Source organism: Nelumbo nucifera, chromosome 1 (genome assembly GCF_055504915.1).
Source record: "Nelumbo nucifera cultivar China Antique chromosome 1, China Antique-T2T, whole genome shotgun sequence".
Taxonomy (NCBI): Eukaryota; Viridiplantae; Streptophyta; class Magnoliopsida; order Proteales; family Nelumbonaceae; genus Nelumbo; species Nelumbo nucifera.
Window position 1 is genome coordinate 93270943 of NC_142649.1, and position 119682 is coordinate 93390624.

General features: G+C 38.3%; 3 protein-coding genes across 10 annotated transcripts; 1 reads left to right on the forward strand and 2 right to left on the reverse strand.

Moving 5' to 3' along the window:
- Positions 1–9680: 9680 nt before the first annotated feature.
- On the reverse strand, positions 9681–16599 carry LOC104605499 (WRKY transcription factor 28-like). Its single transcript, XM_010270288.3, has 3 exons — positions 15969–16599; positions 15458–15676; positions 9681–10044 (listed from the first exon to the last, which is right to left on the reverse strand). Exons 1-3 carry the CDS (start codon positions 16250–16252, stop codon positions 9873–9875), a joined length of 675 nt encoding a protein of 224 aa, XP_010268590.1. The 5' UTR covers positions 16253–16599; the 3' UTR covers positions 9681–9872.
- Positions 16600–44547: 27948 nt separating this feature from the next.
- LOC104605500 (zinc finger A20 and AN1 domain-containing stress-associated protein 8-like) lies at positions 44548–46050 on the forward strand. Its single transcript, XM_010270289.2, has one exon. It carries the CDS (start codon positions 45237–45239, stop codon positions 45726–45728), a length of 492 nt encoding a protein of 163 aa, XP_010268591.1. The 5' UTR covers positions 44548–45236; the 3' UTR covers positions 45729–46050.
- A 6484-nt stretch (positions 46051–52534) lies between these two features.
- LOC104605501 (S-adenosylmethionine carrier 1, chloroplastic/mitochondrial-like) lies at positions 52535–109128 on the reverse strand. 8 transcript variants are annotated; one of them, XM_010270290.3, is made up of 13 exons: positions 108912–109125; positions 108572–108639; positions 103239–103346; positions 99760–99846; positions 82067–82139; positions 63424–63514; positions 62812–62865; positions 62641–62736; positions 54520–54609; positions 54230–54281; positions 53854–53915; positions 53599–53679; positions 52535–52917 (listed from the first exon to the last, which is right to left on the reverse strand). In XM_010270290.3, the coding sequence occupies exons 2-13, from the start codon at positions 108624–108626 to the stop codon at positions 52789–52791; spliced, it is 978 nt and encodes a 325-aa protein (XP_010268592.1). In that variant the 5' UTR covers positions 108627–108639; positions 108912–109125; the 3' UTR covers positions 52535–52788. The 8 variants fall into 8 exon arrangements, with proteins under 8 accessions (XP_010268592.1, XP_010268593.1, XP_088745040.1 ...); XM_010270291.3 differs by having other exon boundaries at positions 108581–108639; positions 108912–109124; XM_088888914.1 differs by lacking the exon at positions 108572–108639 and adding an exon at positions 104944–105003 and having other exon boundaries at positions 108912–109122.
- Positions 109129–119682: the final 10554 nt, after the last annotated feature.

Here is a 119682-nt window from a genome sequence, read left to right on the forward strand (position 1 = left end):
TGTTAAATAACAAAACAAAATAATGTATACATAATCATTGAAAATACATTTATCACAAAAAATAATAAATAATTACTAAAACACATTAAATATTAATTTTAGTATATATAATTATATAATAAATACAGATTAAGAGTTTAAAATTATTATTAATAAATATTAATGTTTTTGAAAGTTTTTTTCTCGAATTATTACTTGAAATAAGTGAAATTAGTTATTTACAATATTATGTAAAAATATTAAATTATTATTAATTTCAATATTATGTTATAATTATTTTTCTAATTTACATAATTTCTTTATTTTAACTATTTAAAATCTAGTTATGTTAAATATTTTGTTATTTAAAATGTTTAGTTATTTAAATACTTAAATATTATGTAAAATATTTAAAATTTAATATATTAATTGTTTATTAAATTTAATTATCCGTAAAATCCTAATTTATACTACTATTACATAGTTTCATATTAATTTTGTAATATATTAAATTATTATTAATTTCAATATTATGTTATAATTATTTCTCAACATTGAAGAATTTTTTTAAATTTATTACATAATCATGTTGTTTTAACTATTTAAAATCTAGTTATGAAAAATATTTAAATAATCTATAAAATTTTTAATTTTTTTATTATTTTAATTCTATTTATTTAAAGCTATTACATATTATTAAATATTTGAAAAACATTTAAATTGATAATCTGGAAAAATATAATTTAAATTGTTAGTACATAATTTCGTGATATATTTTGTAAAAATATAAAATTATTTTTTGTTTTTAATAAATATTTTAATGTTATTGTATAATTTTGTTAGAATATTTAAATGATTCTTATATTTTTTATTCCAAACTTTATTTAGATAGATATAGATAAAAAGTAGGGGAGAGGATAAATAGGAATTAAAGATAATTTTGGAGAGTAACTCTCTACTAAATTAGAGATAATTTTGGTGATAAATAGGAATTAGAGATAATTTAGAAGATAAATAGGAATTAGTGATAATTTTGGAGAAAGTGGGGGAGGTAGTTTAGGAGAAATTTTAGGAGAAGAGATTATTTAGGTTTTGGGAAAGTGCATTTCATTGGTTTTTTAATCTAATCAAGATAAGGAATGATAACAGTTTTATATTTTTAAAATAAAAGAAAATAAGAAAATATAAAAAATGGAGAAAATAGATATATAGCTTCTCTCAAAGGAGAGCAATGCTGACATGGACGGACCAGTTTTAATATATATAGATAGATAGATGGATAGATAGATATAGATATTAAAATAAAGCGGTCAAGAAATTTTCTCATCTTTTTGAATTTTTTATTTTTTTATTCCTGTCATTTTTGAAACAACCAATGAGATGCACTTTTCAAGAACCTAAATAATCTATTCTCCTAAAATTTCTCCTAAGCTACCTCCCCACTTTCTCGAACATTATCTCTAATTCCAATTTAACCTCTCCACTACTTCTTATCTACATCTATCTAAAGAAAGTTTGCATTAAAAAGTTAAGAGTTATTTAAATATTCAAACAAAATTATATAATAAATTTAAAATATTTATTAAAAATACAAAAAATAATTTGATATTTTTATAAAATATATCACGAAATTATGTACTAACAATTTAAATTATGTTTTCCGGATTATCAATTTAAATGTTTTTTAAATATTTAATAATATGTAATATCTTTAAATAAATAAAATTCATATAAAAAAATTTAAATATTTTATAGATTATTTAAATATTTATCATAACTAGATTTTAAATAGTTAAAATAAGGGAATTATCTAATAAATTTAAAACATTTCTTCAAAGTAGAAATATAATTATAACATAATATTCAAATTAATAATAATTTAACATATTACAAAATTAATAATGAAATTATGTAATAATAGTATAAACTATGATTTTAGGGATAATTAAATTCAATAAATAATTAATATTTTAAAATTTAAATATTTTACATATTATTTAAGTATTTAATTAACTAAATAGTTAAAATAATAATGTAATACTTAAAATAAAGAAATTATGTAATAAATTTAAAAAGATTCTGAAAAGGTGGAAAAATAATTATAACATAATATTGTAAATAAATAATTTCACTTATATCAAGTAATAATTCAAGAAAATAACTTTCAAAAAAAATAATATTTATTAATAATAATTTTAAACTCTTAATGTGTATTTATTATATAATTATATGTATTAAAATTAAAATTTATTGTATTTCAGTAATTATTTATTGTTTTCATAATACATGTATTTTCAATGATTATGTATAAATTTATTTCGTTTTGTTATTTAATAGAAAATTTTAATAATTATTGGAGATTAAACTACTATTATTGATTTTTTTAATTTAATTTATTGCACTTATTATATTTTTGTTATAACTTATTGTTTAACTAATATTTATTAGAGATTAAACTATTATTTGAGATTATACTATTTATTGACTAAGTTAATATATCTTTAGTACATATTGTATTTTTGTAATTATTGTATTTTTTCGTTACCAATGTATTTTCAATAATTATTGGAGATTAAACTATTGTTATTTATTGGAGATAAAACTATAAATTTAACTAAAATTATGAGTGTTCATGAGTTGGTTCGGTCTGGCCATCTATTATTTGGCCAACCAAATTGACCTAGTCAGGTTGGGGCGTTGGTCAACTGAAACCGACTGACCTTTTTTGAAAACTGACCCACTCAAGTTGTATCGGTTTTCACAAAAGGTCAGTTGGTTCAAAAGATTTAAACTTAAAAATTAAATTTAATTTTAAATATTATAGTGTGATTATTAAAAAATAAATTAAAAAAATAGATTTATGAAATAAAACATTTTTTACTAAGAAATATGGGAGCTTTCTCACTTTTTTATGTTAAAAAATTATATTTAAAAAATAAAATATTAATATAAAACTAAAAGTGAAATTATGTAATAATAGTATAATTATGATTTTATGGATAATTAAATTCAATAAATAATTAATATTTTAAAATTTAAATATTTTATATATTATTTAAGTATTTAAATAACTAAATATTTTAAATAAAAAAATTAACATAACTAGATTTTAAATATTTAAAATAAAGAAATTATGTAATAAATTTTAAAAATTATGAAAAGTAGGAAAATAATTATAACATAATATTGAAATTAATAATAATTTAATATTTTTACATAATATTGTAAATAACTAAGTTCACTTATATCAAGTAATAATTCAAGAAAATAACTTTCAAAAAATTAATCTTTATTAATTATAATTTTAAACTCTTAATCTATATTTATTATATAATTATATATTCTAAAATTAATATTTGTTGTATTTCAGTAATTGTTTACTGTTTTTTGTGATAGTTGTATTTTCAATGATCATGTATAAATTTATTTTGTTTTGTTATTTAACAGAAAACTTTCAATAATTATTGGAGATTAAACTACTATTATTGAATTTTTTAATTTAATTTTTTGTACGTAATGTACTTATTGTATTTTTGTTATAACTTATTGATTAGTTAATATTTGTTAGAGATTAAACTATTATTTGAGACTATACTATTTGTTGACTTTGTTAATATATTTTTAGTCCTTATTGTGTTTTTGTAATTATTGTATTTTTTTTTTGTTACCAAATATATTTTCAATAATTGTGTATTTTTGCTATAAAATTTCAATAATTATTGGAGATTAAACTATTGTTATTTATCGGAGATAAGACTATTAATTTAGCTAAAATTGTGAATGTTCATGAGTTGGTTCGTTCTGTTGTACGCTATTTGGCCAACTAAATTGCTAGTTAGGTTGGGGAGTTGGTCAGCTGGAACCGATTGACCTTTTGTGAAAACCAATCCACTCAACTTGTATCGGTTTGGGTTGGTTTTTACAAAAGGTCAGTCAGTTTAAAAGATTTAAACAAAAAATTAAATTAAATTTTAAAAATTACAATGGAATTATTAAAAAATCAATTTAAAAATTAGATTTATGAAATAAAACATTTTAGACTAAGAAATATGGAAAATTTCTCACTTTTTCATATTAAAAATGAAATATAAAATATAAATATATATCCATGGTTAGGTCATTCGATTTTGGTTAGTTTACAAATGGCAAAAGTGAAACTGATCCAACTTCATTGAATTGGGAATTTTTTGAGCCAAAGGCAATATAAAATACTAGAAAGCCGACCAACTCTGGTCGAGTTGATCGGGTTGGTCAGTTTCATAAGTTTGATGAATAAACGTAACTGAAATTAATTATTGTTATTTTTGTATTATAAAAAAATTATTAAAGTAGTATATAAAATATGAATAATTATTAATTATTTTAAAATTTGAAAATATAAAACAATTGTATACTCTTATGTGTTTCTATTAGGGTCATTTAATAGAACACACTTTATAGTTTTATATATTTACTTAAACCTACCTTATAGTTTTCGTTTTATTAAAACATCCCATATATTTTAAAATTTATTTACTTAGTCAACCTTTCATTAAGGATTGTTTGTTTTACCATTAGGTCCATGATTTGTTATTCCAAAAATACCCTTAACACTTTTTTATACAGAAAATAAAATTGGCCAAATATAGCCAATAGAGTGGTTGTCTATGCCTTATTAAGGGTAAGAATAGTATTTTTATTTCTATTTTCTTTTGATTAAATTTATTTAAATGAACATTAGTATCAACACTGTCATTTTCCAGTATCATCTAATGGAAGGTTGATTAAATCTGTTGAAAATTATAAATGGTGTTTTAGTAAAATGCTAACCATAAGGTAGATTTTAGATAATCTATGAAACTATAAGGGTATTTTAGAAAATGATCATTTCTATTATTTATCTTTTTTTTAATAAATTCCATGCATTGCATGTGATCCCACTAGTATATATATTAAAACAAGGCAGTGAAGAAATTTTCTTATTTTTTTTGAATATTTTATTTTTTTAATTCTATATCATTTTTGAAACGACCAATGAGATGTACTTTCCAATCACCTAAATAATTTCTTCTCCTAAAATTTCTCCTAAACTACCTCCCCCACTTTCTCCAAAATTATCTCTAATTCTTATTTATCTTTTAAATTATCTCTAATTCTTATTTATCTCCAAAATTATCTCTAATTTAGTAGAGAGTTTCTTTCTTAAATTATCTCTAATTTCTATTTATCCTCTCCCCTACTTTTTATCTATATCTATCTAAAAATAGTTTGGATGAAAAAATTTAAAAATTATTTAAATATTCTAACAAAATTATATAGTAAGTTTAAAATATTTATTAAAAACACAAAAAAATAATTTTATATTTTTACAAAATATATCACAAAATTATATACTAACAATTTAAATTATGTTTTTTTGGATTATCAATTCAAATGTTTTTCAAATATTTAATATTATGTAATAGATTTAAATAAATAAAATTCAAATAACAAAAACAATTAAATATTTTATAGATTATTTAAATATTTATCTTAACTAGATTTTAAATAGTTAAAATAATGGAATTACGAAATAATATTAAAAAATTTCTTCAAAGTAGAAATATAATTATAACATAATATTGAAATTAATAATAATTTAATACATTACAAAATGAATAATGAAATTATGTAATAATATTACAAATTATGATTTTATCGATAATTAAATTCAATAAATAATTAATATTTTAAAATTTAAATATTTTACATATTATTTGAGTATTTAAATAACTAAATATTTTAAATAAAAAAAATTAACATAACTAGATTTTAAATAGTTAAAACAAAGAAATTATGTAATAAATTTAAAAAATTCTGAAAAGTAGAAAAATAATTATAACATAATATTGAAATTAATAAAAATTTAATATTTTACATAATATTGTAAATAACTAAGTTCACTTATATCAAGTAATAATTCAAGAAAATAACTTTCAAAAAATTAATATTTATTAATAATAATTTTAAACTCTTAATCTATATTTATTATATAATTATATATTCTAAAATTAATATTTGTTGTGTTTCAGTAATTTTTTACTGTTTTTTATGATAGATATATTTTCAATGGTTATGTATAAATTTATTTTGTTTTGTTATTTAACAGAAAATTTTCAATAATTATTGGAGATTAAACTACTATTATTGATTTTTTTTTTAAAATTAATTTATTGTACTTATTGTATTTTTGTTATAACTTATTGGTTAATTAATATTTATTAGAGATTAAACTATTACTTGAGAGTATACTATTTATTGACTAAGTTAATATATTTTTAGTGCTTATTGTATTTTTGTAATTATTGTATTTTTTTATTATCAATATATTTTCAGTAAATGTGTATTTTTGCTATAAATTTTTAATAATTATTAGAGATTAAACCATTGTTATTTATCGGAGATGAGACTATTAATTTAGCTAAAATTATGAGTATTCATGAGTTGGTTTGGTTCAGCCATAGGTTATTTGGCCAACCAAATTGACCTGGTCAAGTTGGGGAGTTGGTTAGTGAAACCGACTGACCTTTTATGAAAATTGACCCACTCAAGTTGTATTGGTTTGGGTTGGTTTCACAAAAGGTTAGTCGGTTCAAAAGATTTAAACTTAAAAATTTAATTTAATTTTAAAAATTATAATGCAATTATTAGAAAAATAAATTAAAAAATATATTTATGAAATAAAACATTTTAGACTAAGAAATATGGTAAATTTCACTTTTTCATATTAAATATTATATTTAAAAATATATATATATATATATATATATATATATATATATATATATATATATATAATATCCATGGTTAGGCCATTCGATTTTGGTTGATTTATAAATGACCAAAGTGGAACTGATCCAATTTCGTTAAATTAGGAATTTTTTGAACCAAAGTCGATATAAAATACTAGAAAATCGATTAATTCGGGTCGAGTTGATCAAGTTGGTTGGTTTCATAAGTTTGATGAATAAACCTAATTGAAATTAATTATTGTTATTTTCATATTATAAAAAAATTATTAAAAGTAATATCTAAAATATGAATAATTATTAATTATTTAAAAAGTTGAAAATATAAAACAATCGTATACTCTTATATGTTTCCATTAGGGTCATTTAGTAAAACATTCCATATATTTTATAACTTATTTTTATTCCAAAAATACCCTTAACACTTTTTTATACAAAAAAATATTGACCAAATATAGCCAATAGAGTGGTTGCCCGTGTCTTATTAAGGGCAAAAATGGTATTTTTATTTCTATTTTATTTTGATTAAATTTATTTAAATGAACATTTGGGTCAACACTATCATTTTCCAGTATTATCTAATGGAAGATTGACTAAATCCGTTGCAAATTATAAGTGGTGTTTTAGTAAAATGCTAACTATAGGGTATATTTAAGTAAATCCATGAAACTATGGTATTTTAGTGAATGACCCATTTTATTATTTATCTTTTACTTAATAAATCCTGTACATCACACGGGTCCCACTAATAATTAATCAAGACAAAATCATAAAATCAGAGCCACTTTATTTGGTTCAATCAACTCAAGTCCATCAGTAGACGCAACCCATTGACAGCCCTACCTACGTCTTGTCCTACAATTTACACATTCCTGTTTTGCATTCATCAGTTCGGTATCTCTTCCAATGTTATCAGAGTAGGACTGGACTGAAAACCAGAAATCTTGTGATTTCATCTACAATATTTGGAAGTTGGAACAACCCACATGCATTAAAATGAACTCATTACCAATTAACTTTCGGCATTGATTTCTTTGAGTGGTTGCTCTCAGGAATTTAGGAATGGCAACGGGTCAGGGAGCCACTCCCCATCCCCGTCCCTGCAAATATTTCCATCCCTGTCCCTGCCAATGAGGACAGGATTATCTCTATGCCCGTCCCCACAATGCCCGCAGGGATCTGCACTTTCCTTGATATTTTTTTTTATAATGTCAACTATTTTGTAAATAAAATAATTAAAATTTACAATTCTTTTGAAAAAGATTAAAATATATTCAACCATGGGAGGGGATCGAGGTGATCCCCGTGGAGTAGGGAGTGCTTTTCTCATCCATACCAGTAGGGATGAAAATTTCCCCATCTCCGTCCCCATAGGGGAAAAATCATTCCCATCCCTACCCCAATGGAGTGGGTCCCCCAGGGATTAGGGAAATGGAGAAAATTGCCATCCCTAATCAAGATTGTACCCATTTTCATGCTTGTCCCAAGTTTACCATTGCACCAAGCAATGAAGTTATTATTTGTAAATTATTATTAGAGGGATAATGAAAGAATAGAATTAGATTTATTTCTTTAAGTTGCCTTTGGTTGCAATGCAAATCTTGATTGGGCACAAAATTTGTACTCAATTCAATTTTGCTTTTCATTTGTTTGTAATTATGATTTACATTTCTATCTATTTTTTTTGTCTCTTTTGCACTCACTGCAGGTAGGGGTATCAATGGACCGGTTTTGGGTTGGACTCCGTCCAAATCAAAATCTATTTGGACGGATTGGATGGATCAATAAGACATGTTGAATTTGGACGGACTGGAAGACCAATATGACATATTGGATTGGACCTGGTCCATCCATAATGAATTTATATTGGATTGAGTTAATATCTGGTCCATTGATAGAAGATAAGAACATAGGTGTCAATGGACCAGGTTTGAGTTGAAACCAATCTCAATTAACAGGGATTTGAACAGATTGAACAGTCTCTGGACCAGCCCAAAATGGTCTAAAATATTTATTGGACTGGATTGGACCAGATCTATTTGTAATGGACTCACATTGGACTGGACCGGATTGGACCAAATCCAGTCCAATTGACACCCCTAACTGCAGGTGTAATATTTACATCCCAAAACTGATGCAAAATTTGCATCACCTTCCTCCTACTTCAATCATTTCTCATTTTTCATATATAAAGTGAAAACCACATCATCATGCATCCTAACTTATTCCTAGATAGATAGCCCTCCTACCAATATTCTCTTTCATATAAAAGTAAAGATCACTTCATTTTACTTCTTATATGAAGCAAAGTAAACCAGAATTTACATTCAACCTTTTGCACACCCATACATTTACACCAGTGCAACTGAAATTTATATTGCAACCAAACACAACCTTAAATTATACAACAAGCTTATCTATACTTCCATTGGCGTCTGACTATGGTGTCAAATGAAATGAAAGAAAAGCAAAGAGAGAAAAGAGAGGAAAATTGGTAAAAAAGGTACTACAGAAAATTAATATATCAAATATTTGGGTGTTATAGGAATATCATGTAAAACCAAGGTTTTTTAAACTAGACTGGGCATGGAACTGTTCTGGGACCGGTTTCCAGGTCAAATGGTCCGCCAGTCTGATTCGAACAGACAGCTCGTTCTGATTTAAAAGAAATAAAAATGAAAAAGGCCACAAACTGTTCTTTAAGTTAATGGCTCAACAGTTCAACCACCTGGGTCAACCGGTCGCTGACCAAATTAACAGTTTCTGGCCAAAAAGTGATTTTAGGATTAAACAAAACTAGTTATCTAACCGGTTCTTGGGTTTTCTGGTCTGACCTTCCGATCTGATCCGGTTTTTAAAACCATGTGTAAAACAAGTTAAGTTATTACTTTTCTCACTTGGTAAGCACGTGCACTGAAAGGCTGAAACCAAGAATGTTAGAGCAATTAATCTGAGTTTCTTGCTTTAAGTTCAACTCGAAGCAACTCCTTTTTTTTAAACAAAACCACGGAATTAACTTATTAGTTATGTATCAGATTCGGGAAGTTGGGATAGAGGCGGTTGCCACAAAAGAGTTTTATTTTACAATCATGAAAGTGGATGCACAGAGAATAATAACCAGCTCTGTTACCAGAAGAAGTTGCTAATCTGGGGTGGGGCTTGGGAGTTGTCGAGATCATGGGACGGAGAATGTATGTGTCTTCCTTCATAGGTTGTGATTACCATCCGCGGGTCCTCTGCTAATCTCTCCACTCGCTTCTTTACACGGCAGTTGTCCTGTGTACAACGGTAATAACTCCTGCATACACATTAATTACTTGATAGTTGAGACATGATCACTTGGTGCAATCAAGTGTTTATTACTGAATTATGCGTGATAATGTAAGTAAGCAAGTGTCACAAATGCCAGCTGGCTAGCTAATTGCAGTACTGGATTTGGTCCAATTCAATCCGGTTCAATATGAGTCCATTATAGATGGACCAGGTTCAATCTAATGCATTTCACCATTTTGGACCACTTCAATTTAATGTTTGGACTGTCCAATTTGTTCAAATGGATTTTAATTTCAATTGGTTTCAATCCAAACCTGGTCCATTGACACATGTATTCTTATATTTTATCAATGGACTAGATATTGGTTCAATCCAATCCAAACCAATATAAATGCATTATGGAAGGACCAGGTCCAATCCAATCCAATAAATACTTTGAACCATTAATTCTGTATTAGCTCAATTCGATATATTTTATTGGTCCATCTAATTCATCCAAATTGATTTTGACTTAGCTGACACCTTTAATTGTAGTAGAGACTTGGAATCAAATCCCACCTGCAGTGGGCTAGAATCACCCGAATCGTATAGATGCTTAAACAGAATTGACTTAAGCTTTATCAAAATTTCAATAGGGCTAACCCAGAGCAACGTAACATGCTAACTCGGACCAACCCAAGTCGCACCCCTAATATCAGCTGATATGTGGAATGTCATGGAATTTCCACTATTCCACCTGTGCCTTGTCAATATTCAGTAACCATCAAAACCAATACTGTCAGATAATATGGACCAATATGCATTGATACTTTAAACCATGAGTCCAATCAATGTTGTTAAACTTGCAAAACTACATTTTACTTGTGCTCATCATGTCATTGAATATTAGCTGCTGATATGGTACGTACCCAAGCCAAACAATATTGTACCAGTAAAATGGCCAGATTACTGGTTCAAATGACTCTAGTAAGCATACAAGAGTAGCATGTTTTACTAGATAATCCTTCTGTAAGAAGAACCATGCCCTGACCAATATTTATTTTTTGCCATTGGTTTGGGTTAAGGTTTTTAAAACTGAACCGGATAATGAACCAGTAAGAAGTTTGGTTCCCGGGTCAAACGGTCCGATCGTTCGAACCAAACGGATGGCCGATTCTGACAAAAAAATTAAAAAAAATTAAAAAACGATCAAACCGTTGAACGGTTCATCTGGCCGGGTCAACAATTTGTTGACCAAATCAACGGTTTTTGGCAAAATAACGGTTCTAAGGTAAAACAGCTAACCAGTTCCCGATTTTTTCAATCTGACCGTCCGCTCCGATTTAGTTTTGAAAACCATGGTTTTGGTTACATGCATGATAATAACTTGAATTTCAAGTTATTACACATTAAGTTGAATTTCAAGCTACCATATCCGCAGAAGAAAACTTCTCTAGGGGCTACGTTGCAGCTAAAGTATTCCTTCTTATTTGTGCCATTAATGGTTTTCATGGCAATAACCAAACTGGCAAAAATTCTCTACTGACCGTATTTTTGTTACGTACTGGGATTATTCATAGGTTGCAGGTAGGGGTGAATATGGGTCAGTTCAGCTTTGTTCCAAGGCAGAACCTGGAACCTACCCAGCTATAAGGATAAGTTTTAAGTTTTTGGAACCAAAATCTACCATTTCAATATCGGTTCCCATGTCGATTCTAGGGACTAACTATAAACATGTTCTTTCTTTACAACAAAAAAAGAACATTTTCTTACAAAAAAAATAAACATTACTTAACTTCAAGAATCAAACTAGATAGCTATATATGTTGTTGACATTAATATAGTACTATGTGTTATGTTTTTCATAACATTAAGGATAATAAATGTGATATAATTACATAATCACAAATTGTGCCATTGATAATGTTACTAGCAATATATATGATCGATTAGAAATCACAGTCATAAAATGTTTAAACTTCATTTTGGATAATAAGAATACATAGTTCAAAACTTATATTACCTTTATTAAATAATTCTATAGGTTATCATAATATATTAATATATAATTTAAAACTTATCATTATATTTTAAAATTTGTAAATATTACTTTCTCACACTACATGTTATATACATATAAATATTAAATTAAAGAAAAATTATCAATTCACTTAGGCTCTGTTTGGTTTGTGGGATGGGGATGAGAAAAAGAGAATATTCCAAAAATATTCCTTTTCTCTTATTTGTTTCGAGGGAAATAGAGGGATGGGATGAGAAAAACATGGGATGCGAGATCCCAAAATCGTGTAATCGGGATCACACCAAAACAATGCGACCCCGGTGGGAAAACTCGAGAAAACTCGAGAGCGGCAATGAACTAGTGGTGATAGGGCGACAAACCAGCGACAATCCCTTTCCCTCCGTCTCTCTCTCTCTCTCTCTCTCTCTCTCCCTCTCTCTCTCTCTTCCTCTCCTTCATTTTCGTTTTTCTCTCATGTTACCATCGAACCAAACACTGTTCATTGTCTTCCCTATTCGAACAGAGGAGGCGGTGGTGGCAAGAGAACCAATGTGAGGGGCAGCAGCGATCTGCTTCCATCAAACAAAGGAGGCGGCGATCTGTTACCATTGAACCAGACCCTATTCTCCATCTTTCTCTTCTCTCTTCTCCCTCACCTTCTTTGTCTTCCTATTCTTTCCGTCTTCCTCCCTTTTTAATTTATTTCTTTCTTTGATCGCTGTTGCAACTCTCGGCAGCGGCGATCTACTTTTTCAGCACTCCTATCTCTCTCTTATTCCCTCATTTTCCCTCTCTCTCTCTCTCTCTCTCTCTCTCTCTCTCTATATATATATATATATATATATATATATATATATTTGGTGTGCTTTTTGTTTCATTGTTAGGTCACTGCAACTCCTCTCTTTGTCAAAGATAACAGAGGAAGTGCAGTCATGGAGCTCTCTTCTTCATCTTACATGAATCTAGTGAAGAACTAGGTTGCGACAATACTTTTCCCACTATTTTCTCATATACAAAACCAAACAATGGAAAATTAAATTTTTACACCTTCCCATCCCATATTTTCCCATCCCACCCAAATCTTCCCACAAATCAAACAGAGCCTTAAGTGGGATTAATGGTCAACTGAGGCGATATGGTCTTTGTAACCTGGGTGCAAATATTCACATCCTCAAAGTATTTTGAGATTTATTTTACAAAAAAGTACAGACACCCAATGCAAATTTCTGAATTCCACTATAGAGTTATAAACATTCAAAATGTTAAAACCCCCCACTCTATACACCAATGTCCGCCCGTGAATTGGCATCAATTCTGAGCTGGCACCCACCCCAACTATACTTTGGGCCTAAAAATTCTGACCCTTGGGCTGAATCGTCATTCTCCCTTTATTTTAAGGCAAGCCTGGTTCCAAGGCTGATTTCACCAAAGTCAACCAAAGGTTAGGTCCACCCAAGCCAATCAAGGCAAATTCTCTAGGAATAGGGTAAGCCACTAGACTCTAGAATCTGCCTATATGGACTAGGGTTGGTTCCAAGAATTTGGAACCAGATCCTACCCTTACAGATTGGGTAGGGTAGATTTGAGGTCAGTTCCACTAGGTTCTAGGTATAACCAACTCATTTGTTCACTCCTATTCGTACGCCATTCAGTTCTAAACATATGCAAAGTCTTCTAGTTCAGCCACTCATCTATCCCTTTTTTTTTCAGGTTGACATTGTAACTTACCTCTTGGAATCCAAGACCATAAAACAATTAGTTCTAACAAATTCTTGGGGGTTAGCTGAAGCCATAGAAAAGCTAGCAATGCACGTCTCATCAATCTCTTATACAAAGTTCCAAACACTGTGCAAACGTCTATGTCTCTCTTCTTGAATAGGTCCAATGATACCAATGCTGTGTTTGGTTGCAGTGCAGTTTTATTTGTACTAGTACAAATACATAAGAGTGCAAATGAAAAAAAAATGTATATTCTTGTTTAATTTTGTTTTGGGTTTTACTTTATTCTGTTTGATGTCATAATTTACTTCATTTGCACTGCAATTGGATAAAATAATCTAAAATTTGAAACAAAAATAGGTCAGAATTTACATTTAAATCATTTGCACTTCAATAGTTTTGCATCAGTGCAAATTTATTTGTATTGCAACCAATCACAGTTCAAAAGAGATTGTCATGTCAAGCTAATAGTGTCCAACATGGCTACCCTACAGGCTACACCAATGCAATTCCAAGTGACCGAAAATGCGCTTGACTGTGAGTCCAACGCTTGCTTGATGTGAGCTCTTGCCCCCATCAAATTTGAATCTATCATATTCCTATACTTTGGAATCTAGGTGACTGAAACAAGCTAGACCACTCTCAAGGAACCCAAGTAAACTGTTAGGTGAGTTCCTAAATAGGTTTTTATTCTCTAATACTTTCCCTTACAAGAAAGCCCATTGGGCTTGAAGTGTGGACATGCATAGGCCTATCCATAATTTAATTAATTATAACGAGATGAGCTTAAGCTATTAGGTGAGACAGTTAGGTGAGGTCCTTGAATGTATAATGTATATAGTTCTAGAACCATAGAGGTTGATTGTGCCGATACCTGACATTGTGTTCCAGGAGCGTGTGATGTGTCCAATAGATCAAATTAAGATATAAGATTACTGTAAATAGCTTCCACGTATCATTAGCTTTTGTTGCTATTCAGAAGTTGTTTCAGGGTTCTCAGTGCTCTGTTCCAAAACCACAAAAGGTCATTTTGTTTATTCGAACACAACCATTCATTAGTGCATTTTCCTCATATCTTCACAAGTTAAACAGTGTACTTGTGGCATCACCTATGATTTCTTAGGACCTGAAAATGATGGCTATTTGGACTATGATAGTTGAAGGATTGTCTCAGAATTTTCTATAGATGAACGTCCAGAAACCTTTCATGTTTGTAGTATTAACCCACTACATGTCAAGGCAGAAATATTCATTAATCAGTGTAAAATTAACAACTTAATTAGATTAGAGGGGATCATTAGAAATACAAAAGACATAAGATTGAATATTGAAGATTACAGCCCTTGATTGAGAGAGGAAGCTTTTAATCCAAATGCAACAAAGAACTGGAGCTCAGACTAATGTGTGGTCATAAATGATCTTATCCCAACCTTTACCCTTTGCTTTGAATGGATAAATTAAAACTATATCATTAGCTAACTATATTTACACATCAGACTTCAGATCATCAAGGATATAGCTAGTTGGAAAAAATTATTAGCCTGTTGTGTGCATGTCTGTGTATTTTGAGAGAAAGAGAGAGAAGAAAACAAAATGCATTTGCAGTTATGCACTGAGACACTAACCCTAAATAAACTAAGCCTATGAATTCTTAATGAGAAAGCATGATGAAGCAATAGAGGAAATGATTTTTCAAACATAATTAACTGATGCAATATACCTTGGATGCTGTGTGTTCTTCACTACTTTCTGGCCGTACTTCCTCCACTTGTAACCATCGTCCAAGACATCCACGTCGCTCATGGTTTTGAAGCAAAACCTGGGCTCCCTCACCTTCCTCCTTGCCTTCACCTTCTTCATCTTCATTGCAGAAACACCCATGTGCTCATCTTCACCATATCTTTTACCGCTCAAACGCTCACTGTCTTGTACCCATGGCCTGAGTTCCAACCAAAACCAAACCAACAAATGAGAAAACTGGAGAGAGAGAGAGAGAGAGAGAGCAATTTCCTGATATTTCTGCATGAAAATCTAAGAAATTTTTGTACTCGGTTAGGAAATTTCATGATTATGAGAATGAAATTGTTTTTGATTAAATGATCATACCACCAAATAAAAAAAAAAACTGAAATGATCATACTGGAAAACAGTTTTATTCTTAACTTGGGTCTGTGTGTCTTTTCATTTTGTAACACTGTGAACGTATCATAAGATAAGAACAGTTCAATTACCAGAGACTATTAGTGGATTTTTGCACTGAAGAAGCTTCAAATTCACCGAGATGAGAAGCAATAATATCTCTCTGCTTTAAAGCTCTAGAAGATGGGCTTTCATTTAGCTGACAAGTACCATCTTCTCCTAGAGAAGAAGGGTTGTTAATGCTGAGGGATCTCAAAGATTGATGACATCTGAATTGAGAAAAGCTTCTGCTGGGAGAAGAGTAGAAACCCATTTGCGAGGGCATCTCTTGGTCTTCAGACAACCCCTGGTTAAGCGCGATTTGGGACGTGGACATTTCTCTCTCGAATAATAGGAGAGTAGACTTCTTGGTTCTCAGAAAAAGGTAAAGCCTTATCCCTCTCTCTTCCTGCTAATCATATATCTGATTCTCTATGTACTAGATCTATATTAAAACTTAATAGAGGATAATATGTATTAGTTTCTCATCTCTCAACTCTAGAAGTTACTTTTTATTTATGACACAGAAATTAACGAATAGTATGAGGAGAAAATGTTTGGTGAGTGATTTGGGCACAACCCAATTTGATAGAGTGAGTGCATATCCTGATAGACCAAAAGACGACATGTTTTGGTGTTTGATTATCTAATAACAGATGCTTCTTTATCTTTTAATTAACTAGGGGTGTGTCCTAATCACTCCCCAAAAGTTTTAATTCCTTATTATTAATTATTCATTTAAATCCAAAAAACAAGCAAACAAAACTATACATAGTATCAGTATGTATCTATTTTATCTACACATGAATATATAAGACCTTATTTTTTTTCATCTCATGCACAGAGAGAAAGAGAGAGATGAATTATGGATTCTTGTCGTTCAGATGAGTACTTAACATCTATCAGAGAGAGATGAATTATGATATTATTCTTGTGGTTCAGATGAGTACATAATAACAGAAGAAAGATGCCACAACGAGTGAAATAGGTTTTCTTTGTGGAACCCTAAAAGTATCAAGCAATGATGATGAATCTTGGGTGCAAATCTTTCCCTCCACTTCGGCGGTGATGGTATTATTATGACTCGATGAAAGAAGGCTTACTGGAAAAAGCTTCAATCCTTTTCTCTTGCTTTATCTTCCTTCCATGTGACCTTTTTTCAGTTCATGTTATAATCATCTTCACTGCCCATTCCATTGATGTCTGAGAGAGCCATTCCCGAAGGAAAAACTTGAAATCTCTCACAGTTTTACTTTAAAAACTGGGTAATTAACAATTTAGAACAATAATGACATTGTTATATGTGTGTTAGTGGGGGTAGCTGGTAGCTGCCGACCTGCCGTGTCTTAACCAACCACTGGTCTCAATCTACTTTGTGTTAACATACACGTTGTAAACATGAAACGCAGAAAAGATCGATTCCAGGTAGATAGACCGGATTCAGTGCTCACAAAATCTGTTATTACACCATCCTCACAACACTTAATTATAGCCCTGTATTTAGAACATCTCCATACTTATATATATATATATATATTTTTTTTTTCATTTATTGGAAGATATTCTCAATGAGATCGGCTTCCATTCTGTGCCCATACTCTTCTAATTGCATTGGGAAAATCTCCTCATAAAATAAAGTATAGAAGTATGGATATATTCTCAATATAAGGCTGTTCGAACGGGCTTTGCCCTGACCAAAGCCAAATTTAATGCATGCAATTGTTGTGAGGATGGTGTGAAAAAAATTTTTGTGAGGATTGAATCTGGTTTTGACCCACAAACTCTTCTATGTGAGGAATGTGTTTGCTTTTTACATCACTCAGGATTAACTGAACTTGGTAACTGTTTTATGGGCTGTGGTAATAATCCTTTTTCTCCACTGATCTTGTGAAAATTTTCAAATATCTAATTTTTCTTGACACTATGGGCTGGAACACTTTGATGAGCTTTTATTCTTTATTTATTATTTTGTTTTTTTTTTGGAAAAGGGGTATTAGGGAGAAAAGTCGTAAGGAATGTTGGAAGCATCTGCCTTAGACCAGATATCTAGGGGCAGGCAAAGAAAGGTGATGAACAAAGAGGAGCCTTAATTATATATGGAAAAACCGTGTGAGCCCCTCATGTTTCAATGTATGAGAGGAGGAAAATTTTCCCTGTGAAATATTTCAAACAAAATTTTTCATCCATCAAGGCATTAGCAATGCTTTAAACTAAGTCTTATGATTTAGGGAGCGTTCTACGACGTGAATTGCTTTCCTTGTTGTCAGTTTCAAAAGCAAATCAAAATCATCTGGTTTGGAAATAGGTTGTTTTGAAGAAACATGTTCTTGGTTGTATGTGTTTTTTGTTTTCAAAATTGAAACCAAAAACATGTTCTCGAATCTGGTTTCGAAAACATGTTTCTATCTTATTATTCAACATCATGTTCTATAAGTCAAATAATTTTATACTAGAAAGTTTGTTTTTGTTTTAAAAACCAATATTTTGTGCAAAACCAATTTGCTTTTCCTTTTGAAAACAAAAACATAGTTCAAGAACATGTTTTGTTTTTTTGCTGATGTAGCGATTCCAAAAACAAATCAAAACAAAAGCATTCATGTTGTAGAATGGCCCAATTTTTTCTTTTTTTTTTAATTCTTAGTCATTTTAATCATTAATAAAATAATTTATCGCACTTATTTTTATTTAATATGATGCATATATGATATTAAAGACATACCTAATTTTTCTACAGTTTTTTTTTTTATATTTTTCATATTTTTATATAATTTCATTTAATTTATAACATCACAGGTTGATCCATTTGATTCAGGCAGTTTCATTGTTGATACATCACACGGCCGGAAAAGCAGTAACCAACCTTTGTCAAAGAAGTTCCTATAAATCCTAGGCCTTCCTTTAGCTTGAAGGGTTCAAACTTTTAATTGCTGTTGTTACGAGTGAAAGAGTTCAATATATAGGTCAATCCAAATCTTTAGTTTCTAGGAGACAATCACAAGACAGCAACAGGTATGCGACTTTGAAAGGGAGAGGCACAGAAGGAGAAACATTTAATATAAGTTAATGGACCTTTAATTTAAATCTTAAACCACCTTTTTTCTCTGTTAATCCAAGATATACAGTTTATCAACCATGAACATGAATAGTAGTCTGGATAGCCTGTTATAAAATCGAATTTGATTCTCACAAAACTGTCATCACACCGTCCTAACAATCTCTTGCAGTTATATATTGGGAATTTTTCTCTATGAATAAAAACAAGGATAGATGTTCCTAATGCACGGTTGTAAAAGTTGTAATTAAAGACAATTTTCATTATACGATACAATTAAAATTGTACTATATATAGTCAGCAGAAGAGATATCTGTGGTACAAGTGTCAAACACAAATCCAGATATATAGACTAACGTGAAGTGGGATTCTGAAGTGAAATCCCTAGTGTCCCTTCAGATCTGTTTCGGGTTGAATCAGCAAGTACTGGCTCTCAAGTAGTGAAGCAATCCTTATGGTTTGACATGTTTTGTGTATTCATGTGATTATATTTCATGTTCAACTTTGTGTCACAAAATAAGGGGTGCATTTGGTTCACATGTAAAATTGGGATTGGAATCAAAATTCTTCAGAATTGGAATTGGAATGGTCTATTCCCATTTTTTGTTTGATTTAGACAGGAGTGGGAATAGAAATTGGAATAGCAGGAATGAGATTTCATTCCTAAAGGAAGAAAGGGACAGGGAATGGCCATTCTCTCAAATGAGAGAATGCAGAATGCCATTCCAGCAGGAATGGGAATGGGATTCTGATTCTGCCCAACCAAACAGTTGAAATCAGAATAGCCCATTCTAATTCTGATTCTAAACCCCTATTCTTGCAAACCAAATGAGGCCTAAGTGTCTTGTATTGTGAATTCTAAAACAAATTAAACCATCTGGTTTGAAAATAAATTGGGGTCTTAAAGCAAAAACATGCATGAATTTGTTGTATGTATTTTTTGTTTTTAAAACTGAAATACAAAATGTGTTCTTGAATTTATGGTTTAAAGATAATGTTGAGCATGAATTGATTTTTACACATAATTAACTTATAAGCTGGAAATTTTGTGACACCTGTCATATAAAGGGAGAATAATGGTTCAGCCGAGGATCAGAATTTTTAGGCCCAAAATACAGTTGGGTAGGTACCAACTTGGAATTGATGCTAATTCACGAGTGGGCATTGATGTATAGAATGAGGGTCTTTGAAATTGATATCAATTCATGGGCAGACATTGATGTATAAAATAAGGGTTTTTGACATTTTAAATATTTATAAATTTATAATAGAATTCAGAAATCTGCATTCAACCTGTAGGTACCTTTTCCGTATAAAATACCCTCTGCCCTTAAAATGATTTAAACAAAATTCTAAGACAGCAATTATAACATTTATTTAGTAACTCGTAAAGGTGTGCCCATTGAATCCAGTCCGGTTTCATAACATGATTCAATTGCCACATCATTAAATTTGTATGATATTTTATTAATAATTTAGTTTAATTTGGACAAAAAAAAGTTTTGCATGGCATTAATAATTTGAATTCAAAGAAATTAATCCAAACGACCTAAATCTGCTATATTATTAATAAATTAAGAGATGCTTTTTTTTTTTTTCTTTTGCTCTAAATCTACAGAAGAGAGAAGATTTGGAAGAACCCCTGTTGATCTTTCCGGCCAAAGTCGTCGGGAGTAGTGTGGAGTGAAAGTAATGGTAGTCTGGACGTGAGTGGACGTTGCATTCTTACATAGGACTAACGTGCATATGATGTCACAGCCAAGGGAACAAACGGAATAATATCTAAGCATCATCTTCGGGGATATTGAATTAAAGGATTTTAACTTAATTTTTATTTATTTTATTCTGTGTAGCTTTTTGATTTGGGAAAAGCTAACAAACAGAGGAGAAAAAAATGGATGGTGTAGTTGAGTTGTGGGGGTGGCAACTGGCAATCGACATCATTTCTTTTTGTCGCTGCTCACGAGTGGACATTAATTAATTCCCTTTTTTTTTTTAAGCAGGGGTGGACGTCATTATTACGAAATATGTCATTCAGATGCTAAATTTAATAAAATCCTTTTATTTGAAAAATGGTCTCCTGTATTGCAGACTTGCAGATGACTTGTTTTTGTTCTTTATGATAAATAGTTGTAGGGTTGTAAGATTGAAATACTTTTCAAATAAATAGTTTTATTCAAGGGTTGTAAGACTGAAATTCATTACAAAAAGAAAAAATAAACTGTCTTTTTAAATAAAAGAAAAATAAATAATTCTTATTAAAATAAAAAATTTAAAATTCTTAAAAAATAAAACATATATAACCTCTCTTTGCTAATACCAATCCCTATCTGCCCTACATAACCTCTCTTTGTAACATAAGACCCTAAACAATCTTCTCTCTCATAGCCTCATTAGGCCCCAAACAACCCATGCTTCTCTCTCTTTTTATCTATTTTGATCCACATGTTGAACACAATAGCTATTTTAAACTTTGTAATTAATAATAATGCTTTCACTCTAGAAATAAAATACATGAGACCCACAACTTAAAATTAAATAAATAAAATAATTAATTTTATGTGATTGAATTATGTCAAATTGATTTAGAAAATTGAGTTATGTGAAATAAATTAACTTCATTTAATGTGTTTTTTAAATATTTTGTTAATTAATTTTAGATTTGATAATTATATTTCTACAAATATTTTTTTAAATCATTAAATAAATTAATTTAATCTAAATAATTAAATTAACTACATTAAAAACTTAATTATATCAAGTGGTTGTTAGGAGACGGACGGATCAATTGTACTATGTCTTTCAACTATTTGAAATTAAAGCTCATCTTAGGCTTGTATAGTCTACTCTATAAAACATAAGCAAGAAGAAATTTGACACAGGTAGAGGTAGATCGATAAAACTATCCTTTCAGGTAAGGTAATGATTCACAAAGGACCCATCTCATATGTCAATATCCTATGTGGGGTTTTTTGAAAAATATTGGGTAGGGTCGGTTGGTCATTGCATTTCACTAGATTTTATTTGTCATTTTAAATCACTCTCTCTCTCTCTCTCTCTAACACAGGGCCCGTCAAGTCTCACACAACTTCTCCTTCTCTAATGTCATACCCTATATATAGGTTCCACACAACCTCTCCCACTAACACGGCCCCCATCAGGTCCCACACAACCCTTTTCTATCTCTTTCTATCCCCTCTCCATTTTGATCAATGTGTAATATAAATTTATTAATTGGTCCAAGTAAACTTGATTAAATTAAATATATTTTAATAAAGATAAAAATAGAAAATAATGAAAACATATCAAAGTCAAGCTATTAATAATATTAGAAAGAATATTAAAAAATGTATAGATTAATTAATTGATTTAAGTTCACTTTGATTAAATTAAAAATATTTTAACAAATAAGATAAAAATAGAAAAAATAAAAAAAAATCACGTCTTCTATTTCTCACATTAAACAATAATAAAAATCATAAAAAAATATTTTAAGGATGCTAGTATAACAATAAAAATACAGGAAATAATAAAAAAGTATAAGAACAAAATAATAAAGTTGTTAAATTAATAGAATCTCTTTGCTGAAATTACTTGTATTGAAGACTTTTTTTTTTTTTTTTGCTACGACTTGTGCTAAGTTTTTTTAACCACCACTTATGACAAAGCTAAGTGAAATTAATCAATATAATTAAGTTGCTGTAATTTAAGGTGTAAATTATATTGGCATAATTGATGGAAGAGAATACGACTTAAACCACAACACACTACACATGTACCACAATCAAAGTAAAAAATAAAAAACAAACTCCATACATATAAATGAAATAAAAATATAAAATATGTGCACAAATGGTTCCAATTGGGGCTATGCGCACTTGAGTTAATAAACTTAAATATTTTAAGTTAAAGCAAAATATGTGCACAAATGGCTCCAATTGGGGCTATGCGCACTTCAGTTAATAAACTTAAATATTTTAAGTTAAAGCAAAATACGTGCACAAAAATTAAAGCAAAAAAGCATTGGTCGATGGGATTAGTTGATGGGTTTTTTTACACCTCACATGGTTTATGACATGTCTAAATTAAAGCAAAAAACCATTGGTCCATGAAATTAGTTGATGGGTTTTTATACAAAAATTAAAGCAAAAAAGCATTGGTCGATGGGATTAGTTGATGGGTTTTTACACAAAAATTAAAGCAAAAAACCATTGGCTAATGGGATTCGTTGATGGCAGGGGCGGAGCCAAGGCGCACCCATGGGAGTCATGGCCCTCTTATGGTTCAGAAAATCTTTATAATAATACAGTTTTTTATGTAAATTTTCCCCTCCCCCCACTCTCCTCTTTAATGGTTGACCCCCCTATGGGTCTATCCATCCTTCATTTAGGTTTTGGCTCCCTTATAAAAATTTTCTAGTTCCTGCCCTGATTGATGGGATTTTACACCTCGCATGGTTAAAGACATGTTGCTCAATGGTTAAAGTCGGGAGACCAATGGTTAAATACTTGTCTAAATTAAAGCAAAAAACTATTAGTCGATGGGATTAGTTGATGGGTTTTTACACCTCACATGGTTAACCCGTCACCCAATGGTTAAAATCCGGAGCCCAGTTGTTAAAGAATGTAGGTTATCTATATGTACATAGATGCCTATATTAGGTTATATAAAAGAAAGATTCAATTTTTTAAACGCACAATAATCAGTTGTACAACCTTTTGCTTTTAGGTTATATATATATATATATATATATATATAGAGAGAGAGAGAGAGAGAGAGAGAGAGAGAGAGAGATTCCTCCCCTTCTCAGCTTGGAAAGAGTATAAATATAAATATGTATTATATAACTACATATAAAATAGGGTAAGTTGTTGAACCTCCCCTAAAGTTTATGTCCATGACTGAAACATTTCTCGAGGTTTGGTAATTGCAATCATCTCCATGAACTTCCTAACACAGTTGCAAGTAAAATCCCACTATTAACAAGAGGTCTAGAAATATCCAAAATACTCATGCAATTTATAATCTATAATTCTATACTTAAAGCATTAGAAAGATGTACGACGGCGTTTGGAGGTTTACACATGATTTTGCTCTTGCCTCGGCAGGCATGTCTAAATTATTGACACGTGTTTCTCCCTCCTTTACTTTTTCTTATCTCCCACCTCTCTTTACTCCGGCATTCGAAAATTACAAGAATGTCACATATAAGATAAACCCCCCTTTCTATATAATTGATTCTATAATATTTGAAAATTACATAAACGCCACATATAAGACAAATGCACTTTCTTTGCCTTTCCATGTAGTTGCCTTTGTGATATTTAAAAATTATAAGAGTGCTACATATAAGACAAACCTCTTTATGTAATTGACTCTATGGTATTCAAAAATTATAGGAGTGACACATACAATTATTTACGATTATGCCATCATTTTTCTTTCTTGATTCTCTCTCTCTTCTTATTCTCCATCTCAATTTTTATTTATTCATTTATTATTTTATTATTATTATCTAAAAGTTTATTTATTTAATAAAATTAAATAAAATACTTATTTTAATAAAATAAAGGAGATGTGACATTGAGAAAAGATTTTAATATTTATTTATTTAGAAATAATTTACTAAAATAATATTCTCTCCCCTTGAGCCCATATTTAGGGCTATCAACAGGTTGGGTCTAGTTTGAGATAGCCTATACTAGTCCCATCCCAATAAATTTTTATTTATTTATTTATTTTATTCAATTTAATAAATTATTATATAAATATTAATTTATTTAAGAAAAACTAGGTTATATATTTTAAATACATCCCCGCTAGTTACTATTAAGGCTGGTTTCTATAGAAAATAATACAAATTTTATGAACAACAAAAAAAAGAGAATTTAAATTTGCAGCTTTAGCTTTGGAAATCGGATTTGGTCCTCATAAGATTGTGCTCACACCATTCACACAGTCCCTTGCAGCCTTGCATTGGAAATATCTCCCGATGAAAAAAAGCATGTAAGTACAAAGATATTCTCAATGCATGGTCGTAAAAGGCTATGCAAATGGTGTGAGCATGGTCTTGCAAGGACTGAAGCCAATCTCTTAGCTTTTGAGCGATTGATAGTAAATTTTAAAAGTTAATCAATTTCAGAAAAGAGATTGAAGGGGTTTGGAGTAGATATTAATATGAAGAGAAAATTTGGAAAATAAACATTTTGGTCAAAAGTAATTGCATGGGTATTTTAGACATTTCACACCTATTTTTAGAGGATTCTAATAGAGGGGGTCTATGTTAGAAACTTCACAGAGGTGATTTCAAGGGATGTTTCAACAACAACCAGAAACTTCAAGGGAGGTTTTAACAATTTACCCCAAGGTTTTTAAAACTGGATCGGATAGGGAACTGTTTTGTGGTCTATTTCTTGGGTCGAACGGTTTGACCATCTGGTCTGAACGAATGGCCCGCTCTAATAGAAAAAATTAAAAAAAAAAGATAAAAAAGAAAAAAATCCATTGTTTAGGTCGAGGGTTCAACTACTTGAGTGAGCAATTCACTTACCAAATCAATGGTTTTTGGCTAAAAGACAATTTTGGAGTGAAAACAGAACCAATAAAGTGACAGATTTCGAGTTTTTCTAGTCCAACCATCCGGTCCAGTTCGGTTTTGAAAACAATGATTCACCTTATAAAATAATACAAAAATACATGATTTTGCACTTTATATATTTTTTATTCGTATTCTTTCCAAAGTGGGCCTAATGAGTTCAATTAAGGATTACTCATTATTCAGTTATTATTGATTACTTTATTTTGCAGATATAGCGGGATACATCTGGTATCTTAAATAAAATGTAGTTTTCTTTTTCTTTTTTTTTTTGAAAAGCAATGAAATGTAGTATTAATGTACTATAGTTGTGTTATTTATTTATTCTAATATTCATAAATTTTTATCTTTCATCTTTGTTAAATTTGTACTTTTATCGATCTCTAGATATTTTTCTTTAACTTGCAAATTTATTTTAATTTGACTTTTCAAATTCTCTTGTGATATTTTACATTTAAAATTTTTTGTCCCACTTTAGATAAAAAATAAATTCGGAAAGAGCTAATAAGCAAGAGTTAAAGTTGGGAGTTTGGGGGTGTCTAATAATATGGAAAGCAAAGGCTGTTTCTCACATATGCATGTGCTTATTCATATTATTACTTATTAGAGACTTAAGGGGTGTTGACCAATATGTGTGATTATGTTCTTCTTTTTCTATTCTTTTTTTTTTGGCTAAGTTTAGAAGGACTATACATACAAATATATAGACTGCAAAATATATAAAATAATATTTTGTATTATTTTATATGTATTTGTATTGTACATATTTGTATTTGTTTTTTTTTTTCAAAACTAAGCCTTTGGAAAAAACCCTGAGGCTCATTTCATTCATCATCTGCATAAGAGTACATCTTCTTTTCAATCTAAGCCTTTGGAAAAACCCATAAGATATGGCTAGTTTAACTAGCTCCACCTTATTACATGATTTAGGGGCAAAGAGATGGAAAGAAAAGGATTATATACAATGTTTCCGAACTGTTATTGACCTAGATGGTTGGCCCATTTGGCTTGGAAACCATCCAGGCAATCGGTTCTGTTTCATCCCAAACCCGGTCTTTAGCCAAAACACATTGACTTGGTTAGTGATCCGTTGACCTGGGTGGTCGAACCACTGACCCATTCGACCCAATTTACATTTTTTACCTTTTTTTGTTTCAATTATTTTTTTTTTAAATTGTGACGGGTTTGTGTTTGGACCTGTCAAACTACTGACCCAGAGACCAGGTTGTGTGTTCCAAATGTTCCATGCAATTATCATTCCTTCTACCAGATATATCTAATCAGGGTGGATCCTTTTGTTGGCAAGTTTTTCCAAATCTGTAGCCATTCTCTCAGCAAATTCTTTGAATCTCCAGTTCCTAGGCCTAAGTGTGAAAGAATATGATGAATCGTCTCAATCTGAGAGGAGCATAAAGGAAAAGACTGCAAATTCCTTCTATTCTTTTTTTAAAGAAATATATACTAATATAATTATAAGCTGAAAGTTACAAGAGGTGATAAGCGTGAGTTGAGGTGTAACTTAAACTGGCCCTTACACGGTAAGTAAGCAAAAGTGTGGGACAGTTGATTATACTGCCTATGTACATGTTCAAAAGAGATGGAATTAAAAGTAGATATTAGACTTTTAAGTTGGCTCTTGTGTAGCTGATCAACCTAATGGCTCATCGTGCCAAAATTTTCCATATTTACCAAAGATTCATTATCAAAAAAGGCCTTCAGATGAGAGATACCATGCGCCTAGGCTTCATGCAATCCAACTAAGAGTGCTCTAACTTCAGCATCGTGGCTATTGAAAGCCCAGCAAGGTGCTCCTCTTATGGAAACCAGGTGGTGATTGGAGTGGATGATGTAGAACCCACATCCTACATAACCAAGAGAAGGATTAAAAGAGCCATCTACGAAAAGTGAATATGTATCCATGCCACTGAGAGCTCAATTAGTTGCCCCAGGAAGGGTTTGTGCTGATGGTTCATCATACTGGAACTAGGACACAAGGCTGGCTACTTGTTTTGGATCTGAATCCATGAGATCAAATAATTTTTAATTCCTACCTTTCCATATTTGATAGTTTAGGATGTTGAAGCAGGCTAAGCTATTTATAGCTTGTTGCTTACCAAAGTGAATAGTTAACTCATGGAACCACTCTTTTATGACTTGATGTATGGGCTTCATGGGCAAAAATGATGGATTTAACCCGATTTGAGCTTCACACCAGACTGCCCTAGCAAAAGGGCATTGAAAGAAAAGGTGAGGGGATGTCTCTACTTAAGTCTTATAGAGGACACATATTTGATCCCCTTCCTGAAACCAAGCATGATATTTATTTTAAGTTGATATTCCTTTTCACACTAGCTTTCATAGGAATAGTTGAAATCTATATGGAATTCTGAGTTTCCATATGAGCTTCCACTCGAAATAAGTTGCTGATGAGGATCTCTCTTCTGAGACGAAGAGTTTGTAGCTTGATTTCACCGAATAGGTCCCCGGAGAGTTACCTTTCCATATCAAATTGTTATTCGAGGAGCTAAGCTTTGGAGTGATGTTGTGATATGTATAATAGAAAGATCTTGAAAGAAGTGTTGTAACTTATGGATGTCCTAGGAACCATCTGGTTTTAGAAGATCAAAGACTAATAGGTTGGTAGATGTTGGTTGTAGTAATGGGTCTTTCAGAAGTGGTTTATTCTCAGCAAGGGTGGGGACCCATGGGTCTAAAATTGCATGAATGGAATTCCCATTGTGCACTACCCAGAAAAGGTTTTTCTGAAGTTGTTGTAGCAGTTTGAAAGCATGTTGCCACCATTTAGAACTCTAGTAACCTTTCTTAGCTGCGAATAAAGAACTGTGAGGGAAGTATTTGGCTTTAATTTGACAACTCCAAATGCTTGAGGTGGTTGTTAGGAGTCTAGATATTTGCTTCGAAAACATAGCTTTGTTCATGGCTTTTATTGATCTGAAGCCTAGACCTCCCAGGTTCTTGGGCCGACAGATTTTGTTCCATGAGATTGTATGTGTAGATGCTTTGTTGGACTTCCCCCACTGAAATGATCTTATGATTTTTTCCAACTTCACCGAAACTGATTGAGGGATTAGTAATGTGGACATGGTGTACACTGGTATGGCCTACAATACCGAATGAACTAGAGTAGTTCTCCCAGCTTGAGAAAGAAGTTGTGAGCTTCAAGACAAGGCTCTTGAAGAAACCTTCTCTATGATATCTTTGTGTGAGGAGCATTGGTTTGAATCAATGTGGGTACTGAGGTACTTAGAGCCAATCATAAATCGGGAGATGTGGAACATGTGGGAGAGGATTCTTTGGTGATGTTTGGGGACATTGCGGCTAAAGAATAGACTTGACTTGGAATAATTTATTTTTTAACTTGACATTTCTTCAAATTCTTGCAAAACTAAAACCAAAGATCTTGCTTCCCCAACTTCCGCTTTGCCAAAGATGATACAGTCATCGGCAAAGAGAAGGTGAGTGACTGGAGATCCGGAACGACTTAATTTTACTCCTTCAAGCTGACCCAAAGACATTGCTTTGTTTAGTAGCTGAGTGAGGGCCTCCATCCCTAGTATGAACAAATATGGAGAGATTGGGTCGCCTTGTCTTAGACCTTTTTTTAGAGAAAAGTGGCCATGAGATTCACTTGCTATTTTTATAGAGCAGGAGGCTGTAAATATACACTGATGAATTAAATTGCACCATTTGTCTGGAAATCCCATCTTACTGAGTAGATGAGATAAGAAAGATCAGCCCATACGATCAAAAGCTTTCGACATGTCTAATTTAATAGCCATGTATTTCTTACCTTTGGACTGGGATTTCATTTTTTGCAGAATTTCCTTCACTAGCAAGACATTGTCTGAAATTTGTCTCCCTTTCAAGAAACTCGATTGATTAGGTGAGACTAAGTCTTGCAGAACTGGCTCCAGGCGCTGCACCATCTATTTTGTGATAATCTTGTAGAGAACATTACATAAGCTGATCGGCCTGAAGTTGGAGACATCTACCAGCTTGTTGTTTTTTGGAACAAAGACAACATTTGTGTTGTTTATTGCTTTAGGTAGAAATTTTGTGTTAAAAAACCATAGTACCATGGAGTAAATGTCTTGACCAATTATATTCCAGAAATACTAGAAGAAGAAAGGGGTAAAGCCATTGGGTCCTGGGGCCTTATGAGGGTTAAATTGTTGAACCATTGATGAAACTTCCTCAAAGGTAGGGGGAACTAAAAGCGAGTCATGTAGAAATGCATCTTTGAAATGACCATTGGGTCAGGTCATTGAGTTGACTTGGATTAAAGACCTCTAGAAGGCCTCCCACTTGTAGAAATGCATCTTTGAAAGTATTAATTATAGAGTCCCTATTAGAGGACCAAGCATCCAGACATTTTAGCCAATCAATGGTGTTCTTGGAGTTCTTGAAATTAACCATGTTGTGAAAGAATTTAGTGTTTCTTTCTCCTTCTCTAAGCCATAACTCCCTTGATTTCACTCTCCACAATTGCTCTTTATTGGCCAGCCAATAGTTATATTGGTTTTTAAGAGAGTGTAGTTCTTGTTGTTCTTCCCTTGATAAAGCCCTCATTTGTAAATTTGATATTTTCTCATAGACTCCCCAAATGTGGTTTTATATTTGCCCGAACTAGGAACCAGAGATTGAGCGCATTTTTGCAGGATCTTAGTTTGTTGACAATTTGGTGTCCTGGTGAACCTTGCATGGTCTGACTCCACAGGTCAATAATTAATTCTTTGCACCTGTGGTGGTCAACCCAGAATGGCATGAAATGGAAATGGGTTTCCTGTGAGGGGGAACTGGGTAGGTATGCATAGACAGAGGGACGTGTCTGAGTTAATAATTGGGTAGTGACGAAGGATGGTATTGGGGAATAACTGACACCAAGAAGGGGTATCTAAGGCTCGGTCAAGTCTTTCAAGCACTTTAGGAGCACCCTTTTGACCATTGGTCCAAGTAAATTGTGGCCCCACAGGATCAAAGTCAATTAAGTTAAAAATTGTATGAAGTTTTGGAGATGCTTGGATAGGTGGGGAGGCTTGCCCCTATAGGACTTGTGGTCCTCTGATTTATAGATGTCATTTAAATCACCCATTATAATCCATGGTGATTGAGAGGGAGCCTAAAGATGACAAGTGTCTTCCCATAGTTTACCCCTGTAACTCCTAATGGGATGGCCATAGAAGAGAAGGATCTACCAGGGAGATTAACTAGGGTAGTTTAGAATGTGCAAGTGAATTAAGTGAGTGCATTTGTATTTAACACTAGTTTGAATCAAGTTTGACTAGCAACAAAGAAGACTGTCGGACTAACCAGTAGCCTCATAGAAGGTGAAATTTGTAAATCTCAATTTGCTAGCCAATCGAGAACTCTTTTCAGTAGTAAGCTTAGTTTCCTAGAGAAATAAGATGTTAGGTTTTTTTGTTTTGACAAATTTTATGAGCTCCCTAACTTTCTTGACGTCGTTGGCTCCTCTTATGTTCCATGCAATGATTTTCATGGTGATACACTAATAGGTTAGGAAACAAAGAGACCACAATTGAATGAAGAAACATACCTGCAAATGCGGACACGAGGATGGCAGATGAGGGAGGATGCTAGAAGAGTCAACTGGGATCAAAGATGATTGGTCCGTAGCACAATGATCCACCGGAAACATAGGGTTTGCCATCTCTATCTACATTGCCGCAGATGGGTGGTGATGCTAGTTCTGCAAAGGGTGGTCATTTGATGCCGAGGAGGGGAGCTAAGGTAATGTGACTACTGTTTGGGACAACACCCTTTCAGGTGGGATGACTTGGCGTATGAAGAAAGCAATCATTTGTTTATTGTGAACGGTGATTAACATATTAGACAGCATGTCCATGTGGTAGGTTTTCGGTCTGCCACATCGTCTTTTGCCTATCATGAGATTAACAGAGCCCTAACCTCCGGTTTTAGTGAAGTAGTGGGCGGTGATAGCTGGTTCCGAACTGTTCAGATCTAGAGAGTCTTGCCCCCCAATGCATGCATGGTAAGTGGCGGGACGGGGGCAAGTGATTGTGTGTCATTTGCATGCGAGAAACATAGCTGGTCCGTCTGATGCAGGGCACATGTATGAGCCTTATGTGGCTCTCACCAAAATTCTCGACATGCAAGGCCAAGCACGATTCCATAGATGCTCGTGAAGAATGATGATGTTTTGTACCACCGTGGTTGTTGTCGATGGTGTCTGGGATTACCGGCGATGAAGGATGATCGAAGATTAGAGCGAGTAAGTCACTTTTTTGGCCTAGACACCATTGCTTGTGACCATCGGAGCCATCCTCGGAGTCTTCATCGAAACCAAATTCACTATGTCTTGTCTTATAAGAACCTAATGGTCTAGTAGTAAAAGAATAAACAGACAGGTTTAATGGCTTTTTCGAATGAAAATCTGCTCGGAGCCACTCCCTTGGGAAGTCTATGGTACATCCTTCTAGATAACTCTTGTAATCCAAAATAGAGGGATCCAATCTTCTGTAGTTATGCCAAATATGACCAATGATACCACAATTTGCACAAGTGCGAGGTAATTGCTCATAACAGAATTTTAGCCATATAGGTTTATCCTTGTAGAAGATGAACCGACCTGGTAGTAGGGAATGTCTAATATCTATTAAGATTTTCTTATGAACATAAATGCCTCGGAGGAGATGACCTGTAGTAACACGTTCCTGGTTTGGAATGACTAAACCCGCAACACTGGCAAGACAACAAACTCTACTTTCCTCTACTAAACCACTTGGTAGAATATGAATCTGGAGCCACACTCTTTTGTCCAAACCTTTTCAATTGCTCCTGTATGAGAGTCCGACCATTCTTCTAATAGTATCCAGCTGGAGTGATAAAACCAAGGGCCTTCCTCAAGAGCAATAGTCTGATCTCTTGGGTTTGAGAATGAGAACTCTAGATTTCCTCCAAGAAACCTCACAGTAGATGGTTCCGCAATAACTTCTTTCCCTTTGGATGTTAGCTTCTGCATGACTGAGATTCACATGGATGGATGTTGCTATGTCCTGATAGATGCATTGTATTGGGACCTGGAATCCAAGTCAGGGACTACTAGAGTAAGAAAATGGGCGATTGAGTCATAAAAGAGACAAGAACAGGCACACAAAAGTCTTCTGAAGCTAGGTTAGGGGAATAGGGAATCGCTGGGGAACTTAGTGAAAAAACAGAAGAAAATGACAACTATTAGGGAGGTACCTGATGTATCGCAATGATAGGGAGAAGGTTCGGAAGGCAGCTCGCTACAAAAACTTACCTGGGAACTTGGGAACACAAATAAACCAAGTGGATGGAGAACTTTATGAGAACGTTTGGACGAAGTTCAAGAGGAGGCTGTTGAGCAGAACTTACGTAGCCATTCTCGAGCTAGAAGAGACAGACGCGAGGTCAATTACACAAATAAAAGCTAGGGAGAATGACAATTCAGCCTAGGGTCAGAATTTGTACGCTCATAGTATATTTTGGGTAGGTGCCAGTTTGGAATTGATGCCAATTCACGAGCGAGTATGGGGCATAAAGTGTTTTTTTGACCTTTTGAATGTTTATAGTTTTGCAGTGGAAATCAGAAATCTGCATTGGGTCTGTCCGCACTTCTCCGTAAAAGCCATGGTTTTTAAAACCGACCCGGTGACTGAACCGGTCAGGGGTCCGTTAACGGGTCAAACAATCTGACCGTTTGAACCAAACGCTTGGCCCATTCTGACAAAAAATAAAAAAATAAAAAAAATAAAAAAATGATCAAAACCGTTTGAACGATTGACCACCCGGTTCAGCAATTCATTGACTTAAATCAACAGTTTTAGGGGGAAATCCGGTTTTTGAGAAAAATGGAACCGGTCCCAATTTTTTCGGTCCAACCATCTGGTCCGATCTGGTTTTGAAAACCATGGTAAAAGCTACTATTCTGGGGGTACAACTACAATCTACCAAATGGAATATTTCTCATCAATATATGAGCCACGTTCCTCCGATCTCACTTGTTTATAGACAGATTTTATTGAAAAACGTCCATTTCGAGTTAAGATCCAAGCTTGAGCTCACATTCTCTGAACCCGTGGGTTCATGGGAAGCGTGAATCCACCAATACGAATTGAACACGTCACCAATAATGTGTGATCAGATAATTTAACGGGAACTAATGAGTTGTCCTCTGTTAACGGTCGTTTCATTGGTTGGACTAACCCTAGCCAGATCAGATCATCGGCGATGTGTTGGACAACAGGCATCTGACAATATTATTCCAGTGAAAAATAAATTCCCCTTCTTCTTTTTTCTTCTCGGCAGCGACACTAAATAGAGGCAGAGCAGCGGCTAAAAATCTCCTTCCTCTCCAATCTCTCTCTCACTCTCTCCTCTTTCATATCAATTTCCTCTCTTTCATTCTCTCTCCCTCTCTCTCATTATTTTCCCTCTCTTTCTTTCTTTCTCTTTCCGTCATCCCCTGTTTCCTCCAACGACGTTACCACTGCTGCAACTTCAACGACGGATCCCCTTGCCCACAGTCATGCCCTCCACTATTGACCATCGGATTAGATCAGCCCCGGTTCCTTCTACTGCTTTTTCTTTCCCTATAAATTCAGCTCTTATAATTATTATTATTTTTTTCTTTTGCTTTTGAATGATTCGAAAACAAGAGGTACCCTATCTCCTTCCTATCTCAAACATCTGAAGCTTCAAATCGGTAGGAACCGCTACTCTGAAACGACTAAAGCTTCAAATAAACACCATTAGTCTCCTAATCAAGTTGAGAAAAAAGCAGATACTAAATGAAACCAGCTCTAGCATTAGAGTGTCTGATTTTCTGTTCCCGCTGGTCATTGGACAGAAAAGTTAACCAAATTAATGAATGTTGCTGCTACCTGCGCTGTTTGTTTTTTGCCGGAATAACTTCGTCAAATGTCGGTGATCTGGTCTTGTTAGAGGATTTTCGTGGTTTTTTTTTTTTTTTGTCTTTTACTGCCTGATTCAACCAATAAAACGGCAGTTAATAGAATAACTCCGTTAGTTCCCGTTAGCTTGCCTGTTTAAGCCATTCCCGTGAACCCACGGATTCACAGAATGTAAACTCAGCCTATTCCCCCTTCAACTCTTGATTTTCATACTTAGGCAGCTGAACTCTTAAGATTCCTTGGCACGATACATCATCAAGCAACTGGGAGATTTTATACCAATCCCATTCCTCGTTTTCATTTGATCAACAAGTCGCCTAGCTATCTGATATTTCTCCCAATGGTTGGGATTTTTCTGATTTTCAAAACAAAAACAACTACTACATTAGCAAAACTAATATGATTTTAATTTGCTTATACAATAAGTGTTTCTATTTTGAAAATAAAATCATACAAATTTGAAAACACACGTTAATGGAAGGAAAAATCTATTGTGCATGTATTTCATCGTGAAGCAAAAAAAATGTGAACTAGTAATAAAACGACACGCCACAGTTTACATCTTAAAGTTTTAATAGTGAATACCTCTTTTTTATTCTTTTTAAATTATTTAATTTCACTAAATTATATCATTTGGTTTAGTTATACTTTTTTTATTCTTTTTAATTGTCAACATAGCATATATTTTGATTCATCATATTTATTTCATTATCTTTTTTATTCAATATAGCATATCCTGTGTACTCATGTATCTAATATAGGCTGTGTTTGGTTTGAAGGAAAAAGTAGAGAAGGTAAGGAAATATTTATAAATCTTGTATAGGTTTTCTTGCCTTTCCCTTTCTTTCCCTATCTTTTCCTTCCAATCAAACATAGCCGAAATATTCAGTTTGATATAGAAAACAAGAAACAGAAATTTGAATATAAAAGTGCCTTTTTTAAACCGGTGCAAAAGTATGATGCGTTGGGCTAACTCTTAGAAAACAAAAATGAAAGTAAAGAAAGGTCTAGCTTCGTTATTACTGACCAGTTTTAGTTTTTGTCATTGTTTCCTTGTAAAACGGGTGGTCCATATTAGTAGTGTCACTTGTTAGGTTGGAAAAATGGGAAAATTAAATTGGTGGCCAATAAATAAAGGGCTTTTTACAAAAAAAAAAAAATTAAAAAGTTTGATGAATTAATAAAACCAGATACATTTAAAAAATACAACGTTTTTTAACTGCCGTTGACTCAAACGATCGGATCATTCGGCCCGGGAACCATTCAGGCAACTGGTTTCGTTTTATCCCAAACCCGGAATCTGGTCAAAAGCTGTTGAAAAAGTCAACAAATTGTTGACCTAGGCGGTCGAACCATTCAACAGTTTTTGACCGTTTTTTATTTTTAATTACTTTTTAATTTTTTTAATTTTGCTATCAAAACAGGCCGTCCATTCGAACCGAACGATTAGACCATCAACCCAAAAACCGGTGGTCAGAACGATTCCATTTCCGAATCATTTTTTAAAACATTGTAAGAATATATTAAAAAAAATTCTAACCATATTACCCTTTTTTAAATTTTGCACACCACCCCAGATTTTATTGGCACTGTTCATGTCTCCTTCCTTAGAACGCCATAACAAGGGCTTCCTCTCTCTCTCTCTCTCGTCTTTACAAAACTTCCCCTTCAAACACCCACCCAACCCAGCGATCAATCCTAGACACTGTTAAACCCATTCAGGCCAAGCGAAGCAAAACCCATCTCTCTCTCTCTTCCACATGACTTTCGAATCGCTGTTGAATAAGACAGTTGGACCTTTTGGCCTGGGAACAGTCAAGGCATCTAGTTATATTTTACCTCAAATTCGGTCTCTGACTAAAAACCGTTGAATCAGTTAACGATATATTGATTCAATTGGTCGAACCATCGACCTGTTTAACGGTTTTTGGCCATTTTTATTTTTTTTGTCAGAATGAACCATCTATTTGAACCGAACAGTTAAACCATCAACCCTGAAAATTGATGGCCAGAATGATTCCATTTCCAAATCGTTTTTTAAAACCATGCTCCTCATGAGCTACCATCTGAAGCAATGGAAAAATCTGCATGAATCAGAAGAATCCTCTTCTGCGAAAATACCAAGGCTCCTCCTTAAACCGCATCAGCAACCATCTGGGTCTGATTTCCCATTATTTGTACCAGAACCTAATAGTAGGATCAACAACCTGTCAACTTCCCAGATTCAACAACTCCTCCTTTCTCCCATCTTTCCATTTTTATAACTGACCCAAGGCCAGGTCCAAACTCCACCGAAAATCAAAACAAAACAGAATTGAACCACGTCTTCCTCTACCCTCAAACCAAAACAGAGTATGACTGCTGATTCCCCTAATTCCAGTGGTGAAAAAATCCGGAGAACCTCGTAGCAGAATTTTATTCAATGTTAGAAATATATTAAAGAAATATATGTTCAGAGCAAAGGATTTGGAGCAGTTGCTACAAAATGAAATGCTTCTAAAGAGAAGGCATTGAGTTTTTCTACGATCAATTTGATTTGTTATAGTTGTTTACCAAATACAAAGAAAGAATAAGGGAAGGGGTTTTGATCAGGAAACATAAAAAAGGTGGGTATATTGTTGGCAGTGTTTAGCTTTCTTTTTTATTTTTTTTATTAAGGGTAATTTTGTCCCGCTCGCTGATTTGGTCATATTTTTCCAAACGTAACTGAGCTTGCAAATTTATCAAACTTTGTCATTTATTTTGCGAAAAGCCCATAAATAAAAGCAAATAATTGATAGCAAAGGATTTTCCATTATTGGGCCTTTGGATGCACTAGTGACCTTATTTGGAATCAATATCTATGTACGATTGGACCAGGTTGAACCAGGGTTGAATCGCTATTCCTTTTTTTGTCTTTAGGTTGTGTTTGATTGTATTGCAAATCTGAATTAGATACAAATTTTACATCTATCTATTTGTAACTATGATTTGCACTCCTACCTGATTCAGAATTTACACTCATTTGTTTCCTCTGCACTCACTAACGATGTAAATCTTGCATCTCAAATCGACTCAAAATTTGTATCACCTTCCTCTACCTCAATTCTCTCACATAAAATGGTTACAAGTACCACCACATCATCTTGCGACGGGGCTGCACTATTTATTTCTTATTTCACTTTTCACAAACAAACAAGACAAGGTTGAATCTGAAGCAAAGTACATCAACCTACTTACGTTCTCATGCATAAATTTGCACTGCAACCAAACACAACCTTTAACTGTAATATTAGTGGGTCAAATTAAAAGTAGCCAAAACCAAATTGAACTGAAGGAACTCTCCTTTTTTATTATTATAAAATCTCCATTCTTGGCAAAAATTAACATGTTTTTGGGACAAAATATCATCCCTACGTAAGGTTATAAGGATAGGCAAAGTTGAAACAACAATTTGCTTGAAAGCACCAAAATAGAAATGGTTTCGAATTTCTTTCAATCAGTAAAGAGAATCTTGCACTTAAATTTCCTTTTTAATTACAACTGACTGCTCTTCTAGTGGAGTCAAATTATGAAGGCTTCTGAGCTGCTGATCGTGGAGTACCATTACATCTGATTAGACTGGGTAGCGAAGGAGGCTCTATCCTATCCACACTCCCCTCTTTCCTTTTTGTAATGTTAATTTGCCTCGGTCTTTAGCTTTTATTTATTGGGATGATTTGTGGGGTGGAATTATCCCTCTTGTGTATCTCTTTTCTGTTAGTGGTCATTAGAAGTACTAAATGGGATATATAAGTGCTTATAGGATAAGTGTTGATAAATAACTGATTATCCTAATGAGTGCTTAGAGTGTTGGGTGAAATAGTGCTTTTTTTCAAATGGGGTGGTAGTATGGGTATTTTGAAAATTATGTGGCTGGCCAAGACAGGCCAGAAACACAATAAATGTTTATTTAAAAAGTACTAAGGTTTTTAAAACTGGACCATATAGGGAACCGTTTTGAGGTCCAGTTTCTGGGTCGAATGGTCCGAACAGATTGCCTGTTCTAATAAAAAATTAAAAAATTAAAATAAAATAAAACCCCAAAAATGGCCAAAAACCGTTCATAGGTCAAACAGTTTGACTGCTTGGGTTAGCGGTTCATTGACCAAATCAATGATTTTTAGCTAAATAGAAGTTTTGGGGTAAAACAGAACCGGTCAAGTGACCGGTTCCCGATTTTTCCAGTCCGACTGTCCAGTCCGATCCGCTTTTGAAAACATTGGAAAGTACTTTAAAAAGAGTCAAAATTTCGAGCTTATTCAAAATAGGAATATTTTCCAAACACATATAAGCACTTATTAATGTGATCCCGACCTAAAATAAACACTTTTTCCAATAAATGTTTAAAAGTTAAAATAAGCACTCCCAAAGGGGGCCTTAGGCTGCATTTGGCATTCCTTATTTTAACAACTTATCTCCTTTTTACTGTTAAAAATTCAGTGTTTATAGGGGCATTTTAACTGCAAAAAGGAGATAAGTCCTCCCAAATGCGGTCTTAATATTTGATCAATGTTACATATTAAATAAGATCCCGTTTGGTTTTATGTCGAACTGGTATTTAGCTGATCACATGGTAGCTCAGAGAAGCTGAACTCTTAGTTGCAGGATAGACTATGGAGGTACCAAACTCCCTGATTGGTTGTCTAATGTTTTGGATTTTTTTGGTAGAAATAGAATGATGTTTTTTTAGCAATTTAAATGCTTCTGGTTTAAGTTAATGCATAAGTTAGTATTCTGATGGAAAATGAAAACTAGTTTAATACTCAAAGTGTTCAAACGACTTACATGTTCCATTCATAGTCCTCTATTTGTGGCCTTGCGGGAAAATTTTCTGCCCAACATCTCTTCTTGTAACTTGCTTAAACTAAGATCTGTTTTAAGGAATTTTATTCCAATGAACAATTGAAATTGACACATAAATTAATATCATTTGAAGAAAATGGATTAAGGGGAGAAAATAGATTAGCACTAAGAGAGTAAGAGGATCCCCCATCATAGATGGTTTTGGACTTTGGATTCTCCCCAAACAAACGATATGATAGTCCACGTTAGCTGCACCAAGTGTGCTGCTGTGTCACCAATAGAAACGCCCCACGTCAGCTCAATACGTGAAGGGAGAGGGAGAAGTGTACGAGCTCACTTTTGAGTTGTGAAGTAAAGAAGCTACATCGTTAACAGCCAACTATGTTCTAATTTCTTTTTTCTTTTTGTGATAATCTCATCTTAATCCTTTGTTCAGTGATCTCCATAGGAAAATTGGGTTTTAATTTGATAGTCAGTGTTGATTAATCAAAGCTTCAATCTTCATGAAATTGGAAGGGTGTATATATGTCAGTCATAAAATACATTGTCTCACTTAGCATTTACTGGAGTAGAGTGTTAACATTTGTGTGTGTGTGTGTTTTCAAAGTCATTGCCTAGAACTGATCACATGCTTAAAACTTATATTTTATTGTGATCAAAGATGTTTTGGAGCTTCTCAAAAATTTATCAGCCTCTTTCAAAGTCATTATTATTTTATTAGGGTCTTATTTGGTTTGTAGTTGGAATCAAAATCGCAGAATTGGAATTGTCTAGTCCTCTTATCTGTTTGATTCAGACTGAAATTAAAATTGAATTTCATGCACGACTTACAAACAGGGTTGGTGTCAAGTAAACAGGAATAGGGGTTGGGGGTTTAAGACTTGTTTACGACTTTATGCACTTGTCATATGCATGAGCAAAAGGAATCAGATGCCCATCACCTTCCTCATTTCACCCAACCAAACTGTTGGAATCAGAATGTATCATTCCGATTCTGATTCCAAACCCCTATTCCCACAAACCAAATCGATCCTTCTTTAATTTTGATATCATGTATTGACTCAAACGATTAAACCACTGGCCCATTATCTAAATGGAAAAATAGTTTTATTTTTACATTAATTTAAAAAAAAAAATAAAAAGTATCGATCATCAAATCTCTCATTTAAATCAGCATCTAAGCCTTATCCTAACTATATGGGATTATGGGATTGATGCACAAATCTCTATCACGTAAATGATGTCTGTAACTTTTCTCCTAAGAAAACGGCAGACATGTATTATCCTCAGCTGTTACAATTCATAACAGCAATATATGTTTGGAGTCATCCAATAGGTATCCATGGTCCATCCTAACCCATCCACCAAACCGCTTTGCTCCGGTATCATCTCTTTAAATAGCATAGGTTTTTCCTTTTTTTTTTTCAAATCTTTTGTTTTCTCCTCTAATTAGTGTTGATTCATTTCGGCCCAACCCAGCTTAGAAATTTGCAGGCCAGGACCAGACCAGAAATTGTAAATGTATATGCATTAATTGTATATAACTATATAAATATTTCTGTACATATATAAATACCGTATACACATTTATATGTATATACCTATATAAATATAAGATTTTATTTTTTAATAAAACATGATTTTATTAATTTGTATTGGTAAGCCTGGCCCAATTTGGCCCAGTATCGAGTTGAGTTCAGGCTATGCTTTGGCTGTTCAGCGGACTGTGGAATCAATGATGAGGTTCTACACCAGTATTAAATTCATGGGCCCTACTGTAAAAGATGTGGGCCTCATGTATTTAATACTGACATGAAATCTTATCATTGGTCCCACAGCCCGCTGAACAGCTAAAATATTCGGCTAAGCCTCACTCAGCCTAGACAGCCCTAAAGATTATTATTATGCTATAAAAACCCAATCTGGGCCCAGCCCATTCTATGATCCTCCCTACTCTTTTAATGTTTGTGTTTCAGTCTGCTGATAAATAAAGATAGGCAAAAATTGTCAAGAAGTAAAAACAACGAGTCTTCTTGGCCTCCAGCAAGAGAAACAGTGGGAAGGAGAAGAAAAAGGGGGTGTCCTTTCCTTCTTTTAACATCTTTGAAGAATTAGGACAAACACATAAGCAACAATTGACATGAATCCACCAGAAACTAGTGCTTTTTAGCATTCCCCATGCCACCAAAGACTATTCTTCCCACTGCACTACTTCATAAAAGACAATTGAACCGCAAATGAGTTTCTCCTTTTAGAAGAGGTTGGTCATCAAAGCTTGACTCACTGAGTCACTGGAATGAAAGAATTTACTTGATCAATGTTTTCAACCTGCCGTTGTCTCAGATGGTCCAATCATTTGAACCACCGCTTGGCCTTATTTTCAATTTCAATTTTCCTAAAACCCATACCACCAAAAACCGTTGGCTTGGTTAGAGGAGTCCGAATCTCCTGTCTATGAGAACTCTGCCCATGTTTATCGCAGCCATATATGGAGAACATCTCATCCTCTGCATAGAATTATGCAGGGGGAGATGCTCCCAATTCACATGGGGTAGTGTATTGTGGGTAGGCATGAGCAAAGTTGTTGTGGGTAGGAGATCAGGAGTCTGGTTAGAGACCCATTGACCAGGGTAGTTGAACATATAGGTACCCTATACTTAGAAATAAAAATATATTAATTACAGATAGGTACCTTAAATTTTGGGGTTAATGACACTTAAAGGACCTAAACTTTCAAATGTGACATTTTAATACCATCAAAGTTCTCATGGGCATAGTTCTCATGGGCAGAGTTCTCATGTGCAGGAGATCCGGACTCCTCTAACCAAGCCAATGGTTTTTGATGGTATGAGTTTTAGGAAAATTGAAATTGAAAATATAAGGCCAAGTGGTGGTTCAAATGATTGGACCATCTGAGACAACGGCAGGTTGAAAACATGGATCAAGTAAATTCTTTCATTCCAGTGACTCAGTGAGTCAAGCTTTGATGACCAACCTCTTCTAAAAGGAGAAACTCATTTGCGGTTCAATTGTCTAAGTAGTGCAGTGGGAAGAATAGTCTTTAGTGGCATGGGGAATGCTAAAAAGCACTAGTTTCTGGTGGATTCATGTCAATTGTTGCTTATGTGTTTGTCCTAATTCTTCAAAGATGTTAAAAGAAGGAAAAGACACCCCCTTTTTCTTCTCCTTTTCCACTGTTTCTCTTGCTGGAGGCCAAGAAGACTCTTTGTTTTTACTTCTTGACAATTTTTGCCTATCTTTATTTATCAGCAGACTGTGAATCACAAACATTGAAAGAGTAGGGAGGATCATAGAATGGGCCGGGCCCAGATTGGGTTTTTATAGCATAATAATAATCTTTAGGGCTGTCTAGGCTGAGTGAGGTTTAGCCAAATATTTTAGTTGTTTAGCGGGCTGTAGAACCAATGATAAAATTTTATGTCAGTATTAAATACATAGGGCCCACATCTTTTACAGTAGGGCCCATGAATTTAATACTGGTGTAGAACCTCATCATTGATTCCAGAGCCCGCTGAACAGCCAAAGCATTCAGTTAATCCAAATTCGTCTAGGCATAACCTGATCTCATTCGATACTGGGCCAAATTGGGCCAGGCTTACCAATACAAATTAATAAAATCATGTTTTATTAAAAAATAAAATATTATATTTATATAGGTATATACATATAAATGTGTGTATGGTATTTATACATGTACAGAAATATTTATATAATTATATACAATTAATATATATACATTTAAAATTTCTGATTTGGTCCTGGCCTGCAAATTTCTAAGCTGGGTTGGGCCGAAATGAATCAACACTAATTAGAGGAGAAAACAAAAGATTTGAAAAAAAAAAAGGAAAAACCTATGCTATGTAAAGAGATGATACCGGAGCAAAGCCCTTTGGTGGATGGGTTAGGATGGACCATGGATACCTATTGGATGACTCCAAATATATATTGCAGTTATGAATTGTAACAGCTGAGGATAATACATATCTGCCGTTTTCTTAGGAGAAAAGTTATAGACATCATTTACGTGATAGAGATTTGTGTATCAATCCCATAATCCCATATAGTTAGGATAAGGCTTAGATGCTGATAATGATGATGATTTAAATGAAAGAGATTTGATGATCAATATTTTTTATTTTCATTTTTTTTTTAAATTGATGCAAAAATGAAACTATTTTTCCATTTAGGTAACGGGCCAGTGGTTTAACCGTTTGAGTCAATACATCATATCAAAATTAAAGAAAGATCGATTTGGTTTGTGGGAATAGGAGTTTGGAATCAGAACCGGAATGATACATTCTGATTCGAACAGTTTGGTTGGGTGGAATGAGAAAGGTGATAGGCATCTGATTCCTTTTGCTCATGCATATGACAAGTGCATAAAGTCGTAAACAAGTCTTAAACCCCCAACCCCTATTCCTGTTTACTTGACACCAACCCTCTTTGTAAGTCGTGCATATCTTATGAAATTCAATTTTATGTCCAGCCTGAACCAAACAGATAAGAGGATAAGGGCAATAGACAATTCCAATTCTGCAATTTTGATTCTAACTACAAACCAAATAAGACCCTAATAAAATAATAATGAGTTTGAAAGAGGCAGATAAATTTATGAGAAGCTCCAAAACATCTTTGATCACAATAAAATATAAGTTTTAAGCATGTGATCAGTTCCAGGCAATAACTTTGAAAACACACACACATACAAATGTTAACACTCTACTCCAGTAAATGCTAAGTGAGACAATGTATTTTATGACTGACATATATACACCCTTCCAATTTCATGAAGATTGATGCTTTGATTAATCAACACTGACTATCAAATTAAAAGCAATTATGCTTCTTTTTAAATTTCATATATATTTAATATCTTTTTAACTTTTCGGATCTGAATTTTCAGATTTATTAAACGTATTGAATTCCACTATTTTGAAAATTTGAAAATTTAGCAAGGGTAAAAGTGATTTTTGATGATTTAATCCAATTTTGAAAACAGAGGGGAGAATTCAGTGTTTACAAAAATACTAGGTTTAAGTCTTTTACCCTATAAATTATTTATTCTATATACATCAGCGTTCGACCGAACGGTTGAACCGCTGATCCGATATAAAACCAACAATATCGAATTCAGACGGTTCGGCCTCTGGATCGGTTTTTGAAACATGGTAGCCGATACAATCGCCCGAATATAAAATCCAACAATATGGAATTCAGACGCCACCTTCCCAGCCTGAGAGAGTTTTCCCGTGTAGCTTCGACTCTTCCGGAGAGAGGATTTCTCCTCTCTTCCGACCAATCCATATCGTCCATCACCACAGATTGTTTCAGAAGATCACCTTAAAGGAAGGAAGAGGAAAGATAAAAATGGAGCAAACGAAGAAGAGAATCGAAATCAGTCTGGTTCTGTAGCACCGAGATCCTAAATCGGTAATTGCAACTCTCGATTACTCGTCGCGATAAAGTATCAATCCATTCCGCCTTTTATATTCCTTTATCCCATCTTTATGTAGTATCCACTCGTCGGTTAGGGGCTGAGAATCGACAGCTCTCAAGTCGGTAAATCGCTCTGGTGAATTCGAATTGAATCATGGGGTTCGAAGCTGAATTTTCTGGGGATTTTTTATCATGATTCATGGCAAGTGATTATACAGTGAAGATTGGTGGTAATTGTGATTGGAAAATTTGAGACCTTTTTTTTTGTTTCTGTATTGATTAGGGTTTTGGAGTTTGAAGGGCTACCTGTTCGTAATGTTTATAGATAGATGAATTGATTGGGGGTTTTGATTCGTAGCTTCGAATTCGAAGTTGTTGGTTTTTTTGTTGCTAGAGACGAGGTCAAAGCTTTTAAACTTGTCAGTTGGTTCGGTTTGCTAGGGTTTCATTTATCGATATGGAGCAAGAGGGGCAGAAGAGGGAAGTTAGTGAAAGTGGATGCCAATCCCCAAATGCTCCGATACTCTGCTCGAATAACTGCGGGTTCTTTGGAACTCCCGCCACCAATAATCTGTGCTCGAAATGCTACAGGGATTTCTTTCTGAAGCAATCCAAGGTTGCTGCTGCCTCTGTAGTTGCAGAGAGGAAGGTTGAAGAACCTATTGTGGAAAAGGCAGGCCAGGTTGGAGTTGGTCAAGAAGCTAAGGCTACCCTGAGTGAGGAAGGAACCACTTCTGGGGATCCAGGGAAGTTACCTGCCAATCGTTGCAGCTTCTGTAGGAAGCGTGTGGGACTGACGGGTTTCAAGTGCCGCTGTGGGCAGACATTTTGCTCTCTCCATCGCTACACCGACAAGCACAACTGCCTCTTTGATTACAAAACTGCAGGGCAGGATGCGATTGCAAAAGCAAATCCTGTTGTGAAGGCCGACAAGATTGAGAAGATATGATGCTGATGGCGGCTTGGAGATCTCTTGTGGGAAGGATCATGGTTTGTTCGTGGAATGTGATGAAAGGGTCTTCTGCTACATGAAGGATGGTATCAATTGGTCTGATGCTTCTAGAAATAAATAGCTGTCTTTCTGATTATTTGTCTCATTTGTACAGTTTGGTTATATCTATTATGGCTGTGTTACTGAAAGTAAAGAAATATGGGTGACACCTTATTCTGTGCTTCCTCTTGCAAAGTCCTGGGTTTTAATATTTTGTATATCCCTGCCATGAATTTGCAATTTATAGCTCAAGGTATTAGTTCAGTGCCCTTGTTTTCCATGGGTTGTTTGTGTTTTACAGTATTATTTCAGTTTTCCCTTTTTACTGCATGTATTCGGTAGCTTCTCATGTCAGTGGCACAGCATTTATTCTGATGTAGTAACCTATCTTTCTTGCAAGACGCAGTACAAGAAACTTACTGAATTGCAGAAGGGGATAGGAATATCATTTTTTAAGGTAAGGTATTGTGTTGTTGTCGAAAGGGATTACAAAGTCATAACCATGTATATTAAAGCCCTCTACATAGGCTATGCACAGTATAACCAACAAGCACATATTAACATATAATATAAAAAATCTTTTTCAAAACATCTATAAGAGAGTCCCTTGAAATCTCTGTAGGTAATGCACCAAGAGCACAGCATGCCTTTAAGTTTTCTTACAACTTCTTTCCATGAGCAAGAGGTATCATTAATATTTGGGCATTCCTTTCAGATTACTCACACCAGAATAGTGCCAGGAAAAAAGAAGACCCCAAACTGTTTGCCCTTTCTTGGTGACTTCAATCTGTCAACTTGATAGAAAGAGAGACAGATTCAGGGAAACAGCCCTTTCATCCAAATGTCTCTAGAATAACAATCAGTGTTAACAATTTAAAATCCTTTTCCTTGTTGATTGTATCTTTTCAACTATATATTTTTCATCTTTATTTTTTCTCATTGTGATCATATGGCCAGCATATTTTTCTGTTTATCCTCACCCCCATCATTCAAAGTGGGAGCTGTTTTCACTTTCTTACCTGTTAATGCCATTAATTGTTTTTGGTCGGTAGCCATTAATAAAATCTTTTATCATTATTGTTGATGAAAAAAGAAACAATAAAGCAGTGCCAAATGTTAGTTGTTTGTTAATGTCTTCAATGTATTGAGCCACCTTTCTTTGTAGCCATCTAATCACATCAAGAGGCTCCTTAGACTACTTTCAGAACTGACACAGATTTGATAGTGATCCTAATTTCTTGAAATGAAGTTTCATCTCTGGCTTAGTTTGAGTTAAGATTGATTGAATCAAAGGAAAATATGGAAGAAATTCATCAATTTCATTCTTCCCATCCTGTATAGTGTCACCAGGGTATTGATGTCCTTCTATTGGAAGAGGAAACCATTGAGTTTGAACATTTGGCCTCTTGATGATGACTATTATTATAAGGTCAGATGTATGTATATCTAACTCCATTTATCAGATCTGTCAGAACCCCCAACAACTCATAAGTATGTGGTCTCCAAAATTCTCGTTTTTTTTTTTAAAATTCTCATAGTATCTTTATTGCATGTGGTTTTATGCAATTCAACAATCTAAGACCTAACCAACTTACCCAAAAAAAAAGACTATTAAATTTTTAAATGGAGGTGCCATAGAATAGTGGAGGAATAATTTGCATGGGAAATGCCTCTGCTACTTGTTGGAAACTGCCTGATTGCCTGGGTGATCTGAAACTTCTGCTAAACCTATTCCTTTGAATTTATATGATTGACTTATTCCTGGTTAGTTGGAGGTAGACTGTTTCTTTTATTGTTCACCATTGAACATGTAATGCCCATATTGAGGAAAAGAATATCTTATATTCAAGCATATATTGCTTGGATATTGTATTCCTTTCTGTTCAAGAAAAGGCTTCAAAAGTAAATGGTAGGACTTGGGAGGAGTTACTAACCTACTCTTGTTTCCATATCAACGTCTTAGGTTTTATTCACAGGCAGAACATAGGAAATTAGAGGTGCAAAGCAGAATTCTCTAGCCTACACAACCAAAACAATACCCATGTGCAATGCCTATCCTATCTAACATCCTTTGTTGATTATTAATGGGACAAACTCATGGATGGGATAATTGATATAACTATTATCACAGGGACTGGCTGGATGTCTTTGACAGTTAGCTAATGTATCTTTTGGTGGCTGATCTGGAAATGGTTTAGTTGATTGTGATTGGTTTTATTGTGAATACTTGTATGCCTAATTCAATTGGTCTTATTTGGCTGAAATAGGAAAATATGTCTTGCATTTACAAAAATTGTCCGTGCCTGAATTGGATGCTTGCTTACCCACATAACATTATTTGAATGAGTTGATACTTAATCTAATTTTCTGGTCTTAGCCAGTTTTTTTCTCTGATGGAGCTTTTGTTTTATGGTGTCTGCTCAATAATTGAAGAGTTTGAGACACACACGAGCTTACTCCCAGGTTCTGGATCGCTTGGAGGCAACAAAATAATTTGGCTTTTTTTTTGTTCTATTTGAAAATTGCAAGTTTAACTATTTGTTGTTGGCGGAGATGCATAGTTGATTGCAAATTCATTCTAATGTCTTATTATTGATAATAGATACCCAAGATCATCATAATGCAACGTGTATGATGGTATTTACTCAGTGCAAGCAGGGATAGAGACTTGTAGGAATCTGAGATTTAAGGACCAAGTGCACCATTTAATGACATGAGAATCTGATACTTCGTGATGACGCTCACATAAATGGTGCTTACTCAGTTGCATCTGATGTTAAGTGCTTACTTTACTGCTAGCCAGGGCCACCTTTGACTGGTACCTTGGTAGTGATGGGCATCAGCATATGCATGAGCAAAAGGGATTAGATACCTGTCTCCTTTGTCATCCAGTCATGCAGTTTACATTCTTTCCAAGGTACTAGTGAAAGATCAGAATGTCAAAAGGATTTTCCCCCTTTTTGGAAGGAAAGAAAATGAGCCTTTGATATGTTTTGTTGGATTGAAAAAAGGATGATCAAGCTTCTAGATTTGTGTTGGAAAGCTAGGGTGTGAATCATTACCTTGAGCAAAAACTGGAGTTTTTAGTTTTTGCTAATCTGCATGATGGAGATGGAAAAGGAATGGTACATTTCAAAAAGATGCGGAAATTGTCTTGCTAATGTTTAAGGGGAACTGGGGAATGAAACAACTAGATGAAATAGAAGAACCGACCTTGGAATAATTGAAGCATGGTATGGACTACGGTGGTGGACTTGTTTTCTTTCAACCTAAAGATTAAAGAACTGGCCTTAATAAAATGAGATCCAGTTTTGGCTTATCGTTTGCTGCTTCAATTTGACCAAGTTGCCGGGTTGATGGCATTTCTAAGACACTGTTCAGTAAAGCCAAAGCCTTGCCCTGGAAAACATTTGAGTCTTAAATGTCTTTCTTTTTAGGTCAGTCCGGCCATTAAGAGACAAAATGATGATACGTTTGACATGCAGTTGTTGGATGACTTTCGTCTTGCATCTGCAGTTAAAGAGACAGATCCTTTTTCACTGAGAAATTATAATTAGCAAGAGCCAGAAGGGTGAAGAAGCCGATTAAATTTGATGCATTATGTTTGTGTATGGAGCTCTGAAGTTTGAAAAACCGAGCAGGAGTCCTGGTACTACGGTGTACCACTCTCAGGAATTTGGGACTTGGGAATTTGATCCACCACCCTACAAGACTACAACTCACGTATCCCACGGATGAAAATTAACTGAAAATTATGCATGAACTTGGACATCACGGCTACTGAAGAATGTTCTTATGTTTTTCTTTTGTCGAAAAAGAAAAGAAAATGTTATTTAACCTACGAAACCATGCATGAGTTATTAAGCTGCAAAAGTGAGAATTTTCACTTTTAAGCTTAGACGATTGTTAAATAATTTAGTTTGATCCAATATGCTCAAGGAAGAATTGATAGCAGTAAGAGTTTCTAATAATCTACTTTCTTTGCTGGAGAAGGCCCTAATTAAGTACAGCTTTGAGGTGTGACCGTCTGGATAGAGAAACGTTTTGATACTGATGCTATCTTGCTCAATTTCTCCCCTCATTGTTTTGTATCCAAATTCGAAAAGTTCTCTTCTTTCCATCTTTTAGGAAGCCTTGAGAAGCTTCAGAGCTCTTAACCGAGTGTCATGAGAAACCAGTCAGGATCAGGTACACACACTGAGCACGTTGAGTAAGCACTTGAAGTTTTTTGTTTTTTTTGTTTTTTTTTTTTTTTTTTTTCTTTTGACACCAATCCCTTAAAATACCCCCAGCCTATCCATGAAAAATATTTATTGTGTTCATTCACTATGCTTAATTGCTTACAATGCTGTGCCCACTAAATCCGGAGTTCCGGACTCATGAGAAACACCCATTGAACTCAAGTTGACATGACGTAAAATTCTCTCATATTTTATCCTCATCCTATAACCTTTATCAGTGCACACCTATAAAGGAACCAACAATTGATACATTTTGATTTTTAATAGTTGTTAATTGTAGAAGTAATAATAGTGTGATAATGAATTACCACTACAATAGGTAGATGAGAATTTTGTATTCTTACCTGAATCTGCTTTCAGCGAAACCTGTAATCTTAGAAACCGTGAAGATCATGATGTCTAATTAGTCGGAGCTGGAAGGTGGAGATAGATCAGTTAGATCTGGCTTCCTGGTAGGCCATCGTAATTGTTTGATTAAGTTACACATTCTATTATGGTGAAGGAAGAATCTTATAAGGTCTTCCGTCTTCCCATTTGGAGTTGAAAACGTCGAAAAGATTTGTTCGTAATTTATAAATCTGCAACATATGTTCATGTAGATGATAAGCTCTACCGTTATTACACTACATAGTTTGGGTAGGTTAGTTGTTGGACAAGCCAAGAAACAAGGGACTCCTCCTATGCAAGGTTCAAAATATTGACACGTATTGGCCTGTATCGGCCGATATTTATCATATTGGGAGTACTCCAATATGTCCTACAGAGGGTGCATCGGGGTTTTGACTGATTTAAGGGGTGGAGGAACCTTAAACCGGCCCCCCTGAACCGGATTTGAAAAAAAAAAGTACTGATACTGCCCAATACACCCCTACCGGCATATCAAGCATATCAATATTTAGAACCTTGCTCCCATGGTAATAGTGTTGGAAACCTAGGGCCATCGGGGAGTATTAAGGAATGAGGAAGGGAATGTAATAGCTCTTTGTTCAGGTCCAGTTGGAATAGGCAACTCCCTCAGGGCTGAAATGGTGGCAGTTTTGGAAGGGATTCAAAGAGTTGAAGAGCTGAATCAGCTGAATCAGTTGGCAGTTTTGTAAGTTAGTTATAGGTGGTAGTGTGTTGCATGGTTTTTAAAACTGAATCAGATTGGAAGATCGGACCGCAAAATCGGGAACCGATTAGGTGATCAGTTTCGTTTTACTCCAGAACTGTTATTTCCCCGAAAACCATTGATTTGGTCAGCAAACCGCTGACCCAGGTAGTTGAATCATTCAAACCATTCGAACTGTCCAACGGTTTGGCCTTTTTTTTTTTGTCAAACTGGGTAGTCCGTTCGATTCAAACAATGGTTTTCAAAACCGGACCAGACCGAATGGTCGGATTGGAAAAACTGGGAACCAATCAGGTGACCGGTTCCATTTTCCCCAAAAACCATATTTTCCCCCAAAACGGTTTGACTGTTTTTATTTTTTAAAATTTTTAATTTTTTTTTATTTTTGTCATAATGGGCCGAGCGTTCGATTTGAAGGGTCGGACCATTCGACCCGGTAACCGGACCCCTGACTGGTTCAGTTTTAAAAACCATGGTTCAAATGGCCGGACCATTCAACCTGGGAATTGGACCCCTGACCAATTCGTTGTCCGGTTAGATTTTAAAAACCTCGGTGTGTTGTTAAAAGAAGACAATAATGGGATTTGAATCTGAAGCAATAAAAAGAAGGGAAAAGTACAAATCAGCCCAGTTCAGAATTTACTAGACCCAAAGTACAGGGGGAATGCATCCTGACCGTGAATTGATGCCAAATTCACGAGCAAGATGTGGTTTATAGGGGGGGACAGGGCTAGTTGTAGGGGGGGGGGGCTGGAATTCAGAATTCTGCATCGTGTCTCCGTACTTTTCCCTAAAAAGAAAGACATTTATCAAAAAATAAAAAATAAAAAGAAAGAAATTTAAATGGCGGACAAATGACATTGATGTAAAATGTAATTGGGTGAAGAAATTCTTCACCCAATTACGGATGTAATTGGGTGAAGAACAAATGTAATTGGGTGAAGAAATTTATTATGTACTTATTTCTAATTGTTTTTCTTGTTCTATTTGAGCGGCCTTTAGTCTCTTTCAGTGGAGCTAAGATAGTTTATCTCCCCTTTCTTGAACTTAAGGCTGTGTTTAGCTTGTGCAAATTTATTTGCACTAGTATAAATGCATAGGAGTGCAAATGTAAAAAATGCAAATTCTTGTTTAACTTTGTTTTGGATTTTACTTTATTCTGTTTCATGACTTAATTTACTTCATTTGTACTGCAATCAAACAAAATAAAATAAAACAAAAATAAGTCAGAATTTACACTCAAATCATTTGCACTGTTATGATTTTGCATCAGTGCAAATTTATTTGCATTGCAACCAAACACAGCCTAAAGTTTAATCTTTAATGAAAGTTGTTATGATGAACAGCTTAAGAACAAATGAGATGAGCATAGTAGTAGTAGTAGTAGATGCAACGATGAAGCGCCAAATGCATTGCTAAAATGTTTTTTTTTTTTTTTGTTTCATTAAAATAGAAGAATAATTTCAAATTTTCAAATTCAAGTCTAGGCGTTTCAAAACAAGAATAATCAAAAAACTCTAGAAAGCATAATTAGTCATCTATTTGGCATGCCTGGATCTTAATGACTTTTCTCTCCATTTTGGATGGAGGTCACAAATTAAATCTGACGAAGAAAACCACCAAATTGACTACGTTATCAGAAATATGGACATGGAACGAACCACCATTAGCACTGCTTGAAGTTTTCTTTTTGAGCTCCTGGACGTCTTTGAGCAAGCAACTGCTTTGTTCTCTCAAGAACACCAAAGAAAATCGAACCACCAATTCCTATCCAAAGTACCCTTGGCCCAATACCCTGTGAGAAGCAACAAAAACACAAAGCAAGAATAAATATTACTAAAAGCTGTATGCAACTTTAAATTTTCCCAGGCACAACATGGCAAATGTACCAACAAGTTCTCCAAGATTTCTCATAAATTGTTGGAGCAATGGAGCAATGAAGTTTAATAACAAAGGCCCAAAATATGCCTATAGTCTACTTTATGATTATATCTATTACCTATTAGTTTCACCAAGTCCCTCCTATCAACTCTCTAAACATTCTCATCCCACTTAAATTCATGGACATCATCTTTTATATCCTTATACTGTCCTCTCTCTCTCTCTCTCTCTCTCTGTTGTATTCATTACTATGCTGTTTAGAAGGCTACATGGACAAAATAGATTTATCTTCCATGCATAATAAAACAAGAAAACTAGAGCCTGGATAAGGTTGCCACTCAAAAGAGAAATCACTTTTTTTTCTAAGATTACTTGTCATCTTAAATGAGATAGTTAGGAAGCCTTCCCAACTTCATAAAGGCAATATCTTAATGGGGGCATTTTTTCCTTCTTCACTGGTCTAACTAAGGGGTTCTAAAAAATAAGGGATGCTTTTCTCTCAGCTTCTACATGCTTGAAGCTCTCCTGTGCTTCACATGCTCCTGCATTTCATACAAGTTACAAGAATACATGGTAAAACATAGGATGGCAATACCTTCAAAAAAGCCTGAGTTCCTTCTTCTCTAACAATGGTTTGAACACAACCAATAATTCCTTTGTACTGGTTTGCAGATCCCTACATACAACAAAAGGAAAAATTCATCAACTAAACAACATCCAAATGGATAACAAGATCTGATGTAAAAGTTGAAATACACGTGGGAAACTCAAAAAAAAAAAAAATCTTTAACCTAATATGTAGATTAATGTGTATGTGTAGTTTGCCAAACGTAAACGGATTAGAGTGTACCTGGACCATCAATCTTGTCTTAATGACATCTAGCGGTGTAGTTACAGCTCCAGTCAGTGCACCTATGAAGCAAAAATGTTCAATTAATGGAATGCTTCATACATATGTAAATATGCATGAGAAATGAACTTTTCTACAGCATCAATTCCTAGTTCTTCATTTCAACCTTACAGTTAAGTATTATGTTAAGAGATCTGGTAGCAGGAAAAATTTTTCATAAGCATTGAGTGGAAAAGTGATACTGTAACAAATAGGTAGGGCACCATGGAACTGAAGAGTATGTCCCTTCAAAAAACATGGAAAACCAAAGCATATAGCTCTTCTACAGAAAAAGGGGGGAACACAAACCAAAAGCATATTTGGAGCTTTAAGTTACCAGCAAAAGCACCAATGATAGCATTTTCTGGATCATTTAAATCTCTTCTTGCCTGCATGAGCAAATAAAGAAAAAAAAATCAATTATTTTGCATATATTTATGCACTCTCTGGATCAAGTAACAGAACTGCTTGAGCCAAGATACAGAATCTTAAATGACAACTCTACAAAATAAGATTGAAAGCTTGTAATGTTAAGTGGGACATTGGTGAACCCGATAAATAAGCAAAACCAATCAAGCTGTCCAACAAATCTAGGTAAATATCTAATAATAGCAGAAGTAAGCTTACCGCTAGCTTATAACCAATCCGAAGCTGCTCATAGATACAGAATTGGATGGCATCAAATGGCAAATCTCGCAATAAAAAAGACCCATACCCCTACAATTTCAATTTTAAGAGGTCAATCTCAATACATAATATTTCATGATATGCAAAAGCTAATCACATGGATTAAATATTCATTCGGCACATATCTTAAAAAGGCCATTACCCAATGTTGATCTCAGTCATCTGTAGGGTGCAACTTGGGTTGGGGTTTTGTAGAAATTTGAATGGGCCCAGCCCAGAAACCCAGGCCTGATGCACTGTAAAATCTTAAAACTGTGTACCCAACATGAACCCCTAACCATCTGGTCCGGGGAGGGGTAGACTGGATACAGTCCTAACCTCTGCCATTTTTTGCACAAAGTGGCCACTCTCATACTCAGACCTGTGTTCTCACATTTTCCAACCCGAGATTTTACCATTACACCAAGTAACGGCCCCTTATCTGCCCTGTATTAAAATTATTCCTGTTGTTCTGAATTTTGTTTGCCATGTTACCCTTTTCTTTTCTGAATCACAATAAGGCACCATGTTACCCTACTTGATAACATGAGTTCTTGTGTTGCAATATTGTTCCCATATGATAGAATGTGTATCTTTCCATAATCAGTACTTGCAACACATATGCCACTATCCCACCTAGGCCCTAGCTAGTATACAGAGAAAGAAATCATAATGGTTGGGTTTCACTTTCCAGTGCACAACCACACCAACCCTCTGGCCTCAATTCTAAAAAGAATAATAGAACTCCCTATTCTTTTGTTTTTCTGATTTGGATCATTAACAGATCAATACAAAACCTTATTAAATAATAAGTACAAGGAATAGCAGCAGCCAGCAGCTAGGCTAAAGAGAAGCCAGAAGCTACTGATAAACATAAAAATTCCCCAATATAAACAATTTGCTCTTCCCCCCTTGGGCTGGACCCCATTACAACTCTTAATTACCCCTTTTGCAGATTTCCAGACCAACCAAATGAGGTATTCAGCCTGGATGCCAGAGATTTTACCACTCCAATAGAATCTAAATACAGCCATGGGTTAGGATATCCTCCTTCATCCATCCATTCATCACTAATTCCTTCAATCTCCAAACTAGAGTAGCCCATGGAAATTTCCATTTTCGACCCTTGAAGTAAAAGAGAACAGATCATCCCAGATTGAGGACCCATCACCAATTGGAACCCAGTACACATAGTTGTCAAGTAGACCTGTTCATGGGCCGGGCTGGGCCGGGCTTTCACTCTGTATTAACAGAATTTTCTAAGGCCCGAGCCCGGCCCTCATAAAAAGCCCGAAGCCCGGGCCTGGGCCCGAGCCCGAAATTTAGCCCATACTGTTAGCGGCTGAATAGAGAGAGATTATAAAGAAAAGAATAAAAAATGTATATATTAAATTATAAATATATATTTTAATAAATATTATATTATTTATATATTTTATATAATATATAAAATACATATTATATATTTTATAAAATATATAATGCTGAGTCGGGCCAGGCCGGGCTTTTTTGACAAATCCCGAGCCCAGCCCGAAACACAGTCGGGCTTACTATGTTAGGCCCGAGGTCAGGCTCGCGGGCCTACCCATGAACACCGTCAAGGCACCCACCTAGGCGTCGCCTAGGCGACTAGGCGCCCTTGGCTGGGTGCCTCACCCAAATGCTTGACTTTTAGCAACCAGGCACCCTTCTAGGCAACTAAGCGCCCGCCTAGGCGACAAAAATGAGAAGGCAGGCGCCTTTTATAATATCATTCATATTGTTGTATCTTATTAATGTATGTGTTAATACATTTTATTATATGCTATATATATAAATTATAATTTGTTTTAATGTTTTACTATTGAAATTTAAAAGATCAAAGGGTTTTGAGAAGAGAAAAAGAAAGAAAGAAAGAAAAAAAGAAAGAAAAGAATGAGGAAAGAAAGAATAGAATAATAAAGTTCTTTTTTCTATTCTCTCTCTCTCTAATTAAATAATATAAAGTTAATAACCTTCTTTAGCTGCTAATTAATATGAATTTGCACTATTAAATACTTATTATAGTAGTATTATTTTTGAAAATAATGAAATTAATATATGTAAAAGATTTTTATCTTTTCAAAGTGATGATATGCCACATTTTTAGAGGAAATTTAATGTTCTTAATAAAGAGAATTGCTATTTTCTCAATTAACATACATGCTGAATGGTATTTAAAACTAGGAAACTAGCCAAAAGTCAGTTTTTTATATTATAAAATTTTAGTAGAAATCTGCTGAATTAAAAAATATAAAAGAAAAGTAGTTTCTTGAAGAGAGAAGGAAGAGAGGAGAAGAAGAGAAGTTGGAAAGAAAAGAGAGCAATAATCTGGCCGCCCCCTTCACTTATTATTTATACTAAAATAATAGAACAGTACAAAGACAACTATGCCCTTATAGGGCGGTAAAACATAAAACAGCATATATAACACTCAAAAACATAATAAAATTTGGACTCACATAACTACAGTGGTCCCCACCTCCTATCTAACAACTAACATAAAGCATCTACTCAGAAAAACATCATAAAACTAATTAATCTTCAACACTCCCCCTCAAATTGGGAGTAAATGTCACACATTCCCAACTTGCGAAGATCATGCTCAAGCTTGTTCTTTGCCACCCCTTTAGTTAGAACATCAGCCAACTGCAACTCTGAAGAGACATAAGGCAAACAAACTTATCTGGTTGTTACCCTTTCTCTTATAAAGTGTCTATCAACTTCAATGTGTTTTTTCCTATCATGCTGAATTGGATTGTGGGCAATATTGATTGCAGCCTGATTGTCACAGTATAACATCATAGGTTCCTCTGCTTTCACCCCAATCTCACTCAAAAAAGATCTAACCCAAAGAAGTTATGAGACACTATGAGCCATGGATCTATACTCAGCCTTTGCACTTGACCTTGCCACAACCACTTGCTTCTTACTCTTCCAGGAGATCAAGTTTCCACCTACAAAGGTACACACTCCTGATGTAGACCTCCTGTCATCTAAGCATCCTGCCTAGTCTGCATCTGTATAGGATTCTAGCTTCTGATTCTCATGATTTGAGAAAAGAATGCCTCTGCCAGGGTGCCTTTTCAGATATGCAAGCATTCTCTCAATAGCTTCTCAATGTTGAACCTGAGGTGCATGCATGTACTGACTCACAACACTGACAGCATAAGAAATATCTGGTCATGTCATACACAAATACAGCAGTCGGCCCACCATTCTTTGATATCTCCCCACATCCTTTACCAACTCACCTTCCACACCATTAATTCAATGATTTGGATCAATAGGAGTGTCTGCTAGTTTGGTCCCCAGCTTCCCAGCCTCCCGTAGTAGGTCAAGTACATACTTTCTCTGTGAAATGAGGATCCAATGCTTGGGTCTTGCAACTTCAATCCCTAAGAAGTATTTGAGCTCACCAAGATCTTTGATCTCAAATACTTGCTGCAATGATTTTTTGAGATCATCAATCTCCTCCAGATCATTTCCTGTCACCACTATAACATCCACATACACAATCAGAATTGACACCAGAGCATCTCTCCTCTTTACAAAGAGGGTGTGATCAGACTGTGTCTATGTGTATCCAAAACGGATGAGTGCCCCTCTAAACCTGTCAAACCAAGCCCTAGGTGACTGTTTCAGTCCATACAGAGATTTTCTTAATCTGCACACATTTCCTTTACCAACATTTTCATAAAATCCTGTTGGAATGTCCATATATACCTCCTCCTGTAAATCACCATTGAGGAAAGCATTTTTGACATCAAGCTGGAACAAGGGCCATGAATAGGTGGCTGCTAGAGATAAAAGGATATGAACTGAACTCATCTTAGCTACTGGTGCAAAGGTTTCCAGATAATCAACACCATAGGTCTGAGTATACCCTTTTGCTACCAACCTTGCCTTGTACCTCTCTATCTTGCCATTGGCCTTATACTTCACTATGAACACCCATCTACATCCGACTGTCTCCTTGTCTGGGGGGAGATCAACTATTTCCCAAGTTTGACTTTTGATCAAAGCATCCATCTCATCTTGCATGGCTGTTTTCCACTCAAGTGGAGAGAGCCTCAGTAACATTCCTAGGTATAGAAACAGAATCCAGGGAATAAAGAAAAGCACGGTAGGAGGGTGATAAGGCACTATAGGAAAGATGGTGTGAAATGCAATGGGTTGTACACTTTTTCTTCCCCTTACGAAATGCAATGGGAAGATCAAGGTCAGTGGAATCAACTGCAACAATGGTGTTAGGGACAGAAACATTATCATCAAAAAACATAATAGGCTCAGGCTCAAGAGGAATACCTGGAACTGTATCTGCCGAATCTGGAGTTTCAAATGAACTGACAGAGAGTGGTGTGGGTTGCGAATGTGTGGAATCAACCATCATCTGTCGGTGCTGATATTTTTGTGAAGCTGCCTGTAATGGCTCAAGTAATGAAACTGGAGGTGTAGGTGTTGGCTGAACTGATTGAGGCACCACAGAAACAGGAAGAGGAACAAATTGTGAGTTCTCCTCCCCAAAACTCTCCCCCTGAGAAGAACCGCTCGAGAAGAAGAATGTGGATTCAAAGAAGGTAACATCCATAGTGACAAATCTGCTCCTCGACACTGAGTCATAACAAAAATACCCCTTTTGGTTCTGAACATACCCAAGAAAAACACATTTCTTGGCCTTAGGATCCAATTTCTTGCGATGAGGGCCAAGAATGTGAACAAAAGAAACACAATCAAAAACCTTTAGAGGTATATGAAATATCTCTCCATCTGGAAAAAGAAGGCTAAATGGCACCTTAAACCCCAAAGTCCGTGAAGGAACACGGTTAATCAAATGCATGGCTATAAGAACTGCACAGGAACTGAAGCACACACCATAAGACTCCTTGCCACCTCCACAATGTGTTTGTTTTTCCTCTCAACAACTCCATTCTGTTGCGGTGCATATGCACAACTGCTCTGATGAACTACACCATGTTCTAAGAGATATGTGGTCAGGTCCTTCTCAAAGTACTCTCTCGCATTATCTGATCTAAAAGCCTTAGTTCTCACTCCAAATTGTGTGAGAATCATCTGGTGGAACTGTCGTACCAAGTTAGGAACCTCATCACGTGATCTCATCAAATATATCCAAGAATATCGTGTATAATCATCCACAAACAAGAGAAAATAACAGAATCCCCCCATGGAAGGGATATGATATGGCCCCCATACATCAGTGTGAACAATATTAAAAGCAGAAGTACTTCTTTTATTACTTGGTTTAAAAGACTGTCTACAATGCTTTCCTAACTAACAACTCTCAAACTCCAAAGTAGATAACTGAACAAACTCAAACAACTTTGGGAAAAGACATTTCAAAGAACTAAAAGAAAGATGTCCCAAGCGGTTGTGCCAAAGCATAATTTGGTTCACTGACTCTGACCCACTACTACTGTTGTTGATAACATGATGGCCCTGATGTCTCGGAATCTCATCCAGAAAGTAGACTCCATTCACCTCACGACCACTCCCAATCATCTTCTTTGACTCCAGATCCTACAAAACACAATTACCAGGAAGAAAGGTCACAGAACAATTCAAATTTTTTGTCAAAGAACTAACAGACAATAGGTTGGTATGAAGTCTAGGGACATGTAAAACAGAAGACAGAGTTATATCATTAGTCACTCTAACTATCCCCTTCCCAGCAATGGGCATATGTGAACCATCTGTTGTAGAGACTCTGTCTCTACCAGAGTACAACTGATAGGAACTGAAAATGGTAGGGACATTAGTCATATGCTCAAATGCTCCTGAGTCTATAATCAAGGGAGGTCCCTCCTTACCTGAAGTGGATGCAAGATTTGCAATTGCATATGAACTACCTGTATGTGCAAAGGAAATGGTGTAGTTGGCTCCTGCATTCTACTGTCAATTTGGAAGGCTAGAGTTAGGTGAATCTTTCTTACTCATAAGCTGTCCAAACCTCTCCAATTCTGTTCTCACTACTGCTACTGCAATGGATTCCCAATCAATTTGGGAGAGAGGGGCTGAAGAGTCTCCTGTAGTGGCTATATTTGCATTTCCCTTCTTGTTTCTTATCCGAGCAGACATAAGATTTGGATTAAGCTTCCAACAAATATCCCTGGTATGCTTAGGCTTCTTGCAATAATCACACACCAAGTCCTTCTTATCTTCCCTTCTAGTCTCACTACTCCCCCTGTCTCCATTCGGCTTAGGTTTTATTGTACCAACCATAGCCGACTGGTCAATCCCAGGCTGTCTCAACATTACATTCCTCCTACTCTCCTCTCCAGAGACAAAGGCAAAGGCCTAAGAGAGTGTCACACCCTCCCTAGAAAGAAATATGTTGCCTAGCAATGTCAAATTCAGGGTTCAGCCCTGCTAAGAACTCAAAAACCCTATTCCTCTCTACCAGTCTGTGATAAGTTGCTGCATCATTTACACTTCCCCATACCACAGTTTCTAAGTGATCTATTTCTTGCCATAGGGTTTTCAGCATGGAGAAATACACAGCAAGAGGTTTTTCTCCCTGTTTCTTACTTGTCACCTGATTTCTTATCTGATAGGCTCTGGCTTCATTTTGCTTCTGAGAGTTGGTTTCAGTCACTACATCCCAAATCTCCTTAACAGTATTAGCCCATAGGAAATTTTTTGCAATATGAGGTAACATAGAATTACACAACTAGGACATTACCATGTAATTCTCCTGCACCCATCGGGAAGAGTTTGTATCAAGTTTCTTCTCCTCCCCAATGAGAACCCTAATTTTCCATAGGCACCAATAGCCATCTTAGCTGATTGTGCCCACTCCAAATAATTTGTACCATCAAGTTTTACTTTAGTAATGATACCAGACCCAAAAATATCACTACTACCTCCAACACCCAGTCCCACAGTACCGGTAGATTTCATCTCAGTATTCCAACTCTCCATCTTACTTCAAACAGTTCAACAGTAAAAAAAAAATAGATTGAAGACCTTCAAAAAATACTTTAATATCACACACAGAAACCAACCCTTCTGAAAGAAGAAAACCCTAGCTGGAGGGAAATCTTTCTCCTCCCCACGCCTCCCAACAGAGAGAAAAGTGAATCGATCACTCCGGGAGGCCCAGAAAATTCCATAAACCAAACCGCCCTCTTTAGAAAATCAAAAGAAAATTAACAATACATGGGCGCCCATGATCAGATCAAAAACAAAGAGTCCAACTTTTTTGGGACTCTTCCCCGTACTCCAGTTCTTCCTGATTTTAAAGCCGAACAGTAGATCACCTTCCTGATGACTAGATCTCACCAAAACCTCCAAGAACTGGGCAATCTATAGCAGATCAATCGACCCTTTACTACTTCATGCAGTCAGCTGATCTAGGGCTGCATGAGAATGCTTCAAGAAACCCTAGCCGATGCTCTGATACCAAGTAGAAATCTGCTGAATTAAAAAATATAAAAGAAAAGTAGTTTCTTAAAGAGAGAAGGAAGAGAAAAGGAGAAGAAGAGAAGTTTGAAAGAAAAGAGAGCAAAAATCTGGCTGCCCCTTTCACTTATTATTTATACTAAAATAATAGAACAGTACAAAGGCAACTATGCCCTTATAGGGCGGCAAAACATAAAACAGCATATATAACACTCAAAAACATAATAAAATTTGGACTCACATAACTACTGTGGTCCCCACCTCCTATCTAACAACTAACATAAAACATCTACTTAGAAAAACATCATAAAACTAATTAATCTTCAACAATTTTTATCGCCTACGCGACTAGGTGACTAGGCACCTTGAAAACTATGCTAATACACTAACAATATTTTACTTCTTGGGAAAATCAAGAGCTATTCCTCTTAGTTGAAGAGGAAGCCACCACATTCCAACTTCTAATGATGTATCTCTGTTGAAAATACAAGTCTTCTAATGTCTTTACCCAATGAGCTACTCATTGTAATAGCAAAAGCTTTAACTCTTTCAGTAATACAAGAAAGTGGTATCGAAGGCATAATTTCAGAACAAAGTGGCTTCTTGAATTGGTAATTTTAAAATAAGGGAAATAGAATATCATACCGCATAAAGACCTTTAAAACCCTCCTTGGCAACTATAAGGCGGACAGCATCAGGAGCTGAAGCAAATTGTCCAGTCTGCATTCTTTGTTTGACAACCTGGAAGCTGCTGAAGATGAGAACAAGCCAAGTGAAGTGGTTCTAGAGCATAGGGACTGAAGAAGTCAACTTAACCTCTGTTGGTACACGAATGAGAGAAGAAGCAGCTCCACCAATGGCACCTGCAGTCTACATGGAGTCTGATAATCCTTTAGAAAAAAACAAAGGAAAGCTCACCTATTATGTGGAATAGAAAATGTTTCTCAATTGCAAGAAATAGAAAAGAAAAAAAAAGGGGAAAAAACAGATTTTTCATGCCCATGCATGAACCCCTGTGAAATTCACTGTAGTCACAACTGAAATTAGCTTCTAAAGAATAAAGTTCTCTCATAAACCCTAGTTTCACCACCAGTGAGAATATATATATATATATGTGCAGTAAAAGAATACTCAAACAATAGACACCAACATGACATTTTTTTCTGTACTACCATTTATTTCTTGTATGAATACTCATTTTTTATTGTTGTCAATTAAAAAGAGAAGAGAATACCATTTCCTATCAAAAAATAAATAAAAATAAAAAGAGAACAGAAAAGAAAGGTCAATGATTTGTTACATTCCACTAGGTACAGAGACCTTTTTTTTTTTGTATAACAAATCAAAATGGTCTTAACTGAAATTTTGATTGTATTCTTGTAATAAATTACCAAAATAGATAAATCCCATCAGTTCATATCTGCTTACCAAATGAGCAACAGCACTAAGGTTTTCAGGGAAGCTCTGCAATAATTTCTGCTTTGTAGGTTCATATACACCAACAAAAATGGCAGAAGCCCTGCAGATTAAAAACAAAATCATTAACCAATTCAGGGTTAAGATTATAAAACTCATACATCATTCGTTGTTTTCTCTTCATTTTTCTTTTCTTTATCAATTATTTATTTATTTATTTTTTTTGGGTGGGGGGAGGAGACGGAATAATTAATAAGTTAATATAAGATCAACCTAAAAACTACTTATCTATAATATTTCATGTTCCAGGAATTCTGCTTTTCTAGCAAGCACTGAATCAGGTATATGTGCTTAACTACTTTCATTCATGAAACATTAGAAGAATATAAAAACTGTTGGAGTTGGGCTGGTTTCTAGTTATTGGGCCCATTTGTTTTTTTATTCTTATTTTAAGTTATTAAGTTAGGAAGTTGTTAGGTTTTAGGCCCATTAGTTTATGTTTTTAAGTTGTGACTGTTCAGCTACTTTAGTAGCCGCCCTATTAAGGGCGTTCTTGTAATACCTCATTCTTTAAGATAAATTATAATGAGGGGTTGGCGGCCAGATCTAATTCAATTCTGGTTGACTTCCTACACTTTTCTTCTCTATTGCTGAAACTCTTCATCTTCTTCTTCTTTCTCTTCACAAGGAATTCATCTAAATCTGCAATCAATAATTTCTACTTGGTATCAGAGCAGGCCGAAGGTTCCTTGAGTTGTTCTCATGCAGCCCTAGATCGGCCGACTACATGGTGATTTAAGAGGCTGATCGAAGATCTCAGGTAAGCCCAGTTTTTGGATTTTTTGGTGGATCTATTTGCCTTGTAGCTGGTCTAGGGTTTCTCATCAAAATCAGGAAAAACTGGAGAAAGAATGAGAGTCTTATTTCTGTTGGACTCTTCAATTTTGACCTAGGAAGTGGCAACCTAATTTTTTAGGGTTCCTTGGAGTTTTCTGTAGGGAGCAATTCAAGTCCTACCTGATTTGGAGGCTTCTGGAGAGAGCGGCTGCCTCTTCTCTCTCTTCTCCCGTCCCGCAGAAAAGGAATCTTTTGTGGGAGGACTATCTAGGGCACCAGAAAGGTGTTGTTGGTTCCAGAAGTGTTTCTTTTGATCTTCTTGCATTATATAGTTATTTTCTTTGCACTTTTTGAGAAGCATGGAGGGTCACGGAGTTGAAAATAAGCCCAAGAGTGAAATGGGACCAGTGGGAGGAGGTGCTAGAGACCTTTTCGGGACTGAGACCATTACTACAGTTAAGTTGGATGGTTCAAATTACTTAGAATGGTCACAATCTACAAAGATGGCCATTGGTGCTCGTGGGAAATTAGGGTATATCACTAGTGAAGAAGTGAAACCCGAGACTAGCAACTCCCGATGGGTACAGGAGAATTATATGGTGATGACTTGGTTGTGTAATTCCATGTTGTCCCATATAAGTAATAATTTTTTAATGGCAAATACAGTTAAGGAAATATGGGATGGAGTTGCAGAAATCATATTATTGCTACAAGGCAGGGAGATAGACCTATTGCAGCTTATTTTTCAGCCCTTAAAACCCTGTGGTAGGAGAGTGACCATTTAGAGACATTTGCTTGGGAAACCACTAAGGATGCAGCTACCTATCAGAAACATCTAGAGAAGTATAGAGTGTTTGAATTTCTTGTTGGCCTTAATCCTGAGTATGATATTGCAAGACAACATCTTCTTTCTAGGGACACTGTTACCCTCTCCCAGGCATATGCTTTTGTATCAGGGGAGGAGAGCAGGAGAGATGTGATGATGAAAAATCCTGTTTTTGATCAATCAGCCATGGTGAGTACTATGAGACCTAAATAAGGTGGAGATCAGGGTGGCAGTGAAATCAAGAAGGAAGATAAAAAAGATTTGATCTGTGACTACTGTAAGAAGCCTAAACACACGACATACTTGTTGGAAGCTTCACCCACATCTTGTGCCGAATAGACTGAAAAATAAGAAGGGAAATGCTCACATGGCAGTCACTGGTGACATTCCGGCCCCTCCTACTACAGTTGCTCTGGAGTCTGTTGCAGCTGTTGCAGCAAGGGCCAAACTTGAGAGGTATGGGCAGCTTCTAAACCAACGGGATATAGGCAGTTCTAGTTCAGCAATAGGCGGACAACAAGGTACAGGTTGTACTGGTGGAGTTCACTCTACTTCCTTTACTCATACAGGTAGTTCACATGTCACGGCAAATTATGTTTCTACTTCAGATAAGGAGGGACCTCCTTGGATTATAGATTTTGGAGCCTCAAAGCACATGACCCATAGCTCTACTATTTTTTCCTCTTACCAGCTCTGTTCTGGCAGAGATAGGGTCTCCACAGCTGATGGATCCCATGTTCCCATTGCTGGGAAGGGATCTGCCAAGATTAGTGATTCTATTTCCCTTCCCTTTGTCCTTCATGTTCCCAGATTGAGCACTAATTTGTTATCTGTTAGTGGTTTGCTTAAGAACTTGAATTGCTCAGTAATTTTTTCTCCTGGTCATTGTATCTTGCAATATCTGGATTCAAAGAGGACGATTGGGAGTGGTCGTGAAGTGAATGGAATCTACCTCCTGAATGTGCTTCCTCCTATCAGAGTCATCATGTCAGCAAGGATAGTGAGTCAAGGTCTGTGGATCATATTATGCTTTGGCATAATCGTTTGGGTCATTTGCCTTTTTCTTCTTTGAGTCTTTTGTTTCCAAAACTTTTTGAGTCTGTCAATTTGTCAAGTCTGGAGTGTGAAGGTTGTCAACTTGGAAAGCATTGTAGACATTCATTTAAAGCTAGTAATAAAAGGTGTTCTTCTTTTGATATTATTCATTCTGATGTGTGGGAACCTTACCATGTTCCTTTTATGGGAAGTTATCAATATTTTCTCTTATTTGTGGATGATTTCTCGCGATACTCTTGGATTTACTTGATGAGATCCCGCGATGAAGTACCATCCTTGGTGAGGCAATTTCATCAGGTGATGCTAACACAGTTTGGAACAAGAATAAAGGTGTTCAGATCAGACAATGCCAAGGAATATTTTGAAAAACACCTTGCTTAATATCTGTTAGAATATGGTGTTGTCCATTAGAGCAGGTGTTCCTACAATCCACCATAGAATGGTGTTGCAGAAAGGAAGAACAAACACATTGTTGAGATTGCAAGAAGCATGATGATCACCTCTACAGTTCCAATTCGGTTTTGGGGTGATGCAGTCCTCACAACAGTATATTTGATTAACAGGGTGCCCTCTCGTATACTTGGATTCAACACCCCATCCAGTCTCCTTTTTCCTAAGGGGGAGATGTTTCATATTCCTCTCAAGGTGTTTGGGTGTGTCTGCTTTGCACATATCCTTGGTCCTCACCGCTCGAAGTTGCAAAATCAAAACATGGTATTTTTATCTCTCAGAGGAAGTATGTCTTGGATCTTCTTCAAGAAACAGGGAAGCTTGGAACGAAGGCAATCAGTACACCTAGTAATCAGAACCACATAATCAATGCATCAAAAGGTGAGCCAGTAAAGGACATTGAGAGATATCAGAGACTTGTGGGTCGGCTACTATACTTGTGTATGACGAGACCAGACATTTCCTATGCAGTAAGTGTGGTAAGTCAGTACATGCATCCTCCACGAGTCCAACATTAGGAGGCTGTTGACAAGATTCTTGCTTATCTGAAGGGACACTCGGGCAGAGGCATATTGTTTACTGATCATGAACAGTTGAAACTAGAGGCTTATACAGATGCAGATTGAGCAGGATGCCTTGATGACAGGAGATCCACTTCAGGAATATGCACCCTTATTGGGGGTAACCTTGTCTCATGGAAGATAAGAAACAAACAATGGTGGCAACATCAAGTGTTGAAGTTGAATACAGGGCCATGGCACATGGAGTTTTAGTACTTCTCTGGATCCGTTCCCTATTAGGAGAAATTGGTGTATAGGCAGAAGAATCTATGATGTTGTACTGTGATAACTAGATAGCAATTAACATTGCCCATAACCCAATCCAGCATGACCAAACTAAGCACATTGAAGTGGATAGGAATTTTATCAGAGAAAGAGTGACTTCTAGGGAAGTTTGTCTTCCATACATTGCTTCTGATCTGCAGCTCGCTAATGTTCTCACAAAAGGTGTTGCAAGGAACAAACTGGAGCATGATCTACACAAGTTGGGAATGTGTGACATTTACTCCCAACTTGAGGGGGAATGTTGAGATGGGCCAGTTTCTTGTTATTGGGCCCATTTGTTTTTTTATTCTTATTTTAAGTTATTAAGTTAGGAAGTTGTTGGGCTTTAGGCCCATTAGTTTATGTTTTTAAGTTGTGACTGTTCAACTACTTCAATAGCCACCCTACTAAGGGCGTTCTTGTAATATCTCATTCAAATTAAGTATAAATTATAACGAGGGGTTGGCAGCCAGATCTAATTCAATTCTGGTTGACTTCCTACTCTTTTCTTCTCTACTGCTGAAACTCTTCATCTTCTTCTTCTTTCTCTTCACAAGGAATTCATCTAAATCTGCAATCAGTAATTTCTACTAAAACTACAAGAAGTCAGGATATGGGAGACTACACATCCATTACTAGATCACATGCTAACCACAAGTTGTTGCCAAAAGAGCCATCCAAAACTTGGGATCCAATATCAGCACCAATCCTTTTCCTTTCCATTTTTTCCTTTAAATTTCTCTTAGCCATCAAGGAAGGAGGATTGTCTGCATCTATATATAAGAGTTATAGACTGCAAGATAGCCCAGGGCATATGAACTTCTGATAAAACTCATATTAGATGTCTGTATATGTTCAGATCAGAAGAAAGAGAAGGAAAAGAGAGAGAGAATGAGAAGGAGAAAGAGAAGAAAAAGGAGAAAAGTCACAACCGAACTAGAGAGAAAAATCTCAAAACCTCTAGTTGGCCCTTCTTTAATTTATACTCTTCTAAGATATACAAGGATTACCATTGTGCCCTCACTTAAGTGAGGGCTACATCAGCAGAGCAATACATATATAACTAAACATAAAAGGACTGTACTACCCTTGTACAGCTGACTCTAACAGTCCCCCTCAAGCTGGTGAGTATATGCCATATAGCCCCAGCTTGTTACATATGTAGTCCACTCTTCCTCGATTCAACCCTTTGGTAAACAGATCTGCCCATTGATTCCCTGTGTTCACATATGTTGTACTTATCACTCCACTAAGCACCTTCTCACATACAAAGTGGCAATCCACTTCTATGTGCTTTGTCCTTTCGTGAAACACTGGATTAGAGGAGATATGAACTGCAGCTTGGTTATCATAGTATAGCTTCATAGGAGTGTCAATCGAGTACCCCATCTCCTCTAGTAGATGCTTCAACCACACCAGTTCGCATGTTGTGTGAGCCATAGCCCTATATTCAGCCTCTGCACTGCTTCTTGCTACCACTGTCTGCTTCTTACTCTTCCATATCACTAAGTTCCCACCAAGAAAAGTGCAATACCCTATAGTGGACCTTCTATCAGATATGGACCCAGCCTAATCAGCATCCGCGTATCCCTCTATCTCAAGACTTCCTCCACTCCTATACAACAAACCATGACCTGGAGCACCCTTCAAATACCTTACAATCCTTAGGACTGCCTCCTAGTGTGGATTCTCGGATTCTGCATAAATTGACTCACTACACTGACCGCAAATGAAATATCAGGTCGAGTGATGGTTAAGTAATTAAGCTTACCCACCAGCCTTCTGTACCTTCCTGGATCCTCAAACTCCTCACCTGTATCACTACCCAATCTAGCATTAAGTTCCATAGGTGTTTCAGCTGGTTTGGCACCCAACAACCCTGTTTCCTCTAGCAAATCAAGAACATATTTTCTCTGGCACAGATAAATACCATTCTTGGACCTTGCAACATCTATCCCTAGGAAGTATCTTAATTTGCCAAGATCCTTTGTCTAGAAGTGATCATGTAAGTAAGTCTTCAACCTGTCAATTCCTGGTCTGTCACTGCCTGTGATAACAATGTCATCTACATATACTACCAAGAGAATCTTCCCAGCATTTGATTCATAGTTGAATACAGAATGATCAACCTGACACTGTTTCATTCCAAACTTCTTCACCAATTCACTAAATCTCCCAAACCATGCACAGGGAGACTGTTTAAGTCCATAAATAGCCTTCTTAAGTCTACAGACCTTCTCACCCTCCCCCTGAGCAACAAACCCTGGTGGTTGCTCCATGTACACCTCCTCAAGAAGATCACCATGTAAAAAGGCATTCTTGATGTCAAGTTGAAACAAGGGCCAATCAAACATAGCAACAAGAGAAATTAGAACACGAACTGACCCAATTTTGGCAACCGAAGAGAAGGCGTCTATGTAATCAATACCATACTGTTGTGAATAACCTTTGGCAACTAACCGAACTTTCAACCGTTCAACACTTTCATTAAGTATTTAACCGTGTACACCCACTTACAGCTGACCACATGCTTACCAAGAGGAAGAGTAGTGAGGTCCCACGTATGAGTACGAGTCAGGGCCGAGAGTTCTTATTCCATTGGTTGGCGCCACCCTGGAGAATTGATGGCTTCCTGGACATCCTTGGGAACAGAGACAGAGGATAACATAGAAACAAACTGTCGATGGGAAGCCGAAATGTGAGATACAAAAACAAAATTGGAAATGGGATGGAGAGTGCAACTATGTTTACCTTTCCGCAAAGCAATAGGAAGATCAAGGTCAGAACTAGGAGTTGGGGCTGGGGTGGGATCAACTGCCGGATCTATCGACGGTGACGAAGCTTGGGGAGGAGCCGATGCCTGACAATGTGTATACACTTGCCGGATAGGTGGTCCTCTCTCAGGTAGCTGCACTGGAGGCAAAGACTGGGTCACGACCGGAACAAGAGGAACGGGATCCTCAACAGGAACTGGAAGAGAGAGTGATGGCAACAGAAGAGAAGAAGTATCCGACTTGGATTAGAAAGGAACAGACTCAAAAAATGTAACATCAGAACACACAAGAACGCCGAGAACGAGGGTTATAACACTTATACCCTTTTTGAGTCTTGGAATAGCCAAGAAAGACACACTTAGTGGATCTAACATTTAACTTGTCCATTCCAAGCCCAAGATTATGAACGAAACACACGCATCCAAAAACTCTAGGAGTAAGGGGAAAAGGAGACGTGGGAAACAGAACAGAGAAAGGGGACTGACCTTCAAGGATAGACATGGGCATGCAGTTAATAAGAAAGCAAGATGTGAGTACAACATCACTCCAAAAGGGTTTGGGGACATTCATCTGATGTAAGAGCAACCGACTAGTTTCCAAAAGGTGACGGTTTTTTCTTTCAGCCACCCCATTTTGTTGAGGGGTGTAGGTACATGAGATTTGATGGATAATGCCATGTTGTTCCAAATATTCTTGAAAGTAAGGGGTGTAGGTACATGAGGTTCATCACATGAATCTCCCTATCACATGCACTCATATTTCAGTGGAGGGAGCGAAATATTACGCCCTAGTCTTATTTAGGTCAAACCAAAGTGGCTCCCACTGACTTTCCCAAAGCTAAATTTCGATGGGCCCTAAACGCCTAGGGATCCGCACGGTTCCTCTTGGGGAGGGAATTGGTGTGGGGCCCACCACGAAGGGAGATCATCCAATGATCTTAAGGGACACCATGGCAATGATGTGCATTCAGCCATGGTGTGCGTAAGAGCCACTTATCGAATCAGCATAGGCCAAGTACTTATGGCCCATGAACATACATCACACATCCATACATGCATGAAATCCATAATTGATCCAATCAATTAAATAACTATAAAACCCATAATTAAAGCCCATATATTTTCATAATATTATTAATTAATATTATCTAGGTATATGGGCTGAACTGCAAAGAGCAGTTCGGCCCATATAGCTTTTATGCTGAATTGGACTAAAGCAGTTTTGACAGATTAAAACTGGGTTTTACAGATGTGGGCCAAATTGCATCTTGCAATTAACCATCAAATCCTTGGCCCATATTAAATATTTTAGGGCTGAGAACAGCCCCCATCGAACCACAAATTCGGTCCAACCAGTTTGGTCCAATTTGGTTCGAATGGGTCTAGGGTTTGATGTTCAATTCAAGAAGATGATCTGAAATTAAATAACTAATACAAGACAATCAAGAACCAGTAGAAGGGCTATTCGTAAGACTACTACCCTGCAAAACAAAGATTAGATCGCAGCATGCAGTTTCCAAAACTGCAAATCGCAGATGGCTGAACCCAAATCTGCGAAAATCTCTCCTCTACGCTTTTTGCTTCATCTTCGAATGAAATAAAATAGAAAACCTATTTTCTATTAAAATTACATCAGAATTGAATTCCTATACATTCCGTCTAAAAATTAAAAATAATTAATTACAGACCAAGAATGAATAGAATAGCAGGTGCACAGATTTCTTGCGCCATTAAAGAATTCGATCTCCACCATACGAACAGTCCAAAAATCAAGAAAAATATATAGAACAATTCTAAATATTAATCAGATTAATAAAGATTTAATTTCAGATCAATCGCCCAAAACTGGGAACCAATTTCCCAGAAAAACATTAACTGCGCAAATCGGGTAGAACGCCTTCTACCCATTTGCACAGATCCAGATCTGGTTTAATTTGGTTCAAGATTTGAACCTGGCTCTAATACCACTGAAAGGATGAGAGATCCATCATATGAATGGCCGAACCCTGTAGAAAGATTGGGCGAAATTTCAAAAAAATCTCTCTCCCATGTGGGAATCGTATTCCCTATTTTAGAAAACTACATTTTCAAGGATCAATCTTGAAACTAAACCGGATCAGATCTGAAACCAAAAGGGAGTAGAGGGATATACCTGATACGGAGTAAAAATAAACCCCCAATGAAGGTGTTCACGCCCAACGAGAAGACCAAAGACTACTTCCACCGAAGATGACACGATGTGAGGTGAAGCAGAATAAATAGGACGATTCTTCAACAAGAACCGAATTCGTCAACAAGAATATGATGGAGGGCTGGTGAGCACAACTTCAGATTGCCTCTTCTAGCAAAAGGCAATATCAAGAATAGATCTTGATCACTCCCACTGGTGGAGATCGAACTTGGTAGGGCGGCAAAAGCAGAAGACAAGTGCAGTCAAACTGTGTTGTCTCTCTCTATAATTCAACAGACTATGAGTGTGTGTGGAGGTCCGCCCTGCCCTCCTATTTATAGCCTTAAAGAGATGATCTCCTAATCCCATTAGAAGTTTCCTAATCCAAATCTTTTATTTGGATATGGACTCTCTTTAAGAGATAAGGATAATCCCTTATCTTATCTGCAGATAAATATCAGCCTTCCTAATCAAATTAGGAGTTTCTTTATCCAAATTTTTATTTGGATCTGGACTCTTTAAGTGGATAGGGATAATCCCTTATCCTATCTGCTGATGCAAATCCCAGAACCGCCCCCATTTAATTAATCTTATTAAGCCAGTTTGAATTGGGCTTTAGGCCCATTAAGTCTATGTGCTCACTTAACCTCTTAATCTACTGCCCAGTTGGCTATCCTTTAAGGCGTGGGACCCAAACATTGATCTACACATCAGCCACATGGGTTCAGCCCAGCCTTTGTAACAAGGTCTGGCCGAATTCACTATAGGAGACGGTGAACCCCTGAGTCCATCACCATGGGCTCTTAATGGACCTAACATTTACACTAAATGGTCATTGGGTCAAGCCACCTTATAAAAACCCAAGGATTGTGGGCAGATGCAAGATTAGCCCATCAGGTATTACCCTCAATGGTCTTACACTTAACCTCTCAGCCCATAATGATCAAACACTGCCCGACAAGAGAGGACCTCTCCCTCGGCTGCAAGGTACAGTGCTGCACTCTCTACTCACATGGATCCTAGGAATTAAAACCTTTTGCAAACATTTTGAAACCGTAATATATATATATATATATATACATATATATATATGAATATCTCTATATAAATATATTTTGCAAAACAAATTTCAACGAATGAAATCGACTGCTGGCAGTTTTGGTTTCCATCAGAGAGAGTGCATTCCCGATCATTCACTTTGTTCGACAAAGGGGTTGATCCTATCACTATGATCACCCACTCGGATGAATTCTCGGACTATCCCAACATACCCAGGTTTTGACCCCCTCTAAGGATCTCACTGATTGGCATATCAAAGACAACCCAATCCGACACCTAGTGTAGTATCATAATCGAGTCTAGGGGTCAGGTGTAACATTCCAGTTTTGCCCATCTATCTCCAAGGTTCAGGGCAATACTGGAATTTTGGTCCGGTTTAGGGTTTCAAGAAAACCCACACTGCATGTACCTCAGGTCTCACCCTGGCAGCTGAGACAAGCCACCCCAGCCAACTTGGCAGCACATCAGTGTCAGCCTTGGCAAGATAAATCTCCCAAGATCTATCCAACGACTATGAAGATTCTAAACTAACACGAGTCTCATATGTGTCCAGTTTAAGGGTATTACACAGAAACACTCCATAATAACATGAATCAAATATGTACTTTATTCATTTACTTTAAATGTCATAATTTGAGCATCCTCCTGCTCCCATTCATCATATCCCGGAGAATCAATTGAGGGTTTATCTTCCCTCACATGTTTCACTTTCTTTTTGGCTTTCAGGAAAACTTCAACAGACTTAGCCCAAGGGACATAATTCTTGTTAGGTTGAAGGTTTTCATGTATTGATGGTTCAACTGATAAGAGTTCTTATTAGCCTGTATTTGAGTTTAAGTTGTTATGTATTGGGCATGTGTTAATGGGCTTAAGTTTGTTTAGTGTTTTAAATTGTCTGGGTGTCACTAATCAGGGGCATTCCAGTCATTTCCTATAACATTGTACTGTACTCTAATATAAATAATAGTACTGTCGACTGGGTCATTAAGTTCGACATTCTTAGCATCTCTTGGTCTTCTCCTCTCTTCTACTGCTTCGGCTACAACATTTCAGTTTTCATGGTATCAGAGCATTAAGCACCTTCCTGGTTACAGCCGACGCCATCTCCTCTCTCTTGTTGTCTTTCTTTTCTTTTTTTATCTGGGTTGCTGCCATGAAACCCTAGGGTTGTAGGAGAACAACACAAGGTTCGAACCTAGGGTTTCCCTTGGTTGTAGGGCGCAAGGGTAAGATCTAGAAGCTGATGTCCTACTAGACTGCTTCTAGTAGTTAGTAGCTATTCGGCTACTAAGAGAGGTTTGTATAGGACAGACCTAATTGAGGACTGATTCCAGCACTCCTAGTATTGGCCGTAAGGGGGAGAACTCTCTTTACAGTTGCAGTACTCAAAGCTCAAGTGAAGTCTGCACAGCACAGTGGTGGAGAGCACTCAATTTCAGGTCGGTTACCAGCCCAGAACACCTCATTTGCTATTGTAACTAAACTGCTTCAGAACTGTGACAGTCTCGGCAAGTCTGAAACAGTGTTGCGAGCTGTCAGAACCTTCTTCAATTCTGCAACTAGTCTCTTTTTCAGCACTGTGATCTCTTCGGCTAGTCTTAAACAGTGTCATCTACACTGAGGCTGCAGTCAAGATGTCTTCAATATCCGGAGAGGTTTCTTCTAGAGATAACAGACCTACTGCAAGGTCTTCAAATCTGGAAAAACCCCAATCTACACAGCTTGCAGATTACAAGTGTGTTGCTGGATGAATACAACTTCAGGGAGTGGTCCGTTTCTGCAATGCTTTTTATTACTTCCCGTGATCTCACAGGCTACTTAGATGGGAACAAGAAGGAACCTGAGGTTGGCAATGCAGAGTATGTTGTGTGGCGCAAGGAGAATGCCACAGTTATGTCCTGGTTACTTGCCTCTATGACTCCTCGGGTTGCCAGGACTGTTCATCACTTTCCTACAGCAGCCAAGATATGGGAAAAGGTGTCTAAGACCTATGGATAGAAGAAAAACAATGCTAGAATCTACAGATTGAATCAAGACATTGTTGCCTTACGGCAAGGGGATATGACAGTTGCAACATACTTTGCAACTCTATAAGGTCTTTGGGAAGAACTTGACCATCACTTGATATTGGATTGGGAAAATGTCAGGGACAAGAAGAGACATGATAAGCAGATTGAAGGGAGCAGAGCCTTTAAGTTATTAACTGGCCTGGACCCAGTGTATGAGGGTATAAGGTCACAAATTCTAGGGAGAGATGAATTGCCCGAGTTACACCATGTTTATTATCTGGTGAGGAATGAAGAAGTCAGGAGAAAGGAGATGCAAGTTGACTCTCAGACTCAACCAACTGAACAATTTGGAGAACATTCAGCCCTGGTCTCTACTAAGGGAAACAGACATCCAGACAAGAAGCACCTTAAGTGCACTCATTGTGGTGGTGAGAGACATGTAAAAGAAAAGTGTTGGGTCTTGTATCCTCACCTGAAGCCAGCTGCATTAAGAAAGGACAAGAAACAACAGAAGGGTCATGCGGCAAGTGGGAATCTTGTCACCAGCAACAATGGTGACAACTCACAGAATATACCAACAGTGTCTTCTTCTCCTATGGGGCAGGTTGTTGATTCCTCTGGGGCTGGTGCTTTGGGCTTCACGGCTAGTAAGGTAGAGGTCCTTAAATGGGCTAATTCTTTTGCTTCCACCTCTCTTGCTAGATCAGGTACAGTCTCTGTCTTTAGTGCAACTAGCTCTATTGACTCTACTTCTTGGGTTATTGATTCTGGTGCAACTAACCACATGACACATATGTCCTCCTTATTCTCTTCATATCATTTGTTGTCTGGTCAGGATAAGATGAGAGTTGCTAATAGGTCTTTCTCCACCATCTCTAGAAAGGGGGTGGTTGACCTAAGCAATGACCTCTCTCTTAAATCAGTTCTACATGTTCCCAGTCTTACCTCAAATCTTTTGTCTGTTTCAAAACTTACCAAAAATTTGAATTGTAGTATAACCTTTTTTCCTTCTCATTGTGTCTTCCAAGATAGATTGACGAGGAGAACAATTGGGAGCGGTCATGAGTATGGAGGCCTCTACTATTTTGATGCAGACATCGGTTTAGCCTTACAAGCATCTGCTACTAGTAGTCTGGAGAGTGTGGAGTCAATAGCTAGGTTGCATCTGTGGCATGCTAGGCTAGGTCATTTGTCTTTCTCTTCATTAGAAATGTTGTTTCTCGAATTGTTTAAGGGCATTTCAAGTCAGAGTTTAATCTGTGAAGTATGTCAAATGTCAAAACAATGTAGAACTGTTTATCCAATTTCCAATAATGAAATTCGAGCTCCTTTTGATTTGGTTCATTCTGATGTTTGGGGCCCTTCACCCATTGTTTCCATTGATGGCTTCCGTTACTTTATCAGTTTTATTGACCACTATTCTCGATGCACATGGATCTACCTATTAAAAGGACGGGATGAAGTACCACGGATAACTATGGCATTTTTCAAGATGATTGAAACATAGTTTGATAAGAAGATTAAGTAATTCCAGTCAGATAATGCTACTGAATATTTTGAAAAATCCTTGAACTTATTCATGGAAGATGCTAGCATGTTACATCAATCATCCTATGCTAATACCCCTCAGCAGAATGGGGTTGTTGAGCGCAAGAATAGACATCTATTGGAGAGAGCTCGAGCCTTACTATTCCAGCACAAAGTTCCCAAGCAATATTGGTCTCAAGCTGTACTTACTGCATCATATCTGATAAATCGGATGCCATCTAAGGTGTTGGGTACGAAAACCCCTTTCTCTGTTTTGTGTCTCACTCTTCCAGACTTTCTTCTTCCTCCACGGGTCTTTGGCTATATATGTTTCATACATGTGAAGGATCCAAAGAAGACCAAGCTGGATCCTAAGGCTATGAAGAGAATATTTTTGGGGTACTCTCCTACACAAAAGGGGTACAAGTGTTATGATCCTGTCTCCAAGAGAAAGTATGTCACCAGAGATGTGGTCTTTTTTGAGTCTCAACCCTATTTTCAATCTTCTCAGAATCCTCTTCAGGGGGAGACTAGTGGGATGGAAGATGATTCTCATTCTCCCTCCTTTTTTGTTCCCCTATCTGCCTCAAGCCTTCCCTCTTCTTCTACTCCTAGTTGTGGCATCCCGGGTCAACCTAGTGAGGCTCCCACTGTGTCGGTTACCTCTCCTGATGCTGCAGATGTCCCTGAAGGCTCCAGTAGGCAACAGAAAGAGATACTCGCATACAACAGAAGGAAAAAGGGCCCCCAACCTCATGACAGCAACCAATTGGACTCGGATCAATCTGTCTCTGCAATCCAAGGTAATTCCAACTCACATACTTCTGATTTGGATCTTCCTATTGCTCTCCGTAAGCCTATCCGTTCTTGTACCACCCTGCATCCCATTGCTGATTTTGTTTCTTACTCACATTTATCTCCTGCCTATCACTCCTTTTGTGTCTGCTCTTTCCTCTGTACGTGTTCCTTCTAGGTACTCAGAGGCCGTGTCTGATCGAAGGTGGAAAGAAGCTATGAATCAAGAGATGAAAGCGCTAATGAAAGCAAGAACTTGGGAATTAGTGGATCTGCCAGAGGGGAAGAGCACTGTTGGGTGCAAGTGGGTGTTTACTGTAAAGCACAAGGAGGACGGGTCCATTGAAAGGTACAAGGCCAGACTTGTGGCAAAGGGGTTTACTCAAAAAGAAGGAATTGACTACAAAGAAACCTTTGCCCCAGTAGCAAAGCTCAACACAATTCGAGTTCTATTGTCACTAGCAGCAAATTTTTCATGGGAACTTCATCAACTAGATGTGAAGAATGCCTTCCTAAATGGTGACCTTCATGAAGAGGTATTTATAGAACCTCCACCAGGCTATGACTTTGGTAGAAAGGTGTGTAAACTAAAGAAAGCATTATATGGTTTGAAGCAGTCTCCTCGTGCATGGTTTGAGAGGCTTTGTGGGGCCATGAAGAAAGTGGGGTACACTCAGAGCAGTGCAGACCATACCTTGTTCATAAGGAGACAGGATAGCAAACTTACGGCACTCATTGTTTATGTGGATGATATGGTGATTACCGGGAATGACTTGGAAGAGATAAAAAGACTGAAGGAGTTTTTAGCTTCAGAATTTGAGATCAAAGACTTGGGCCATTTGAGATATTTTCTTGGGATTGAAATTGCTAGGTCAAGAGAAGGAATCTACATATGTCAGCGGAAGTATGTTCTTGACCTCCTAGAGGAAACAAGCATGATAGGGTGTAGGCCAGCAAATACTCCAATAGAACAGAATCATGGCCTACAGGAATCAGTAGGGGAGGACTACTGTGATAGAGAGAGATACCAAAAATTGGTAGGGAAGCTGATAATACTTATCTCTCACTCGGCCAGGTATTGCTTATGCTGTGCATGTTGTCAGTCAATTCATGCACTCTCCAAAGATCCCTCATATGAAAGTAGTTGAAAGGATTCTCAGGTACTTGAAGACTTGCCCAGGAAAGAGAATTCTATTCAGGAAAAACAATAGAATTGAAATTGAAGCTTATACTGATGCAGATTGGGTTGGTTCTGTTGGAGACAGAAAAACAACTTCAGAATATTGTACATTTGTGGGAGGGAACCTGGTCACATGGCGTAGTAAGAAGCAAAATGTAGTTACTAGATCAAGTGCGGAAGCAGAATATCGAGCTATGGCTCACGGGGTTGCTGAACTCCTATGGCTTAGGACCTTTCTTAATGAGCTTGGCATTAAAGCTGAGGGTCCTCTCAGACTGTATTGTGACAACAAGGCTGCCATCAACATTACAAATAACCCTGTAAAACATGATAGGACAAAACATATTGAGATTGATCGACATTTTGTTAGAGAGAGAATAGTCTCGGGAGAACTCTACATTCCTTATACTCCATCTGAGATGCAAATTGCAGATGTATTGACTAAAGGGTTGGCTGCAGCAAAGTTCATGGACCTTCTTGGCAAGCTAAACATGATTGACATCCATGCTTAGCTTGAGGGGGAGTGTTAGGTTGAAGGTTTTCATGTATTGATGGTTCGGCTGATAAGAGTTCTTATTAGCCTGTATTTGAGTTTAAGTTGTTATGTACTGGGTCTGTGTTAATGGGCCTAAGTTTGTTTAGTGTTTTAAATTGTCTGGGTGTCCCATCACTAATCAGGGGCATTCCAGTCATTTCCTGTAACATTGTACTGTACTCTAATATAAATAATAGTATTGTCGACTGGGTCATTAAGTTCGACATTCTCAGCATCTCTTGGTCTTCTCCTCTCTTCTATTGCTTCGGCTACAGCATTTCAGCTTTCAATTCTCACCATTCAGTTTTGTAGAGGTCATCTGCACATTCAGATAATCAGAAGGCACCATCACACCTGATTTGTATTCACTATTGTCTCCCATGACTGCACAAAAAAACAGTGTGAGGTTGTACCACTAAATTGTTACTCTACTGCCCTAATAAATCACTACACTCATACGAATGACTGAACACCACTAGGGTTCCTAGTACCAGGTTTCAGCAGCAACACTCACAACTATTCACCACTGTTTCAGCAACAATATTCACAACTGTTCACCACTTTTAGCAACAGCACTACTGTTGTCGTTTACTGTCAGCACTAGAAACCCTCACAACACACCTCACGAATAATATTTTCAGTTCTGCAACATATAAAAGAAACTTGCTACATACCACAACTTAGTTCGAAGATCATGTACCTGTCGAGTAGAGGGTACCAAGTCTGCACTGTCACCATCACAAAACCAGCCCTCTTCGAATTGCGAGTAGAGGGTTTTCTACCAACCACACAAAACCACAACGACTGCACTCGTTGGAGGCATGGAAACCCCCAAAAGGAGAAAACGACCTGTCATTTTCTTCCTTTCTGGAAAACTCTCTAAATATCAATGAGAATTCTGCAAAACCCTAGAGAGGAATGCGCAAAACAGAGAGAAAATGAGACAACTGATCTGAACTGATTATCGTGGCTCTAGTACCATGATAAAACTCAGATTAGATGTACGTGTATGTTCAGATCAGAAGAAAGAGAAGGAAAAGAGAGGGAGAAGGAGAAGGAGAAAGAGAAAGAGAAGACAAAGGAGAAAAGTCACAGCCGAACTAGAGAGAAAAATCTCAAAACCTCTAGTCGGCCCTTCTTTTATTCTCTTCTAAGATATACAAGGATTACCATTGTGCCCTCACTTAAGTGAGGGCCACATCAGCAGAGCAATACATATATAACTAAACATAAAAGGACTGTACTACCGTTGTACAGCCGACTAACAACTTCCTCTTTTTTTGGGTAGTTTGGACCTCTCCTACTAATTAGCAATGGAAGATGGCCATAAGTGCAGTTTGAGAGGAAAAGCTAATTGTTATGGAGTGTGACAACATTTTCTGTTTCCAATGGAAGAATATTCAAAGCAAAGTCCAACCTACAAATTTTGGTGTTATTTATGCTCATCTATGATGCCCAAATATGGATATGGGAAACAGGGATATGGATATGACTCTCCATTTCCTAAAATCCTGGATATAGCCATGGTTACAGGTATTCCATGTAATATGCTTATATTATGCATTTTTATCTAGTCTTTGAAGCTAAATGTCATTTTTCAAGACTTACGTCTTGCCAAATTTAACAAAGTTTCTAACATGTGCAGATATTTTTACAGTATAATTTGTTAATACTTATAAGTGTACATATATTCACAATGTTAATGCTACAGATTACATCTAGAAGTATCCATGCAGTATGCAGTATCATATCTGACAAGTATTGCATATGACACTAGTACACTATTTATGTGCAGGTATCCAGTTATCATAAATGCTCATTTTTCTGTTTCTCGTTTTTCTATGAGAAATGGGGTTAGGTTTGACTGTATTTCCATACCATGCGTAAATCCTTGGCTATGAGGGATTCATATTTAGGTGGTAGATCCTTTTCTTACACAATTCCTAAATTTTCATATATGTAATAGTAATACAATTATTCTTCACTAATCAAAAATTTCTCTATCAGTAAGCTGTCTTTTGATTGGAGACAGGATTGTTGATATGGTTTTTGCAGTTTATTTTGTTGATTAGGGTTATTGCTTAACACAATGGTAAAAATGCAAGTTCAGGTCTGAGAGAGGTCACTTGGTGAATGAAATGCCTAAGGTCAGGTCCATATCCAATCCATCCCTCCCAAGACTCCTGATAGCCGGGGTCAGAATTGGGTAATGGCCCTTTTTTATTATCATCTGTGGTGTAAACTTTGACATATAAATGTTTGAGGCAAAAGATGACAAGTACGGAGTTACAAGTTATAACAATATATGCAGTTCGGTAATCTTGGGCAAGGAAAAAGGAGGCCTGATACTAGAGGTCAAAGATCACATTTTCAGAAATAGCTTTAACCCATTCAATCAATCTATAAGACATTTACATAATTATAGGATCTGGCATTGGCAAGAGGAAAGTCCAGAACAGTGTTGAGAATGCAAGTGAGGTAGGTTTGAAAACAATAAACAACATTTATAAGTAAACCACAATTTGAAATCTAGTCCTTGAGTTGCAACGAGAATCAGATGTGGATTCCAGGAGAAAGCAAAAGGCACATTTGCAACTTAGCATGAGACACATACGGTAAGACACCAGCAAGATTTCCAGCCAGTCCGGAATACAGGCCCTTCAAAAGAATTTTTCCTCCACCACGAGCTGCCTATAAAACCAATATAGGCAGTCCAATACAATAATGTTACGAGAGAAATATAACAATATCAAAGTTTCTAGAAAACTTAAAGTGGTGAACAATGACAGGGTAGGGAAGATATGTTTCTCTCCCTTCAAGTAAATATCAAAGCAGACATCTTAACTTCAATTAACATGCTAAGAAACAAAGAGCAATATAATTTGAGAGAGTGACAGACAGAGAAGAGAAGAGAAGAGAAGAAAGAGGATAAATGTGAACATTTCTAACATCTTGACTTAAACCCTTCAGATTAATCACCCAATTCCAAATTTAAGTCAGAGAAACATATCACTATTTTGATCCACTTGTAGTTCCATGGACAATAAGCAGCCAGAACATTGAGACCAATTGTTTTGGTAAACCTGTTATAAAGCAACCTTGATATCCAGGATAATAGGCAATCATTTTATGGTATCCTGTGTTTTTTTTCTCTAGTCAGTAATGATATTTCATTAAGGATAATAGGTAATAGTTTGAAGATACGGATGTGTCACCTCAGCACTCTTTCTCTGTTTATACAATCTTTCTTTTTAATAAATTTCTATTTATTGTTAAAGAAAAAGAAAGAATGGCAAAGAAACAAGGCAAAGAGAAGAAAGAGAAGAACAAATGAAAATTGAAAGGCAGGACAAAAACCAAAAAAGAAAAGAAAAGAAAATGAAATGAAATGGAAAGACAAAACTCTTAAAGAACATAAATGCTACCTCCCCCATACAGAAAAATCTGCAAAAGACTCATCTTCCCAAGCACCATATAAGAAACCCAACAATGTCCCAAAACAAGAATGTGACAGTGACAAACCAGGCCTCACCTAGAACCAGTGACCACGGAAGGGGAAAAAATGCTACCTTGACAATACCACAAAACAGAAATGATGCAAATGCAATTTACAAGACTATTCCCAAATTATATTAAAAAAAATAAAAACATACACACACAACCAAAAGAAGGTGATGGTTTCACAAGGTTCTCAATAATAACCAGTTCCAGATATCCAGGAATTGGATATATAAATAGTAAATAACATTACAAAGGACCAAAGTGAGTACTAACCCAGTCTTCAAAGAAGACTATTCCAAAAACCTTCGCAAGCACCGAAAAAACAAGCCATTTTCAAGGAATAGCATAATCTAATACAAATAGTCCTATTTGGCCCCGGTCTGGATAAACTATCAGCAAGAGCTATAGATTCTCTAGCGGCTGCTCTGTTAACAGTTCGATGAAATGGGTACCAGTGGAGAAGTCTGCTCGATTGTCACCTGAGAATTCAAACCCTAGATGTTTGTGACGTAAGGAACCAAAGATGCAAGATCAGATAATTTCAGAAGAGGATTCTGACTATGAGACAGAATCCGATGACACAACAAGCATCGGCAGTGTGGAGTTGCAGGCTCCCAAGGATCCTCTCGAGGAGGGAAGCTTAAATACTGTACAACTCTTCTTGGAAGAGGAGACAAGTGAGTCCATTGGTGACGGGATTAGCAAATCACAGTTGATTGTGGGTGAAAGCCAGTTGACAGCTTTTATTTTGAACCCTGTTCAGATGGAGAGCTTCTCTTTCCCTCTCTTGGCAGCCAGGGAAGAGGAAATGTGACCAATAAACTTGGAGGCAGCACAGGTTCCCTCTCTTAATGCAAACAAGTCCCCCAATAGAGTTCAGCTAGAAATGGCAATTGGTTTTGAGGGGCAGGACCTTCCTTTGCAGTTTTGCACAGAGACTCCGATGAGTTACCGCTCACCTTGTAAGTCCCTTCGAGGGTGGCTTAACCTCCTGAAACAGAAGATGGGAGGGAAAGGGGGAAAGGTAGGAAGAAGATGACAAAGAGAGAGAGATGAAAGGGATATTCATTCACACCACTTATTACATGATCAGGGTCTTATATAGCTAGCCTACATGTATGCAATCATGAAGAGAATATCTTCTGGTGGCAGTGTAACTAACTCTGGGAGGCTATGCCGCGTGTCATGCTAGCCTCTTTGTCTTCTAGTGAAATGCTGCTCGGTGGTGGCCTGCTCCACACCTATAGTTGGGTTCGGAGGGAGTGTTTGGGTCCCAACATTTCCTCCCCCCTTAGCATTGACCTTGCCCTCAAGGTCTAGGTTTGGAAACCTCTCATTCAGCCTAAGATAAGGTTCCCAAGTAGCATCATCTAGAGGAAGCCCAACCCTTTCTACCTTGGCTTCTGGCACAACCTGACCACCTCGTCGAACCCAACGGAAATCCATAATTCTGATAGGCTCGTGTCAATGTCCCCTTCTTCAGTGAATTGGGGTAAGTTGGGTGAGACAGGTGTATGATTTCCCACCGCCTTCTTAAGAAGTGAGGTGTAAAACACTGGATGAAGCTTTGAGGTTGCAAGGAGGTCCAACCGATAAGCAACAGGGCCCACTCTCTCCAGAACCTTATAAGGCCCATAATACCTGGGTGCTAACTTGTGCCAAGCCCGTCTTACCACTGAGATCTGGCAGTAAGGTCGGAGCTTAAGGTAAACGAAGTCACCCACCCGAAATTCTAACGGGCAGTGGTGAGTGCCATAGTGGGCCTTCATTCGTTGTTGGGCTTTTGTCAAGTTGGACTTAAGCAATCTAAGAATCTCGTCTCTCGCAAGTAGACGGGTCTCTACTTCTGCCACCTTGGATGACCCATATTCATAAGGTAATATGGGAGGAGGTTCTCTGTCGATGCCATATTAGCTGAGTTATACCTTTTTTGATTCTGCTGGTCTGGTTTCTTGCCCTAATCCGGTGCTGACTTCTTACCCAAATCCTGTGCCCATTTAGGTTTTCCATGGAGATCCCAGCATGTATCTTTCGTGTGTCGTGTCTTCTGGCAGTGAGTGCACCAAAGCTTGCTTTTATCTTCTGATTTTTTCTGAGTGTCACCCCTTTTAAAGCCACCTCCGACATTTGTATCTGAATTTCCCCGGACAGCTAGGGCAACTGACTCCCCTTCTACACCATTCATCACACTTCTTCTGCTTTCTTCTGACTGCACCAAGGCATACACCTCCTGGACTGATGGCAAGTCTTTACTACCCAAGATTTGTACCCTGATGGACTCATATGACGGATTCAGCCCTAGGAGGAAGGCAAACACCCGTTGCTGTGATACAAGTGACTTATAGGCCTTTGCATCTTCATCACACTTCCAATTCACATTCTGATAGTGATCAAGTTCTTTCCATATTGATGTCAAATCAGAATAGTACATCGAGAGACTCCTCTCCCCCTGCTTGCAAGTAGAAGATTCAGCTTGTAGTTGATATATCTTGGCATAGTGCCTCTGTTCTGAATAAGTGGACTTCACTTGTTCCCATATCTCACAAGCAGTTTCAGCCCACATAAAAGTCTTCCTTACTTGTGGCAGCATTGAAACCAAGAGCCAAGACATCACCATACTGTTCTCTTGGTTCCACCTATCATGCTCAGCACTTCCATACTTGGGTTCCTTTACTCTCCCATTGATGTATCCTATTCTCCCCTAGCAGTGATGTAGAGTTTTATTCCCCTAGACCACTCAAGGTAATTCAGACCATCAAAGGGAATAACAGCCATGGGAAAGCTCATATTCATTCCCCCACTCACTCCATTGCGTCTCCCTGAGATCTCTGAAGTAGCAGAATTCTCAGTCGACATGGTCAAGCAGTTAATCAGTCCCAAACACCGGACTTAGGACCCCTCCTTACTCCACAAAACAATGCTCCACTCAGTTCACACCCACACACTTGGGTTTAACAACCAGGTTGAGCACAAACAGTACCAAATTCCGAACAAAAACTGAGGTAATATTCGGCAGATTTCAGACCTGTATAGTTTTAACAGTCCCCACCTACCAGAATTCCAGAATGTCTAACAGCCACTAATCAGCAGGAGAGATCCTTCTTACTTATAGTCAACTCAAACCATTGAGAAGACAAGTCATCCTTGACCTACAGTTGTCTTAACACATGAACAGGATCACACGATCCAAGAAAACTAGGGTTACACAGGTTCGACAGCATTCAGCCGCCCCAGATTCATAGGGTTTTCACTCGGCACATGACCAAGGAGGGTAAAGAAGAGAAAAATAGGGAGAACTGTACCAGTTGGAGCTATTTTGTAGCCCAGAATCAGATTTCTGTTCTGCTAGTCCGTTCGATCTGTTCTTTGGGTTGATCGATCTTCTCTTGACAGTAGGGTTGATCGATCTGCTCTCTTTTAATCAGCATTCCCGCTCTAATACCATCTTGACAGTGTGGCCGGCCAAAGATAAGAGGAAGAGAAGAGAAGAGAAGAGAGGAAGAAGAGAAAAGAAGAGATAAGGTTTTGCAATGTAACAGTACTAGCGGCGCCAGTCTTTATATTACTATATATAGGGCGACAGAAATAACAAGGGAAAAGACCCTTGTGCCCCTTAGTACAATAACAGACATAACAGAAATAAAAAACACTTTAATTAGCCAAACAGGCCCTAATATCTGCAACTAAGTTATTTTAACATTATTCTAATAGAACATTCACGGCCGTTGGATAAGTCTGGGGAGATTTATCCTGCCAAGGCTGACACTGGTGTGCTGCCAAGTGTTAGAGTGGCTTGTCTCAGTCGCCAGGGTGAGACCCAAGGCACATGTAGTGTAGGATTACATGAATCCTTGAACCGGACCAGATTTCCAGTGTTGCCCTGGACCTTGGAGATTGATGGGCAAAACTGGAATGTTACACCTGACCCCTAGACTCGATTATGATACTACACTAGGTGTCGGATTGGGCTGTCTTTGATATGCCAATCAGTGAGATCCTTAGCGGGGGTCAAAACCTGGGCTTGTTGGGACAGTCTGAGAATTCATCTGAGTGGGTGATCATAGTGACGGGATCAGCCCCTTTGTCGGACAAAAGTAATGATCGGGGATGCACTCTTTCTAATGGAAACCAAACTGCCGGCAGTTGATTTCAATCGTTGGAATTTTGTTTTGCAAAATGTATATATATGATATATACTTATGTATGGTTTCAAAATGTTTGCAAATGGTTTTAAATCCCGGGATCCATGTGAGCAGAGAGTGCAGCACTGTTCCTTGCAGCCGAGGGAGAGGTCCTCTCTTGTCAGGCAGTGCTTGATCATTATGGGCTGAGAGGTTAAGTGTAAGGCCATTTAGGATAATGCCTGATGGGTTAATCTTGCATCTGCCCACAGTCCCTGGGTTTTCATAAGATGGTTTGGCCCAGGGACCACTTAGTGTAAGTGTTGGGCCCATAGGGTCCATGTGATGGGCTCAAGGGGTTCACTGGGCTTTCCAGTGAATTCGGCTAGGCCTTGTAACAAAGGCTGGGCCGAACCCATGTGGTTGATGTGGAGATCAATGCTTGGGTCCCACGCCATACAAAGAAGCCCAACTGGGCAGCAATTTGGAAACTTATTGAGCACTAATTACTTATTGGACCTAAAAGCCCATTTCGAACTGGGCTGATATGATCACCCACTTAAGGGGGCGAATCTGTAAATAGGATTAACCTCCTGATGAGATCAGGAATGGGCTGATCTAATCTGCAGATAGGATTAAGATTATCTCCTATCCAAATACAGATTTGGATTGGGATAACTCCTAATGGGATTAGGAGGTTTCTTAATCACTAAGAAAGGAGGAAACCCTAATAGAGAATTACAAGAATTCGACCTAGGGTTTTGCACTTACACTCTCTGCAATCTGAGATAGGATCTCACCTCCCCTAAGCTGAAAATGGCATTCACACCTCTTTCAGCCTTAGGGATCTCCTCCAGTCGTCGCCACCTTGCTGCATAGTTCGAACTCCATTGAAGGGAAAATCAAGAAATATGTTCTTGATATCAGTCTTTGCTGAAAGGCTGATTTGGTTTTGTGCTCTAAGCCTCCAACGAGTTCTTGTGAAGAGTTCGGTACGTGAGACGTACACTGTTGGTTCTGCCCCACCATCGCTGTGTCATCTTCAGCGAGAGCAGATCTTGGATCATTCTTTGGGCGTGAACACCGACGTTGGGAGATTTTGATTCTCCGTATCAGGTATAACTCTTCCCCTGATCTTTGGTTCAGATCTGGTCTGGTTTGGTTCGAGTAGATCCTTGAATATTTGATTCTAAAATAAGGGAATGTGATTCCCAGTTGGAAGAGAGGTAGGAAATTTTTGAAATTCGCCCACCCATTCCGCAACCTTTTTGGCGTCCATACGATGGATCCTACCATTCTTTCACCTACACCCGATGCATTACATTCTATTTCAAAGGGCTAGAGAAGTCTAGAAGAGTGAGGACTGGAGGGTTGGAAACTGTTGTTTTCAAGTCTTCAAAAGCCTGTTGGGCTTCATCAATCCAACTGAAGGAATCCTTCTTTAATAGACGCGTTAGTGGGGCGGCCATAAGCCCATACCCCTTAATGAAACGCCTATAATATCCGGTAAGCCCAAAAAAGCCCCGCAGAGCTTTTACAGTAGTGGGCTTGGGCCACTTCTAAATGGCATCTACCTTTTCTGGGTTTGTCATGACCCAACCTGCTGCAACCACATGGCCTAAGTACTAAATTTGTCCTTGTCCAAAGGAACACTTTGTCATTTTGGCATGTAACTGGTGCCCCTTTAGAGTTGTGAGGGTGAGTTTCAGATGTTCCATATGTGTGTCCCAATCCCTGTTGTACACCAGAATATCATCGAAAAACACCAGAATAAATTGCCTTAGAAATGGCCTGAAAGGTGGAGGGGCGTTTGTGAGTCCAAAAGGCATAACCAAGAACTCATAATGGCCATCGTGGGTCCTAAAGGCCGTCTTATGGATGTCAGCCTGGTGGACCCGAATCTGATGATACCCAGACCGCAGGTCTAATTTGGAGAACACTCGTGCCTCTCCTAACTCATCCAGTAGTTCGTCAATGAAGGGTATAGGAAACTTGTCCTTCACAGTAATCTGATTTAAGGCCCGGTAATCTACACAAAAGCGCCAATTACCATCCTTCTTCTTTACTAAGAGTACAGGAGATGAAAAAGGGCTGGTGTCGGTCTGTATATGCCTTTTTTCCAATAGTTTTCTCACTGCCTTCTCAATTTTCCAGCTTCTGAAAGTAAGGGTATCTATATGGCCTCACATTGGCCAGATTAGAACCGGGTAAGAGAGGTATCTGATGATCACAAGCCTGGGGTGGAGGTAATTGGTTCGGCTCCTCGAATACATCGCCAAACTGATCGAGTATCAACCGTAAGGCCCTGTGTTGGGCTTCAGTGGGGTGAACACAGCCCTAGTTGTCCAGAATTGGGACTGTGGGCTGAATGACTAAGTGCATAAATATGGGTTGGTCAGCATCCTTGGAGGTCCGTATCATAGAGGCTAAAGTGTCACTTTGTGGACCAGGGGGCCGCACCCCTTGTAAATGACAAGACTGGCCATCCTGGTGAAAATCCATTGTCATTTTGGCCCAATCACATAGAGCAAGGCCCAGGCCACGCAACCAATGAACCCCCAAAATAATATCAACCCCCGAGAAATCCAATGGGTGGAGATCCACCACAAAATTATGGCCCTGTATGAGGATTTTCTCCTTCTTACATACACCATTACATAACATCTGACTCCCATTAGCCACATGGATTGAAAAGAGAGGGGTGGGTTGTATGGTAATACCTAGCTGCTTAGCCAAACGGCAAGTGATGAAATTCAGGGTAGAGCCACTGTCAATCAAAACCATCACGGTCCGGCCCATCAATCTTCCTTCTACGCGCATGGACTGAAGAGAGTTGAGGCCCATGAGGGCGTGTAAGGAGATCTCGGCCCCGTCAGGTTCTGGCCTGTCTGAAATCATTTCACAGTCAATTAAGTGCTTCGGGTCTGTCTCTTTCGGCTCTTCCTCTATCTGTAGAAGAAATACCCGTTGGACCCAACATTTATGGTCCGGTCCAAACTTATCATCACAGTTATAACAAAGGCCTTTCTCACGTCGGGCTTGCATCTCAGCCCATGCGAGACGTTTGAAAGGCATAGTGGGCCAGGGCAATATGGGCTTTTGATGATCACTAGCCGGTTTCATGGACTACTGCTAATCGACCCATGGAGGAGTCCTCAAATTCGGGTAGGTCGGTTTGCTAGCTCTACGAAGGTTGTCGATTCTTTCTTCTTACAAGCGAGCCAATCCCACTGCAGCCATGACAATCGTTAGACAGAGACGGATATCCTCTCTGAGACCTCCCACGAAACATCCTACTAAGGCTTTCTCCGTCCAGTCGTGTACCCTGGTCGCCATCCGCTTGAACTCAAGCCGGTACTCTGCTACCGTTCCAGTCTGCTTCAACCGGGTGATCAGCTCATCGTAGTCCACAAACGCCTTCGGCCCAAAGCGGATGCACAAAGCTTCGGTGAACTCCCCCAAGTTACCTGGGGATGATTCCGGCGATACCACTGGAGCCATAGAATCGTGTCTCCTTCTAGATGAATGGAGGTAATAGAGACACGCTGGTGTACGGGAGTTTCGTGGTATTCGAAATATCTTTCTGCTCAGAAGATCCAAGGAATGGGATCTCCACCCGAATAGTTGGAAAGGTTGATCTTAGTGACTTTTCCGGTGGGGTAATCCCCTGTTCTTTGGCTACTGGAAGCAAAAGCTTCCGCTCCTGCTAGGTGATTGGTCTCACCGGACTGTTGACAAAGCTAGAGACCACTTTGAGTTCCTTGAGTTCGTTCAACACCTGGTGAAACCCAACCTCAAGCTGGTCGACCCTTTCATCCACGGTAATGGAACGTGTCTGTGGCATCATGAAGCCTAGGATTTGGATAGCCTGGCTCTGATACCAATCTGATGAGTTACCACTCACCTCGGAAGCCCCTTCGAGGGTGGCTTAACCTCCTAAAACAGAAGATGGGAGGGAAAGGGGGAAAGGTAGGAAGAAGATGACACAGAGAGAGAGATGAAAGGGATATTCATTCACACCACTTATTACATGATCAGGGCCTTATATAGCTAGCCTACATGTATGCAATCATGAAGAGAATATCTTCTGGTGGCAGTGTAACTAACTCTGGAAGGCTCTGCCATGTGTCATGCTAGCCTCTCTGTCTTCTAGTGAAATGCTGCTTGGTGGTGGCCTACTCCACACCTATAGTTGGGTTCGGAGGGAGTGTTTGGGTCCCAACAGACTCCAGCTAGGAACAATTTATCAAAGGTTGATTCTACTTGTAAGTTTGACAAAGTGTTGGCTAAACATGGTACACCTCCACAGATTGGTAAAACACAGGGAATGGATTTTGTCCACACTCACAACATTGGAACTTCACTTTCTAACCTCCTCCTTTCAGCTCCAGTGGAACCAGGTATGCCTGTCCATTCGGTTTTAGATACTAACTTGGGTTCTTTGCTTGAAACAGGTGCTCTGGATTCCCAACTAGAAAAAACAGCCAGTAGTGGAAGGGGTGAAGGTATGCAACTGGGAGAAGATGAGAGAGTTCTAGACCTGAAAAGGAGAAAGGAAGAGGAGCTAGAAAGGATTTGGGACCAAATTTGTTTGTTGTTGGAGGAATATAAACAAAAAGAGGAATCTATGGATACAAATACAGAGAAATTGATTCCTTCTAGATTTGAGAAAGGGGGTGAGAAGGTAGCAGTAGGTGAAGAGCCTTTGAGGACAATGAAAGAAAAAAACAAAAAGATCAAAAGTGGAGCGATTAATTTCGGATATTAAGGGGGACATTGAATTTAGTGGGAGAGGGTGACTGAAGTGGGTCTTCTATATATGTTGCCAAATACAGAGAAATTGATTCCTTCTAGATTTGAGAAAGGGGGTGAGAAGGTAGTAGTAGGTGAAGAGCCTTTGAGGACAATGAAAGAAAAAAACAAAAAGATCAAAAGTGGAGCGATTAATTTCGGATATTAAGGGGGACATTGAATTTAGTGGGAGAGGGGAGAGAAGGAAGGGTTCCAAGTAGTGGGGGAGAGTGACTGAAGTGGGTCTTCTATATATGTTGCCAATGAAAATAGTTAGTTGGAATGTGAGGGGGCTTGGAAGTGCTAGTAAAAAAAGGCTAATAAAGGACTTGTTGAGAAGAGAAAAGCCTGGCATTGTAATGCTTTAGGAAACTAAGTTATCGGAGTTAGATAGAAGGTGGGCAAGAAGTGTTTAGAAGATTAGAAGAGTGAGATGGACTTATGCACCCTCTTGGGGTGCCTCGGGGGGGCTAGCCCCTTCCTAGAAAGAGGATGTGGTGGAAGCTCTGGAGGAATTAATAAGTGATTTCTCAATTTCTCTGAAATTTAGGAACCTGGAGGATGGCTCTATGTGGGTACTAACAAATGTGTATGGGCCTAACAACTACAGAGAGATAAATGAGTTTTGGGAAGAGCTATATGCAATAAAAGGATGATGGGAGGGCCCTTGGTGTTTGGGTGGGGATTTTAATGTTATTAGATTTACAGAGGAATCAAATAACCCCTAATAGACAATTACAACCAGTATGAAGAAGTTCAATGACCTAGTCAATCTTTATGATCTAAAGGAATTCCCATTACTTCAAACCATCTTTACTTGGACTAACTTCCAGGAAAACCCAACCTGCTCAAAGCTGGACCTTTTTCTTTTTAAAGCAGCATGGGAAAATCTTTGGAAGGGTTTGGTGACAAAAGCCTTACCTAGAGTCACTTCTGATCACTGCCCTATTATGTTAGGACAGGAACGGTTAGGTGGTGGGCCTAGGCCTTTTAGATTTGAGAGCATGTGGTTGACACACCCAAATTTTGTAAAGAAGGTTGGGGAATGGTGGAGTGAGGAATTGAGGGGTGTAAAATGGAAAGGAGTGTGGTTCCACAAAAAAACTGAAAATGTTGAGGGCCAAAAAAAAAGAGTGGAACAAAGATCAGTTTAGGAGAACAGAGGAGCACATATCCAATTTACTTTCAAGTATTGAGGCTTTAGATGAGAAGGAAGCCCAAAGAACAATGAATGAGCAGGAGAGAGAGTTAAGATGGAAACTAAAAAAAGAATTGGAAGAAGTGCTCTATAGAGAGGAAATCTCATAGAGGCAAAAGTCAAGGCATAGATGGATCAAGGAAGGTGATGGGAATACCAAATATTTTCATGCTTTGGCCAATGGGAGAATAAGAAAAAATTATGTGACCAAATTAGAAATTGATGGAAAAATCTTCTCCTCTCAAGAAGAGATAGGAAGGATTTTTGTAGATCACTTCAAATCAAGGATGAGACCTCTAAACATTAGAGAGAGGCTGGAAGGATTAGAGTGGCCAAGGCTAGATGAGAGCATTTCAGGTTGGCTGGAAAGGAACTTTGAAGAAGAAGAAATCAAACAAGCGGTGTTCTCTATGGATAGATCAAAGGCACCAGGCGTAGATGGTTTCACCATGGCTTTTTACCAAGATTGTGGGAGAATAATTAAGGAGGATCTGGTTGAGGTTTTCAAGGAGTTTGAAGAGAAACATGTGATTAGCCCTGGAATAAATGCCACTTTTTTAGCCCTCATTCTGAAAAAGGCTGATGCTAAACACCCAAAAGACTATAGGCCCATTAGTTTGGTGATGAGCATCTATAAAATCTTGGCAAAGGTGTTATCCTTAAGGATCAAAGTGGTTTTACCATCTATCATTAGTCAAGCTCAATGAGCCTTCATACAAGGTAGGCAAATAACCGATCAAATCCTAAATAACAAATGATTGTGTAGAGGATATGAGGAAATCGGGGGGTTCAGGCTTTGCTTGCAAGTTGGACCTTGAGAAGGCATATGATATGGTGGACTGGAGTTTCCTCTTGGAGATACTTAGGACTTGTGGGTTTGGGGAGAGATGGTGTTTATGGTGATTGTGTTAGACAGTTGTATGCCCTTAGCTCCAATCAGAATGATGTACAATATGAATTTATTGTAAATGAATAAAGTACATATTTGATTCATGTTCCTGTGGTGTGTTTCTGTGTAATACCCTTAAACTAGACACTTATGAGACTCGTGTTAGTTTAGAATGTTCACAGCCGTTGGATAAGTCTGGGGAGATTTATCCTGCCAAGGCTGACATTGGTGTGTGCCAAATGTTGGGGTGGCCTGTCTCAGCCACCAAGGTGAGACCCAAGTCACATGCAGTGTAGGATTAATTGAATCTTTGAACTGGACCAGATTTCCAGTATTGCCCTGGACCTTGGAGATTGATGGGCAAAACTGGAAAGTTACACCTGACCCCTAGACTCGATTATGATACTACACTAGGTGTCGGACTGAGCTGTCTTTGATATGCCAATCAGTGAGATCTTTAGCGGGGGTCAAAACCTGGTATGTTGGGACAGTCTGAGAAATCATCTGAGTGGGTGATCATAGTGACAGGATCAGCCCCTTTATCGAACAAAGGTAATGATCGGGGATGCACTCTCTCTGATGGAAACCAAGTCTGCCGGCAGCCGATTTCAATCGTTGAAATTTTGTTTTGCAAAATATATTTATATACTGATATGCATATATATATATTATGGTTTCCACACGTTTGCAAAAAGGTTTTAATTCCCGGGATCCATGTGAGTAGAGAGTGCAGTACTGTTCTTTGCTGCCGAGGGAGAGGTCCTCTCTTGTCGGGCAGTGTTTGATCATTATGGGCTGAGAGGTTAAGTGTAAGACCATTGAGGGTAATACCTGTGGGCTAATCTTGCATCTGCCCACAGTCCCTGGGCGTTACAAGGTGGCTTGGCCCAGGGACCACTTAGGATAAGTATTGGGCCCATAGAGCCCATGTGATGGGTTTCAGGGGGTGCACTGTCCATAGCAGTGTATTCGGCCAGGCCTTGTAACAAAGGCTGGGTTGAACCCATGTGACTGATGTGTAGATCAATGTTTGGGTCCCACGCCATACAAGGAAGCCCAACTGGGCAGCAGTTTGGAAGGCTAAGTGAGCACATAACCTTATTGGGCCTGAAGTCCATTTCGAACTGGGCTGATTTGATCAGTTAAATGAGGGGCGAATTCTGAGATTAGATTAGCAGATAGAATTGGGCCTTAACCCTATGCACTCAGAGAGTCCAGATCTGAATGTGATTCAGATCTGGAAACCTCCTAATAGGATTAGGAAGGGGCTGATCTAATCTGCAGATAAGATAAGGGTTTACCCTTATCACTTAAAGGGAATTCTGATCCAAATATGATTTGGATCAGCAACTCCTAATGGGATTAGGAGTTGATCCCTTTAAGCTTATAAAAGAAAGAGGGGGCGTCAGCCTTTAGAAGATATTCATATTCACATCCTCTTCAGAGCTGAAATCACAGAAGAGGAAATTCAGCATCACTGCGCTAAATCTCTCTTGCCGCCTCCGTCCTGCCGCCGCCATATCTGCCAGTTCGATCTCCTCTTGTCAGTAGGAGTGATCAAGATTGGATCTTGATATCAGTCCTTTGTGAAAGGGCTGATTAGAAGAAGTGCTAACGTGCCATCCAGCTGATACTTGCAAAGGATCTGGTTCTTTTGAAGAACACTGCTGATTCTGCTCCATCCTGCACTGCGCCATCTTCAGTGGAAGCAGTTTTTGGTTCCTTCCTTGGGCGTGAATACCTCCATTGGGAGCGTATCAGGTATATCCCTTTCCTACTGCTTTTGTTCAGATCTAGTTCGGTTCATGGTTCAAGATTGATCCTTGAAAAATACGATTTTTCTAAAATAGGGAATACGATTCCCAGTAGGATGGAGAGAAATTTTTGAAATTCGCCCATTCTATTCCGCAAGATTCGGGCGTCCACACGATGGATTTTCATCCCTTCAAATTGATTGCCTTACTTCGGTTCATTACTCTGTGCTAGTGAATGGAGTGGTAAAGGACTTCTTTCCAGCCTACAAAGGGTTGAGACAAGGTGATCCTCTTTCTCCTTTTCTTTTTACTTTGGTGGCAGATGTGTTGAGTAGATTAACATCAAAAGCAGATAGGGATGGGGTAATAGGTGGTTGGAAGATCGGAAGGAATAATGTCTTTGTAACTCATCTCCAGTTTGTAGATGATATTATTATTTTTTGTAAGGGAAGCGAGCCAAGAAGAGTGGGAAATCTTAAGGATCTAATTTTATACTTTGAGAGAGTTTCCAATCTAAAGATCAACTTTGAAAAAAGTTGTGTAGTAGGGGTCAATTTGGATGACAATAAAGTTGAGTCTATTGCTAACTATTTGGATTGCTCTATTTCCTCTGGGCCCTTGACTTATTTGGGTTTACCTTTGGGTGGGAATCCTAGGGAAAGCAGATTTTGGTACCCAATGGTTGAGAAATTTGAAAGAAAGTTGACAACTTAGAAAAAGAATTATATCACAATGGGAGGAAGGGTAACTTTGATTAAGGTTGCACTTGCCAATTTACCAGTCTATTATCTCTGTGTTTAGGATCCCCGTAGGGAGGTTAGGAAATTAGAAAAAATGATGAGAGATTTTCTTTGGGAACCAGGGGAGGAGAAAAATGATCACTTAGTTAATTGGGAGACAGTTTGTCGAAGTAAAGAGGCAGGGGGTTTGGGATTAGGGAATTTGGTCTTAAAAAATGAAGCTTTATTGGGAAAGTGGCTATGGAGATGGTCTCTGGAAAGAGAAAGTTGATGGCATAGGGTTATGCTTAGTATTCATGGTTGTTCTGTCTCTGGTTGGGATGCTGGGGTATCTCATCGGGCTACCCAAACAACACCGTGGAAGGCAATACATGGCGTCCTCCCCAAGTTCCTTCAATTTGTAAGGTATGATACTTGTTCTGGAAATTTGGTTCTTTTTGGGGAAGACACTTGGGTGGGAAATTTACCTCAAAAAGACCTATTTCCTTCTCTGTATGCCCTTTCCCCTTATAAAAATGAGGTTATCTCTGTCCTTCTTCCCCCTCCAGTTTTACCTTTATCCTTGAACTGGGACTTTGGTTTTCATAGGGGCTTAAGGGAGGAGGAGCTTGCTTGTGTTACTCAACTTCTATCCATTCTAGAGAGTGTTTGTTTGGACCCCTCCTCTCCTGATAAAAGGGTGTGGACTCCTATCCCAAAAGGTTCTTTCACTTGTGCATCATTCTTCAAATCCCTTTGTTTGAGGACCTCTTTTGAGCCTTTCCCAGTGAAAGAAGTTTGGACAAAGCCTGTGCCACCCAAAATTGTTGTTTTCTGCTGGGAAGTGTACCTTGGTAAGATCAACACTTTGGAGAACTTATAAAAGAAAAAGCCTTTTATTTGTTTGTCCCAGACTGGTGTGTACTGTGCAATTCTCATAGTGAGGACTATTACCACTTACTGGTTTCTTGTTCCTTTGCTACAACTCTTTGGGAATGGATGTTTGTTTTGTTTGGATGTAGGTGGAATCACCCAACAAAAGTAAAATCATTATTCACACCAACTACCTTTGTTTGCCTAACAAAAAGAGGAAGAAGTATGTGGAGATGTTTCAGAGCAGCCACCTTATGGGCAATCTGGGAAGAAAGAAACACTAGAATTTTCCAAGATAAAGAGAGGTCATTTATAGAAGTGAAGGAATATATCTTAACTAGGACTATCCATTGGCTGAAATCCTTGGCTTCTTTCAGCTCTTTTTCATTTGATGACATCTGGAGAAATTGGGCCACAATTGCACACACTTCGGTTAGGAAAACCAGAGCCACTATAGTTTGGGTAACTCCCCCAAAAGGTTTTTTTAAACTGAATTTTGACGGAAGCATCCAGGGTAACCCAGGATCGTCTGGCATTGGAGTATTGAGGAATGAAAATGGCAACATCATATCCTTATTCTCAGGCCCGATAGGGATAGGGGACTCTACAAGAGCTGAGATATTGGCTGCAGTACAGGGAATTCAGATTGCTAATCAACTAGGAGTGGAGAACCTATTGATTGAAGGGGATTCTAAGGTGATTGTGGGCTGGCCGTCAAATCCAGATTCGGTTGTTTGGAGTTATAGGGATCTCATCAAAAAAGTTAAATGTTTAACAAGGCACATAACATGTAGATATCAGTGGGTGGGTAGGGAGGCAAATGTTTTGGCTGATCATCTTGCTAAACAGGGGGCTACTAGGGACCATTTATTCTGGGCAGCATTGTAATTTCTTCTGGTCTTTTGTAACGGTTAGGGGAGGCTGCATCTCTTGCCTCTCCAAGGAATTCTTGTAAAATCTTATTCCTATTGTTTAATGAAATCATTTTCAATTATCAAAAAAAAAAATAGCTATAGATTCTCTAATGAAATGTGGCATTTGCCAAGGACCACCGGATCCACTGCATTTTTCATCCATCCGATAATTTGGAAGTTTTCTTCATGTTCCAATCTTTGAAAATCCAATTAATAGATAAGCATTGAAATCTGCAATGATGCTAAAATCTCAGCTCTGATCACTGTTTCAAAACTAACCAAGGCTGAAAAAGATGTAAAGAGTATCTCCATCTGCAAAAATGTAAATAATGCCCTTCTGCTCTCCAATCAACCAGAGAGAGCCCACTAGGATGTCTTGACCAATCCAGGAGAGCCTAGTAGTCTTTAATTAGTTAGGTTTAATTGGGTTAAGATAAGGTACCTATTTTGTAAGTTACAGTTAGTTTAGAAAATCTTGTAACGATAATTTTTTTTTGTTATTTTCAGCATTTCAATATTGGGTCCTTAAGGTTTAAAGCTGTTTTAATTATCCAATATGAATTTTACACATTCTCTTTAAGTTCTAGTGGGTTTTACAGGGATTTATAAACAGTGTTGATGATAATGTGAATAATTTTTTCTGAATAGAATTTTGTATCTTCTTGGACAGAAATTTTTCTCCTCTTGTGAGGCTCGTCCAACTCAGCAGGTCATTTTTCTATTTCTTTTTTCTTTTTCCATTTTCATCATTCTAATTAGTTTTGTTTCTCTTTCTTTCTTACTGCTAGATCAATTGGTGCTGTTACTACTTGATTCAAGGATTTTTGTGTGGCTTTGTATGCATTAAAAATTTAAAATGTACCTACCCCATTCCCCGGCCCACATAACCACTTTAAATTTTGACAACTGTCTTCTTGGTAAAAGGCCAGTAGAAAGTCAGAACAGAGAGAAGAGAGAAAAGACTTGGAGTCAAAAACATTGGCTGGCGGCACCAGCTTCTATATTTATATTAGGGAAATCCAAAAAATTTAAAAAAAAAAAGGAAAAATTACATATGTGCCCCTGCAACACTAAACTGCAGATTTTTAACAGTTATAACAACCATTCCTCTTCTACCATCTGTCAGTGCAATAGTGTCTAGGTATTACAAGCACATAATATTTTTCAATAGAAGAAAATTTCAAGTCAATTTTTCAAGTAGGCTCCTCATATCATATATGCTACCAGGACAAAAATGGTTGATATTATAAGGCAATCAGATTCTAAATTCAAGCTTTTTGTCTTTTGTCTCCTGCTGTGCTTTTTTGCTTGCAAACGGGGTTTGGGCTGACTGTAATTTCTTGTATCGTGTAAATCCCAAAATGGGAAACTCATCCAAAAAGTTACACAAATTCAATACAATTAATCATTTCCTATAAAAATGGTATATCATGAATGCTACCAGAACATGAACATTTCTGTAGCTAACCAAAAAATAAGTTGAATTGACAATATCCGCTATTATGCAACAAAAGCACAACCATAATGGATTTTGTTATCTGGTCCACCTGCCTGCAGACGAGTTTTTATGGTATCAATTGGGTATAAAGCTGTTTCAACCACAACTCCAGCAGTACCTCCTGCTATAACTCCCTCTGCAAAATCCAGTGCAACATAATTACAAATATGGAAGCATGGACAGTAATCATTATCTTCCTTATTTCTTAGTAATAGTAACAAAACAAACTTCTAGCATAGAGAAGTGTTTAATGAACTCAAGTTCGATAACAAAACTTTAAACCACATCAAACCAACTGGACTGAAACTATGGCTCTGGAAAAATCTATATAAATATATCAAGCTGAAATGTGTACGTACGACTGAGGATGAGGGAAATGGAATCTAACAGTATTTTTTGCCTTTTTTATTAGAAATTACATGAATGCCACTCTCTACCAACTCTCTCTCTCTTTTGCTTTTTTTTTTCTTTCAAATTACAAGAATGCCACTCTCTCCTACCAACTCTCTCTCTCTCTCTTTTTCTTTCAAATTACAAGAATGACACACTCTCTCTCCAACTGAGGGAGACCTCAACTCGGCATCTCAGCTGCTAGGGGACCTGCAATCAAAGGTAGTTGAGTTCGAGCCAAGCCAAGCTTGAACTTCTGAGCTCAAGCTCAAGTCTCTAATTCAAATCGAGCTCGAGCTAGACGACATCTCGACCACTGAGGGAGATCTCGGCTCAACACCTCGACAACTGAGGGAGACCTCAGCTCGGCACCTTGTCAACTAAGGGAGACCTTAGCTAGACAGCTCGCCTGCTAGGGAAACCTCAGCACAACACTTCAGCAGCTGAGGGAGACCTCGGTTTGGCACCTCGGCAGTTGAGGGAGACCTTGGCTGCTTGAGAGACCTGGAATCAAAGGTAGCCGAGCTCGAACTTCCGAGCTCGAGCTCAAGTCTCTAATTCGAATCAAGCGAGCCCCTGCAACGCAGGGCCCCCTCCATTAGTACTCCATATTTTAGTCAAAATCAAGAAGATCAGCTTCATGGACAAGTACAACCAAAACATACACCCTCACCTACTTCACAATAAAAACATCATTGTTGATAGGAGTTTATGCTTCGATTTTCTCAATTTGATACATTTTCCTTGATAAAATAAGTAGATGGATGTATTGCCAATATGTACACCTATGCAGAGCAGAACTGTTTGATCCCGACCACAGTATATTTCTGCATGTGGTTTCCTTGGACCTAACTTACAAGTACAAAAAGAATATGGTATTGCAATGGGCATTGAAATCCATTTGTAGGGACTACCTAAATATGCATTATTTAAACCACTATCGTGGAAAAGTTCAATTGAGTGTTATCAAGTGAGAAGAAAAAAGGTTTCCTTTTTTTTTTGATATTGTGAGAAGAAAAAAGCATTTAGAAAAGGCACTTTCAGCACTCTAGATTTTCTCTGAAGTGCTTTACCTATTACACAATAGTTCTCTACTGTTTCGTGCAACGGCACTTAATATATAACCTTACAATCATAGTTCACAGTTTTTTTTTCTGAAATACAGTGAAACTTATCTCTGACAAGCATGAGAACACTGGGACCAACATTGAATAATGGCCTTTTATAGTGAAAATTTTCTATTTCTGCAAGGGGTGGAACAAAAACATCCTGGAATCAAAAAATTCCAAGTTCCCTCATACTTCAGAAAATTTTAATATATAAAAATCAAATTTTTATACGCAAATATTACAATTTTCATCAAAAATATCAGGGAAATTTCACTAGTTTTGCCAAAATAAATTGGAAACAATCCTAAAGCACAAAAAAATTATCAAAATGATCAAACTACATCTTTTGCATAAAACTAAGAAAAAGGTAATTGGTTTTGTTTAGCCTTAATTTATATTTGAATTTTCAGAGGTCATTGTTTAAGTAGATTAGGACTTATGGTAAATTGTAATTTCAAAATTCTTAGTTTTAATGTTATACATACATGCATACGTGCATACAATATATAAATAAATAAATATAAATATATAGAGAGAGAGTAATTCCATTAAGTCATAGAATGTGGTTCTAAGTGGCTTTCCCTCCCTCCCTCTCTTGGTACCTCCAAGAGATGTTTCATCTGTGTGGTCAGTACTTCTGGATTCTATTCTTACCATTGATCATTTGAAGAATAAAGGCTATCTTCTGGCTGGCGATTGTGTTATTTTAGGAATCAGGATCAAGAACATAACCATATATTTATTCATTGTCAAGTGGCAACTTTAATTTGGTCTTATTTCTTCAGCCTGTTCAATCATCTTGCGTTTACACCTTCTTGGCCTCATGAGATTTTTCCTTTTTTCTCTTCCTGGCCAAGGCCAAGGTTCAACAGTGGTAGCAAAAGCCATGATATGCTGAAGTTTTATACCATTTCCAAATTTTTGAGGGTTACAACAGGAAAGAAATAGATGAATTTTTTGAAAGATGAAGGACAGAGGTGCATCAGCCGGACCAATGATTCTGGATTGGCTATCGCCTATCGGTGCAACTAGAATTTGAGGGTTTTGATCGATCTAATCAACCCTCTTAAGAAGTTATCTGACAAACATCCAAAGCATATATGATATTGTCATTGTCATCATTTAAGCCTTACCCCAGCTACATGGGGTCAGCAACATGAATCCTGTTTTGCCATTTCGCTCATTAGTGTCAAATCCAGTGTTCAATTATGAGTGCTTAAATCATTTCTAATTATTTCAACCCATGCTCCTTTTGGTCTGCCCCTAGCCCTTCTAGCCACTTCAACTTGCAACTGATTGCTTCTTCATATGGGTGCTGTAGATGGTCTTCTATGCATGTGACCAAACCATCTTAGTCTACTTTCTCTCATTTTATCACCTACTGGAGCCACTCCTTGGTTCCTTGGAATGTGACTTCATTTCTGACTCTATCCTTTAGTTTTTCCACTCCTCCATCTCAGCAAGTCAGCATATGCATTTCTGTCACTCCTTTTTTGAACATTTTGTCTATAAGATGCCCAGCACTTTGCTCCATACAGAATTGAAAAAAGCCTCAGTGCCTTACAACTGTTTCATAGAATTTTCCTTTTAACCTAAGTGATATTTGCCTATTACATTAGACTCCAGGCGCATCCCTCCATTTGCCCATCCTGCTCTAATCCTGTGGGTGACATCCTCTTCAATCTCTCCCTTGTTATGAATTATTGAACTACCAGAAAAGGTCACATTGAGTTATCACATGGTCTCCAATCATAGATGTACACTGACTTTCACTCCTATTATTATTAATTTTGCATAACATATATTCTATTTTAGTCCTACTTATTTTAAAACCTTTTGCTTCCAATGTTTTTGTCCATAAACTTAATTGTACATTTAATCCTTTGTTACTTCATCAATTAAAATAATGCTATCAACAAACAACAAGCACCAAAGGATCTCTTCTTGAACATGTTTAGTTGTTTCATATATGATCAGTATTCCTACCAAAATCCAGTGTTCCAATTTCAGCAATATTCATAGAACATACCAAATAAAATACGTAAGAAATCAAATGGCTTTTCTTCACCCATGCTGACGGATGCAAAAAACTTCTGTGGCTCTAACTGAGAGTTACTCATTTTGTTCTTGAGTGCATCTGCAAAACCAAATGGCCTGCTCAAAAGAAGCACTAAAATGAATCCCATATTGCAAAAAAAACTATTTAGATGACACATAATGTCACAAGATTATTGGAACATTATAGAAGAAGAGATTTCTTAGGAATGACGCTAACTCGAGGGTGTTAGCATCTAGTACAATAAAGAAAGGCGTGCAATGCAAATGAATAAAGAAAAAGAAACAAAATTTAAGTTTGATGAATAATTTCTTGTTGGCAAGTATGCTGATAATTTCTTTTTTTTCATTTCCTGTAATCCTTTTATTGAGCACAATGGGAGTCATTACTAAGACATCTTTGCAGAAATTTGTTTCTGTTATCTCTAAGTTGGATTTTGTGATCACTCTGGAGAATGTTGCAGATTTACACGTGTAAATTTTGAATCAGTTGGGAAAATCTTCAAATCCTTTCAAGACCTTTATCTAAAAACAAAAAGAAAAAATAAATGACTTAGAAAGTTCCCAAGTGTCTTAAATGCTTATGCAGTTTCTATAGTTCTTGAGTTCACTTGCTAGAACTACAAGATAAAAGGAAACAACTAGAAACAACACAACTTATCAGCAATGGCTCACTTTTTTGTGACCCAGAGGAAACAAGTTTCACTTTGGACGGCAGCTTTAAACAAAATTTTAACCAAAGACAATATGATTAGGAGTACTGAAGTGAAGGATGTAAGGTGTGTGAGGTGCTGCAGATATGAAGAAACAGCATATCATCTCTTGTTGCATTATGATTTTGTGCATTGGCCATGGACTAAATTTAAGATAGTGGATTTATAGTACATTAACCCAGTCAACCCAGCATAAACCCAAGTCTGACCGGACCAGTTCAAATCAACTATTCACTTAATTAAAGTTACGTGCATCAACTTAAAGGCTAGAACTTTCTGGAATAATATAATTAAGTAAATAGAACATTCCAGAATAACAATTAAAGGGTAAAATGGGCAAAAGCAAAATAGAGAAAAGTTCCAAAATATGGAAGCCCAAAACATTATAAATAGGGCCTCATACCCACATGGCGATCCATTAACAAGACACTCCTTAGGAATACATCCATTAAACCCATTATGGTGGAGACTGGAGAGGTCCAGATTCTCTCTTTCTTTTGATTTTTTTTATCTTACCTTGGTCTCTCTTTTTCAGACTCCCTGCAACCACTGTCGTTCCCTCTTGGACTTTTGGAGCCCCACCACCACCACCTTACCATATTCTGTTGGCTTACATTAAAATAATGGATTTATTCGGGGTTGAAATGTGTGGAGGGGATTCTTGGATATTTGAAGGAAAAGAGAGCCCATAGAAGAGATCATCAAGACAATGATGGGCATGGTGTGTTCTAGGATGGCAAATCAGAAATTATTTAAAGGAAGAAATTGTAATACTTTTTTTATAGGGATAACCTTTGTGTATGCTAATATGGAAAGGTGTTGATGTAAAGTCATATAGCTGATTGTTTATCCTTTGTACAGAGCCTCATTGTACATGGGAATTTTGTTTCTTTTGATCATCATGAATGAATACTTTACCTTACAGTTCAAAAAAAATGAGGTGTTCCTCCATAAATAACTCTATACCTGTTTAACATATCTTTAATTTTTTTCTCTGACCTTTATAGTCTTGTCTCTCTATCAGAACTACAAGGCAAGCAGTTGCATGTTAGAATAACATATATGCATGTAATATGAGGCCATTGCAAGGTGCCACCAGCTGGTTGGTAAGGTCTCCTGCTGGTTGTAGCGGAGACTTGGGATCAAATCCTGCCTGCACCTTGGTTGGGGAGGGGGGGGGGTTATGGGTTGGGGGATGGGCTATCCCCCATTGTGTAGCCCTTCAAAAGATATCAAAAAAAAATGTAATATGAGGCCATTACTCAATGTTGATCCTGGCTATCTGGGGTCTTAGAAGGGGTGGATTAGATATGGACCTAACCTTCAGCATTTTCTTGCACGAATGAGACTCTCTCAAACTCAAGCCTACATTCTCATGTTTTTATTCCCAAAATTTTACAACAATATCTTTAATTTTTTTTTTGTCGATTTTAATAGTGTTCTCTCTTTATTAATAGAACAGGATACAAACTTGCCCTTTAGCATTTTTTGCACAAAGTGACTACTATGTACTATCGGACTCAAACTTGCATTTTCATGCTTGTCAAGCCAAGATTTTACCATTTGGACAAGCAATGGCCCCTTTGTGCAATACATGGTAATTCAACTTAATTAAACTTATAGTTATCCCTGGCTTCATCTGGAAGTATCTGGACAAATTTTCATCTTTCCCTGTTTCAAAAGATATTTCTCTAATTGAATAATGGATGTTGGTCTAACATTTAAAGGAATTGCAGTACCCAATCCAGACCCTTAGGTGTCCTGCCTCCTCGATCGGAGGGTAGCTCAATGTAAGTTTCAATGGGAGTAACAACGGAGTCATTCTTACTAATAATATTAGAATTGGTGATTTAGATAGATCAATTGTTAATGGTGCAGAAAATATCAAGACTTCAGCACTTATAGTGCAGCTAAAGATTTTCAAAAATTGAAGATCCACTGTTGAAGGGGATTCTAGTAACATGGCAGCTTGAGCTTCTGCAAGAACACCTTATTCCCCCAAGGTCCTCGCTTAACCCATGAAAAGGCTGATGTGGTCTCCTAGGACGAATTACAGTTAGTCCTTGTTGTCCTGCAAAGTTCAGACCTCATTTTCTTCTTTTGTGAGTGTGGCACTGGGTTTGTCCCCATTTTATTGTTAGACAGTGTATGCCCTTACTCCAATCAGATTGATGTACATTATGACATTTATTGTAAATGAATAAAGTACATACTTGATTCATGTTATTGTGGTGTGTTTCTATGTAATACCCTTAAACTGGACACTTATGAGACTCGTGTTAGTTTAGAATGTTCACAATCATTGGGTAAGTCTGGGGAGATTTATCCTGTTAAGGCTGACACTGGTGTGCCACCAAGTGTTGGGGTGGCCTGTCTCAGGTGCTAGGCTGAGGCCCGAGGTACATGCATGTAGGTTTACTTGAAACCCTGAACCGGACCAAATTTCCAGTATTGCTCTGCACCTTGGAGATTAGTGGACAAAACTGGAAAGTTACACCTGACCCCTAGACTCGACTATGATACTGCACTAGGTGTTGGATTGGGCTGTCTTTAATATGTTAATCAGTGAAATCCTTAGCGGGGGTCAAAACATGGGTATGTTGGGACAGTCCGAGAATTCATCTGAGTGGGTTATCATAGTGATAGGATCAACCCCTTTGTCGGACAATGGTAATGATCGGGAATGCACTCTCTCTGATGGAAACCAAGATTGTCGGCAGACGATTTCAATCATTGAAATTTGTTTTGCAAAATATATTTTATATACAGATATAAATATATATATATATTATGGTTTCAAAATGTTTGTAAAAGGTTTTAATTCCCGAGATCCATGTGAGTAGAGAGTGCAGCACTGTTCCTTGCAGCCGAGGGAGAGGTCCTCTATTGTCGGGCAGACGAGCAGTGTATGATCATTATCGGCTGAGAGGTTAAGTGTAAGACCATTGAGGGTAATACCTGATGGGCTAATCTTGCATCAGCCCACAGTCCCTAAGTTTTTATAAGGTGGCTTGGCCCAGGGATCACTTAATGTAAGTGTTGGGTCTATTAGGAGTCCATGTGATGGGCTTCAAGGGGTTCACTGTCTTTTCAGTGAATTTGGCCAGGCCTTGTAACAGAGGTTGGGCTGAACCCATGTGGCTGATGTGTAGATCAATGTTTGGGTCCCACGCCATACAAAGAAGCCCAACTGCACAACAAGTTGGAAGCAGTTTGAGCACTTAGACTTATTGGGCCTAAAGCCCATTTCGAACTGGCCTAGTTTGACTAGTTAAATAAGGGGGCGGATCTGGGATTAAATCAACAGATAGGATAGAGTCTTACCCTATCCACTCAGAGAGTCCAGATCTGAAAACCTCCTAATGAGATTAGGAGAGAGCTGATCTAATCTACAGATAAGATAAAGGCTTATCCTTATCTCTTAAAGAGAACTCCTTATCCAAATACAGATTTGGATTAGGAAACTCCTAATGAGATTAGGAGATCTATTTAAGGCTATAAAAGGAAGAGGGGGCGAACCATTCAGTTCATCCTCAGCATCCCAAGCTTCTCAGAGATCAGATCTCAGAGCACCCAGAGAGAAGACAGCAACAGTGTGACTGCGCCATCTTCTCCCTGCGTTTCCTCCAGTTGCCGCCATACTGCCAGTTCGATCTCCTTCCTTTGTAGGAGCGATCAAGAGGTGTCTTGATATCAGCCTTTGGAGAAAGGCTGAGCAGAAGTCGTGCTCACTGCCTCCATCGAATTCTTGCTGAAGAATTCGGTTCGTTGGACGGACCCTGCTGATTCTGTTCCACCATTCACTGTGTCATCTTCAGTGGGAGCAGTCTTGGGAGTCTTTCTTTGGGCGTGAACACTTTCGTTGGGAGATATTGCATCTTCGTATCAAGTATATCCCTCTCCTACAGTTTTGGTTCAGATCTGGTTCAGTTCTTGATTCAAGATTGATCCTTGAAAAATGTAGTTTTTCTAAAAACCGGGAATGTGATTCCTAGATGGGAGAGAAGAAATTTTTGAAATTTCGCCCTACCTTCCTGTAGGGTTCGGCCATCCATATGATGGATGTCTCATCCCTTCATTTGTATCATATACACTTATTCAGTTTCAGCAAGAATATTTCTTGTTTCATAATCTTTTGTTAGCTTTCCTTCAATGCTTCTCATGTAAGAAGCCAAAGATGGAACTTATGCATATAGAAAATGGTGAAGAGAAAAAAGAGAAAGTAGTCACTTAAGAGCAAGACCATATTCACTCATTCTGGATTAAACTTACTACAGAAAAATATTGTCATCAACTTACCTACCTAAGAGCCTTCAAACTCATTCAACTCAATGCAAAGAGCATAAGATAAGAAACCTCAAAACTCATTCAACGCGTCGCAACCAACGTAAACCAATGCATCAAAGTCTCCAATTACAAAAATAACAGTTTCCATGAAAAAAAGAAATTGACCAAGTCCTTCAGCTTACCCTGTTCCTGAAGAACTCAAGTGTGTACACCAAACAACACCCCCACCCAAAAATAAAAAATAAAAAATAAAAAAAAGAGTAACGCCTATAAATCTATATAAGTGGTCGTCTCAAAAAGGAATTACGAGAGGAACCTGCAGGAGAGCTTTTGACATCCATGGTTAGTGATGGAGGACACATTACCGAGAAAAACCTGAAATTGGTATTATTGAGAAAAAAATCATAGTTCAACACCACTGAATTTGTCCGCATTAAAAATCGAACAGAGAAATGAGAAATGAGGAACAAAAAATCATTTCACATTATCAAAAAAATGGTATTCGTTAGAATGAAATTAGAAAATCATTTCCAATAAGCACAGCGTTCAGTCTAAATGTAGCACTTGTTGATTTGACTTCATCAAATCACGAAATGCCTCTTCATGTAATAGAGTAAGAAGCATATAAAAATAAGAAGAAAAGACACCTGTTAGGCAAGCTGTTAAATCTTGAGTACTCTCCGCACTGCGAAAGGAAGAGATGTGGAGTAAAGGAGATCCGTACCCGGAGTCGAAGACTGAAGAGCGAAGAGAGCTCTGGAATCTGGACTTCGGACCGGAAGTGTTATAATTTTGCAAAGGGGTAAAAAAGGGTAAGTTTAATGGGTTCGCCTATGGAAAAGATATGACATCCTAAAAACAAGACCAATAAACTGGAATTAGCCCTTGCACTTTCGGATTCCGAAAAAACAAAAAAAAAGAATATTCTTATGTGATTGTTTAGGCTGTGTTTGAAATCATTGTAAAACGTTATCACTGAATTAAAAAGTGATGGGTGGAAGAATGTAAAGTTCTACAAGATAAAATTGACGTAGTTTTTATATTGATTATCGATGTAAAACTTTGGAGTTAAAGACATATAAAACTATATTTCATCCAAAATGTATGCAAAACTGAACAGAAGTATAATTTTACGTCAATAATAATTAAAACTTCTTTCTAAACACATACAAAATATAAAATTTACAGTGGTTCTTGATTTACATCACATCCAAATGCAGCCTTAAATTTTTCTAAATTTCTAATAAATTATTCTTTTTATAAAGATTTTCTAAAACAAGTGTTGGGATTCATTTTAGCCTTTTCGTTTTTTTATAGAAACCTGTGTATTGTACAAGCCTTTTCGTTTTTTCTAAAATACTTAAACCTCCCTTCATACCTTTGAAGGGATGAAAGATTCATCATATGGATGGCCGAACCCTGCAGAAAGGTAGGGCGAAATTTCAAAAAACTGCAATTTTCAATGATCAAACTTGAACCAAGACCCGAACTAGATCTGAACCAAAACAGTAGGAGAGGGATATACCTGATACCAAGAAATAGTATTTCCCAATGGATGTGTTCACACCCAAAGAAGGATCAAAATACTACTCCCACTAAAGATGACACAGTGTAGGGTGGAGCAAAATCAGTAGTGTTCTTCCCAAAAACCAAATCATTCACCAAGAATTCGTTGGAGGGTAGGTGAGCACAACTCCCAATCAGTTTTTCACCAAAAACTGATATCAAGAATGCTTCTTGATTGCTCCTACAACAATGGAGGTCAAAATGGCTATGGCGGCAATTGGAGGAGAACGTAGGGAGAAGATGGCGCAGTCACACTGTTGCTGTCTTCTCTCTGTGTAAACTGAGATCTAATCTCTGGAATTTTGGGATGGGCTGAATGGTTCGCCCCCTCCTCCTTTTATAGCCTTAAAAAGAGCTTCTAATCTCATTACGAGTTTCCTAATACAAATCTGTATTTGGATAATGAGTTCTCTTTAAGAATAACTCCCTATCTTATCTGCAGATTAGATCAGATCTCTCCTAATCTTATCAGGAGGTTTCAAGATCCAAATCTGTATTTAGATCTAGACTCTCTGAGTGGATAGGGTAAGACCCTATCCTATCTGTTGATCCAATCCCAGATCCACCCCTCTTTAATTAGTCCAACTAAACCAGTTCGAAATGAGATTTAGGCCCAATAAGCCAGTGTGCTCATTAACCTTCCAAATTGCTGCCCAATTGAGATTCCTTGTATGGCTTAAAACCCAAACATTGATCTACACATCAGCCACATGGGTTCAGCCCAGCCTCTGTTACAAGGCCTGGCCGAATTCACTTTCCCTCTGTTATAAAAACCCAGGGACTGTGGGTAGATGCAAGATTAGCCCATCAGGTATTACCCTCAATGGTCTTACACTTAACCTCTCAGCCCATAATGATCAAACACTGCCCGACAAGAGATAACCTCTCCATCGGCGGCAAGGAACAATGTTGCACTCTCTACTCACATGGATCCCGGGAATTAAAACATTTTGCAAACATTTTGAAACCACAATATATATATATATATATATATATGTATGTATGTATATTCGTATATAAATATATTTTGCAAAACAAATTTCAACAATCAAAATTGGCTACCGGCAGTCTTGGTTTCCACTAGAGAGAGTGTATCCCCGATCATTACCATTGTCCGACAAAAGGGTTGATCCTGTCACTATGATCACCCACTCAGATGAATTCTCGAACTGTCCCAACATACCCAGGTTTTGACCCCCGCTAAGGATTTCACTGTCTGACATATCAAAAACAGTCCAATCCAACACCTAGTGCAGTATCATAATCGAGTCTAGGGGTCAGGTGTAACTTTCCAATTTTGCCCACTAATCTCCAAGGTGCAGAGCAATACTGGAAATTTGGTCTGGTTCAGGGTTTCAAATAAACCTACATGCATGTACCTCGGGCCTCAGCCTGGCAGCTGAGACAGGCCACCCCAACACTTGGGGCACACCAGTGTCAGCCTTAACAGGATAAATCTCCCTAGACTTATCCAATGACTGTGAACATTCTAAACTAACACTACTCTCATAAGTGTTCAGTTTAAGGGTATTACACAGAAACACACCACAATAACAAGAATCAAATATGTACTTTATTCATTTACATTAAATGTCATAATGTACATCAATCTGATTGGAGCTAAGGGCATACACTGTCTAACAACCTTCACCAACTCACCTAAATATTAAAATATTCCCTCACTTGGGCTTACCCTGGGGATGTTTGGAACCGTGACTGATAGTGCGCAATCCGGTCACTCCTAGCTGGCGCTTACGTGGCTCCTGGAAGGTACCTGAGATGGAGAAGAAGAAGAAGAATCCCTGGGGCTTGCCCAGTGGGAACACTCTGATGCTTAAGTTAGTATTCTGTAGAAGAAGCAACGAGAAAAATGAAGGCTAAGAATGCAGATAGCGCGAGAGTAGAAGATGATACCTGTCCTCCTTGATACTAAGCTCCGTATAGCAGAAATCCGTTGCATCAGGCCCATTGGCCTCTGACAGGGCGGGTATAACCGCCACTGTCAGTCTGCCACTGTCGTTACTGTCGGGTGTAGGGCACCCTCTAAAGGTGCCAGGCATGACGCTGTCTGACGAGGAATATCGCTGCTGCCCCCAGATTTGTCGGGTACGGTGGTCGAGTAGGAGATCCTCCTGCGATATGCCGAACTACCCTTCCGCGAGTTACCCCGTGCCGGGCTAGTTTGTAAGCAACGAGCTGCCTGTGGCAAGCTAAGCCAAGCTGTCTAGCCCGAGGTGTCTTCACCTCGGGGTATCTATAAGCGAATCGGTGTGTTCCTGTCTGGGAGTGGTCTGAGTTCCACTAGGAGGAGCTCGGATATTAGGAGAGGTCAGGGGGCTCCGAGCTCAGAGGCAGCTTGCGGTACCTTAGCCCCGGGGAGGAGGTGCGGGCTAGGCGGCTCTCGGCGAGTAGTCTATCCCGCCGATTTTCTGGACTGAACTCAATGTGACTTTCCCACCGGGTTGCGGTTGTGCCAGTTGTGTTGTCACGCTGAGTCATCGTTTGAGCAAGGTCACGCCCACGTGTACCCGTGCTACGAGGTCAGCCAAATCGCCCTCCATCAATTGCCCCTCACTCCCCGTGCGGGGGACGGTGCCCCAGTGCGAGGAGTTCATGGTTTGCTGGGGGGATTTGGCTTGGTTCTCATGCCGCGATGTTGGGCGGTTCAGCGGCTGGACCGGTTGGGTATTTGGTTTGCGTAGAGGGAAAAACCCGTGTCTCGTGCAATTCACGCACGAACGTCACACGCTTTATGCTGCGCGGATGCCAAAAAATGCGCTAAACTAAATTTGCCTTGAGAGTCCCACAGCCGACTTCTTTGAGGTTCGCTGGATTGATCCAATCTTGACCGTTGGCTATCGTGCCCAGTGGCTTTAAATAGCGGGATTGTGGCCATTTTCCTTCGTCACTAAGTGTTTTTCTCCTCGAGCTCGCGTCTGAGGTCTCCAGCTCGGGTCTTCCACCTAGGTTTCGTCTCTTTCCGGTGAGTCCCCAAGTCTTCCCTCTTTTATTTTATCTTAGTTCGTTCTTCCTTATGTCCAGTGAGGACAGTTTCTCGGATGGACCCAAGGCGGGCACCTTGGGTCATGGGGACCCTGCTGTTGCTCGGCCTTCCCACGAGGCATGGGCAACCTCGGGTAAACTGGCGTCCACCTCTCATCGAGGTCGAATGCCGGACCAGTTCGGTCCTTCTACTATGACGTTGGAGAGGCTCTAAGACCTCATTCAACAATTTAACCTTTTGTCAGAGTACTCCTACAGCCTTCCCATCGACAATTTACCCTGGAAGCACGGTCCAGATGAGGTTGTGATCTTGAGGGAACAACTCGTCGGTGGGCTTCGTCTCCCTCTTCACCCTCTTATCCCCGAGGTGTTGGGGCGTTTCAGCATCACACTGGATCAACTTCACCCCAATTCCATTCAGAATTTGGTGGGAACCATTTCCCTCTGTCACGAACGGAAGTTCTCTTTGGACGCAGACATACTCTGCTCCATACTGCTAATAAAAAAGAGCGCCTCTAGCGCTCCCCTCGAGCATGGGCAGGTCTACTACTTGTCTCCTCACCCAGGCTTCAAGCTGCTACACAAGTTCCCGAGCAAGGTCCCGGCCTGGAAGCGGGACTATTTTGTGATATGGGCCAGCATGGGGTGGCCCTTCCTTACTAACTGGAGGGTGGCCACCCAGGCTACCAGTATCGCCCTCAATCAGCAGACATGGGAGACCTTCCATTCATGGGCTCAGGCTGAGCTCGATCATCGGGAGTACATCACCAAAGAGAAGCTCGTTCAGGCCGGTTTGAGCCCGGGTAGGTCTATTTCTATCTTTTGGTGCTTTGCTTTTATCTGCTTGGTGTTTTCAGGTTTACTAACGCCAACTTTGTTGCAGGTCCCATGGACAAGGAGGAAAGGATTACAACTCCTAGGCTCCTCAACCACATGAAAAAGAGGAAGAAGCGGGCTGCCAAGAAGACTCGTGTGGAGTCATCGGGAGCTTTCTCCCCCGAGCCCGATCATCCTCGGGTTCCCACCCCTAAGCCCGAGCTCAACAATGCCCCTCCAGTGATAGATCTGGAGGGTGATTTTCCACCCCAAAAGCCTGAGGCTGTGGAGGGGTTGGTGGACGAGCCAGCCGGGGCTGCCGTTGAGGCTCCGAGTTCTGCTGGGGCAGTTGTCGAGGCCACCGAAGAGTCGGCTCACCGCGCTACAGATGCGGCGGCGTCCAGTTCAAGGACTAGAGAGGAGGAGGAGTCCATCTTGGATCCCGAGGTCAGCCTAAACCAAAGTAAGAGGGGCGTCATCAATGCAGAGGTCGTGAGTTGGGCCGAACTCTCTCCAGGTCAGCTCGGGGGCCGCGCTGCAACCCACATCATGGGGGTAAGTTCGTATTCTGTGAGCCAATACTCTATCCCCCTTCCCCCCCATTTTTTTGGTGACCAGTTTCCTTCTGCTAGGCGAACACTGTCATGCACGCCTTGACTTTCCAATCTGACAAACACCTGAGGCGCGCTATGGCTGTTGAGGAGTCGTCCCGCGTGGCACATGCCGAGCTGAAGGCAACACAAGACAAGGTCCATTAGTTGGAGAGTGTCGCTGCCGCTCAGAGGAGCCTGAACGACACCTTGGCGTTAGAGAGGGAGGAGCTGGCCCATGAACAAGACAGGCTGAAGGCTGAGGTGAACGGGCTCCGAGTTGGTTAGGAGGCCCAGAAGCTCGAGGTGGAAAGCCTCAAAATGGCCCAGAAGGCTTCGCAGCTCGAGATGCAGGTCCACAAGGGAACCAAGGAGGCCTTGGAGCACGAGGTGGAGTCTCTTAAGGCCGATATAAAGGAGAAGACAGAGATCTTCGACGACGCTCTGAAGCAGACCAAGGTTCAGTCCGTCATTGACCACGTCAAGTCATCGAGGTTCGATAACGTAATGTCAAAGGCCTTCTGTAGGGGGTTCAACCTCGGCCAGTGGTGGATAAGGCGTGCCTAACACAACTTGGATATAAGTGCCTTTACTTCTTTCAACATCACGAATGACATGGCACGCCAGGCCGCGGACGACCCAGACTTTGAAGATGATGGCGGCAACGGGGAGGCTGACGCTGCCGATCTGACTGATTCTTCCGAGGAGACCCCTGAAGAAGCCCCGAGTAAGGCTGATAAGCCTCCCAAATAGACAGGTGCTCCTTGTATTCTGGGCCTGCAAGCTCAATTTCCTTCTCCTTTGTACTGAACATATTTAGGTAATGAAATTTATGTAATGGAGCTTATGTAATGAAGAAATATTTTTTGCCAAGTGTTTGTGCAATTTACTTTTGCCGAAATGATTGTCTCACCCCGAGCTGTTAACCTATCGAGTTAAATTCCCGAGGTGGGTGTTCCTTAACTACCGCCACCCCGAACTGTCTCCTAATACTTAGTAGGGGTGATGTGATAGGGCACACCGAGGTGAGTGACATAGTAGGGCATATGCCCGACCTGTCTTCATCTGGGTTAGGTGGACATCGGTTGTCCCTACCGAGTTCAACCTGCGATACACCAGGGCAATCTACGCATCATAGGATTTACACCCGTGCTGCCTATGCCTTGGGTATTTAGGGTTCTTAGCCTATGTCGTTAAGGAGGCTAGGTCTTATGTAGTGCCGAGGTCATGTTAGCTCGGTATTTTGGCCCTTAGGCTCGGGGAGTGGCTCGTGGCCTACTCAGTTGTTACAGATAGTATTGTCTTAAGTTGACAATATTCCATGCCCGAGGTACTTGTTTACCTTCGAGGGTCTCGAGCTCGTACGTTCCTTCCCCGAGCACTCGTTTCACCCGGTAAGGCCCTTCCCAGTTGGACCCGAGCTTGCCAGTGCCGGGCTTAGGTACCATGACTTTACGAAGGACCAGGTCACCAACGCGGAGGTTCTACTTCTTGACCCAGGCGTTATAGTACCGAGCTACTCTCTGCTGGTAGGCTGCGGTCCTAATGTACGTGAGGTCCCTTACTTCGTCGAGTAGATCGAGGTTGGTACGCAACTCATATTCGTTCGTCTGATCACTGTATGCTTCTAGTCGCAGCGTAGGTACTTCGATCTCTGCGAGGATAACTGCTTCGGTGCGTAGGTGAGGTTGAAGGGGGTTTCTCCTGTGGCGGTCTTCTTCATGGTTCGGTAGGCCCAAAGAACACTGGGTAGCTCATCTGCCCACAACCCTTTAGCTCGGTCTAACCGTGCCTTAAGTCCGCGGTGGATGGTTCTGTTTGTGACTTCTTCCTGACCGTTTGCTTGAGGGTGTGCGACTGAAGTAAAGTTCTGTCGGATCTCCATGTCTTGGCACCAGTCTTGGAATTTGATGTATTCGAACTGCTTGCCATTGTTAGAATTCAATACCTGAGGCAACCCGAAGCGGCACACGATGTTCTTCTAAAAGAAGTTTTGGACGTTCCGGGTTGTGCTCGTTACAAGGGGTTCAGCCTCTACCCACTTGGTGAAGTAATCTACTGCTACTATTAAGAACTTCCTCCCACCCGTTGCTGGCGGGAATGGCCCAAGTAGATCGATGCCCCATTATGCGAAGGGCCACGGGCTAGTGAGATACTTGAGGTCAGCAGCAGGTTGGTGGTGAATATTGGCGTGCTTCTGACATTTGTCACATTTTCTAACGAGCTCAATGACATCTGCCTTCATCGTTGGCCAATAATACCCCTGTCGAAGTGCCTTTTGGGTGAGGGCCCTGCCCCCCAAGTGTCCGCCACACAGACCCTCATGAGTGTCGTGGAGTACGAGTTCGGCTTCGGTAGGTCGCAAGCAGCGCAGGTAGGGGAGCGTGTAAGATCTCCGGTATAGCCGTTCGTCTATCATGACGTATTTGGCTGCTTGGTGCTGCACCCTTTTGGCTGTATTGCGATCTGCAGGGAGGGTCCCGTATAGCAAAAAGCTTGCGAGCGGGTCAATCCAGCTCAACTCTGCTTGAACGATGGGAGCGACCTCCTCTGCCCCCCCGAGAATGCCAGGCCGAGGTAGGTCCTCTATGTACACGGTTCTCATGGTGATGTCGCTGGTGCTGACTAACCTAGACAGGGCGTCGGCCTTAGCGTTCTCCGACCTAGGGATTTGTTTGATGAAGTGTGACTGGAACTTGAGCAGGGCCTCTCTGACTTTGGCTAAGTAGGCGACCATGGTAGGCTCGCGAGCTTCGTACTCGCCAGTGACCTGGTTGACCACGAGCTGGGAGTCGCTGCAGATAACGATGTGCTTAGTTTTACTTCTCTGGTTAAGGCTAGTCCGGCTATCAACGCCTCATACTCCACTTCATTGTTAGATGCCGTGAACTCGAAACGTAGCGCGTACTTTAGTTTCGTGCCACTTGGGTCGTGCAGGACAATTCCGGCTCCGCTGTCCTGTTGGTTCGAGGAGCCATCTACGTGAAGGATCCATGGCTCCTCATCCCAGCTCGCATTTGGCCGAACTAGGAGAGATGCCACACTGGCTGCTACCTCACGGGGCTCAGACTCGACCGACCTAGGAGCTTCGGGCTCGCCTGAACTAGGGACCTCGTGCTCAACCGGCCTGGGAATTTCGGAACTGAATGTGCATTCGACGATGAAATCTGCTAAGGCTTGAGCCTTAATGGCAGTTCGCGGCTTGTACTGGAGGACGTATTCATTGAGCTCAATGGCCCACTTCGTCAACCGACCAGAGACCTCGGGCTTAAGTAAGACTTGCCTCAGATGTTTGTCGGTGATGATGATAACAGTGTGAGCCTGAAAGTACGGGCGGAGCTTCCGAGTTGCAATTACCAGTGCGTATGCTAGCTTCTCTATCTCCGGATATCTCATCTCTGCTCCCTGCAATACTTTACAAACATAATAGATGGGTCGCTGGACCCGATCTACTTCCTTTATTAATACCGAACTGACCACTTCGTCGCTCGCCGAGAGGTACAGTTCCAAAACATCGCCCTCCTCAGGTCAGGTTAAGATTGGCATACTAGCGAGGTATTTCTTGAGCTTGTTAAACGCGAGCTGGCAGTCTTGGGTTCATTCGAACCCTTTGCTCTTAATTGCCTTAAAGAACGGCAGACAACGGTCCACTGATTTGGACACGAAGCGGCTCAGGGCGGCTATGCGGCCATTCAACCTCTGAACCTCCTTCAACTTCCGGGATGGTCTCATATCTAAGATGGCCTTAATCTTATCCGGTTTGGCTTTAATGTCGCGCCAGTTAACGATGTATCCTAGGAATTTACCAGAGGTCACACCGAATACACACTTGTTTGGGTTCAACCTCATATTAAACTTACGCAAACTTTCAAAAACAGAATGCAAGTCTTGTATTAATTCATGCGAAAATTGAGTTTTGATGATCATGTCGTCTACATAGCATTCTACTTTTCTGCCAATTAGTGCGTTTTTCAACCCGAAGGGCATAACCTTGTAACAGTATAGACCGAACTTCATGATGAAGGCAGTCTTTTCTTCGTCCGCTGGGTCCATCTTGATTTGGTTATAGCCCGAATAGGCATCTAAGAAACTCACCAACTCGTGCCCTAAGGTCGCATCCACCAAACGGTCACTTCTGGGGAGCGGGAAGTAGTCTTTCGGGCATGCTCAATTTAGGTCGGTGTAGTCGACGCACATGCGCCACTTGTCGTTAGCCTACTTTACTAGAACGGGGTTGGCTACCCAGCTCGGGTAGTGGACTTCTCTTATGAAGTCAGCTGCAAGGAGCTTCTCGACATCCTCGTCGACCGCTTTCCACCTCTCCGGGGCTAGGTTGCGTTTCTTCTGTCTAATGGGCCTAACTACATGATCAGTTTTCAGCTTGTGAGTTATAAGGTCAGGGTCTATACCCGGCATCTCTGTCGCGGACCATGCAAAAACATCTAAATTTTGAAGTAAGAAACTTACCAGTTCGGATCGTAGAGGTTTCTAGATGGAAGCACCGATCTGAAGCGTCTGAGCTGGGTCTGCAACCGAGGTCGAAACAACGACCATTTCTTCTATGGGTGTAGCCCATTCTTCGCCTTGCTCTGTAGGCCGCTCCAGTTCGAGGTCGTTGGCCACTTTGGTCTTTCCCTTTAGGGCGGCGACATAGCATTTGCGGGACTCGAGCTGGTCGCCCCACGCTATCCCCACACCGAAGTCTGTAGGGAACTTCATTGCCAAATGATAAGTGGAGACCACCGCCCGTAGGACATGGGTGATCGACCGACCTATTATGGCATTGTATGGGGAGAGGGTTGCGACCACCAGGAAGTCGTGGTTGAGTCTGACTACGCAGGGCCATGTGCCAACTTCCACAGATACTGTCACTTTCCCAAGGGGCCTGACTTCTTCTCCGTTGAAGCCCACTAAAGGAGTGTTCGCGGGATTTAAGTCACTTCCTTGCAACTGAAGCTGGTCGAACGTGGCTTTGAAGAGAATATCTGCCGAGCTGCCCGAGTCAACGAGTATGCGCCTGACCTCGAAGTCGTTGATCCTCAACTTTATCACAAGCGCGTCGTCGTGATGGTAATGGACCCCTCGCACATCATATTCTGTGAAGAAAATTGGCTCTTCTATTTTCGGCCGCTTCGAAGGATTTTGTTCTTCCCGAGCAGCTTCATGAACTAACGTCCAAGCCACCGCTGAAGTACAACCCACGACGATCGAGCCTCCCACTATCACGTGGATGGTGCCCCGAACTGACCTCTCTTCCGGAAGCTGCTTCTGCGACTGTTCAGCCGACCTGCTGCTGGACTCGGGAGCGTCCTTACCGTGCTCCCCTCACCGACCTATTTTATTATTATCATTATTATTATTTTGTACAAAGTTCCTTAGATATCCGCGATGGATGAGCTCCTCTATCTCGTGGCAAAGGTTCTTACAATTTTTGGTACTGTGA

Coding starts and splice junctions, on each gene's coding strand:
- LOC104605499 (XM_010270288.3), bottom strand. CDS start 16,252: ATGTCCACGTCCCAAATCGCGCTTAACCAGGGGTTGTCTGAAGACCAA. Junction 15,677..15,968: donor AAATCCACTAATAGTCTCTG/GTAATTGAACTG, acceptor GTTGGAACTCAG/GCCATGGGTACAAGACAGTG. Junction 10,045..15,457: donor AAGAACACACAGCATCCAAG/GTATATTGCATC, acceptor ATGTGTATGCAG/GAGTTATTACCGTTGTACAC.
- LOC104605500 (XM_010270289.2), top strand. CDS start 45,237: ATGGAGCAAGAGGGGCAGAAGAGGGAAGTTAGTGAAAGTGGATGCCAA.
- LOC104605501 (XM_010270290.3), bottom strand. CDS start 108,626: ATGTGTCCTCCATCACTAACCATGGATGTCAAAAGCTCTCCTGCAGGT. Junction 62,866..63,423: donor TTAGTGCTGTTGCTCATTTG/GTAAGCAGATAT, acceptor GACTCCATGTAG/ACTGCAGGTGCCATTGGTGG. Junction 54,282..54,519: donor GGATTGGTTATAAGCTAGCG/GTAAGCTTACTT, acceptor TTGCTCATGCAG/GCAAGAAGAGATTTAAATGA.